Source organism: Clarias gariepinus, chromosome 26, assembly GCF_024256425.1.
Source record: "Clarias gariepinus isolate MV-2021 ecotype Netherlands chromosome 26, CGAR_prim_01v2, whole genome shotgun sequence".
In the NCBI taxonomy this organism is placed as follows: domain Eukaryota; kingdom Metazoa; phylum Chordata; class Actinopteri; order Siluriformes; family Clariidae; genus Clarias; species Clarias gariepinus.
The window spans coordinates 22,695,109-22,837,500 of NC_071125.1; the positions used below are offsets into that span (position 1 = coordinate 22,695,109).

Below are 142,392 nucleotides of genomic sequence, written 5' to 3' on the forward strand. Positions count from 1 at the left end.
TTTTTTGATCAAGTTTTTTTTTTTCCTTTTTCACAGTAATTTTAATATGTGGATTTTGTTCTTAGTAATGTGTGCTGTGAGCAAATCCTAAGACTGATATATCAGTATTAATAAATAGTAAAGCATTAAAAAAGTATTTTTCTTTATTGTGCATTAAAACTTATACAAAAAAAACATGGTTCTGCTATGATATTTTATGATTTTATGGCAAAAAACTGTCTACTTAGGGCTATTACTGGAATAAAAAAGACAAATACTATAATATTCTTTTTTGTGAACATATCAGAATTTTGTGCCTCTGGATAGAAATAAGTGTTTAATATTTCTCTTTGACATCTTAAGTAGAAAATATTTATTCATCCCAAATGAAAAAACAATGCTGTCTGAAATACTGTAGCAGAGGAAATGAATCTTGACTCACTATGTAATTCATTACGCAGACTCGGTTTTTAATTTGCATGTGTTAATCCTAATGATTTGCCCTATTATAAACACATGTGCACATGAATCCTCTGGAGCTGCTGGGTCTTTCTAAATGACAGCATAAATCCATCCTTCATTTAGTTGATGGATGTTGTTTGACCGCTTACACAAGTGCTTAGGGGAGGAGGGGGCTGGAGAGGGGCTAACCATCTGTTGAGTGCTGTAAAAACAATCAAAACATCACCATCCCACTACGGAGGACAGGAATATACAGGGACACTTACAACCTAAATCAATCAGACTCACTGAGATGACAGCAGCCTCGGAGGAGCTCAAATGTGCAGTGAGCCAGACGGAAAGAGGACAAAGGTCAAAGAGATATCAGAGCTGGCTGGGTTTTTATATTCCATTGGTCCAATGATTAAAATGCTCTAAAAGGCAAACCAGATAGTATAGCAGAATAGGTGCAGTGACAGTGGGGTCCCGACTTAAAATCAGGATTTAAAAACTAATTAGACAATAATGTTTGTGTAATTGCTTACATTGTTTTTCAAAAAAAATTTTTACTCCAGTATCTATGTGAAAGTGAGACTATCCTGGCAGATAAAAACTATATAGTAGCATTTCCTATTAAAAGATGAGTTATTTCTAACTTAAAAATCTTACTAAATAAAATCCATCCATCTGTAGTCCAACTAGGGACCATAGAGGGATGACCGTTGTATTTATTCCCATTTGTACGACCATGGTAGGACCTCCATCAACATTCACACACTCATTTACACACTATGGGATTTTGGAAAAGCCAATTAGCCCAATCTGCATGTTTGTGGACTGTGGGAGGCAAAAAACAATTTACAATGTCAGTTTTATAGACAGACTAAATAAAGTATAGTTTTTGGGTCTGTCCTTTGGATCTATTCTTTTTACCATCTATATGCTCCCCCTTGGTCATGTCATAAGCCAGTATGGAATCTCTTTTTATTGTTACGGATGACACACAATATAATTATTAAATCTGCTCCCTGTCATTCAACATCAAACCCCACACTAACCTCCTGCCTTTAGTCTATTCAAACCGGGATGAATCAACATTTCCTGCAGCTAAACAGCTCAAGATCCAAAGTTCTTTGGAAAACTTGTCAAAGTGAAAAACATGTCCATGCCTTTATCTCCTGGCAAGACTCCTGTAATGCACTCTTCATCTGAATATCTGGTCAATAGGGTTTTTAAAACTCTAATATGGTTAAAATAGAATTTTCTGCTAAAATCCTGCTGCGAGCAAGAAAATCTTTACCACATCTCAACTGTTTTGTAAAATCTTCCCTGGCTCCCTGTTGTCTTTAGGATAGACTATAAAATTCTGTGTGTGCAACATTTAAGCAATCAGCCTAATTTGACACATCCATAGCCATGAGACAGTTCTCACCCTAAAAGATTATAAACCTAAATGAATAATTTTATAAGAAGTTAATGGATCTAATCTGTCTGTGTTCACGTTTGCCCTCTGTGTCCATATATATCTCATGCGGTGGAATAGTGAGAACAGTTTACTTGAAGGAGTTGAAGAAAGTGAAGCAGAGTCAGTGTGTCATTCAGGATGAAGCAGATTTACATGCGAAGTTATTACCACTTCCAAGTCTTGCCCACAGTCCTAACACCTCTGGGTTAGTAACAACAAGGTGACTAATGTAAAGGTATAAAGTGTTTATGTAATCTCTAATGGATCGTGTTCAGTTTGGTTACTGCATGATGAATGTCTCGCACAAGGCCAGTTTGTGTTGCATAAGCTGAGGCATGAGTAAAGGTTTTATTGTGCACACAGTCTGACAGTTAATAATAATTTGTGATTTATGGTAAAAGTAATATTGTTTTTGGTTGTATAATTTGGCAGGAAGAAGGAGATACCTGTACAGACGTGAAGAACCTGACAAGGTATTGATAATGATTTGAGTGTGTAAAGCACTAAAATATCTTTATTTAAAATATCTAAAATATCCTTATATAAAATGTTAGTTTATTTGGATTTAATTTGTTTTAGCAATAAGATGGGTCTATGTTGTTTCCTATCAGAAATGTAATTAAGCCTATATTTATTTTATTTTTTTAAACGAATATACTGACATACAAAAAATAGCATTAAATATGTTATGTATGTACTGTGTGTGTAATATACTACATATGAAGAATTTATGCATACATTTATAATTTCGAGTATGAAGTTTATTTTCTATACCCAAAATCGTACTGAAAATGATTGTAATGAATCAACATGTAAAAATGTTTTATAATATCTCATCTCTTTTTGATTTTAGTTTAATGGTATCCTTAAACCCAGACCTGTTTATATCAGTGGGTAACAGTGGTGTAACAGGTGTCTTGTTACGGGTATGACAGATCTAGTTTAAGGATTTATCCAACACACTTTTATGCCTTTAAACAGCTTATTCTCTTTAAAGACACTCTCTCTGTGCAATTTTTATGACTTGATAATTTGCTCCTTTTGCTTTATGAAAGAAAATATTTTAGGTGTTTTTTTAAAGCTAGCATTTCTAAACTTTTTTCAGGCCTTGCATATACAGCTTAATTAGACAGGGTTACTATACAGTACAGTACATATGAGCTCACTCTCCATGTCCTTAAATTTATTATATATAATAAATACATTTCTAAAAAATATATATTGGCATATTATACAACAATACTTACATTGACATTGGTTAATGTTTTTGATTATTATAATAGTGTTATTTTTTGACAAGTGTGTTCTTGACATTATGACAGTTACTGACGCAAAAGATTAGGCACCAAATCTACAGTCTTTTTATTCATTGATTATTATTGGCTTGAATTTCATCTCAGTGGAGGTCTTACAAAATTGTAAACTTATGTAGCTACATATGAATATTAAAGAAATAAAAAACATGAATATAGAGTTATAATTCTACACATATGTATAGTGGCTTGAGTTTTTCAGTCTTACTTGAATGTTTCATTACATACTGGTATGCTATGTTTCCACTAGATGGTGTTAGTCCCACAGATAAGTCCCTCAGTGCTTAAATAAAATTGAACTCACTTGTGGTGATATTATCCAAGTCCTTTCCAAAGAGGATGAATTGAGGTGGTTTGGGCAGCTGCAGAACGGACAGAAGGGCTACTCTCCTGCCTCCTGTGTCATCGAGCTGAGTCATAACACACACCATGTATGTGAAGGCAATTCAGCGCAAAACACTTAAGCTCTCAATTATGTTCATAAGACATTACATACATTTAACTTTAGCATACGATAGCTACTATAGCATTAAATGTTTGTTTTAATGATTGTTTAAATTGTATGTTTATAATAGTATTCTGTTATACAGTAAAGTACAGACAGTAATGTATTTTATGCTTACTGAGTGGTAAGTAGAAATATTTTGCAATGAATTTGTCTTTTAAAATAAGCCTTTGCATTTAGGACTCAATGACGTTATGTAAAGAAATAAAAATGTGGTATAAAAATTGTGCTATTCTTGTTGCATCATGCATGTTTTGTTCCTAGATGGACGGGGCAACTAAAAATGGTGAAGGTTTGCAAAGACGCAGTTCAGTTCAGGTTGACTCAGTGGTGATTCTCCGGGAACGTGCTGGGTGAGTGTGTCTTTCCGCCCTGCTGCCTCCCCCCACGTTACTGCTCTTGTCTTCACCGCCCCTCCTGCCAAATCCACCCATCCACCCACCCCGAAGCAGCTGCTCCCCCCCCCAAACCAGCACACCCCAAACAGGTGGCTCATCCCATAGCGCATTAGTTAACAATGCACACAAACAGCATGCCAGATCTGATCAATTGGTGCGAGGTTTATAAGTGGTGCTTCTGTGCACCCCCCTAAAAAAAATGGGAAGGAAGTGCACTTTTTTCCATTATGATATTTACTGCAATTAGGATGCACTTAAACTAATTCCCATAAAATGTGTGTACACATGTGAAAATAAAGGAGGTGAACATGAAGTTTGTGTGTTAACTCGCTAGTGAAAATGTCTATACTGACACTATCTTTGTCTGGCTATAATGAGACCCCATGGAGGTGTCTTGGGCATGATGAGCTTTGGGAAGTGTCCTTATTGCCTTAAGTAGTGGCAACCACCAATGCAGAGGCTGCTCTCTCCCTCCTTCTCTCTCAAAGTACTGGAATCTGGGTCAGCGGGAATAAACAGCGCCTTTGTGCTTGTTGTTTCCTCTTTGTGTGGCCCAGTGGAGGCAGGCAGCAGGCCCCTAGGGGTGGAGGAAGGGAGGAGGGACCTTTCCTGACTTTGAAGCAGGACGCCCAAGCTCCCTCCTCGGTCCACAGCTCGCCCAGCCTGCTGCCCAGGCTCCTGTCCAAACATCGCAGAACGAGCCAGTGCCAGGGGGCCAGTAACAGGGTAATGAACTTGAACATGACTGAATGGCACCAACGTGCAGGACAGCCTCGAGCTCAGCCCACGATGTGAGTGCTGTAGCTGTTTTGGGATGCCAGGATCATCACAATGTACTGATTGTTACATAGATAGAGTGAACATGCCCTGCTGTTACTCATGTGCTGCTGTGTCTGTTAAGTGCTCTTCCACCAAGCAGTGTGGTAGAGTACACCAGAACTATTTGCACTCTGGTTGAGAACATGTGTTTGTGAAAGTAGGAGGAGTTCTCAGAAGGATGCAACCAATTTTACAATTTGCAACAAAAAAGTAGACATAAAGCGTATTTTACATTAATTAACACAGTGCATAGCACTGCTCCTTTTCTGCCCCATAGGGGTAATTAATGAGCATGAGACATTGCTGGCCGCCAGTAATGGTGACAATTGCGCCTGAGAGTGCCAATACATAAATCATGCCAGAAATAGAGAGAAAATCAAGAGCAGATTTTGTCGGAAGACAGTTGTTGACATAAATTACAGCACAATTCTACATTATGTACATTATTCCATGCTATGGTATACTCCATGTAGTGAGCATATATACTCACTGACCTCTTTAATGGAAATACCTGCACATTAAGTGAATCATACAGATGTCAAATATCATGCAGATACAGATTGAGGCAGTGGTGATGGTAAGGTAAGGTAATGGTTATGCCAGTCTTCACAATAAGGACATGGCTTGGCTGGTTTGGACATTTCAGAAACTGCTGATCAGGGACTTTTTTCACATTCATCATTTCACAAGAATAAACAGTCAATAAACCTCTTGACCTGAATCTGCATTATATTTTTTTATCATTTAAGCATTGTGCAGTTGCCACATGTTTTGCTATTTGTATCATTATCTTGTAAATGATTACCTGGAATACAGGTATTCCTATTAAAGTGACTGTTAAAAGTCTATTAAAAAATCAAGCTGAAATGTCAGTAATAGAAAGAAATAATCCAGAGACAGTTACAGGATGATTCTCAAATCATTGTGTACAGTTATTGGTTAATTCTATTTCAGTCAAAAACAGGAGCCTCATACAGATCGCGTCAGTGTAATTTTTCACAAAATGTAGGATTTATTACACTATCCAGTGGAAAAGCACTGTAAGTGTACTGTGGGAAAAAAATGACTACAGTCCAGTAGCAACATGACTAATATGACGAAATGGAATATCAGTGTATTTGTGGTTAAGTTGGGATATGTGGAAATTAACCATAAGAGAGCAGATTTATATACCAGACGGGATAAATTCTGCAAAATGTTTTTATTCTTACTGAAGGCCTATATTTTACCGTATCCTTTCATTTATTTATAGCTTTTACTGATTTATATGCACTTAATTTTCACTTAATAGTCTCGCTGTTGTGTCTTTTGTGGTTTTTGTCTTTGCAGTTATTAATTCCTAAACTGTATGACAGCTGTCTTGTACCTAAAGTAAAATGTTCAAAAGCAGAATAAAGCTTTTTCTAATATAAATAATAATTATATTGTTATTATTGTTGTTGTTGTTGTTGTTGTTTTAATGTGTTATTGTTTTAATGTACAAAGATTTATTTTAGAACTTTATTATTTATTTCTAAATATTGAAATGTACATATATCGGTCAAGCTAAATGTGTTCTTTATCATCATGTATTGATGATAGTTTGATACCACTTGCTAAAATGCTAAAACATTGACAACCACAAAAAGAAATATTTTAATATATTAATATAATACATATTTAATATATACATATATTAAACAGAATCCATAAAACTCTGCAAAAAATGACCTTACAGCAAGTGATGCTAAGGAAATGTTTTTATTATGAGATGATTACAGTATATGATTATATAAGTCTAATAATATTATTAATAATAATATTTTAATTGTATTTTCTAGAATTAAACACATTAAATAAACAAAATTATCTGACAATAAATACAATATTCAAACTGAAAGTTAAAGTATCTAAAAGTATGCTTAATAATCTTTATATTAGTTTCAAAACTTATATATAAAAGGTTAAAGTTTGTAAAGTGTTAAGATATTTACATTAAAGAAGTTAGTATGTATTTGTATCCTGTGAAATGGAGTATGACGTACAGTAATATGCATGCATATGAATCATGTTGTGTAAAACTGTCAAATGAACAGCTTTGAGCCGGCCACCTCATAATATAATGAGATTCAACTCCTGACATATATCAAATCACTAATGAGGGGCCTCATTAATGGTCGCAAGAGTTTAAGAACACTTTAATGAAGACAACATGCACTAAATCTTCCTTTCCATTATACTCTTTTCTTTTGCTTCTGTAAAGCAGTGCCTTCGGGCAAGCCTAATTATTACTAATAACTTATTTTGTGGCCAACACACTCTTGCATGCAGGCACATTGTAATTTCTGGGGTATCTCTTTACACACCATCTGTAACTTGCTCTCTAAATATAGTGTATATGACTGCACAGGATCATGCACCATAAGTTTATATGTCTACCATTTCTAAATCACTCATCTCTATTTTCAAGTAACTGACTTTCTGGAGGTTTTTAGGCTACTAAGGTGCCTCGGCCATCTGCTCGACAGAGATTAACTAGTCTAAAAGCCGGGAGCTTTCTCTTTTGGTTTCTGATGGAAGCCTCCCTGAATGCTTTAATTAGTCTTAATCCAAGAGCAAACTCAGCAACTGCTGATGTCATATTGATGTCCTGGATTGGGGGCCAGAGTAGGGGAACCCACATACTGCAGAGCTTTTTTTCCAAATCTATGGCAGCTGGTACCTGGGAATAACCTGCAGAGCAGCTGTTAAGCTGGACAGCGAGAGCGTTCACTCATGCCACACCCAGAGAACACCAAGCTCACCCGTGGTGCCCCACTCGTTCACCAGGTGCCCCTCCTGCAGCACAGTTCCATTCGAGAGGTTAAATCTGACCCATGCTTCATGAAAAAAAAAAACCTGGTCCATCTCTGGTTACACCCTTCAATCACTGTCCACCAAAGTCCGGGTGCAGAAAAGTCACAAATGGAGAATACCTGCTGCCTAACTCACATCTCTTACACCAGCTTATTGTTTGTATTTCATTCCAAAGCTTGTTATGCACATACTACAACACAACTACTTCTTGGCTTGCTGTGATTACTCATAGTGTCTTCTTTTATGCTTAAACACTATAGTTATGCACCCGGCCTGTCTAGTGTCCAAACTCTCAGCAGGAGCCCGTGTGCAAGCCAGTGGAAATTTTGACCTAAATAAACGCACAGGCAGGCCTGGACGAAGCTCCAGCTCCTCATGTGGATTTCCCGCCCGAATTCAGAGTGCCTGCCAGATGACTGGGGCTGTCATTGCTATAATGGCCGACCATCTGCTGTCTGGCACGCACAAAAGCTGGCAGTGTGCGCACACTTGAGGGGGAGGGGCTTCACGCTGATGAGTTTGCACCCTGCCACATGCCGTGTGGGGACACCTCTGAACACACACATATATTACTAAGCAAGGAGGTGATGCATGGCTGTTTATGCAGTTGATATTATGTATAAATTACTTGATGACTTGATGCATCCTCAAATATATTTGTTTACAAATTTGTCTTAAGACCAGCAATGTTTTAGTCTCTTGGATAGAATTTAAAGAAATGAGCTACATCTGTCAATCATGAGCGCCTTTAGAATTTTAGAATAAAAATACTAAATGGACTACTAGCTTGCATAGCCTCCTAAAAGTCGCTTTATACTTAGAACCATTAATAAAAGGAAAATCCATACTTCCCAGCATACACTAGAATCTATAAAGAGGGCAAACCGATGAACATTCAAGGGTGGAACCTCCATAATGTCATTCAATGATAAAGTTATTATTGTTGCATTTCCTAAATGTTTTAAAATGGCTTTTTCTTCTTCTTCTTCTTTTTTTTTATTTTTTTTTATTACAGATTACACTCTACAGTAAAGCAGTGGTTTTAAAACCACTGAGAGGTACAGTGAATACCATTATTATAACATATATTGGCATATATACTGTACATATAAACCATATAATAACATATTTGGGCACCTGAAGAGGGCCAGGATTTATTAGATAGAAAGGGAACGATCAGGTCTCAAAAAAGTTCTGTTGGAAGCAGAAAATGTGAGCAACTTTGACGAGGATCAAATTGTAATTGTTTAGATGCCTGTGTCAGAGCATCTTTAAAACACCAGGTTTGGTTTGGATTAACTGTACCATGTACATGGGTGCCCAAAGCTTGTTGATTGGGCATTGGTGAAACAAATTTGGCAATGCCAACAATCCCACAGAAGAGCTACTTTAGCCTAAACTGCTGGAAAAGTTAATACAGAGGTGTCAGAATATACTGTGCATTACAGCTTGTTGTATAAGGTGCTGTTTAGCTACGGACCTGTCAGAGTTCCCATGCACACTCATGTCCACAACTAAAAGTGCTGAGTGTTTCTCAGCTTATGAATCCTTATGGGCAGGCAATTGCATTTTAAAATGTCACTTTCAAGTGTTAAATAATCTGCTTAGTGGGTAACTCTAAAGTATACACATCACTGTCAGCTCATACAAAGGAGTTGTTTTGGGTTTGACCAGCAGGACTCCAGCTGCTTTCAAGCACATACTGTACAAAAGCGGCAACCCAAGCTGAAGTCAATGGAGCTTTTGACATCTCTCAAGCCAATGTTGGGCCACTAAAAGGCACAATAGCATGAGTCAGAAGAAGAAATGATTTAGAGTGCGTGTGCCATGGGCATGTAATGGCTCTAGGCAGCAGAAGGCATGTCAGTGGGGCCTATGCGCTCTTCCATTCGGGGGCAATTGAGTGAATGGGTCTGTAAAACTAACAGACTCAGGGAACAATAGAGCAAAAAGACATTATTTCATGGCCGAGTGGGCCCCTTTAGCTGGAGCAGCTGACCTGCAGAGAGGCCTCTTGTTCAGAAGGGGTGTATGTACGTAGACCTCATAGCAAAAATATCAGCAATCCCCCACTATCTTTTACACAGGTCAAGAAATTATAGTTAGCAATCAGTGTTTGTGCCATATCCACCTGGAGCTTGGAGAGAATGAAGATGATGGCCATGACATAAACAAAGATACCCTTGGGTAGGACAGAAAGTGATATAAAAGCACAACAAAAAAATGGACTGAAAAAATAATACATTGAAGAAAGCATTTTATTTTTCCCCCTCAGTACATACAAGGGCCACAAATGGTTACTAGCAGGATTTAGAGAGGCAGGCGATATATGTACAGCAAAATAGTGTTGGAAGTAAATTGTCTTGCTTGTGAAAATGTGTATATGTCAAATAAACTGAATGTACTGTCTGTCATACATTGTAAACTGCTATATGCATCTACTTCCCTTTAAAATCTATGATTAGGTGGTTGAGTGTTAAATAGAATTTTATACACAAACTTGCACCCACATTAAAAACAAGACAAAAATGTACACACATGCCTCACAACTCTGTTGTTACCTGCAATGTTACATTAAATTCGTAAAGTCGTATGCTATGAAATGTGATGAAAAACCTAAAAAACTCTGGGATTGCAAATACATTTTTTGTAAAATGAAAATAATTTAAAAAGCTACCCATAGGACAGGATGTCTTAGTGTTGGACTAACCAACTGATTTTATCATTTATTAAAAAAAAATTATTTTTATTTTTTAAAGCTCTCAGCACATGACAGAGGCTTGGTTTAATAATAATGCCTTAATGTAGACCCTTTTAAACCCACCTGAATAAATTCACATTGACCAGTATAACACACTGACACTGACTTGACAAACACACTACTTTAAAAAGTTTCTCCATTACCTACAACACCAGACAAAGATTAAGTTTAGATTTACTGTAAGCAATAAAACTGTTCTACATCTCCAAAGGATTGTGCATGTGTTTCATTCACTTCTTTTCTGATTCTTAGGTATAGCACAGCCTTCAATTTTACCTGCACAGATGAGATCGCTTAGTGAAAGAGACAAACTGTTATTTCAGTCCAATGTCAGTGTTTCATCTGTACAAAAAAAAATTAAAAATCAACTACTTCACTCACCATCACGAAAAGACTTAAAATGTAAACACTTCAGGGGATGGAAAAAAAAAAGACACTTGAACAACATTTAAAAAGTGCAATTTGCCTACACAAGCATTTGAAAGCTGCATGTCGCTACCTGTATGTAATTACACTTGTTTGAACTTACGGAACTTTGGAGATGATTTACTGATTTTAGATCAAAACCAATTAGTAAAGAATGATTAGTGGCAGTGTATGTTGTTAAAAATTTCGGAAACATTTCTCACAGAAGGTAGCCAAATATTCTTTCTTAACACAACAGAAATAAAATTCTCTTTATAGCTTTAAAATAAATAAATTAGTAAAGATTTAATAAATAGAACCTACAGCCCTAAATGATGGAGAAATCCATCTCGTCTTGGAACGTGTTATTTTGTGTGAGACTGCATATTAAAAATCAGTACCAAACATGACTTTTGATAGTTTAAAAACTAAAGCAGCTAGGATGCAGGTTGCTGGTTTTGTTTTTAGGCTGCAGTCACTGCCATGTCAGTCAGCAAAAGGTAGGTCTGTTACAAAAACTGGACAGTCCAAGTGCTCAATAAACATCTCAACAACTCGAATTACAGCAATGAATAAATTAGAAAAAGAAAAACAAACAAAAAAGAGGTACCCTTTCTTTTGACGCTACCTTAGCAATTATATGCTGTACAATACATTCAGTAAGTGTCAAACTCAACAAAAACACGGAGCAGAACCCTTATTATGGTTCGAGCCAAAACAGTCACATTGCAAGTGCTATCCAGTCCCTCCTAAACATGCTTCAAGCCCCTCCCTTTAACAGTTACCCACAATCAGTAGTGCAACACTGCTAGTGCTCTTCGATCCTTAAGACACTATTTTTGTTTTAAAAAAAATCCTCTAAAAAGCAACGTATTAAAAATCCCAAAGGACTAACTGATATGCGTTTGTCTGTTTACTTCTTCTTTGGAATTTTCGTACTCTGGACCTGACGTGACGAGAGAAAAAGACAGAAAATGCTCAATTACATGAAATACTTACTCTATATCTCAGTAACCGGCAACTAAGGCAAAAAGATCTTGGGTTCTCCTAATACTTCACACTGTCTACGGATAAACGTTACACAATACGGCAAAGAATTACCTTAAGCTAGATCAGCACACCTAGAACAAAAGCGTAATCTCAAGAGAAAGCCTAGTTGCGTTCAAATCAAGTCAACACGCCTCCTTGTGGGTTAAAATACTTTAAAATACAGTGTAAGTCTTAAGCGCACATGTACAAAAAAAGAAAAATGGTGAGCATTTAGTTTCCTACACCAGATTGTCTAAAACAGAAGTGCTAAGAATGACGGGGCTGCTGTCAGGAGCAGAGATGATGCACGCATGGAGCTCACAGGACCAGAGCTCTGGAGGTGCACAATGGCAGCTGGGAAGAGTTCAGGTAGTGCCTCGCTTGCTCTGTCATGATCAGCTGGTCTTGCGTCTTCCCAAACACCACTGCCTCCCACTCGCTGCGACCCTAAGGAAAGAAAACATTGGTTTTAGACAACAAAAACATATCACCTGCTTAAGTTCAAGCTAACATTAAGGTCTCATACCTGTGTGGAGGCTTGGTAGACTGGGCTTCGGTGTGTAAGGAGCTCCTTTTTTGCCTGAGGGCTGAGAGGGCAGATAGGAAGCTGGGAATCAATTTTCAGTGGACCTGGAGAGCAGCTGAGGTCCTCATCTCCTTCTCTCATTGGGGTCATCAAGATTGTGCTGCTCAACATGCCATCGTCATGAGACTGCATGATCAGAACGAATTACTCCAATCAGACAAATGTAAATCCTAATGTCAAGTCATTTCTGATAATTAAAGATGATTTCTGATGATTGCTACTTTTACCTGAGCACTAGTGCTGATCTGCTGCTGAGGGAACAACTGCACATTGAGACAGTCTTTCCCCCAGTTGTCCAATAGCAACGACTTCCTCACTTTTCTGGCAGGAGCATCTACCTATACATCATCCAGGCAATCCAAGGAAAAAATGTATTTATTAAGGAAAACACTACAGTGTACAGCTCATGATCAGGAGATCAGCATGATATAAGTGCTTCATACCTCATACGCTCTTTGTTCAGGTTGTCCATGAATGAAGATATCTGTCCCTGTCTCTTCCTTCAATACTTCTCTAATGTCCTCCTCTAAAAAAGCCAGCGGCTGAGGCTGTGCACAGAGAGAAAACACACTTATGCAACATATACTTCTGGAACACACACCCATGCAATAAAAAGGTCGTGATTTAATGATACATACCACCATTTTTAACGGCCCATGCATCTTTTCCTGAGCAGCCAATGCATTTTTAAATGGAGTGGGTGTCCTCGGAGTGTGAGCCATTATAGACTTGCGAACTTTGGGTGTTCTGAATCTAAGCAAATAAAAAAGAGGTTTGTTGAAGAGAATTGTCGAATTCTCAATTCTGATTGGTCAGAACATGTCAGCCATGCAAACTCCTATAACTAGTCTAAATTTCCCGGTAATGTGACAAACCATGTTTTTTCTCATTAAGTGAAAGAAAAAAGAGTAGATAGCAAATAAATAATAATTCAGTTGAAAATCCCCATATTATGACCATAACAAATGAGAATTTCATCGAATTTTATATTCCTATTAAGTTTGTTAATTTCAAAACAAGCTAAAACAATTGTAAGGACATGCAGAAGCCCTACATTGGAACTGTTATCTAAGCAAATAGAAGAAATGTTACCCAGCATTCTCCTTCTGATGTTTGGGTGTGGTTTCTCTCTGCTGAGGCGTAACAGAGAAGTTTTTCTGTGCACACACTGGAGTGGATGTTAGTGCAGGATTGTCCAGGTTCAAATGCTCAGCCCCAGATATGTTGAAGAACTAAAGTAAGAAGTAAAAATAAAAGGAAAACTGAGAGACACTCTGGGTGAAACAGATAAACCTGATGTGTGGAATTGAACGACTGTGGTTACACTCTGGCTCACACTTCATACCTGAGAGGGTGAGAACGGAAGTCCTTTAACTGGTGTGCTTTTCAGCGAGCTCTTTATGTTGTCTGTAAAAGAGATGCAGTTTGCGTCGTCGCCGAGCGATTGATCTGCTCTGTCTCTCGTCTTCTTTCTCGTCTGGGACAGTGGAGGGGAGTTAAATTTGCCTGCAGAGCGAGTGCTTTGGGGAATGGGTTTCCCCTGACTCATTTCAACACGGGGTCTGCACAGAGCAGGGGCCGGAGCATGATACCCAACATCCTCTGGGGTGTCATTTTGAGCTGGGTACGCGCCATCATGGACGGGGGGTTTAGGGAGACTGACAGACTCAGATAGGTCAAAACTTCCCACCTCGCTCCAGGCCATAGGATCCTGTAGAGCAAGAAACACTTTTTCTTCATGTCTTATGATAATAATAACCATTGATTTTTATGTTTTATGGATATAAACTATGATTTGGGAACTGATGAAATATAAATCACAGAAACCTTGCACTTTTATGGATGGACAATTTGACAATAAATTTCATATCAAATCTTGATACTTTTTCACGATATACAATACACATCATGACATTTAAATTTGCCCAGGTTTGTACCAATGAAGCAGAAGGTTGAAACAATTGTTTGTACTGTAGTTGTCATAACAGGATATATCCTGTTTTTGACTACTGATAATTTGTTAGAGTTATATACACAGTATACTACAATGTTTATATCATTTTATCACTATGTGGACTGTTTTCTCACAATTACTCTACATTTTAAGGGGTACGTTTGTAAACCAAGCAACTATTTTAATTTAAACACTGGAAATTGGAGTTATTTTGGTGTCTCTTACTCACCGAGTTGATGAGATCTATCGTTTCTGCAAACTCAGGAATAGTCTGCAGACTAGAGAGCACAGCGCTGGCCTCCACTGCCAGGAACTTGCTGGGAGAGACATGCAGTGGTACAGAAGGAGCATGGCCCTTCTCTGGTCGACCCAGCTCAACACCTGATTCTTCGGTAGTCCCTGTGGTGCTCATGGTTTCATCCACCAGACTGTCTGACCAGCTTGAGTAAGTCTCTGGGTTCTGAATGAGAGCAAGCATTGGTAGTCAGACAGGTAAGTTTAACATTCAACATTGAGTGAAATAAGGGATTTAAAGAGGAGCAGGAGTGGTAGTTATGGTGATGAAAAATAATGTGGTTTCCAGATTAGTGAATAAAAAAACGAACACTAACACAGAATCAGCAGGCAAATCAGTAACCAATTACAATGCCTGCTCTAGAAACAAATCATTCTGCTTTTAGTGTCCCTGGTAAACATTAATAAGTTCATTACTCACCTGAGTAACACGTTAAACCACACTTTAACAGTTTCTATTAAGTTACTCAGGTTACAGAAATTCTGTATACAATACTCACACAAAAGAAAAATATAACATCACCACTGCCAACTTATAGAGCACAAAAAGGGAAAGAAAACAAAAAAGCATAAACTTTTAACTAGGATGAAAGCAATGACTTTCAAGCAGGTTCTCTTCGCCAGGCGCTCTCATGCTGTGCACTAAAGGATCTAGTTACTGACAGCAGGCCACTATCAGGTGGAGTAGCAATGAGGGTAAGCTAGGGTCACCAAGCGCAGATGATGTGGGGGCAAAAAAGGGGGAATTAAAAGAGGTATGAAAGGGGTAGAGAAGCCTAAGCGCACTATTCTACGCGCACACACAGTGGTTCTTACACAAGGACCGGACTGTCTTCTGACTTCATTCTCAGCTGACATAAGGAGCAGCTCTAGCTCCTTAATTCGCTGCTCTTTGTCAGGATCGTCATGGCACGGCTGTGAGATGGGGAACCAGGAGGGAAGGAAGGAAAAGACAGAAGAAGAGACGAAGACAACGAGTTTACTGGTAAAACAACAAAAATTTGGCTCTGATCCCAAATTCCACCAAGATGGAATGGCATAAAAAAAATAATAAATTTAAAGCCAGAAATTAAGATACAGTTAACATCATATCCATGATGTAATTCAGAATAAGAGCACTAATTCAGAATATATCACCACAGCACCAGCATGCAGTTCAGACACACAACATTGACAGCTGAGTCATTTTTCTGATGAAAAAAAGGGTTTGCAGGAAGGGGGGAAACAGGGAAAGAACAAAACGCAAAGGGGTAAAAAAAAACATGTAGTAGCACTTACAGAAATGAAGCTCGAGCTCTCTGTGATGCTGTCCATGCCCTGTCTGCTGGTAGAGCCATACATGTATCCTGCAACCTACAGAATTGAGATAAACAAAAAACTGTTTAAGGTTTTTTTCCCCACAGGATAACCACATTTTGTCTTAATTTGAGTCAAACCATTTACCACAAAAATGACACACTTTACTTGAATAACTATCGAAAAGAATAAAATCCAAAGCTTAATTATAGTATTTCATCCCTGGCACTGTCTTCAAAGATTATACATATTAGTGACTTAACAGTTGTCACCTGTGTCTGGCTGTTCATGAGCAGATGGCCGTGACCTTGCGATTGTTCCACAGACTGACAGCTTTTAGGGTGTCGTTTCTGAGGCTGATTGGCACTGAAGTTCCCATTGCCATCCTGCAGGTAACCTTCCTGCTCCACTTTCCTACGCATGGTGGAGTTCCAGTGGTTTTTGATAGAGTTGTCTGTCCTAAAATATCCATCAATGATTAGCATTTATTATATTCATTTTTTTAACTCTTATTTATAGAGTTTATCAGACCAGTGAAAAAACAAAGTATTAAAGTATTCCATCTGTTGGTCAACTGATTATGCTACAAAAAAGATTAAATCATATTATGTAGTAAAGCTATTTACCTAATTACTGGCATTATTACAGACGAACCATTATACCTTCCAGGTAGCAGCTTTGAGATCTCAGCCCAGCGGTTACCAAGCCGTTTGTGTGCCTCGTAGATGATGCGGTCCTCTTCCTGGGTCCAGGAGGACTTCTTCACCTCTGGGTTGAGGTGATTATGCCAGCGTTCTCGACACTGCTTGCCTATGCGGCCCTGTAGGTGCTTAGCGATGACAGACCACCGCTTTGGACCATATTTGTGCACCAGTTCAATCACCTGTGATGATATTCCAGTAAATACAGGAATTTTTACCTTATTTTTGCTTCTTTAAAAAAATTATCACTTTAATGTGGCATAATTTCTGGCCTAGCATTTGAAGTACTGAAATCAATCTTAAATAAAAGCCAAAGTCTTTCACAAATGCCTGCTTGCTGCAGCTCTCTCCTTCCTGTATTGCAACTATTTCCATTTACAGTAAGAGCAAGAATCGTACTTGCATAGTGAGACAGCATTCATTGGATTCCTCTGGTACTGAGGACACTCATGTTATTATCGCTTATGGAATGCACTACTTCACAGCTTAGCTATTCATCCCTAATCAAGCTTCGCTCTACTTAGACCTGACTTCCAAAATTCCTCACAGACTAATGATTATTATAGTTCACAGATTAGGATATGTCTTTCTACATTATAAAACTAAATAGTGTAGGTTTTATGAAAATGTTTGCAAATCAGTCTAAACAGCATCCTTAAGTATAGTAATTTCTCGACACGTACTCAAAAGCAGAACCTTGCAGGCTTTTACACCAGGGATATTTGCTACCCTCAAATGTCATTATTCCTCAGCGCCCACCTCCCATGTCCTCCCATCAGGCCCATGTAAACGCCCAGCTCGTCTTACCCTCTGATCCTCCTCTTTTGTCCAGGGCCCTTTCACCAGTTCTGGGTTGAGAACTTTCTGCCAGCGGTGTTGACACTGGCCATCTGTTCTTGTCTATCAAGAAACAACAAAATCTTAGTTTAACACCTGCAGGTATCACACACCTTTAGAAAAACTCTAAGACTCTAGGACTGACAAAACTAAGCATATTCACAAGTAAGCAACTTACTAAGTAAGTAACAGTAGTAGTAATTCTCTGTAATAGTGATAAACCTTATGTTATACAATTGTATATATATTTATTGACTCTTACAACATAAATTATGTTTTTGGCATGTTTCAAAGATCTAATTAATCGCAGTGCACTTTTTCCTGGTCTCTGCTTTTTATTCAAGGTAACAAGATACTCACATGCATCTTTGAAATAAATTTACTATTGTTACAGTAGATATATTTGTGTTTATGCTTATCTCCACTGAAATAACAAGTTCTACATCACAAGTACTCTAGACAAATATGCCTAACATTTAATTCCACAATTTTGGTTTCTACAAAAAATAAATAAATTAAAGTTTAGCATTCCTGCCCTGACTTTTATTACTTACTGGGAAATAATTCACGATTAACTTCCATGCATCTGTGCCATGCTGCTCAACAAGTTTCTTGAGCTTCTCGTCCTGTACACAAAAACAAAAAACAAGAAGAAATGTTTATGGTGATTTGGGAAGCATGCTCATACAAAATTCTTTTGACTCTCAGGGAGTTTCCAATTAGCCCACAGAACACTTGTCAGTGCATAATATTAAAATGGTAGGCTAATTGGAAACCCCTAAAACTCTGGAGAAGCCATAAGTGAAAGACATGAATACATCACCTCTTCTCGTGACCATTTCACTTTGCTGAGCATCTTTTTTGAATTCTTGGGTTCTGTGTCAGTTTCTTTGGACTTACAATCGTCGTCCTCATCCTCACTGAAATAAAGGAAAGAAGAAAAAGTGAAAAAAAGGTTACCTTGGAGGATTAAATGTCCTCTTTTTTGCAACCTTTTTCTCTTTATCATGACCTTGATAAACTAGGGCAGCATGAGTTAAAAATCACATTGAGATTATTTTGACACATATTGCAGTTGTGATTTAAACTGAGATATTAAGCTATTATTATATGAGCTATTATTATAATATTCATTAAAAGTATGTTTGCCAATATTTATGTATCAACTCAAAATTATATAAAAAAATAAATAGTTAAATATTCAAATTATTGAAACTCTACATTATTTTAATAAATTGCACTTAAATTAAAAAAAAAATTATTGCACAGTTCCATATTGTGATCTATTTTTAGTTCAAACATTAAATGGTTAATCAACTGACTTTCAAACAAGCACCTGCAAACATATAATTCAGAAAAAAGTATGCAATCTTTTTTAAACCCTATAAACTATTACTGGTCTAAAGAACTCTAAGAATGGCAGGCAAGTGTATTTTTAAGCAAATGACCAAGGAAACCAATGTGTACTAGTTCACAGAAATTCCTTGTTGCTTGGTAACATTTCCCCACACACAGGGATCCGAAGGTTTAACCACGACACTGTGTCCTGGGATACCGAAGTATAAACTTTTCTCCAAAGTCATAACTGGAAAGAGCGGTCGATGGTGTAAGTAATAACAGTGATATAATCTGAAAATAACAAGCCTTTATGAACTTGAACACAATCCTCAGAGCTGTAAGGTGTTTAAGGGTAAACTGCAGGCCAAAGTCCAGCTCTGTCTTCTTATGAAAATAAAAAAATAAATAAATAAACCCTACTACTAGGCATGTTTATGGGCCAAACAGGGCCTCCTGTTGGTTATAAAATGTTTAGCCTGTGATGAAAGAGCTGTTTCAGCCAAGAAACATGGCAACTGGAGTTCAGCACGAAGCTCCCCCTCTGAGAAAGTCTCTAATGGACTCTAAATAAACGGCCCCTTTTTACTTTCTGAGGTAAACTGCTCACATCACTTATTCAGGAGGCAAGCCAAGCTCACTTTCAACCAATGGCTGCACGTAATCCATCAGCCCACTATCCTTAAGGATTCAAATCTATCCACTAAGATTCCACGAACATTGCACTGTCTTCCCAGGTCAGATTACTATTAACACTAAGATGCCTTTAAAACAAACCTGTAAACGAACAGATTGCATGATTGAATGTGAGCTGTGTTAAGATCATCAGTCGCTATAAAATAAAAACAACATGCACAAGCAGACTACTGTGGCAAGAAACTCGACACACACCCGTCCCACACACCCTGTTTAAGAGGCACAGAGAAAGGGCAAAACACAAAAACACACATTCACACTACATAAAGCTATACATTATTTATTGTTTTGTCAGAACCTCTCCCTTTTACAAAAAAATGCGTCACATAATTTATTTATTTATTTTTTAAACATAGCAAGTTGTTTTTGAGTACTTGGTGTGCTATTCTGACTCGTTCATGTTTTTCCTCCATGGTTTGAAACGAGCGTTATTTCTTCTGCACATAACTTCATAATGACTAAGTAGTTACATAATGACTTCATAGTCTAGAAATACCTACACCAAGCCAGGTTTTTTTTCTCAGGTGTTAAGATCATCTCAAGCCTTTTGCACATCTTTGGGTATTTTTAAAGCTTTTAATATGTTTTAGTAACCTGTGAAATGCAATGACCTCATGAGTACATAGTTACATAATTACTGAACAAATAGACATTCATTCTGTGAGTACTTTGCTGTACTCTGTATATAATGCAGTGATGAGGTACAGTACCTTCTTTCTTGATTTTGGAAATGTGTATACGTTTTCATTTGCACATCTATGGTCGTGTTATGAATCATCAAATAGGTATTTATAAGTAACCTAGTGGAAATTATCTAATTTTTTCTTCTCAAATCATTTTGCACATGTGTCTGTTATTGAATAAATTACAACGGACACAAGTACCATAATGATTATGTACAGTAGTACAAATGCACACCAATTTTTGTAATGAATCTCATAACGCTTAATTACACATATCACGAGAAAAAAATTAAGTAATACAATAAGTTCTTTTTTTTAAATGTGGATTAGTGGTTAGCACGGTCGCCTTGCACCCCAAGGTTCTGTGTTCAATTGCTGCCTAAGGGTCTGTGTGGTGGGTTTCCTCTGATTACTCCGGTTTCCTCCCACAGTGCAAAGACATGCAGGTTAGGCTAATTGGCGTTTGTAGTGTGCGAATGTGTGTGTGTGAATGAATCCGCCACGTTTGTAAAGTGGGAATAAATACACTGGCCTCTGTAGTTCCTAGTTGAAGTACAGAGATTCCTAGATAGATGGATAGATGGATGTAATGTGTAAAATAAACAATGATATCTGGCTAATCAAGTCAAACTGTAAAGTGACAGATGACTAAGCAGAATTATCTATAAGCACTTGGTTATTTGTCTATACTAGACTACGGATTATATTTACTATATAATGACTGTATGTTTCACACAAAATCCATTGCTAGTTTTGAAGCAGGTTTGCTAGCTAACTAGTTAGCTAACATTTAGCTTAACATGCACTGAATGACAGCTAGCTAACATAATTCAGTATACAGAACAGTTAGCTCTTATATAAGTAAATTTATATGTACAATGGTAATTTTAACATCGAAGCAAAAAAAATGGTGATCACTGAGACTCATTTTTTTGCGTATATAAACACTTAATTAAGTTTAAAGCATCTAAAATTAGGGTTACTCGTTAATGCTAATAACTACAGTAACTAGGCTACAACTAGCATGTAACTCCATAGTGGTGATTATTACCCATTTTAAACGTGTATAAAGGCAGTTAAAAATATTATATATGTCTATAAAACTGTTAGTTGTATTTATTACAAAATATAACATGACAAATTGGTGAAAAACGTGTTTTGTTTTTTTCAGAGCAGCTGTCATTAAGTGAAGATCCGTTTATGCAAAGTGCATTACAGAATCTACATTAGCATGAGCATGCACAAGCGCGGGCACATCTGGCTTATTGTTATACATTATTTACTTATTTATTAACTTTAAATGAAATGCATGGGATTATTTGTTGGATATGAATCTGTCTCACCTTCGGGGTTTCATGTTAGCCATGAGGAAGTGTGCAGCTTCCAGCCAAGTGACAGGGGTTCTTATCCAAAGAGTGAAGATAGAGGAGTCCTGGAAATCCAAACACACACCAAAGAAATCATACACACTTCCACTGATCCAGACACATGCCACTGTCAAGCAGGTGCTCGAACGACTGCCATTAAAAACGACCTGACTCACAAACTCTTACATGCAACAACAACAAGAAGAACAACAACGACAGCACTGTCCAGGACGCAGCTCTGACACAAACTACAAACAGGAGCAGATCAGGAGTAGAACATGCCGTGTTACTCTCTCTCTCTCTCTCTCTGTTTCTCTTTCTCTCTTCCTCCTGTTCCTCTTCCTTCTGTTCTTCCTCCTCCTCCTTCTTCTTCTGCTAATTTGTCCGTCCCGCCGAATCTCGCGCGCAGCCTCACTCCAGCTGCGTTTGAATCCTCGCATGTGATTGGCTGAAAGAAGAGGAGCGCGCTGACACAAGGCTCCATTCACAAAACCACCACCCATAACAATAACACACTGCACTGACTTTGACATGCATGCATACATGCGGACATATATACTTATACAAGATATATTACAGTATATACACGACATGCCCAAAAGTTTGTGCACACCCTACAATTACAGTCATGTGTGCCTGTTTAAAATTTTATTCCAGAATTGTTAACTTCTTTAGATTTTGGTGTGTTACTATGGAGATTTGTGTTCAGCACTGATGTTTGGATGTCCCTATTCCACTCACTCACTTACTCACTCACTCACTCTTCGTCTATACAGCTTTATCCTGTATACAGGGTCGCTGGGGGGGGCTGGAGACTTAGGCCATGATAGGCCGATTACACCCTAGACATACACCCTGGACACCTATACTAACACCCACACAGTATGAGCTATTTAGGAATCTGCATGTCTCTGGACTTTAGGAGGAAACAAGAGCACCCAAAGGTGACCCACCAAGCACAAGGGGAACATGCAAACTCCATGCACACAGAACCCGAGGCAAGAATCAAACCCGGACCCTGGAGGTTCCACCAACTAAACCACCGTGCCACCATGTCCAGCTCCAGTTCATTCAAAAGATGATGATTCAGTGGGGTGAAATTCAGTCTCTGTGCAGGACCCTCGAGTTCTTCCACTCCAAACATAACACACTTGTCTTCATGGAGCCAAACTGGCACAACTTTGAGGATCTCACACTGTCATGCTGTAACAGGTGTAGTAAGTAAACTTGTAATGTTACAGCATACAAAAACATTCTTTACAATTATGTGCTTCCCACTTTGTGTGGTGGGCTTAATGCTTAAATGTGGTAATGGTGGCTCAATCAGTTAAGTTTATGGGTAACTAGGGGGTTCAAGCCCCAAGCACCACCAAGTTGCCACTGTTGAGTCCTTAACCCTATCTGTTCCAGGTGCTCTGTACTCTGATCCCAGCTTCCTTACTGTGCTGTCAGGAAGATGTGAAAAATAATTAAATTAATCCACATACTTCTGGCCATATTGTGTAGTAAGCTATAACCTTGCACATGAATAGCCCCACACTTTACGCATTATATTTATACTATATTTATATTTATACACTATATTAATAATATAATGTTTATCATAATAATATAGCATAAATAACCTAAATTTACAAAATTAAATATCTAAACGACTAAAAAATCTATATAAAAAGAAAGATAATCAGTGTATTATTGTTGTTAATAAGAAATATGAATATGAAAAAAATGAAATATTATACCATATATTTTATACTATACAGCGTAATAAATGTGTAATCTATGTAATCTGTATACATACGAACAATGCATAAAGGGAAAATATAGTTAAAGTAAATATAACACTATGTCAGACGGATTTCTGGCAATAAACTTCGCCATGTGCGTTTATCATAAGATGGTAATATGTCGCCCTCTCGTGGAAAGAATTATTTTTGTTAACAGTAGGAACAAATGCCTGTAGAGTTTTTAAACTGTAATTTTTAAATTATTTTTAAATCAATTTAAAATAAAAATATTTTCTAGACACCATAGCTTACCACACTAACTAAACTCATTCCGGGTAATTGGATTAACTAGGTCTATTTGCTATTTAAAACACTCAGGTAATTCTACTGAACTGCACATCCATATATGTAGCAAATAAACAAGTTTAAAACTTCACAGGCCTTCTACCAGTCTAGTTAAGACAGCTGTTTAGTTTGCACACTGTTCAATTTCAGGTATAGCACATGAATAGATATTTGGGTAAAACTTTTACATCTAGGACTTAAACTCATAATTAATCATTTGCTTATGTCCAAGTAAAGAAAGCAATATCTTAATACTAAATGAAAAAAAATGTTTTGTTTGTTAATTGGTTAAATTTTAAGGCTGTGGCACACTATTTCATTATTTTATTTCCTTGTTTGTCACTGATGCATTTTTCTTAACATGTTATTTGGAATGTGACAGTTGGATTTGCACAACTGGGAGAAAATGGTAAAGCATATTATTATTATTATTATTATTATTATTATTATTATTATTATTATGAAGAAGAAGAAGAAGAAGAAGAAGAAAAGTTAAGAAGAGTGAAAATACCAACATTATTTTGTCTATAAATCTCCGCTGTATATGCCATCACGTTTTTGCATGTAGGCTATACTGTACACATAAACAGTTAACATTGTATGACCATAAACAATTGAGAATTTCTTAGAAATAAGCTTGAAAACAGCACTTTCCTGTGCTGAGAAAGTGTGTTTTTAAGATCAGGTTAGATAGAAACAGCGTGTTACAGTCCTCAGGCCAAGACTAGAGCTCTTATTAGTAAAATGTTTCCATTTTATAATCATCCACATGAACTTCAGCCCAGTATGGAATAAATGTATTGGAATAAACAAGGGATGGAGTTAACAGTCTTATAAATACTGATAAATCTAAGTCTAATATAAATTGTTCAGTTATTCTGCGTACATAATAACAGATTATGTTCTGTGACGTTTATTTACTGTATATAGTATGTTTAAAAAATTAATTAAATTTTTTTAAAAATAACAAATTAATTCAAATAAATAATATGCAACAAGGAGCAAATAAGATCAGTTTATTTTGTAACAAATATGTATGTAGCTTAACAAAATAAACTAGTTTAAAGTAAGTCAGGTGATAAAAACAGTTAAGATAAGAAGAGGGGACTAATATATGTATTTCTCTGCATATCGTACTGTGTATGACTGTGTATGCGACAAATAAAATTGTAATTTTAATTTATTAACACCAACAAACAAGCCAATGTGTGGGAGTGTGTAATTGTTTCAACTGTGTGGACATATTTCACATTAAAGGAGCCTTTGGATTTTATCATTAATTGGAAATGTTTACACTTAAAGAGACTTTATGACTTAATGAGTGTGTGTCTGTGTGCTTGATGTTTTTTTTTATTTTATTTTTTTTACAGTACTCAGGTTTTCACCCACAATCTAAAGACATGCAGATTAGGCTAATTAGTGTTCCCAAATTGTCTGTAGTGTGTGAATGAATGTCTGAGTGTGTGAGTATGTGTGTGTGTCCTGTGATGGATTGGCACCCCATTCAGGATATAGGCCCCCCGCAACCATGTAACTATATAAATAAAAGAAAGGTTTTGTCAGAACTTGCTGACCAGTTATGTGCTGAATTTAATAATCTACTTTAAAATAAGCTACTAACAAGATACTTGCTCAATGTAAACAAACACCTGCACCAATAGATATTAATTAGAATATATAAACTGAATATTTTTATTGTGATTAGTTCATATTTTCATGGCTGAAATAACAGCGCTGAAGTGAATTTTAACACGCTGGAGTCGTTTTAAGACAAAATGTAATCTTTATCCGATCTCCTTTTTTGATTTCTCATCTGTGAATTACGCTCCAATTACAGAACAGGGAGTGTATTTGGCTGAAGCCGAAAGAAGTACAACTTAGCGTAAACACTTCATAAACATAAACTTTTCTATATCCTCTCTTTCCCATTATGGTAAAGCTGATAAACTTTAACTTTTTAAGTATTTCTGCAAACTCTTTCAGGTATTCACGCTAGTACAGGATAAAGCGGTATAGACGATGAGTGAGTGAGTGAGTGAGTAAATGAGTCTACTAGGTGGAGCCTAAAGGTGGAAGGAAACTGAAGAACCCTGAGGAAAACCTTCTTGGACACAGAAAGAGGATGCATAGAAAAGGTATGGTGCTCAAGCCTGGAACTCTGGTTGTGGTAAGGTACCCGATTAGACGGAGTATCTTTATCAAAAGCAGTGGTAAAGTTGTAGTTTGTCATGTTCTTTTTAATATTATTATTATTAGTAGTAGTAGTAGTAGTATTAGTAGTAATAGTTCAAGTTTTTCAAGAGCTTGAAGGAAGTGAGTTACTCTGACCTTCCGCAAGGTGGCACTGTTGTGTTCCGTCTATAAAGAATATCATCGTTTCAGTTTGGTCCCGTGACAAATAACTTCGGAAATTCAGGGAAAGAAACCGTCAGTAAGCTTTCAGAACAGTTGTACTCGCCCGGTTTCTTCACCAAACAAACATTATGGATCCCGGAAACCACAGCTTCAGCTCTTTTATCTCTGGAACACTTTAAGAGTCTTCACACACACCAAAGTTTGGATGATTGTTTTGAAGTTCCTCCGCTGGACTGGAGCGCTCTCTCCGTGGAAACTTAGTTAAAAGGCAAGTGATAAACAAGCAGACATGGAAACAGTGTAACAGTTTGCTGAATGAAGTGTAAGAAAAGTACAGAGTGTACAAAAGGAACTGAGTTCCCTCGTCTCCTCGTTATTATTGAGCATATGGGCTTCTTCACAGACTTTCATGTTTATTTTAGAATGAGAAACAGGAACAGCTCATGAAATGAGCAACATGTTTACTATTTGTTGATTCTGTGGAGAGTTTGTTGAGTGACGAAAAATGTTCTTTGTAGGCTACACGAGAATTAATGAGAGCATTCATTTCTCAAACACTCATTTCTAAAAGTTCCAGCAGAAGTAATACAGATTTATAAGACAGTGTTTTTAAACCCTGGATTTCTTTCTTTATTGTTTATGCTTAGACAACATTTCCTGGGCATGTTCCTAATAACTTCTCTAAAACTTCTGCAAGACTTCAGCACTTTATATTGACTGCATGAAATGGTGTCTGGAATAAGTTGTTTCTGTCATTGGGCTCCAAATACCATCAGTAATGTTTTTATTGTATGACAGTGGTGGAAATCATAATGTTTATTACTAAAGCACTCATTTTAAGTCTTTTTTTTTTATTAGTTATTTGTCTGCTTGATCGGTCACTTGAATCAAATGGGTTCAACCCAAACCTCAAACAAATCAGAATATAAATAATGTCAGGTCAAGTAGGTTTTTATTGTCATTTCAATCGCATACAGTTCAATACACAGTGAAACGAAACAACTTTCCTCCAGGACCAAGGTGCTGCATATGACGTACATTAACAAAACTAGCTAAGAACTTAACAAAAAGACACATTAAAAAAAGACCACATAAAGTGCACTTTTGCAAATGTGCACACAGTAAGAAATAAGACACAATGTAATACACTGTGACACTATCAGCTTGTACCTCTTTTATCTGTTGCAGGAAAATTTAGGAATAAAATGTATGATGTAGCTTCTTGTTCTTCTTTTATTTCTTCCTTGTCTTCTTCTACTTCTAACTTACTTGATTTTTTTTTTAGTCTCTGCTTGAATTATAAACTACTAACTATAATCTGTTTGCTCTTCTTTTTTTGAACCGCACATTTGGTTGACATTTCTAAATGGTTTCAACAGTGTGCAAAGGCACATATTCACTAAACTGTGACTGTCTTGTTATAAGTTAATCTTTTCTTAGAATTGATTTAGATATTAACACTTGAGGTGTTGTATGAGGCGGTTTTACAATATTTAACAGGGCATGCGCGTCTAAACACAGTTTAATCATACCTGCCGCTCAAGTGTATGCTATACCGTTTAGCATATACTTGTGTGTTGACTTGTGTGACAGAATGTCAAATGACAAGGAAGCGATAGACATGAAAACATTTTGTTTTCATTAATAAGAAGTAGTGGATATTTCTAACTTGCCTAACACCCATGACTGGATGAATGGAATTTTACTCCCTTGTTGTTTTTAGTTTTTCCAGGGTGTTTGCCCAGTTTTATATAGCCCTTAGTTCCTACTTTTACTTTCATGATTAAATGTCACTCTGTGTTTCAGTCACTTGTCCTGAAACAGACATTGAATTATGTATTTTGCTTCCTGATAGAGGTCAGTCAAAAAGGACCCGAGAATCCTTCTACATTAGATAGCTATTGTTTAACACAGGTAGGTTTAGGTGATCTTGGCAATTGTCTTCTTACAAAGAGCAATACTAGTGAAAAATCTGCATTGCTTGCTGTTTATTTGAACCAATAGACTAGGCTTGAGTGTACCTTTTACAATGTACAGTAAATCTAAACCAGTATTTACTAATAAATCGTGTTATTTGTTCAGGAATAAAGGGCATTGATGGTTTAAAAACACTTTTGTCTGCTCTGGCTGTGATTTACAATACATAAATATATATTTTGAAATGTTTTTTTTTTTTTTATTTAAATACAAATAGTGACCAGAACTACAGTATACAATAAGCAAAGACCAATGTAACTTGTTTCACAAGATAATCTCACCTGTAGATACTGTAGACTTGTACGCACAAACTTGCTGTTAATTACTGCTGTAATCATAAAGACTATTCGGTTACCATTTCAGGACTCTTATCCACAATGTGTTCATACCGGACATTCTTTCAACTGCTTGTCTTTACTCATCTACATGCTCTTGTATACTGTAATAATCCATAATTGCACTGTTTTGTGTCTCCCAGGAGAAAATGCATTTCCTCATGAATCTTGTTCTCTCAGTGCTTTTTAACCATGTTGCCTCACGGAATTTTTCCTCAACACTATCGCCTCTGGTTTGCTCATTAGGGATCCAAATTTATATTAGCAGTTTCGTAAAAGCTGCTTTATAACAATGTCTATTGTTAGATGTGCTATACAAATTAGAACTGAATTGAAAGATGTCCCTGTGACTCTAAATACAGAAGAAAGCAGTGAACACAATGAGTGAGTGAGTGAGAGTGAAAGATGTCCTGTATGGCATGTGATCATGTCCCGATGAAATAAGGTTATATCAATTGCTTTTTAAGAAGTTAAGAAGAAAGTTTTTCCTTTGATTCAGGAACACACTAACGCCATAAAATGTGGATGCAAAATGTATCTATGGACGGCTACATTGCGTTGCTAATTCTTTACAACAGATACACACATCATCGCAAATTCAACTGTACTGGAACTGTGAAAATATAATGGATATAGAGAAGGGCTTACCAAAGGTGTTACTCAGAAGTTTTACCCAATTTTTTTTAACACAAGAGCAATACCGTAAAAATTAGTTTTGGTTCCTTTCCACTTCTCTGGCATATCTTTTGTGATATCTATGTGTGATCAGAGTCACAACTATGCTGAGAATGTGTGCAAAAATGCTAACCTTTGGACAATAGAAGTCCATTTGAAAATGTTATACAAAAATATGTTTTTCCCAAAAGTTTGAGTCCACCAACTGCCATTAGGTTTGAAGTACGGTAATCAGTTTTTGTTCTTTTTCTCAGTACAGGAAAGTGTCTCAGAATTTCTGTCCATGACATGCATATTGTACATGCACTACAGATGCAGTAGATAGTGATTAGAGATATTAGAGATAAAGATGGTTGAATTATAACAAAACTGCTTTAAATATTTCCTTACTATGTTTATAGGTTTCTAGTTCTTCTTGGGTTACTGCAGTGTCATAATCTAGTGTGTAGATGTATAATTGTTTGCATTCTGGGTAAAGGTTAGGTGAGGGATTTTTTCCCGCCTCAGGGAGACAGAAATATTTATGGAATGTTAACAAGTGGTTCCCCTTTTGTTTTGTACCATTTGGAAAAGAACCAAGACCACCATTTCATAGAGGGATTGTGTATTGGACTATTTGGACTGCAGGATAAGATTATCAGGGTTATTCAAGGCCACGGTTTAAACCGCAGTGATTAAGTTGCATAGCTCTACTTTAAGCCACAACATGGAACTGTAAGATTTTTTTCCCCCATGTTTTTCCGTTGTACTCTCACCTTTGGTGCATATTTTTATTCTGTTTATGTACAAAGATGTTTATCTGTGGTTAATTTTCTGTATGTGGATCTTATCTATGTGGTCACAAGGACATTTGAATCCTGTTTTACATTACCTCCTTTCTGATAGTAAGGAAGTTAGTATGATTTAAGCATTGTGTGTCCAGTTTTGACTCACAACTTGAAATGGAAAACACATACAGAAAGTTCAATGCAAGACTATAGCTATAGTGTGTATTTAGGCTAATGCATTTTGCATTGCAAAATTTACACAAAAGTCCCTATTTCACCAAGCTGAGTTATCGCAACATGCACAATATAATGTTTTAACACAATTATTAGGACAGTCAATATGGAAATGTAGCCTTTACTGTACATATACTGTAGTAGCTATTATACAAAAATTAGTTCTGACAGAGTAATCTGATTGGACTAAAGGCATTCCAATAGAGCATAACAGCACTGGGACATTTAACTATATATATCACTCCATGTCACGTCTATATAACAATCAGTAATTATACTGTCAGTCCCTAGCATGGGTGGAAGTAGGTCAGTACAGTTTGCACTACTGGAAGGAGCTGCCTGCCAAAAACCACAATGAAAACCAGTCATAAAAGCCCTTTCAGCAAAGAAATACATCTGCTAAGTCATCTTAAACAACACTTTGTTCTCTTAGTAATCACTTTTAGCTAGTTAGATTGCTTCTAAACCGTGCGTGTAAAGAGCTCCCCCTATCCGGAGATCACAAGTTTGAATCCTGAGTGATTCTGTAGCCTCTTCTGATTGGTCGAGCTGTCCCTGGGAGAGGGATGGGTTGCATTCTAGCAATGTCATATCAGTCATGGCAATGCTAACCATCACAAGCGTCTGTGGAAGAATTGGATAGCAATAGCAACAGATCTCCCGAGTGTGTTACACCGCTCTGTATGGTGCGTCAGCACACTGTCCGAAAAGATGCAGTTGGCTGGCGTCACATGTCTTGGAAGAAATGCGTGATAGCCTCCGCCCTCCCTGGTTGGTGGTTGTAGCCTTGATAGGAAAGTGCCCTGGTGTGACGGGCAGGAATTGGCTTTGAATAAAATAAGGGAAGAAGCCCAGGGGAGAAAATGCAGCCCAGTCTGCATTTCCGTTTACCAGGTTTTCAGAACCTTAAAATTAGGTAAACTGTTTTCACTTAGTTGGACTGTTTGCTGGGGCACAGTGTTAGTGAGAGTAAGAAAATGAAGCCGAAGGAAATAGAGGAGGAGTTAGACTGGCAGCTCAATGCTTCACACTGTGTGCTCTGTGTGACTTAATTAGTGACCCTGATGGGGTCTTGCTGCTGCCATGTCATGGTTTTCCATTCACACAGCTCTCTTAAGCAGTATTAAAGTGCAATAATGCACCACAATCGGGTAACAGGATTGTCGTATGGTCGCAGTCTTTCTTTTTCTCTCAGATCATGTTTTTTCTGTTCATCCCACACAGCTCAAGAATGGATTGCCAGTTGTGTCTTTGAGCCGTGCTCCAAAACGGAGCACTAAGGAACCGCTGTTACACACTGCCTGTACTGAGCACGGTCAGGAAGAACGATCAGGATGGAGACACACTCGAACTGCCCTAATGTCAGCATTCCCTGCTACAATGAGCAGAGAGACAAGAAAAAACGTTATACTGTGAGTACTTGTGACTTTAATGAGTGCTTCTGGAAACAAACAAATAAAAAAAAATTTTGCCCTTGACACAATTTCTTTTTGAAATGACTGTTTTTGTAGGTTTACAAAGTGATGGTCAGAGTTGGAAGACATGAGTGGTTTGTCTTCAGGAGATATACAGAATTTGATAAACTGTATAATACAGTAAGTGAAGACTTTTCTGCATTGTCTGTCTTATCTATGTATTCCTAAAATTTAAAAAAATTTCCAGAAGTAATCAGTGTTCTTGTAACTGTGAAATGCTTCCTTAGGGGGAAAACAGGATTAGTTAATCATGCATTTATCATTAATAGTAAAACTTTAGCGTGTAAATGAATTTGCTGAAAATAAGTGCAGAGAATTGTAATTAATTTGCAAAGTAGTAAAACTGGAAAATTTTTTCCAAAGTCTGACATGTACATAAACCCTGTCTTTTTTTTATTTAACTACAGTTGAGAAAACAATATCCTGCTTTGAATTTGAAGTTACCTGCTAAGAGAATATTTGGGGATAATTTCGACCCAGGTGTGTATATGCATAAAACTTGCACTGCAGGTTATAATGTTTTCAAATTTTTGAAAAAATACTGTGTGACAACTGCTAGGCCGAGTTTCTTAATTGACCTTGCTTAATTCAATTAAATAAAGATCATGTACATGATGGTGAAACAGAGTTGTCTTGAATTCACTTTCTTTAAGTGTGTCTTTCTTAACTGCAAGAGCATGTGAATGTGGAATTTGACCTTTTAACAGTTGGATGTACTGGTATCATAAAACTGTGCTTTTGTTTTAAACTCATGTGTAACTAGTTATAAGTTAAATGCAGAAGTGGGTCACTGCTTAAGTAATTGAATCCATGTGTTTACAATTTCAGTTTATTTGATAAAATCAGCGATTAAGTGCATACTAGTACCCTTCCTCCGCTCTTGCACACTCTGTCACTGTGATTTGCATTCAGGGAAGTTTCTAACCAATGCTGACAGAGTGAATTTTCCTTATTATGTGATATGATAGTATATTAGTAGAGCATTGACCGTTCACTGTAAATGCCCTGCCTACTGTATTTACATTTTCTGACTTTTTTTATACAGCTGAGAAAACTGCTTATATTACTTATCTAATATTTCTATGATTATTATGATGCTTGCATATTGGAATCAATTCTTATATTTTCTTGTTATTTCCATCAGAATTTATAAAGCAGAGAAGAACGGGGTTACACGAGTTCATTCAGAAAATAGTGACCCTTCCACAGCTGAGCAATCAGTGAGTTCATCAGTCAGTATTTTTTCTGTGCTTCGTGAACATTATTATTCATGAACAGTCGTGCTGACAAGTCCACCAGACTTATGCAAATTTATGATCTTCTGCATGATCAAAATGTCCTAAGTATGCAAATATATCTAAAAAAGTGTTTGTTTTTTTATCAGCTGCATTTTTATATGTAGTCATGTCAAACTTAACAGTAGGGGCTTTAATTGTCTTAAATGATACAGCTCTGACGTTCGAGACTTTCTTCAAATGGACAAATCCCAGAATATCTCAGATGCTTCAGACGACGATGATGAGAAGGTTTGTCACAAACCACAGTGTTAGTTTTTATTATATTTACATATTATTTTATTATATTTTATTATTTACACATATACACTGAGTAAAACTTTGTATCCCCTGTGCTGTTTGGGTGTAAAGATGTATCTGTTTTATCTCCAAAAAAGAAAATAGATTTTAAAAAGTAGAGTAGAAGGAAAGTAGAAAGTCAGTGTTTTGCAGATTGATATGGCCAGTGTATGGCATCTCTCAGAGATGTCAGGATGGAAAGAAGATACTGTATTATGAATATTACAAATGAGAAAATACAACCCATAATCAGACAATAGTAAATGGATTAGCTTTAGTTAGAAAGGTATATGTAAGTTTTTAAAGGATATCTATATCATATCAGACCTCCAAACCACTATGGATTTTCCACAGGGTCACATCAGATTACACTTACTGCTGAGAGTTATCACTTGCCAGAAAGAGTCTTCCTTTTTGGCACATTTTTAAGCGATAACTTACAGCAGATGAGGCAATTAGAAGGTTTGCATTCATATCTTAGGTTATTAATTCCTGAACATTCCAATAAATACAAAGAAAGAAAGTGTTGAATTATTGGCCACAAACACCTTGTGGTTAATACCGCACATATGCATATACTACATTCCAGTTTAACCCTAAAGATTTATAACTTGAAATAATTGGATCTAAAACTAACCATGTTTTTTTTTTTTTGTGTGTATGTATGTTTTTGTGTTTTGTTTATAAGCGTTGGATATAACTACATAAAATATATTATCTTATTCTATTTATTTCCTTTTATAGAATACTTCTACGTCCAGAAATATTAACCTGGGACCATCTGCAAACCCTCAGTAAGTTTAGTTTTCTGTTACCTGTTTATCATGGTCTCATGCTGTACTTCATGACGTGAACCTATAAAAAGAAAGCAAACAAAAATTTATACCACTCTTTTTTTTTTTTTTTTTTTTTTTTTTAAACCCCCAGGGCAAAGCCCACTGACTTTGATTTTCTGAAAGTCATCGGTAAAGGGAGCTTTGGAAAGGTATGTTTGTATTTCACATATTTTGTGCATCTCTTTGTATGTTTATACATAACTGTATTTAAAAGTGTAACATGATCACCATTACATGAAGTGTGGTGGTATCGGTTCTGCAGGTACTGAAACCTCTTTTCTCCACCGAACTGGTTTTCGTTAAGTTTGTGGTTAGCAGATAATAAATAATGGGCTTTCCCACTGAGAATCGAGAGTTTCCAAGTTCTCCAAGATTTATACAATGTTTCTGTTCAGGCTGAAAGTTTTAACCAAACATGCTCCTTTTCACACCAAAAGGTTCTCCTTGCAAAGAGGAAACGAGACGGGAAGTGTTATGCAATCAAAGTCCTTCAGAAAAAAGTAATTTTAAAAAGGAGGGAGGTAAGTGAGAATTGACTTCTAAACTAAATCTCTACCGCGATACTTGTAAATATTGAATTCATACTAAATTATCGTGTTTACATTGTGTTTTCTTCATTTTGTTTCTATACTGATATAACAGCAAAAACACATCATGGCCGAACGTAACGTGCTTTTAAAAAATGTGAAGCACCCTTTTCTAGTCGGATTGCACTATTCCTTCCAGACAACGGATAAGTTATACTTCGTCCTGGATTTCGTCAACGGTGGAGAAGTGAGTACTCACTTGCGTGCATATGGTATGTGTGGAATGTTCTCTGATAAACGGAAACTGGGAGTAGTCTAACACAGGAAGTGGGGCTAATGGAGTGTTCTTAGGAACTGCTGTGTCAAAACCTCTTTCTAACCAATAAATACGTAGTATCAAAAATAGACAAGGCAGGAAGAAGTTGCATAAAATAAAAAAGTTGAGGAAGTGATGAAATCCTTATAGCATAAATGTATTTTTCCTAAAATATATACTGCAGGTGACTAAATTTATATATCTGTAAGGATGTAAATAATGAGCCAGGTATTTGAAATACTTTACACTGACCTATATACAGCTTAAAAATGTAGACATGGAGAAGAGAGAATGGCATGATCCTGACCTCACGGAATTACTCACCTCTAAATAGGAAGTGAATAATGTGGAAGTAGAAACTTAAAGGCCAAGTCTGGGGATGAACTTGTTGCTTCATTGTTATGTTTAAGTGCTTATCTTTTTTTTTGTGTTAACCTTGAATTAAATGCTAAATAATGGTTTGACTTCTGTTTATCGTAGCTTTTCTTTCACCTTCAAAAGGAGCGAACGTTTGCTGAGCCCAGAGCGAGGTTCTACATCGCTGAGATGGCAAGCGCACTGGGGTATCTACACTCTCTAAACATTGTTTACAGGTTAGTGCCCATGTTATTTTAAAGGAGGTCCAGAATTATTGGTACCTCCATTAAAAACTGTTAAAGAAATAATATTGAATGCAATATTTTCCATGCATACAAATTATTACTACACTTACAATTAAAATTAAATGAAGCCTTCTGTGAAAAGAATTTGAATATTTGTTTTATTTGAAAATATTGTAATTCTTTTTTTAATTAACATTTTTATCCATTCTCTTAAAAAAAATCTTATTTCAGAATTTTTTTTTTATTACCTGTAATTGTTAGAGATTTAGTATAAAAATTACTTTGTGCCTCTAAGAAATAATTTAAGCCTCTGGAGCAGTGTGATGATCTGAGGTTCTGGCAATTCGTCATGTCTAGGCTCAGCAAGTTATGTGGCAATAAAAAGAAGTCAGCTACCTACCTGAATGTAATAAAAGACCAGGTGTTCCCCTAAATGCATTTTTCTCATCCTTGATGGCACAGGCATATTCCAAAACTTATCTTGAGAAAGTGTGTGCTTGAGTGCATGACTAATCCTTTTTATACATGAATTGGTCACCATATTGTGTGCTATATTTAACAACAAACTGTGAGTGTACACCTTTAATTTTGGCCTGGGCAGTGTTTTTCAAAGTGTGTGTGTTTGGATTAATTACTGTATCACAGACCAGTTTTAGGTAAGAATGATATATATGTGGATGATAAAGGCTGACTGGTTTCTTTTTATTTAGTTTAGCACTCCCAAGAAACTCTAGAGTCATGCATGAGTGGGTTGCTCAAACAGCATGATTTGTATGAAATCAGCCTGACTTCTTTTTTTTTCCATTATTGACTCTTTGCTAATCACTGAGTGGATAAACTAGTTCAACAGCACAAGTTAAACTATCATCCACATGTATATTAAGATGTTAAGGCACAGAAGCTTTAGTTTCACCCACAACATTATATAAGTAGTATGCTATCCTAATTAAGGATGCACATGGTATAGACATTTATGGTAGAGGTGTGTGTTTAAAACAAAAATTATTATTATTATTATTTTTTTTTTTAGGGATTTGAAACCGGAAAATATCCTGTTGGACTTTCAAGTATGTTAATCTATCTATCAATCAATTTACAGTCTATTGATTGAAATAAATGTTGATATCATATGTTGTTAGATTAAGGTTTGGTTTTGAGTTTTTTTTTCTCTTAGGAGAAAAACTATAGCCTGTTTAAAATCTTTATTAAAAAATGTTTCCTGCCTTTTAAGGGACATGTAGTCTTGACGGATTTTGGACTGTGCAAAGAGGGAATTTCTCAGGCAGACACGACCACCACATTTTGCGGAACACCTGAGGTAACATTTTTGTGATGACTAACACAGACCAAGTTATTAGAATTTCATAAACCTCTGAAAATATTATCATAAATACCAGGAAATTCCTGCTGTCGGTTTTCTTTTTATCAACCTAAAAAAGTTTATGATTATACAATAGGTAATGGTGTGTCTATTCAGTTTAATTTTCATTTTGCCTATTCTCCGCATGCTTGGTGGGTTTCCTCCATTTATTCCGGTTTTCTCCTACAGTCCAAACATGCAGGTTAGGCTAATTGGCACTCCCAAATTGCCCATAGTGTATGAATTAGTGTATGAATGTGTGTGCCTTGCGAAGGATTGGATCAGTGAGTGATAAACCTTCTAATGTGAAACAAATTAAGCTGTACCTTTTAATTTCTTTTAGATTTATGTCTCCTTGTTTTGATGTATATCTTTCTTATAGTATCTTGCTCCAGAGGTCTTGAAAAAACAGCCGTATGATAACACTGTGGATTGGTGGTGTCTTGGTTCTGTACTGTATGAGATGCTATATGGCCTGGTAAGAAGAAAAATGACAGTTTTAAGAATTTTTTTAAATGATTGCATAATGGCTGAATTTTTGATTGTCCATCTGTTATCAACAGCCTCCATTCTACAGTAGGGACACGCATGAAATGTATGATAACATCCTGCATAGGGAACTGCCCATGCGCCCCGGGGCGTCCACAGCCGCCTGGTCCATTTTACAGGCTCTTCTGGAGAAAGACAACACCAGGAGGCTGGGATACAAAGACGACTTTGTGAGTCTTTATTGTTGTATTGTTCGTTTACCAGGACTGCTGGTTTCCGCTTGGAGCTGACAAGCTTAGAATGTCAATAAGGAGAAAGTCGGTTCACGTTGACACACTCGTGCTGTCAAATTTGTGAAATTTGTGATTCATATTTTAGAGGCAAATGTTAGACCTGGAAAGAGGGGCTTAGCTTAGATATGTATGCTGCTTTTAATTTTACATACATTTATTTGATTAATGCAAGGCTGTGGGCAAAGAATCAGATAACCCTCGGGTGGAGGTGATAAATCATACACAGAAGCACTACTGTTGTGCATGCTGTTGATATACAGCCCCCCCTGGTGGAGGAAGTGGTTATGTACCTGTTTAAAGTGCAGCTTTCGATTAAACAATAATATAGATATTCATTTATTCAACAAGCTCTCCTGCTAAGTTCATGAGTGATTGATTGTGAATTACATAGTTTGGACGTGATCAATATAAGTGTACAATAAAAGTAGACCAACCGACGTGAAATTAAGTGGGAAGATGGTAGTCATTTTAACCACAGCAACCCTGACCAGGCTTACATAAGGTTTTTGATGGACCTTTTTTTTTTTTTGTTAATATTCTTGAAACCACATTGGTGAAACAATAGACATAAAGATTGGAATGTCATGACTTTAATGTTTATTTATAATTTTAGGTCAAACACAACAAACAGCTTTAAGTGAATAATGAATATATGATTGATGTTTCAGAATGAAGTTCAAAGCCATGTATTTTTTGCTTCTATTAACTGGGACGATCTTGTGCAGAAAAGGATCCCACCTCCATTTAACCCCAGCGTGGTAAATGTCTTTATTAATACATTTATTTCTCTAGTTTAAACACAACTCGTGTCTATATCTTTACACAATTTTTTTGCATCCACAAAACATTCATATGGAATAAAGCATCAAAGATTTACCTTCAGTATTAAAATGATGATAAACATGCATATGTCCCTTGCTTATTTTATACAGGAGTCTCAGTACGACATATCAAATTTTGATCCTGAGTTCACAGAAGAAACTGTACCCAACTCCGTCTGTGTCTGCAAGGATAACTCCATTGTCAACGCCAGTGTCATGGAAGCTGACGATGCTTTTCTGGGCTTTTCCTATGCACCACCTTCAGATGACTCCTTCCTGTAACATTTCTTACTAACTGTACTGCAGCTATTTTATGCTACAGAAAGGGATTGGGTGTGCTCCTTCGGTCAGAAAATGACTTATGCAAGACAATGCAAAGGCCAAACCAATGCATTGTACAGCTGACAAAAGAACAAACATCTTATGATGTAGGGTTTTCCTTTTGTTTTGTTTTTCCTCAACAACAAATTTGTATTTTGTATTGTGTGTATATATGTATACACCTGAGGTACAGTTATAGCTCAGGTATTCTATTTTTTTTTTTCTTCCATAGATTTTCTACAGTGGTAGTAGTTGTGTCAGGGAAGCCGGTTAATGAACATTGAAACCGGAGATATACATTCCACATTTAAATAACCCTTAATGAACTTTACTGTTTGTGGCACTTGTTTGTTTGGTTTGTCTTCCTTTTAAAAAATGTCTTAATAAAGTAGTTTAGAAGGCCTTTTTTTCCAGAGAATTTGCAAGATATCTTTTTTCTTTGCCAAAGATATGTTTTGTAATAACATAAAAATGAGAAATTAAATTAAATTGTGTAACTGTGGAATTAAAATGAGTAAAATGTGGATGTATAAACCAACCTTCTGTTCTCAAATTGTCTGATATAATTGTTTTTCATATTTGCATAATCGATTTAAGCTAAATTTACATCTAACTACAAAATCTTCCAAGCCTTTGATTTCTTGGAGCCTTTTGATACTTAGAAAAGGGTAAATGGTTTTCTGGTGTAGTGGTTAGCACTGTTGCCTTGTACCTCCAGGGTCCGGGTTAGATTCCTGGCCAGGCTTGCATGTTCTCCCTGTGTTTGGTGGGTTTCCTCCAGGTACTTCAGTTTCCTCCCACAGTCTAAAGACATGTAGATTATGCTAATTGGCATTCCCAAATTGCCCGAGTGTGTGAATGTTTGTGTGCCCAGCAAAGGATTGGCACCCTGTCCAGGGTGTACCCCGTCTCGTGCCCTAAGCCCCCTGGGAAAGGCTCCGACCCTGAATAAAGGATAAAGCAGTACAGAAGGTGAGTGAGTAAATGGCTTTCTATAACCTTATGTGTAAACTCAATCGCTTAATACACATAGCTTTGAATGGCACTATATGAAAAAGGGTGCGGTTATTGTCCATTTAGGATTTAGCATTGGGTTAGCAAGCAGATTGTATGAAAAACAGTCAAATTATATATTTAATCAATTAATTAATTAATTAATTAATTAAACAAACACCATTCTAGCGCGCATGCCGTAAGAAACCTTAATAAAGGCGCGAAAGCAGCGCGCACGAGGAGCAGCGGTTTTGAAGAGAGTCACGTGGTTCGTTCTTTCTGAGGTAAATGTTTTGGTGGGGTTTTTTTTTATTGAGCAAAACAACATGGAGGAGCTTCTGTCTCTGAAAGAATCCATAGTTACTTACTTGGACAGAAGTGGAGGACTGCGTAAACTCGTTGACACCTGTCAGTCTCTTAACGGTCGGTTCTGAGAGGATAAAGATTTCATTTTCAAGTAAATCTTATAGTTAAGCTAGCTATTTTGATGTGAACAGTCTGTGTAATAAACCTACAAGCAAGCCTTCATTTAGTGACTTAAACAAGACTTATTCACCTTTAACATTAACATTAGTTTTACTTGTAGGCAAGCTGATGAATATCCTTTTACCTTCTCTGTTTCATATTATGCATGTGAAATTGTATGAAACAAATCGACATTTATTTTCTCTAAATGTATAAACAAAAAGCATTTCTTGTTCTTAGGAAACCATATATATAAAGCAGTAGGCCTACATCAGGACTTTGCACATACAGTATAAATGACTGAAATAGAGGCTTACTTGGAATCAATAAATAACAAACAACCCCATAAATTAAATTTTTTTTATACACTTAGTACGTCTTAATCAGTGAAATTAACAAATAGCAAATACTTGTCAAAGGTCATGAAGGCATACTTTGGTATGTACATTGATCAGCCATAACATTATGACCACCCGCCTGATATTGGTAGTGAAAGAAATGTGTCAGAACACAGTGAATCACTGTTATGGTGGCAATCAATATTAGGCAGGTGTTCATAATGTTATTGCTGATCGGTGTACAGTTGTGTTTAAAATAATAGCAGTGTGTTTAAAAAAAAGTGAGTAGAGCTCCATATCCATGTAATAACTTTTAATTTAAATCAAACAAATGCATTGGACACCCTGCACGTTCGATTCTGAATCACAACATGAAGAAAAATATGCTAAATGGATTATTAGTTTACAGAAAGTGAAGAAAAACAAATATTAGTCTGTTCAAAAAAAATAGCAGTGTCATCATCTTTACAAAGTGATGAATTTACCGTATAAACAAAAATGCTTGAAGTTTATTCTTTCTCGCGCATCCCTGAACTAATATTTATTTGTATAACCATGCTTTCTGAGAACTGTTTCATAACTGTGACAGTTGTACTACACGCCACAATTCCTCTGCATTTCTTGGTTTTGCCTCAGAATAAGCATTTTCATTGTCACCCCCACAAGTTTTCTATTGGATTAGGGTCTGGGGATTGGGCTGCCACTCCATAACGTCAATCTAGTTGGTCTGGAACCAAGATGCTGCTTGTTTACTGGTGTGTCGGGGGTCGTTGTCTTTTTAAAACTACCATTTCAAGGGCATTTCCTCTTCGGCATAAGGCAAAATAACCTCTTTAAGTATTCTGATGTATTTAAATTGATCCATGATCCCTGAAATGTAATAAATAGGCCCAACACCACAGTACGAGAAGCATTCCCATATCATGATGCTTGTGCTCCATGGTAGTTTTCTGTTTTCTTCCACATCTTTCTGGTTTTTATCTCCATTTTAAAGCATTTAATAACATTTTAGCAGAGCAGATTAGGCTAATTGGCCTTCCCAAATTGCCCGTAGTGTCTGAATATTGACCGGAAGTCCTACCATGATTGTAAGTTGGGAATAAATACATTAGCAATCACCATTGGCCTCCACGGTCCCTTGTTGGACTACAAAGATTCCTAGATGTATGGTTGGATGGATTTGAAAAATGTATACCCTGATAGTAAATGAAATATAGTTATTGAAATAAATTATAGTATTTGTTTGTCAGATTTTCAGCAGGTGTATCGTTTCAGTTTTGACGTGAACCCCTCTGACATAGTTGAACTGGATGCCCGACTGGGAGACTGCATCTTGCACAACCCCCTGAAAGCCACTTCGCTTTTTCAATCAGTAAGTTTTCTTTTACAAATGTGATTACAGGTTTACATTGATTATATTAAAGTTTCAGGTGTGATAAATAAATTATGAATGCACAAATAAGTGTTTATGTTTCACAGGTTTGTTTTCTCTCAATAAAGACACTATCACTAATTGACCACATACACACAGAGAGCCAGGTATGTCATCATACTATAATCCCTAATTTTCCTATCCAGTCAAAATGTGTCATTAAGTGTCTCTTTTTCAATTTCCCAAGGTTAATGTCGTTCTAAGGCCAACGCACATGCCCCCATTTCCCAGCTACAATCTGGACTTATCCGCGTTCCCTCGTGGATATTATCTGATGAGGCCCATCGCAATGGAGGGCCTTGTAATCGCCATGACCTGTGTAACAAAATACACTCAAGGAGCCAGGTTTATATGTGCAGAAGAAAAATGTCCTTGCTCCAGAGGTAACTGAATCAGATCTCATCGAAACGTCGTTGTTTTTGTTATATTTAGCTATAGCTGTTGCCACTATTTCACCAGATTTTCACCATATTAGAGTACATGCACCAGGAGCTACAGAATCAGCTACTGTTAGGAGCCACTTCATCTGCTTCCTTTGCTCCTCACCACTCAAAGAGGATGTGAAATCTCGTGTTTTAGGAGGTAAGATGTAGGGTTAGATTATTGCTTTATTAAAATCATGACACTTTCCTGAATATTATATATAAAGGAATTTCAGAATTTTAATAACTTATGCACTGTAAAAATGCAAATAATTTAATTTTCCCTCTTCATAAATAACTCTGAACTTTATCAGTGTTTTTCTTACTATGGCACGACTGTTAGCATTTTACTGAAACATAAGCCAAAGTAAATATTGTGATAAGTACAGTGTGTTTAAGATGTTTTTAAGTATTGCATCAACTAGAATAATTACAGCGTAGATTTTATTTCCTTCTAAAGAAATTGTTTGGAAAATGAGACCACAAAGTGCTTCAATATAACAACTGATAACAGAGTCTGTTCTAATATCGTTATTGCATAAAAGAATATGCTATAAAGGTTCCTCATTTGCATACCAAAAGCTTAAATGACCTTACAAGAGAACACAGAACTGCACATTGTGAGGCACACAAGTAGTACATGCATTCCTGAAATAATTCAACTGTTAATACAGCTGGACCATATTAAGCAATTGACTTTAATAGTTACACCCAACTGTCTGAAAAAAAATTAACAGACCTTATATTAGAAAGCCTATGTGGCCCATATGTATGATGTCCTCTGTGTGTTTGCTTTTTTATTTTTAATTGACTCTTAGATAAGCAGCTGGTTGAGCTTGTACACATGAGAGCTCTGGATGTGTTGGGGCTCCATGAGCCTTTTTCCATAAGATATCAATCTGTCACTCTGTTTTTGAGAGGTAGGTCAAGATGTGATATGAACTTTACCACACAGTACAATTCTACTCTATTTTCTATTTACGGTAAAGACACTGGAATAAGACATCAATCAAAATTTATTCTAAGGTCTAATGCTTCAATAAAAAAAAAACTTTGTCAGCCTTGTCCATTTGCAGTATGAGACACTTGCAGTATACACAACTGTTTAGTTTATTACACTGACACCGATAATAAATGATAGCTGTTACATGATGGACTATATTTGAAATGGTCAGCAGAAGTGCTTGAAGTTTATCCATCTCAAAAATAGTTTGTTAACTGTATATTATATTATTAAATACAGTACAACTAGCACAGCAGACACTCTTGGTTACGTTCACTTTTATTTGTTACATGTACAGTACTGCACAGCGAAATTAATTTCTCAGCCTATCCCAGCTGGTTAAGGAAGTTTGGGTCAGAGTGCAGGGTCAATATGCATATGGAACCTCTGAAGTAGAGAGTAGACAGGGTTAAGGGTCGTGCTCAAGGGCCCAACAAAGGGGGGCCTTGAACCGTCGACCTTCTGATCAGTAACTCAGAGCCTTAACACACTGAGCTACCACTGCCCTACAGACATTACAGTATATTGCATTACATAAACATCATATAATTTATAAACTTTTTATTTATTTTAATTTTTTTGAATAAAAGCACTTTGTGCTAATAGTGTGAGAAATGGTGGCTCAATGGCTATGTAGAAGGTCCTGGTTTGATTCTTAGCCATTGGCCGAAACGAGGGACTTAGTGCCAGTTCATGCTTTCACAAATATTAAATACATAATAATACTTAACATTACACCCAAATGCATTACATTAATTTGAATATAATGAGGACTAAACAATATTCTATTGTATCCTAATTTTAGATGAACTGTGTAACACTATGAAAATTGGCCAGCTCTACCGAGTAGTGGGAATACCAGCACATGTACTCCAGTCGCCCAATATTACTTATACCATAGAGGCTTGCAGCATTCAAAATCTCACGCCTAAATGTGAGTAATCCATTTTAATTTAGTAAACATGGAGGAACATATCAATGTTTTAAAAGTGACATGGCTGCTTCCTACAGATCCCTCCTGTGTAAGCGACAATTTCCAGGCTCTGCATGCTGCCTCGGCCTATTCTCCATGGAGATTCTCTGCGATTGTTGCTAACGCATTTGGCTCTCCAGCAGTCCCGCCTGGCCTGTACAGCACGCTGAAACTGGCACTCCTTCTTAGCCTGGTGCAGACCAAAGAGGAGAATATAGAGACGCACAATCATTTGGATGTGCTCGCATTCACTGGCGATACTCTAATTGTTGAGAGGTATCCTCCTTTAGAGATTGTTGAATAAAACTTGTAAATATTCATTTGTTGGCATTTGATAAGTAAGTTTGTGTGCCTTCAGTGATTAATCAGGCAGAGATGTATAACTGTACTGATCATATACTGACAGTGTATTTAGTTATCAATTTGGCTACATAAAAGCATATAAACACACAGATTTGAAGGCACTATTTAACTGTGCATGTTCATTGTCAGGTTAATGACATACAGTCTGAGTCTATCAGCAAGAGGTATTCGTCACCCAATTGCTGCAGAACTGTTCACATCTTTGTCCAGGGATGAGCATGGAGCAGGAACAGCCAACATCCACGCAGGCTCTGCTCTTCTGGCAGCTGGGGGTGTGTGTCTTCTAGGGGACTTAACTTGCTACAAGAAAGACAGAATAGACACCCTCCAGTCAGGTATCATGCAAAGAAAATAAAGTTAGGGGTACTTTATTACATGCATGAAGTGAATATAAGTATTAAATCATTACCAGCAGAAAAGACTATAGGAAATCCTTTATATAAATTATCATGGCTTATCATTATCATGGTGTTCCTGTAGCATTAGATAGCAGAGCAGTCTCTGTGTTTATCCCTGGAAAGAAGTATGGTGAGGATGCTGACCAGCTTATGTCTTTTCCCATCACCTGCAACTTTTGGGCCCTAGCTGATGGATTAACTGCTTCTAAAAAAGCTAACAGGCCAGACAATGTACTGCTAGGCTGTGTGGTAGGTCCGCATCTTCTCATACTGTATGAATATGAAATATACAGGGTGGGCCATTTATATGGATACACCTTAATAAAATGGGAATGGTTGGTGATATTAACTTCCTGTTTGTGGCACATTAGTATATGTGAGAGGGAAAAATTTTCAGGATGGGTGGTGACCATGGTGGCCATTTTGAAGTCGGCCATTTTGGATCCAACTTTTGTTTTTTCAATAGGAAGGTGGTCATGTGACACATCAAACTTATTGGGAATTTCACAAGAAAATCAATGGTGTGCTTGGTTTTAATGTAACTTTCTTTTTATTTGAGTTATTAAAGCACTGCAAATACTGCATGATGTGTTGTGATGTTGTATGCTTTAAGTATACACTAAATAACAATAGTGATATTTTTTAATTTAGAATAAATGTTGTTCGCAGTTCAAAAAAATTAAACAAAACTGTTAATCTCACTAATATATGCACCTGTAAGAAAAAAAAAACATACTGATTATTTTGCAGTGGTCTCATTTTTTTCCAGAGCTGTATATATGATTTCAATTTTAGGATATATACCCTGTCATCTGGATTAAACAAATATATATAACATTCATGTATTAAGGAGATGGGTCCAGTACCACCACCAGTTGTAGACGCATTTGGTCTTGTGATCCAGTGTCGAGAACCTGCAAGTAACCACCCACATCTTCCTATGACAGTACACACCCTAAGGCAGGCCATTTCACCAGGAGAACCCATTTACCCTGCCTGCATGCAGTTTACCACACAGGACTACACAGAGGTTGGACAGAAATTTTATTTCTGCTTCATTGATTGACTTATAACCTGTGTTCCTGGTAAGATATACCATTCTGTGTACAATGTCAAACCCCTTGGTTTACTCCTACTCAGCTCCTGGCTTACGCTCGGTGTCTAAAAGTAGACATGAGCACTGAGGCTGAGCAGATGATACATGGTTACTACATGGCCAGTCGGAGACTGCGTTCATCCATTTCTGCCACATCCATTAAACTGCTGTAAGCATGAGCTAAAAATACTTATGTATGAAGGAAGCAGGGAGTTTCCGAGCTAAACTCTAGTATTTAAGAGGGCACAGTCCTGGGGCATTGTAAAAAAAATTTCCTCCAGTGCAGTCTAAATTTAATACACAAAATTAATCAATGGTTGGTTGGAAAGTTGGAATAACTAATAAAGACCATATGACCAGAAATAAATGTTGCACAATACTATAGCCTACCACTAAAGGTAGCCTTCAGGTAAATGTTGGAGTTCTTAGAATCTTTTTAAATCTTAAATTCTGGGGCATCTCAAGTCAATTATGGAAATCAGTATGGATATTTTTTACTTTTTATAGTCTGTGCATGTGTGATGATTATGTAATGTAATTATTTCATGCATAAGAAAGTGTACTTTTAAATTCTATACAGCTCATTATTAACTTTCACCATCAACAATTGCAGCACCCGTACCAAGATCACAAAATGCCCTTCAAAATAATTATTTTGCTTGCCGGTTTTGTCAGGATAGCCCTTGCACAGGCTCATGCCAAGCTTAACCTGAGGACTCTTGTTTTGGAAGAGGATGCAGTTATTGCAGTGTTGCTGTGCGAGAACTCCTTTACTGTAAGACATGGTGAGATGTTTAAATGAATATTTTCAAGTTAGCCATTTCTAGCAGAAAACTGGATAGACTAAAAAATACAATGTCTGACAGAATCAGTATGCTTTTAATTTGGGACAAATTAGTTTTGTAGTAGTGTAACCCAAGTTTAATATTCAATGAAGGATACAGTGGTAGAATAAAAACTACACTGGACATACTTTATACAAACTTTATTTCAATTTTAACATTGACCTTTTATTTGAAAACATTATTTTTAATCGGTCAAGAGCCATCTCATTGTACAACATGTTCTTAAGAATCTGTCTTGGGAACGCAGGTGCCTCAGCACTTGTTATTCCACCCGATGCGGTGTTTCCCTGTGATCTGCGTGACCTGGAGTCCCTTCATAGACGAGACCTGACCTTGAACACTCTCCATCAGCAGATCTTGCAGTTCATATACAACTATGCGCCAGGAGCTGCGACCTACATTACAGAAGAATAGGTCAAATTTAATCTTGGAGGTATCTCTACATCACTACAAAGAATTACAGTTCTATTGATGGGTATATGAAAACATAAAACTTATTGCTGTAAGGTTCAATTATTCTAATGTTAGGGCAATAAGTGTATTAACATTATACTGAGATTTTCACATCTATATGTTTGTAATCTTACTTTAGTTTTAAATGCATTAAAGGTTTGCTGTCTGGTTTAAAGAAGCAACCAATATCTTGCACCTCCAAAGTTAAAGTCTCTACAATTATTGGGGTAAAAATGGGAAAACAAATCCAAAAGGCGAATAAATGTTAAGACAACAAATGTCTTAACATTTATTCAAAACACTGCATCCAATATAAGAATTTAATAGTTTAGCAGCCCAACCCAGAGTCAGTCTGACCAACCCCCCAAAGATGCTTTTCAGATAGTCACATTATCAACAACCCAGTCTGGTCTGATGGGTAAACGGCAAAAATGTGAAATCATCATAAATGCATCATCTCGGGCACATTTTTTTGAGGGGGAAGAACACCTTTAAAAGGTGCTGGCATACCCATGTTCAGGTTATAATAGCATTTTAGATGTCCACTTCAGTGACTAAAGAACAATCTCACAATAGAACTCAATCATGGCATTAACCACCACAAACTGGTTGTTCACAAGAACAGTTCTTCTCACCTTGATGCGTCAAACTGCAGCCGATTCAAATTTGCTTTTCTTCTCACTCTTGATCCAGGGCAAGAAAAAGAGGAAAATACAAAGTGAGGTTTAAAAAAAAAAATTTAAATTAAAAAAAAAAAAATTGCAATCTTGACAGTTCTCATTTCATATAATTCATTTAGCAGCACTCAGATTAAACTTGGCATTACACAAAAATGCAGTTTACTGTTTACACATTTGCCTTCTAACATCTGGATGACTAAAAGCTCTGTCCACTAGGGGGCAGGTCAGAGCAAAAACACCTCACAAGCACCAACATTTGATTCCTCTGATTTTGTGCAAAAAGGTGAACAATTAAGATGTCATGAGATAAATTAGAATGTGTAACACAGATGGTTTATCAGGCCACTAAACCAATCATGCAAGATCATGTAAAGCAGATGTTTTTAATTTTATCCACAAAGTACTGCATGCTCTCATACTGTAAAAGCTAGGGAGCTACACTTCATTCCAGTTGTTTAATCATTTCATCTTGGTCCTATCAATTTGGCTAGAAAAAAATCTCACGGCCACATCAGCTTTTTGTGGATAAGAGAAACTAACAAGCACAGAAAAGGTCATCATACTGTCAGCATTGTGTACCAAGTAAAACCCCAGCCAAAGCCTTATTAATTGTGCACGGTTATATGCTGGCTTTTCAGAGAGTCACATTATCAACAACCCATTTTGGTCTGATGGGTAAACGGCGAAAATGTGAAATCATCATATTCAGCTTATTATAAGAACAAGACTATTTAATAAAAAATTAAAATAAAAAACTAAACTTAAAATACCTTGTCTTGAGACATCCATGCTCCAGGATACTTCTATCCAGTAGTTAATTTCTAAGGAGGGGGGGAAAAAAAAAAAGTTAACCTCATGTTGGACCTATGTACTGCTCTTTAAAGCAATTTACTTTGATATTTAATGCTCAGATATTCACAGCATCAACAACCCATTTTGGTCTGATGGGTAAACGGCAAAAATGTGAAAGTCATCATTTGCAGCTTCTCATAGTATTATAGAACACTAATTAATAATAATAGAAAAAAAAGCCAAACCTTGTCTTGAGACATCCATGCTCCAGACTACTTCTACTCAATAGTTAATTTCTGAGGGGAAGAAAAAAAATGTTAACCTTATATTCATGACCCATGCACTTACTGCTCTTGGAAGCGAGTATTTTGATATTAAATGCTCAGATATTCACAGAATCAACAACCCAAAACTGGTCAGATGGGTAAACGGCAAAAATGTGAATCATCATGGCAAAACTATTTAGAATAATCTGTTTTGTTTTTAGTACATTGAGTAAACAATATGGAAGGCTTTTGTATTACCTTATATAGTCTCCATATCACCCATGGTCATCCTTTGGATTTCCTACTGTACAGAGAAAACATGGACTGTTTAAAATACATCATCCTCCACACCCAAAATGACCATGTCAAATTCACAAATTAGTTCTACTGTCCAGTGGGGGGATGGGTTAAGACCACCACCACCCACGCATACACCTCAAATAACCACTCCCTAATTAGCACTTTTCTGTCACAGCTATTGACTTTACACTGCTTCAGATAAGCAGCACTGAGGGAACAATCAATAAGTGAACTCAACTCTACTCCAAAACTTGACTGATGAACCAAAGGTCAAAGTGCACATGTACCACAGCTTGAGAGCACAACATCTCACACCAGCACAAAAGGTCTTATCACAGCTAGTATAACTCAAGGTCAGGACCTTTACCAAGACCGTAGCCTCTGAAAGAGGACTAAAAATTCAGAATTTCCTTAACATAGGTCATGTGAAGACCATTCCCAAGCCAATGTGGCCTCATGGGACAATAGACCTGGTCGTAACCAGCGGACAGTCCTACCAACAGCAGTGCAAAGAGCAAAAGGGCAGTTTATCAATCCTAGTGGGACATGAAACTGCCAAAATGATTTATAACTGCTGTAAGTGATAAGTAAAGCTGCCTGTTGAACATTCTCCCTCATGATCACACACAATATATATATATTTTTTTAAATGAAATACATGCACTGCATTACAACTTCAATCCAAAGGAAATCTGAACACAATTTGAATAAATTACATCCTCCCAAACCTATAGCCACCCAACTCGACGTCTGGAAATAATTTAACTTCCAAGACACACAAACTTGAAACCGTAAGCATGCCCACATGTACAAATTTAATAAGCCTAAAGAGAGACTTTAAGCTACATACAGCTATATAACTTTTGTAATAACCTCTAGGTTTTTTTTAATAGCATGAATTCACAGAATTCAAAATATATGTCTGTTTTTTAATACAACCTTCATTCATAAAAACTGCATTAAAACTTTTAACATAATCGACAGTCTTTTAAACATAGTCTACACTGTTTCCCATCTAAAAATGATTTAACTTTAAAGCGCTGAAAAAATGACCACGTGGCCAGACAGACACACGCTTGCCAATAGTCCTAGTAGTTTATCCGACTGAAAACTATTTTTCAATTAATTTGAGTACTTAATACTCAAATTAAAGGATGGTGAATCTCTTTAAATGAAGTATTCAATTTATTTAGCGATACATAATCAACGTAACGGCATAAAGTCGGTTGCCTACATTTCCTGATCGGAAACCAGGCCAGGACCGAAGGAGCTACAAAGTAATGCAAAACGAACATCCTTATTTTACCAGAACGCGGTTAAACATTGTTATAGTTAACTAGTCTAATCATATTTTACCTGAACAGTTGTAGTTCAGCATGGTAAAGCATTCCTCTGCTTTGTCGACTCAGCGGCCCTTGGAAAAGACCCTCCATTGCAGCCTCCACGCTTCAAGGAAAGAGGAGTTGCACATGCGCGTTTTATTTTTTCAGCCCCGACTTCCCGTTGCAAAAGTGCACATGCGCACTAGACCCAACTGAGCGCAGTGCAGGCTTCAATAAATTGAAAATACTGTATGTGTCCCAAATTACCCCAAACAGGCTCAAAATATTTTTTAATCAGTTTTTTTTTTTAAATGCTAGTCATGCTTCTTAATCTTTTCTTATTTATAATATAAAAACATGTTTTTACACATCTCCTTCACAGCACCTTCAGAAGTATGTGACCCTGTTTGTGAAAATCCTGCTGATGAAGTCGTTTTTAGTGGGTCACTGTTTTCTACATAAAATATGATTTTTTTTTCTACAGATTTTTTTGTATTAAACAATGAATCACAAAAATAATATTAGTTCTTTTTTTTACGGACTGGGTCTTATGTTCGTTGTTTTTATTAGTTAGTTAGTTAGTTTAGTTAGTTAATTTTTAAAGTGGGAAATTGAACTAGTTAAATTTAAAGTAGGAAAAACTTTTTTTTTACAATTAATTTTAAGTTTTAAGTAGATTGCATGGGTTTACATATAGTTTCATACTTCTGATATAGTAAAAAGCTAAAAAAAAAAGTTGCTTAAGTTGCACTGACAGCTTACATAGGCCTATTAAGTGTTTTTGTATTTATACGTTATATGCATGCCGAGTGTAAGTAATGCCTAAAGATAACAAACAAGAAAGTCTATTTATCTTTGCTTGTTTAATTGAATATATTTGTTTTAAGTTGCTTTCAAAACGAAATCATTTACTACAACAATTTACATGCAACCCTTGTGAGCTTAAGACAATTATATGGTATATCAATATCATGGGTTAGGGTTAGATGCCTATATTTCAGGCTTTGGTGAGTCAGTCAGTAGGCAATTGAATTCATGCAATATTTTATTTTATTTATTTTATTATATGAACTATTTAAATTATTAAGACAAAAATACAACAGACAATGTAAATGGTTTTCTGGTCTCAATCACTTTACAAGCAAAAAAGTGTTATACATCATCCAGATTATGTTCTTTAAACTGAAGGAAAAAAAAGAAATAGATTCATAAAAGACAATTCTTTCTGCTTACATTATAATCTTAAAATGGAAAGTAGTTTTAAAATATGTCTTTTTTATTTTTAATTTACTTACAATCTACAAATACACCGACAACCGTGTATGTGAAAGGAAAGAGCAGGGTTTCTGCTAGACTTATTTCAACCATTGTTGTGATCCTGACAGACCTCTTCACATGACAGATGTAGCGTTATTCACACATGCATTTAGTGCAAATACTTTAACTGAAAGTGCATAGCCAACAAGTCAACCATGACAGCTCATTATCCCGACATAGCTACACAAAAACCTCTAAGAACGGAACTAAAAGACAGACATTTGCAAAGACAGAGACCCTTACCTGTTCATGAAGACAAAATCACGTTAGAGTATATACAAATTATGTACAAATGACAAATAATTAGGTTACATGTAAGTGTGCCGTAAACGCGCAGCAAAACAATCGCCATGCATTTGTTCCTTCCTGTTTGTACTCATTTCAAAAATGAAATAATAGTTGTATTTCCTTTGCAGAGCGCGACTCATTTAGACAGTTCAGCGCGCTTATAACAGAAATGGCCTACATGCCTGGCTCTGCAAACATCTTGAAAAAAAAAAACATTTTAAACCTTCACTTTATTTTAAAGAAAGAATTGTGCACAGATGAATTATGTCTGGGATGAGGATGACGATGCTCCTTGATTTTCATTCTGGCCCGAGTTACTCAGGAACTGGCCACTGGCACCGATATACAACCTTGAGCGCATGGGCCATTTCTGGAGGAAAATAATACATACATTTGTTTTATGTAAAGTTTTAAAACTAATCATGACAAGCAAAAACATAAGCGGGACTAACATTTTAGGTGTTATAAAAAAGTAATGCTTTTGCCTTGAGTCAAATTTATTGTGTCAGTCAAAGTGCTATACAATTAAATATAATAATTACAAACTGCAATTAAACAAATTACAAATAAAATGAAATAAATCAATAAATAAAACAATTAAAGACAGGGCACTGTGTAAACCAGATGTCTTCATACTTTAAATAGTCATCAGTTAAATTTCAAGTGCTTTATTTTGGATAGACCTACGCAGAATGTGAAAAATGAAGCAACATGAATGAACAAAAACGCTTTTCCACTTTACTCACTTTGACAGGATGCAGGTAACCGCCGCCTTTAAGTGAATTTAACGGTTCGCTTCGTTTTGCGCCGTCTCCTTCTTCCATGCCCTCTTCCTGCAGTGTTTTGGTCAGATGGGCTATGTAAGTAGTGGCTAATATAAGCACGTCGAGTTTGGACAGTTTGGTGTCGGGTGGTACCGATGGCAGGGTCCTCTGGAGCTCCAGAAACGCGTGTCTGAGGGTCTGAACGCGACTCCGCTCGCGCGCAGCGTTGGCTGCTGCCGGTCTCCCCCTGGTCCCAAGACCTCCGCCTGCAGAAAGCACGCGCCCGCGTCTTCGGTCTGAAGTCAGCGCGTCAGGACTCGGGCTAGAGTTTGGGCTGGATGTTGGACTGTCATCCATATTTGTCACACATTCAGTTCCATCCACAAGAGATTAGTTCAGAACCTAAAAAGTACCGAGATAATAAATTTTCCTAATTATAAAAAATAAATGATTAAACACTAGGCCTAAGTCTGTGACACAGATCTATCCATGACACTTATCGTGCTGTTTGACGCAAAATTTGTCACTTGATCAGAAGCTGCCAAAATATCACTGATAATTTACGAGATCTATTAAATGCAATTAATTAACAACTATCCAACTAAATTGCAGGTATATTACAGTTAACGTCTTGAGCATAAAAACTACCTCAAGGGCATCATAAATTTTCCCATACGATTTGATACAAAGAGCAAAAGTTTGTTTCACAGTACTTATCACAAAAGTTATAATGGCTCGATTAAGTGCAATTTATTATTGCAATTCATTGCAATTACTTAATACAAGCATAGGTCGCGCAAAATACAACACATCATTTACCGTGTCAAGCCTCAAAAGCTAATTTCATAATTATTTTCCACACAAGAATTTCAGCGCAAAAACAGACTGCAAAATTACAGCATTTCTGACCCATATTTTGCAATGAACATTAAAATGTCAAACTTCACCAAATAATTTAGTCATCACCAGTTTAAGCACTCTAAAGTTGAATTAAAAGAACTAAACAACAAAGCAGACTATGCGTTAAAATTAGTATACAGTATGTAAGTGGATAACGAGCGCAGACATAGCCTACCTTTACGCTATTTTTCAGCAAAAATCCTTTCTTGAAACAGGACACATGAAGGCCGGGAAGTTGGGTTTCTCTTACACGCCACGCCAAGAGAGAGATGTATAGTTCCGTTTCAGTTGCAAAAAAAACTATAACCCGGGCGCGGTTAGTGAAGAAGGTGCGTTTTTATGTCGCCCTGTCTGTGCCAAGCCCTCACCTGAGCACGTCAAGTCTCTGGAGCCTCTAATTTATTGGGAAAACAACGAGCTGACAAGTCCTTCACTTCGGTGCAATTAATCACAAGGCTTTAAAACGCACGGGCGGCGCATGAGGCTTTCTCTCTCTCTCCCTCTCTCTCTCTTTCCACTTTTCCTTAATTCTTCGGTAGAGGGAAGAGGAGACCAACCTCCAAACGCTAGCATTTTTCGGCCACACGCATCTACTTCTGCAAAAGCCATGACTGAAATCCTGTAAAATGTAAACGTTAAAATAAATAAAAATAACCAGCTTCATGCAGCACTCTTATAAATAAGGATTTTATTTATCGATCTTGCTTGTTTTTTTTTATGTATGTACGTGGAAGTCTTTGAAATCAACCTTTCAAGTGGTCATTAAGGACCACAAAGCTAAGGTACACATGCACTTTTAAAGGTTCAAAGTGTAAAACGTGTGCCATTGGTAAAGTTGGATAGCTTTATCTTCAAGACTGTAATGGCACATTTCCTATATTTTTCCAGTACGTATATTTACGTATATATATTTGTGTTGCTTGAATTAGGTGACCATGCGTGGTGATAGAATATTATGATGGTCACTGGCCCAGACAGTTGGACAGTACCTACATGTCCGATATTCTAACCAGCAGTCAGCACTTTGATTCACGGCCAATAAATAAACTCTAAACACTGCAATCAACAGGCAAGTATGAGGAAATTCTTGCGAGACTCCCAAATTAATCACCCTGATTTCCAGAGTCCACACACGGATATGTCGGGGAATTAATGAATGAAATTTTTCATAACTTGTATATCTTACACTGTTCTTAATACACAATGTTTTTGTAAGGGTGAAGTAACAGCTTTTGCTCCAGGCCACTAATTACGAAGCACTGCAAATGAGGTTAAGTAAGCTCCTCTGCCTAATTACTCTATGTCTTACATAGTAAACCGCATCATGGTTAAAAAAAATCTCCAATAGACTGGCCAATTACAACATGGGGTTTATTGCATGGTACACTGACCAAAGGAAAGGCATTTGATCTCAGTGTATTCATCATTAGTCTTCTGTAAATGCATTTATTTAAAACTTCATTATTTGAGTAATACCAAAATAGCTTAATATAAGAAAGGAAATGTGGGAATATTTAAAAAAAAAATGAAAATAGTTAAAATCACATATTTGACATATTTCACTCATAAAAGTTTATTGAATTACTTAACATTACAAGATAAAACTGATGCAGCCACTGGTGATGAAGCTAGTATTATTTAACATTTTAATATTTGTACACAGTTACACAGCAATAATGTATTCTGCAAATTTTTAATGAAAAACTTTCTTTCTTTTAAAGAAGGTTTTAATGACGTAAACAAAATAAAGACATTTTGTAATGTACAGAAGACAGTAAAACTCTAAAATGGCTGTCGGATTGAATGTAAAAGTGTACTGTATGTCATATTTATCCTAAAAATAACAGAAATTAATTAGAATATATTTTATTTTATTTATTAAATTGGAAATTTATTACGATAAAATATGACAAAAAAAAACACTAAAAATGAATACTTTTTATCACTGAAATGCAATAAAAACAGAAATTCTTACAGACATCTTTTGATCAACTAACTGTCAATATACCGATTGAAGACAGAGGCAGTGTACGAGTGTAAAGAATGAAGCGCTTGCTGTCAGTGTGTTACAGCTCCGAAAGTGGCATTTTGACATTCTGACAGACAATTACTGTGGATTTGATTTTTTTGTGAGTGCTCAGATCCATTTCGCATGCACTCATGATGAACCGTCTGTGTGCGGGGTGCAGGCCATGGGAAACGTTCAAGAGGTCCGCAAAGTTTCTTCTAGAGGAAGCTCAAAGAGCCATGTGACTCTGAAATTTCGTCTCTTGAATATCTGTAATTAGTCCTGTGCTCAGGGGGTCTTCATGATTCTTCACACTCAAGTGAACAACAAAAAATAACAGTCACTTTTAGGTAGCTTAAACATGTTAAAATAAAATCACTCATTGTGACAACAAAGAAGTATCTAAAAGGCAATAAAATCATTTTGTTAAATTTATGAGTAAATTGTCACAGATGTCTAACATTCAGGAATATTTTGTTAACATTTTTGATATAACATTCAGGAATATTTTTTATTTTGATGAATTAAAAACATTAAAGCTACTTTACAGTTTCCATACTATTTATAATATAATACAGTCTCAAAAATAAATATAAGTGTCCCTTTCAGTGTCCCTTTCGGTCTATGTGGTGTACTGTTAAGCTTTTGGAGGAAATCTTTAATGGGTCATCAGTGATGTATTTTTAATTATTTTTTAGGGTTATGAATATACAGAGTAAAAGCTGCAGTTTATTACCTATATTTCTAAAACTGTACATTGAATGATATTAATAATAATATTATTATTATTATTATTAATAATAATAATGTATTAAATCAATATCAAGATTGTTACTTAGGATTAATTACTGCCCATAAAATAAGCATCCTTAAAATATTTATGTAAGGATTTTATATATATATATATATATAAAATATCTATATATAATGAATTTTTTCTTTTATATTTTTGGCACTTGAATGATGGATATCCCATTTTAATATATCTATCACATCTCCTAGTCAGGCATGGCAAAGTCGATCACATCCCTTATCTGATTTCTATGAAGATTTCTTGTCAGCATATCTTCTAGTACATCAACTATTAAACATGCAGTAGAAGAAAGGGTGTGATACTCCTTTCCTTCATCCATAATAGAAATGCAATAACTAAATCATTGGAGGACAAATGGCACGAGAGCTAAACCTGAATTTTTTGTGCAAGCTGGTCCAAATTAGCACTTTGTTGCACCTCTGGGAGTAGTGCTTAAGCGGATATGCTCTCAGGGGCGCAGGTAGTTTTGCCAAAGTTAAACTGTAGCTCATGACCTTACATACAGCAATAAAGTGAACTAGTGAATATCCCAAGGCTAGCTGCAGGAAAAAAAGTTGTTTATTTGTATGGAGTGTTAAAAATATGAAATGTAACTTGACAAATAGCAGGTCATTTATCAACCTAGGAGAAAGGAAGCGGGCTGCTAAATGAAGCATGTTTATATTGATATTGTTTATATACATTTTCAAGTACACCTCATTGTTTTCTGAAATTATAAACAGAGAATATAAGATATAATATTTAAGATATCATAAGTATACATATACACATTATATATACACCGATCAGCCAAAGCTTTATGACTAGTGGCAGGTAAAATGAATAACATTGATTATCTCGTTACAATGGCATCTGGAAGTGGGTGGGATACATTAGGCAGTAAGTGAACATTTTGTCTCTAAAGTTGATGTGTGTAAAGCAGAAAAAAACTCTGGTAGGTGTAAGAATTTGAGCAATGTTGACAAGAGCCAAACTGAGATGTCCAGACGACTGGGTCAGAGAAACTCCAAAACTGCAGCTCTTTTGGGACGTTCCCAGTTTGCAGTGGTCAGGACCTACCAAAAGTGGTCCAAGGAAGGAAAACCAGTGAACCAAAAGTGGTCAGGACCTACCAGAAGTGGTCCAAGGAAGGAAATCGGCTCATTAAAGCTGATGTGATGCTTTGGACAACCTAAGGGCCTGCCGTTCATGTGGATGTTACTTTGACACGTATCACCCACCTAAATATCGTTGTGACCTCCAGATTCTCCAGATCTCAATACAATTGAAAAACAAATCTGATCCATGGATACCTCACTGGTGAAGTGAATGACGTTGATTTTCTTGTTACAATGGCACCTGTCAAGTTATGCAGTTTTCAAAGTTTACAAAGATGTGTTGGAAGCAGGAAAAATGGGCAAGGGTAAGGATCTGAGTGACGGATGTGGACCTAATTTTGAAAGCTACATGACTGGGTCAGACTGGGTCATCTTTAAAATGGCGGGTCTTATGAGGTGTTCCCAGTGTGCAATGGTTACTACCTACTAAAAGAGATCAAAAGAAGAACAACTAGTAAATCACTTATATGATCATGGGCACCCAAGGCTCAGTTATTTGCGTGGATAGCAAAGTCTAGCCCATCTCATCTGATCCCATAGAAGAACTACAGTGGCAAAAATTGCTAATGAGGTTTATGCTAGCTATGATAGCATGACACATTGTATCACAGTTTGCTTTGTACAGTATATGGGGCCATGTATCTGCACACTGGTCAGCATGCCAATGAACACGTACAGTACCCGGCCATCCACATGATGTAAAATAAAACAAGTCTCATCAGATCACGCCACCTTCTTCCTTTGGTCCAGTTCATGCTGCAATGCACTGTGGGTTCTGAAACCTTTCTATTATAACAGTAACTTTTAGAGCAATTTGGGCTACAGAAGCTCTTCTGTGGGATTAGACCAGAAGTTCTAGCCTTGTAAGAAGATAATCAGTGTTATCCACTTTACCAGTCAGTGGTTTTAAGGTTATTACTGTTCAGTGTGTATACTTATAATATCTTTAGAAAAAAATTTTTTTTCAGGAATTAGGAATAAAGAGATACTGATGTTGCTGTTCCTACCTTATGTCCCCGCAATCTGGGTATACTGCGCCTGACCTCATTTTCATGGTGGGTCTTGCAAACCAGTGTGGCTTTCTCTTCCCTAGAAAGCCAGCAGAGCAATAGGCAAAGGTATGTTTGGGGCTCAAGGGGAAGTCAGCTGGAATGAAAACCAGAGTGAGTCACATCTTGTCGTTAGCCCAATACACATGACACAGTGGGACTTGAGAGTGTTTAGTTACATGCTGTTGACATGTAAGAACAGCAGTTGTGCCGACCTATGGTTAAAACAAATCAGAAAAATGTTTGGGACGTAGAAAGCACATATATTTTGCCCCAAATCTTTCTAATGCTACAGACAGTTTAAAAGGTAAAAGTATTATTTGCTATTTTTATCACAGAAATCAGTAATAAAGGATTCAAGAATACTAATGTCCATACCAGAAGAGGGATATGTGATCTGTCCTGTCAGGTTTCTACCATCTGTTATTTTCTTCTTGGCGTCTTTTGAGGCTTTCCATTTGATCAAGAACTGCCTAGACACCTCGGTTATCTCCTTCCCATCAAGTTCTCCTAAATAGTAGAGATAAATAGATGTTTTGTTTAAAAACACAACACATAGATGATAGTTATATCTCACATATAAGCAACCACAAAGGTTAGGTAAAGAGAGCTCTAAAATGCTTTCAGGACAATAATATACAGTACTGTAAAGGTTTAGGCAATAAAAACCATACTACATACTTCATCAGTGCATAATCAAATAGGGATTTTGATGTTCTTTGCTCTTACCCAAGCTTTTACACGCAGTTATTAGTCTGTCTCTGTATTTAGGTTTTTGACAAACAGGATTTCCATGCAAATCCATTTGATGCAGTTGAGGCCATTGGCTAAACACCATCTCCAATTCCTGAAAAGAGAACATTAAATTAATGTTTTATTACCTCAGTTTAGGAAAATGTTAAATTCTAGTTAAGATGTAATTCATTTAGATGCAACAACAATTCCAGGGAATACTGTTGTCCAAAATCAGGATTCTCAAAGAGCGTGTAGGTAGCAGCTTTAGTTACTTATGAAAATGAATGTGTAAACAAAACACTGGCTTGCTTTAATAAATACTGTCACTCGAACTAACAAGTTCCCTGGGGCAGTAGCCCTCAAGCATGTTGCCCACGAAGTATGTTTATCTAAAGACACATTAATCCAACGTGGAAATATGAATACTCTTTGGACACACTCTGATTGTTCGTTGCTTTCCTGTCTCTACCAAAGTACTTCCACTTTTCAGTCCGCATGCAATCAAGTCTAGCGGGACCCCAGTGAGCGGTGCGCTCTCAGGCTTTGATAAATGATCGTGTCAGGGCCGTCACTCAGAGGGCTTGGCTGGGAACTGCCCAGCACTAAATTGCTCTCCCATGCCGTACGAGTGCTGAATCCTACCCTGACTCGGGTCTTCTCCAGATTCACACTGTACTAATGATGGCCAGTTATGAACCTGTATTTGACCAGCGCTTCAATTCCCCATCGGCACCCGTCTGGCCACGCGCCACTAACAGCCTCTGCAGATTCCCATTTGTCACTCGACTGACTGCTTGTCATAATCTCTTTTAAAAATCCATAATGTTTCCTGTGAATTCCCACTGAACTGTGCAAAGCAGAAATCAATCCTTTGGGCTCTGTCTATTCTGAATCAATACTGGCCAAGAGGTTGTATAAATTAAAGTGGATATCTGCTAAACATGACACATGTATCACAATTATCTCAAGTGCCTCTGAGGCCTGGCCTGAAGTTACTGTGTACTGTTATACTACAAGGTGTTTGCATTCATTCCACATTTCTACAAAGAGCATGTCTATATACACCAAATTGGCATCTCTAAAAAATAGTTTCAAAGAGGTTACATTTCATCCCTACTAGGGCCTCTTACAAGAGGAAACTTAATTTGCAAAGTTATTCTCTCATACAAATCTGGAGTTAGAGTGTCAGATGTGCAATGTGGAATAAAATAAGTCTAGTGAGGAAGGAGGAAAACTTTCGCTTGTTAAAGTTGTCAGCAAAGGTGGTCCCTGGAGACCTAGCTCACTGATTTGTTGAATAATTTGAACCCTGTGTAAGTCTGTACACTGGGAACTGGTGAGAGAATCTGCGGGATTTGTTGTTTTATTATTTTCTTTTTTGTATCCCATTTAAAATAAATATACATGTAATAGTACATATAAATATCAAATAAACACAAAATATGTCAGCCTTTGACATAAAACGCATAGGTTCCATTCTGTTCCATTCTGTTCTTTCTTGCATTATGTTTAGACAAAACATGTAATAAAAAAAAAACAATCAAATGCATCGTTACCTGTATATCATCTAGCTGATTATCTGCAGCATGTAAATGTGTCAGTTTGTTAAGAATGGCCAGATCCAGTATCTCATCAATGTTGTTGTTGTTAATATTCAAAACACATAATGACCCCTGCAAAGAACATGAAGTTAGAATGAGCTCCTTTAAATAATAAACTCAAAAATAGCTTCTCAAGCAATAAATAAATGAATATAGAAGGCTTTTGGGGGAAGATCTGCTGCATCTACCTATCATTATTAAGATAAACAAAATTGGTGTATTTGCAGTTTGTTTACTGAAGTCCAAGGCTATAAACAGTTTCCGTTAAAGTAAGTGGACACAGAGAGCCCTTTACTATCAGTACACAATAACGGCTTTAATATGAATCTGGCCGATGTAAAAGCTTCTTTAAAAAAAAGAAAGAAAAAAGGCGCATATACATAGATTTAGATACACAAATAAAGGTTCTTATGTTCCCAGTATCTTTAACATAAAAAGAGAGTCCAGGTCTCCAGAGTGTGAGCTGCGTTCTGCCTTGAGCTTCTCACCGACAGGCCGTGGAGGGTACGAGGGTCAAAGAGCAGCTTCTCTCCTGGTTGGAGCCTCTGGCCTTCAATGTGCAGCTCCTTCAGCTCTCTCAATTGCTCCAAACCCTCGACCAGCGTAATGTTGTTGCCCCCAAGAAACCTGACAAAAATAAACAGATAATCATGGTTACCTAGAAATGCTGCTGCACTGACTTATTATGGAAGCATACATTTGTATGTATATATATATGTTATATAAGCATACATTTACCAAAAAAAAATCTGTATCTAAATTTTCATGAATAATACTTACTAAATAATACAAAATGATTAAGCTTACAATTTACACTTACAATTTGGAGAGCTTCCGCAAGCATGACAAGTTCTCTATCTGAGTGATCTTGTTGTTTTGCATATACAAGTGTGTGAGAGCAGAAGCAAAATTCAGGTTGCAGATGCGTGTGATCTGGTTGTCATACAAGTAGAGAACTGTAAGGCTTCTGCACATGGAAAGGTCATCCTGTGAGGAGGCACGGGACAGAAAATTATTTGAAAAAGAAATGGTATTGTAACAAAAGGATTTAGTTAGAATACTTACAATATCATCAATGTTCTTGTTTGAAAAGTTGATATGCGTTAATTTCTTGAGATAACCTTGAATTGAGGACTTTGTCTTGGATTTAAGGCGATTGTTAGATTTAACAATCAGATCTACAGTCAGGCGAACCATGGCAGCTGGAGGGAGGAGTTTTAGTGCTTTCCTGGAAAAATAAGGCGGGTAATAGATACATTGCAAAAAATATATCGTAGATCAAGAGAAGGCGCAAGTCTAAAAATGTCATTAACTGGTAGTTATCGATACACTGTTGATTATTATATTATTTTAAAAAATATATGAGGTTAAATTTCTGTGGAAAAGCATCCACTGTCATACTCCGATAATTAACATCATGGTGTGTTGACCCTGGAATCACTGTCAGCTGAGAGGCCAAAGGTGAATTAAACACTTGGGCTGACTGTGACCTGACCTATCATCATACAGAAAGCAGCACTATACGCTATATAAAGAAAAACTGTCTCAATTCCCTTGAGGCTTTTCATTATATATCTCTGTGACTATGGGACATCTGCCTGCTAGGTCTTTATTTTAGAAAAACTTTTGAAACGACCAGAGTAGTCTTTGCACAAACTTCCAGAGTGACTTTGAAGCAAGGTCTAAGAGCTGCTTTGTCTCTAGTATGTAATTTGTCAAGCAAGAGAAAGAGGTGGACGGTGTGACTGCACTCAGGCTTAGAGTATGAGGTTATAAAGAGACGCCCTGTGAAGTCAGAAGTAATGGTTCCCTATAGGACAAAATCGACTGATGTAAAAAGATAGAGAGTTTATCTAATTTAGCTAACGACAGTGTATCCCTATGGTAAAAATAAAAAGAGATGAAACAGCCAGGTTATCTATATTGTGTCAGAAATGTTGCCTACCTCGACCTTTGTGTACGCAGAACGATAGCAGCCCTTTTATATAAACACAAATGCACACAATTAAGAGTTAGCTTATTTGCCCTCAGACCAAACCGCTATGTTTACGGAAGTGCGAGGTACTGTTGCCATGGATACGCGACGCCAAGCCAGGCTTCGGCACCACGTGTGAGCGCATTGCGTTCACGATTAATGGAAATCCGAAATATTCACGCATAACTGTACAATAGGATATTTTTGCTCCGTGTGATTATTTATTTTTTGTTACATTTTTATTTTATGTGTATTTCGTTTTATTTTTTATTTTTAAATTTTCTTTTTTTCTTAGTTTTTATTCTTTCCATATGATAATTTTTTCACAAGTTTAATGATATGATAATATGATTTTTCCCTACATTATTTATTTATTTTCATATGATTCATTCTCACATGACCTTCATCCTATTTATATTCACCTGCAATTTTTAGATAATTCATTCATTTTTATTCACTTTTTTATGTGATTTTCTTTTTAAACATGATTATAACACTATATATTTCATCTTTTCCAAACTATTCATACTTTCAAACTATACACTTTCCCCACACATTTCACTTATGGGTCATTGTACAAAAACGGTGCAAAGTGCGGTCACACAGATGCCAAAATCATTTAGATTAAAATATAAAAATATAGTAGCCTATGTACTTTCAATCATGAAATATATTTTTTTACTTTGATGTTTAATATTTAATGTATAATTTTTGCCAAGGTGAAGTTCAAGGAAATGTCTTGTCACTAAGATCATATAGCTATGGAAGTGGAACCACATACTTTTCATACCACCCTGTCCAGAGTGTACGCTGCCTTGTGCCCTAAGTCTCCTTGGCTCCAGGCCTCCAGCGACACTATATACAGGATAAAGCATTATAGATGAGTGTGTGAGTGAGTGATTCTACCTTTTCTGTAGAATGACCCTTATTTTCACACAATTGTTTTTTACCTGATTATTCTCTGCAAGTCACTTATTTTCACAATTTACTTATTTACATATAAAAAATGTTTACATATCACTCTTTTTGCACGTGTGTTTGTTTGGGTTTATTTTCATATCGGTCATGTTTTCACATGTATTAAGATATTTTCACTTAAATCACTTTTTCTTTATGTGATAACATGTAATGTCCACATGTGTTTATGTATAAAAACGTATAAAATTCACATGAGCAATTTCAGGGCAACTCATGATGATCACACATTGCTCGTCATATGTTAAAACGATATAAGTTATCATATGTAATTTTTTTATGTACTTGAAAATATAGATTTCAGTTAGGAAAGGTGGCCTTTATGCTTTAAGGTTTGTGAGCATTGCCACATTAAAACTTTTACTTTATAGCAAATAAACAAATTATACGTATGACTTATGACAATTTTGGGGGTTTAATAGCCGAGTAGTCTGGCATCAAGGAACATACCCAAAACAAAAGAAAGTAAATTACTTTAATTATTGGCATGTTATTTTCCAGAAAAAAAAATATATAAAATATGAAATCATTCAATGTTAAGGCAAATTGTACTGAATAAAATAAATAAATTAAATAATTAATAAAAAAAAATATGAATTAAAATTAGTATTCTTTTTATAATGGCCTGATCTATTTGAGGCATGGACTCCTGAAAAAAAAAATCTTCATTAATTCTCAATCAACCTTCTAGAATAGTTGTTTACAGATCAGCTTTGCAGGATTGAGTCTTGGCATGGTCCAATTTTCACCCAAAAAATTTTTATCTGGTTGAGATCTGAACTATTTTCTTAGTAATTATGCCTTTTCTGAAGAACACCTTAACGCATTTCGCTCAGTGGCCAGATGCATTATCATCCTGATAGAAATGACTTCATCCTCAGACCAATATTCTATAAATACGTTGAGAAAGATGTCCAAAATGTCAATGTGCACCTGTGTATCATCCGTTGAGGTAATGATTGCCAAAACATCGAGCATAATTTCTTTGGCCAGTGCTCATCTGTGCTTTATCTTTATTCTATGATCAGCTCTTTCACCTAATGTTCTTATCTTCGGTTTAGGTGTAAAGGCGCATTTTCTTTTGATCTGTCTATATGTAAATACAATGTCATTTAGCTGATTTCAGTTTGCGGTTCAATTTATAGTTCATAAAACTTATACTGTAAAGCGACCTTGGGTATTTTGAAAGGCGCTATATAAAACTGAGATATTATTATTATTATTATAAACTTCTGTTTCCACCCATTCCCAGAAGAATAATATATAATAAAATGATGCTGGGATAACACTGAGTGAACGACCCCAAAAGAATGTTACAAATACAACCTAAAAACAACTGAATATCAACATTTATGTTTATGCTGCTTATTGTCTATTTGCACAACATCTGACTATCTGTAGTCTATTAAACTTATAGTGTGAGTGCAGAATTCCTGACTGGAGAATGGAACGAACGTAACACTCACCTTCTGAGTGTTGTAGCATGATCTCTCTGTTTAATAAATTTCTTACCTTTTGGAAAAAAATTACGGCTTCCAAGTGAAGCGAAAACAATGTTAGCAATAGCAGCACTAAGAGGCAAATTAGATGTATGGAGTTAAAAGTGCAGTACAAAGTTTTAAAAATTAGTTAACGATATTGCTCAGTTGAGGTTAAGGAACACAGCTCCAGACAACAGTAACGACAAGGGGATGTGGGGCTCAAACCTAATGAGCAACGCAGAGCCTCAACCGCCTGAGCCACCAGTGCCTCGATAAGTATCTACACTACTGTACTGTAATATGGGGTTCATATGACAGCCAAGCTGCAAGACATCTGGTTTCACAGAACAGATCTCTCACGTTTAATGCATTATTTCTTTTTCTTTAATTTTTTTAGCTGCTTCACGATTTAATGGTTTGGTAAATTGCAGTGTTCTAGGATTTTTTTTTACATGAAAAAAGGTTTTACTGTGCTTGTTTTTTTTGACAAAGCTATATACAATATGTGCATTTACTAGCCTCAGCAGCAGGTTCTTGGTTGACTGGTATTTGAGCATTTAGTGTTTTCACCACTGTGTTCTAGACCCAGGTTATTTCTAGAAAAAAAACTTGCAGCAGCAGTATTATTTTTTTACTGGATATTTTTCAGTTTTTGAAAGTTGTTTCAAAGTCATTTTTTTCAACATTTTGTTGGGGTTTGATTCAATTCAGTTCAATTCAATTTTATTTGTATAGCGTTTTTAACAATTGTCATTGTCGCAAAGCAGCTTTACACAATCCAAAGGATTATTTAAGTTTGTATGAAATGTGAATGTGTATGAATCAAAATGGTCAGATAGTCCCTGATGAGCAAGCCGAGGGCGACAGTGGCAAGGAAAAACTCCCTGAGATGGCTATAGGAAGAAACCTTGAGTGGAACCGGACATTTGATGTTATCTCAATGTCATTTATTCCCCGTTGGTGCGACTTTATCAAAACAATCGAACACTAACGTTGCCACAATATTTTTCATCCTTTTCCTCTATTTGATCCGAAAAATGTATGCCATTAATTAAAATGAAAATAATTACATTTCATTTTGGGGTTTGTTCTATGAGTCAAATTTGTTATTTGTTTTTTGGTATGAAGTAAAAAAGCTGGGTGAACATTATCTATGTGTGGTGATTCCATAATTTCTGCCAGGAGTTGTCGATATTATCCTCTCTAAAATGTCTCTAAAAATATTGGTAAACTCACTTGGCTGTGCGCCCCCACTTCTCAGTTTAAAAATAGTTTTAACAAACTGGATATGATAAAGATTAAAATCTGTTTACATATTTAGTAATTCACAACAGAGCAACCAATGCATGGAGCATATTTCAACAAAACACCAACACATCGTTAGGCGTTTAAGTGTTGATATCAAGTAATGTCTGATTTCTTACAGTTGTTATGATTAAATACATTAAGGTAACAGGATCTATAAGAAAAATAAATGTTCGCAAGGAAAATGTGGATGGATTGCACGCTTGGGCAGAAATGAATTGATTCAGTGCATTCGATTATTGCTTCAGTCAATATTAGAGGTATGAAAACAAACCATTTCCTGTACATTTAAAGTCTCATTATTTTTGCACATGCACTTACATGCTTGGCTATTACAATATATTTGGCTGCACTATAAGAGGCAAATTATTCCCCAAAAATATTATGGTTGTTTTACATGCTGGTTTTCACGTGAAATCAAGCAGTGTTTATTTTTAGAACGGCTGAGTTTTCATTTCAGACTGAGACCTTAGTTTCAGGGGCGCAGGTTGTATACCTGAAGCTAATGATGTATAGCAGAGGAGAAGGATTTGAACACAAGTGTCACTAACGTTGGGAAAAACAAGCGAGACGTGTGTTATAACAGAAATGTATGTTTTTCATAAAAGAGAAATCCACACAGATACACAAACTGACAGTGCAGTGGAGACTCAGAGCAGAAACACCTAAGAGCAATCACATTTTCTTCTTTTCTTATGAGCTCGCTGTCCTTCTTTAACTTTTCTTCTTTCAGCATTCCATCTCGTGTCTTTCTTTATTTCTCCTTTTGTCATTTTTAATCAAACGTCAATAAATTTTCTTACTCTTTCTCTCTTTCTACCTTCTTTCTTCTTTCATCTTCTTAACACTATATTCTCTTTTATCTTTCTTTTACACTTTGCTTTTTTCTTTATTTCACTCCATCTTATAATGTTTTCTTACTGGCTTCTTTTTTTGCCTTGTTTTCAGCTTTTATCTCTCTCCCCTCCCTCTTTTCTCTCACTCTCCCTTTTTTTCCTTCACAATCTACTTTCATTTTTTTTCTCTCTTTTTTAATTTCTTTTTTTATTACTTTCTTTTTGTTTCCTGTTATTTTTAGTGTTTATTGGATGTTCTTGTTTTACCTCTGTATTGTTTTGCCTAATTTCATTTTGCCTTTTTTATGTTGTTTAGAAATCTACAATTATTTAACTATCCATTTCATTCTCATATTCTTTCTGCTCTCTCGTCTTTCTTCCACACTTACCTTTTTTGTTATTCTACTCTTCATTCATATCTCTCCATTTTTATTTCCCTGTCTGTCAGGTCTTTTACTCCTTGTCTCATTCTCCACTCTTTTTCTTATCGTTGCTCACCCTCTTTCATTTCAGCTCTTCGTTCCTAATTTCCTCCTTTTGTTCTTTTATTTCATTTAGTTTTCCCTATTGTCCCATGATTAATTTCTCTCTCCCCCACTTTCCCTATCTCTCTTGTTTTACTCCCCTTTGTTATTCAGATGCTTTACTCTGTAATTCTTTTGTTCTGCTGTTTCTTACTCTATTTCTTTTATGTTCTCATTTTCATCTCCTTTATTTTTATCTATTCCTCGTTCTCCATTTATCTGTATGACTGTTCTTTATCAAAGCTGTATTTAATTTCTGTCTTTTCCAGTTTCCTCACTTTTAATTTCTCCCTCAAACTTTTATCTTTAACTCTTTAATATTCTACATTTTCATTTCCCTTTAAAACCCTTCCATTTTGTTTACACTTTCTTGTTCTTCATGCTTTCTTTTTTCCTCCTTTTCTCATTCACTCTCTCCCATGTTCATTTTCTTTTGCTCTCTTGGGTTTGTCAGTTCTTTAATTAATCCTTGTTTCATTTACTTCCCTTCTCTCACTGGTTTCTAAATTTCCTAGTTTATTTCTCCATCTCCACCATTTCTTTCTCTCTCTCTCTGTTGTAGTAAGCTCAGATTGCATTCTGTAATAAGGCGTATCATTCCTAATGGTAAGGAGGGAGGGGAATGGATGCAATGACCCATGTGTTGTTATATAACTTTGGGGAATGAGCTTCCTGAGACTGAGTGACTTGCCACCATTTATGCATGCAGAACGCTTGGCTGGGAGGAAATGAAGCTTCTCGGCTGGCCGCAGTCACCCCCCACCCAACGTCCCACCCACCCACGTCCCCCGTCTCTTTTCAGGCAGTCCTCCAGGGCAACCTGCATGTTTCAGCCCCCTTACAACCAACGCTGGCTGAGAATATCCCAAGCTCCAAAGTAAACATTGGTGCTACCAAATATCTGAGGACCTACACAGGGTCATTTGTCCTAAAGGCGCCCGCCTAATAGAAACCTGGTGATATATAGCCATTCTTAATTAGTTGTACTTATCACCCCAATGCCTTTTCTTAGTTGATTCTTTTTAAGGAGGCATTTCCCCTGCCTATTTATTATTATTACATTTTCTTTGAATTCCACAAATGAAGTAGAATCCCACCGTAATTCAAGAAGGCCTCTTTAATACAAAGCACGCCATAAATGCGGTTAATATAGGCCACTCTGCGGATGTCCATTTGTTAAATGTAAAATGTAATATACTTTGCTCTGGGTTCCTCCTCATTTAAATTCTTTTTTTCCCTCTGTAAGTGAAGCATAAACATACTCATGTGGTGATGATCACAAGCCTCATTTGTGATTCCAATGTGGATTTAGCATTAGCACGATTATTTTCAGTCACTGATATGGATTAATTTTTAAAAACATTTAATAGGTACGATTTCAAACAAAGCCTTGTCATAGATGTTTTCGTTTCAACGAGAAACACAGACTGTCTAATCAAAATCTGCATTAGTGTACAGTTTCAGAGCAATTTGTAAGCTATAAAGCTGTCTGTACTCTCTGTTACACCTTTGATCAGGTATAATGAGGCTTCTGATCCATGATGTAATGCAAGATGATGATGAACTTGTACAGTAACAGATTCCTTTCACAGTATGAACACTACAGTGAATTTGTATTAGGCACGTTAGGATCATGACATTATGCCTTAATAAAAAAATCAGAAATACAGAATACTGTACTTCTTCATTAATAGGCAGTATAAGCAATTAATTTACAGATTTTTTTTTTAGTGTGTGATACATATTTTGAATTATGCCACCAAGTTTATCATGTGAAAGTCAGAACAATGTTTGTTTCTACTCATTGTGAGAAAATGATCATGTCTGAGTAAAATTCATCTCTTCCAATTTTAAAACATGCATACAAATCACTTAATACTAATTATTTAATTAAACCACAAATGAACGTTTGACATTTCCAGGAGGTTAGCAACAGGATATGAGAAAAAGATAGTTAAGTCTATGACTATCATAACATTACCTTTTTAAAAACTATGCTTCCCGCTATAGTTTTTGCAAACATAACCTACACTATGATGTTAAAAAAAAAAATCATTATCCAAGTATGGAGCCAGAGCTGTTGTCTGTAAGAAACTACAGGATGGCGGGGGTGTCTGCAGAGACAGAGAGCAGACTCGGAGGCTGAATGGACGCAGTGTGTCGAGCTTCTGTTTCTGTGATGCATCACTGACGCGCCACAGACGTCCAGCTCAACCTCGTGAAGGGTTGTGTACCGTGTGAAGACAACCTCCTCAGATCTGTCCTAGCCGAGACGTTTTCTGCTGCCCGGCTCGTGTTTACCTTTGGGCCAACTATGCCGTTGAGTTTGTTATTCCATTATGTAATGCTATGACTGGTGAGAAGCGAAATGACAGTTCATTTGGTTTTGTTGCGAGCCAGTGTATTCATGGTCTTTGTTAAAGTGTTAAAATCGCACTCTGAGACCGCACAGTCCCAGAAAGCCCTTGCCAGAAAACTGTAGGACCCTGGAATTGGTCAGTGCTTCATTTCAGTAAACCCAATGGAAATATGACTTCAAATTTTGTCTTTGGTGTTTCCAGTTGTGTAAAAAGTCATATATGCTGGTTAAATCAACAATTTAGATAATTATCTATTTCCTGACATCGTTCATGGTTTTACTACAAGATGCAACAAAATAAAAGAACGTTTTTAAATACAATATACAAATACAAAATGAATGAGCGTTATCAGATATTTATAATATTTATTTATCTATTAATAAGTGAAGACGGTTAGATCAGCGTGCCTGTAAGCATGTGCAACATCGCACACACGTTTAAGGCAATGACACTTTCAGTTGGCGGACGTGTTGACTTGATTGAAGAGCTTATCTTTGATGACTTGGGACATCAAGCCGTGAATCGCTTCAATTGTCGTTTTGCAGCTGAGGATTAAAAAAATGAGAAAATTTTAGATCTTATAACTTCAATCTTGCTTTGAACCAAGACATGAAAGTCAGAACCTGACAATGATCTCTAATAATAACCATTTAGATGGAATAATTAGATGGTCAAGGCATAAATAAATCAAAAATATTACATTGGATCAAAGAACAGTGTAAGTTCTTGTACTTTTTTTATCTCACAAAGATCAATCAGTATTTAAATGGATGATGTAATTGTGTAAAAACTAAGTTTGGAATTATGTTTTAATTATTAATAAAAATTTGAAACTTCAAATAATCTCAGACAATTCTCTCTCTTTCCCAAGACTCGTCACCTTACCTGTCTCGTGTAGCCTTGGCCAGTTTGTCCTCAGACTTCCTGTCGTGGGTGTCCAAGCCGAGCATAAAGCTTCCTCGACCCAGCTGCGCCTCGGCCTGCTCCAGCTTCTCGGACAGATCGAACACCTGCCCCGTCGTGTAGTCTGCATTCTGAACACACCACAGCGCCCGGTAAGCACAGACCACAGCGTCACGCACAATTTCCCGACAATGCTATATGCTCTGACGACGAAGCACTTTTGTGAAACTCACAAATTTGTTACAAAACTATCCAAGCTGTATATTTGGCTTGTGTTTGCCTCATTATGGTGAAGGTGATGCAAAAAAAAAAGAAAAAAGAAGAGGCTCAAAGCCTCGGACCATCACAGTAGTGACAAAGGATTTCTCCAGAGAATGCCAAGACAGTGCTTTTGACAACTCATCAATTATTATTTTTTTTTCCTCCAGTTTTTTATGCATTGTCTCATTATATCGTTAGGTAAAGCTCGACATGAAACGCCGGCACCCGCAACGTCGGCTCAATTTAATGTCAGAGGCTATCGATACAAAAGAAAATAAACTAAAACTAAACCAACATCTAAATACATCACTCACGAAAGCATGCTCTCTCTCCCTCACTGCAGGCGCATAGAAAGCTTAAACATTTAAAATAAAAGATCTAATAAAAATATTTAAATTTGTTAATTAAATTAAAATAAACGAAAAGAATTATACTTACAGTGAGTAGATTTGATGAACTCAAAGTGTTAACCCAGTATTTATTCCAGAGGAGCTCGAGGAGTTTACGATCCAGAGAGGACTTAAAATATGTCACTTCTAGTGCATAATATCTAATAAAAAAATAACACAAATAAGATGCAAAGGGTGTCTATATTACTTAAACAAAAAATCAAAGAACTATGCTTGTGTGCATATGTATAGTGGAATTAAAACCATCAAGCTTTTGAACTAAATTTAACAACTTATATAAATACTGTATATAGCTTAGTTTAAGTCATGTTAATGTATAAAAAAAAATGATATAATTATTTCTCTAATTTATTATTTTAAATCAAGAAAATAAAACATACTGTTTGCAGTGCACACCAAAGTCTTCGATTTTATTAAGAGGTATGGTCTGGTACTCTGAAGGACCCTCGTCTGGAGGTTTGTAGCCCTGTTATAGTAAAACAAATTAGATGTAGATCAATGTAGATTCTTATTAATTTGTTTTTAATTATTAAGCATCCTAGACAGGAATTGTAGTGTTTAATGTGATGTGTAAATATGACATCATAATATACAGCAGCATTAACAGTGTTTTTTTTTTTGATGTACAGTACAATAGGAAATGGATTTATGATACCTTTGGATACGTTCTAAAAGCTCCAAGATTGACTTTTCCTGCAGATATGGTACGTGTAGGATCAATCTGTGATAAAAAGGGGGAATACAATGTAAAAGGAAAAACTATTTCAGTAAATCATCAACCTTCGATCCATAAGGCATTCCAAGCAAAGTTGCCTGATAAAAGCGAAGAACCAAGTTACGAGCCAAATTCCTAATTACGATTTTAGTCCTTAGCACCGGCTCTGCAATCCCCCAGAAAGCGTAAATAACGTACTGTATACTGTTACAAAAGCAACAGCCATTAATCAGACAGCACTATGAACGTCACTCAGGCTATTTGTATCCCAGGGTCGGTCATGGATCACTGCCACTGCACCGGTGAAACGGTGTTTCGTTTTGCTCCCCCGACTTCCTCTGTGTATTGATGCGAATGAGATCAGGAAAAAAAAAAAAAAGCAGCCAAAAAAAAATGAGCATGACTATTGGAGTATTTTTCTAGAATATTTACCACCACTGCAACAAAGGGCTCCTGAAACTGCTGATTGAGCATCTGAGTGCTGACGTCGATCCCTGACAGCCAGCAGCCGTACCCCGGGTGACTGTGGTACCATCCGATGGCGTTCTCCAATCGTCCAACCTTAAAAGGGGAAAAAAAGAATCAGGGAATTTAACACCCTGCAGCGTGTTTACATTGCAGCTGATGCTGGTGTGTTTATATTTTAGCTAATGACACACTCACTCAGTCATCTTCTATACCGCTTTATACTGTATTCAGGGTCGCGGGGACCTGGAGCCTATCTCAGGAGACTTAGGGCACGAGGCAAGGTACACCCTGGACAGGGTGCCAATCCTAAATACATTTTTTTAAAATAGGTTAATCTATTAATTACTCTCATGATTACATATTAACCATGTTAATCTTTCGCCCTTTTATTCAAACTGTTCTTTTTTTAATGAATTAGGCCTATTATACTTATTTTTCTGCAAACTTTTAGCACAGCATCTACTAATTTTTTCTACTCTTTATTTCTTTTTTTGATAAATTATTCTGCATTTATTACTCAGTCTAACGGACTAAACAGATCAGTTTCAACCTTTACCTTCTTTATGCTTAGGTTGTCCTGCTGTGGTGAGTCATTAAATTTTTCCAAAGCATGCAGTGCACTATTTTATGATTTGTGATTGAAGAAACGTGTCGAGAAGAAAGTGTGTGTGTGTGTGTGGATGGAAGTAGGCGAAGAATAAAATCAGATGAAGAGTTTGAGACATAGAACAAGACAAGATTGGAGAAGGAAGCGTCTTGTTATTGTAAGGAAGGCTGCAATGGAAAGAGGAGGGAGAATGAGACCTACAGTTGGTGGTAATGTAACCTACTGGAGTTTAACAGCCATTAAGCAACAAAGAGGGAGAAACGGAAGAAGAATTCTCATATGTTTGATATCAACACTCCAATGTCGTTCCAGCTCTAAAGCGACGCTCTACCTGTTTGGCATTCTCTATATAAGCCGCCATGTACTCGTATGCCGCAGCCTGGGCGTTCACTCTGGTCTCAGTGCCTTCCACTGGCAGAGCAAAGCTGTCCATGATCATCATGGTCTCTCCGTCCACCTTCCCCAGCATCAGCCCCATCACCTCCAGGTTCCCTCCGGAACGTGCGTGCATCACCATCTTCAGCAGAGCCAGCGCTGAGATCTTGCAGTATTTAAAGTAATGATGGCTGTAAAGAGAAGTAGAATGGGGTTAAACTGTGCCTCAGGAATTTGTGAATGTTATCATAAGTTTATTGATTTTTTTTATTAATCATTTTACTCAACTTAGTAAGACATAGTATTACTGAGACAGCACACTGCATATACATGTGCTGTTTGTTTATTGGCATCAATGCTTCCTGTAAACAAACAAACAAACCAATCCTCATGCACTCATACTCAACTCTTTTGTCCAGGGTTTGGCTGCGAGGATCTCCTGCTGCTGTTTCTTGTCATATTTGTAGATCTCGTCGATGCTCTGGACTTCCTGGATGCTGTTCGAGAGCTCCCAGGTCTTCTGTGCTACACTGCTGCCTGCCATGACTAGCTCACAGCTAAAGCTACAGTGGAGCTGTGTATAATATAACTACAAAAAACACAAAACGACTTCAAGATAAGTCACGGAATAACTAAGACTCTGAATAATAAGTCTGTGAAATGGCATGAATATATGATGATTATAATAATATAAATAATAATACACAAGCAAAGGTTTCTGCTTACTAGATGCTAGCTAACAGCGTCCGCTGCTGTTTCTTCTTCTTCTACGCAATAATAGTGCTTGGTTGAGGTTGCCAGATCCCACTATAAAACCCCTAAATTTGACAACCTGGGTTATTATATAGAAAATGTTGGAATTTGGTTGATTAAAACTTCTAAAAGCAGATTGGCAATAACTGTTTTTAAACATTTAATAACTGGTGTTATTATAACTGGGGTTCCAGTGCTCTTCAAAATTTCAAATTAAAGCTTTTTTTGTGTAACATTAACACTAATGACATAGTTTGGGGTCACTTATATTTATTTCATAATAGTAATTATAATAAATTATTGTTTCATAATTTTAGTGGTTATAATTTATAGTTATATATGTTTATATATATATATATATATATATATGTTCATTTTTTATTAATTATTTATTGTTTAGATATTTATGTTATTGATAATCAGATTAACTCATTCACTCACTCATCGTCTATACCGCTTTATCCTGTATTCAGGGTCGCGGGGGGCATGAAGCCAACCCCAGGAGGCTTAGGGCACGAGGCAGGGTACACCCTGGACAGGGTGCCAATCCATCGCAGAGCACACACATACACATACTTACACACTACAGGCAATTTGGGGGCGACAAATAGCCTAACCTACATGTCTTTGGACTGTGGGAGGAAACCGGGGTACCCGAAGGAAACCCACCAAGCACGGGGAGAACATGCAAACTCCATGCACACAGAGACGGGAATCGAACTCGGACCCTGGGTGTGCTAGGTGACAGTGGTAACCATGACACCACCGTGCCGCCTAATCAGATTTGTTACATGGAAAAATATATAGTGGGATGAAAAGTATTTATTCTCACATCCTTACATGATCATAGTGACAAGAAATTTTCTTCATTTAATACAGTGCATCTTAACCCTGGTCCTGGACAAAAAATTTTTTACTACTCTACATATCAATAAAATCATTCTTTATACTGTTGTCCTGTTCAAGGTCATGGGAGGCCTGAAGCTATAGGGAATTTGATAACATTAATTAGCCTAATTTGAGGGAGGAAACCTGAGCACCCAGAGGAAAGACACCAAGTAAAGGGAGAATGTGTACAAGTCCACATACACACAGACCCATTATTAACATGAATTAAATAAAAAGCATGTCACTGGAAAACAATCAGCATGACATAACACTTAACCTATAACAAGACCTTCTGAAATGTGGGGTGTGTTTTTAATTTATACTTTTGGGGAGTTTCACCCACAATGGCAACGTTTTAAGCAACCTCAAGGTGTATATAGCGCCTCAAGCGGTCAAAAGCGAAAATGTTCTGTATTACAAAAAAAAAAAAATCTTCCAAAAGCACAAATGATTTAAAATCTAAGACTATATATATATATATATATATATATATATATATATATATATATATATATATATATTTTTTTTTTTTTTATTTATTTTTTTTTTCATCTGCCAAAGTGGAAATGGTGAATTCAATTTATTGTTAAAGTAGTGGTATCGTTGTTTGTCAATGTTAAGGATACTATAATAATAATAATAATAATAATAATAATAATTTTCTCTTTCTGTACACTAAATAAATCACGTGTATGTATCTCAGCGTATATCTAACACATAGGAAACCTAGCACTGAGAAAATATAAATAGAAGTTTAAACAGTTTTTTGTTTAAGTGCACCCCCTGGTGGTGAAATTGTGAAACTGTAATTGCATGTACGAATTTTCTTTTAAAATATTAATTCGAAAAATATATATTTTTTAATGAAAATTAAAAATATGAAAAAGGATACCCAATTATATAAAGTACATATAAGCTATACTATATGTGTGCAAGAAATATAGAAAACTGCTGTAGACATTTATCAACCGCACTTCATTACCCATGATCCTTTGAGAGTCGATTGTGTTTGACGTCATCCAGGAAGTGGAGAACAGAAATTCATACAAGCTGCTCGAGAGTGTTTATTCAGTGTAAAGTTATTATTCACGCTAATTTTAGTATATATTTTTTAATCTGTTATAGTGTGAGACTGTGTTATTTGGCGGTTAAGTTCTAAAAGTCGCTGTTATGGTGAAGCAAACATGACACATGTGTTAAATATCGCACAGGTAGGACTAAAGTGAGGAAAATCCCAAATCACTTCCTGTTTATTACATAGTGTGCACTATCGAGGGGCATTAAACCATTATAGTCCCCCCAAGGGTAGTGTGCCTGTACAGGGAGCAGGGAGGCATTTGGGGTTCAGCCCGTGTTTTAACCCTCTCAGAATCCAACCTGAGAATGTAATGATCAACTCTGTGTTCTCTAAACAGCTGTTGTTGTTTTATTCCACAGGATCAGATCCACAGACAGGATGAACATGATCACTTTCCTCATCGCAGGGCTTCTGGTCCATGTCGTCTTCTTCATCTCCATATTTGACATCTACTTCACGTCCCCCTTGGTCCATGGGATGAGTCCTCAGCGTGTGCCCCTGCCGTCTCCTGCCAGGCGCCTGGTGCTGTTCGTGGCAGACGGTCTGAGGGCAGACAGCATGTTTAAGCCTGACATCAACGACACCATCAGGACGCCTTATCTAAGGTAGGGACAGTGTGAAGAGAGCATTCATTCATTCATTCATTCATTCATGTTCCCTTATTTGTTTTCTGCTGTTACTCTCTTTCATAATTTATATTTCTGCCCATTATATCGCTATATAAACCTGCCTGCTCTTGTCCCCCTTCTCCTTTCATTCTTTTCCGCCCTTTTTTCATTCTTTCCTTCTTTATTTGTGTTCTTTATTTCCTTCCTTCCTTTTATTAATTGCTTTAATTCTGTCCATCTTTTAATTACTTGCCTTTCTTTCAGTCTTCCTATTTCTCCTTCCCTCCTTCCTTTATTCCTTTATACATTCACTCCCTTTCATCCTACCTTTCTTCCTTTCTGTCCTTTGTCATTCTTTCATCCTTTCCTTTTCCTTTCTTCTTTATGTTTCTTCCTCCCTTCCTTCTTTTATTTAGCATTTTTCTTCATTCTTTCCAACCATCCTTCCTTCTTTCTTTCCTTCCTTACTTTTATTAATTGCATTAAGAGTGTGAAGAGAGCGTTTATTCATTCATTCATTTATTCATTCATGTTCCCTTATTTGTCTTCTGCTTTTACTCTCTTTCATAATTTATATTTCTGCCCATTATATCGCTATATAAACCTGCCTGCTCTTGTCTCCCTTCTCCTTTCCTTCTTTTCCACTTTTTTCATTCTTTCCTTCTTTCTTTTTGTTCTTTCTTTCCTTCCTTACTTTTATTAATTGCATTAAGTCCTTTTATTTTTTCATTACTTGCTTTCTGTCCTTTTCTTTCTTTTCTTCCTTCTTTCACTTTTCCTTCTTTTCTTTATTTTGCTCTTTCTTTACCAAAGTTTCTTCCTATTACCATCTCAGGGAGTTTTTCCCTTGCCCCTGTCGCCGTCGTCCTCGGCTTGCTCATCGGGAACAGTTTTGTGATTCATACAAGCTTAAATAGTTCTTTTGATTGTGTAGTTTGTGAAGTTGCTTTGCGACAACGTTAATTGTTAAAAGCGCTACACAAATAACATTGAATCGAATTGAAATTGAATTTGCTCTCTATCCAAACACTACCTTTAGCCTTCCCTATTGCTACCCTTCCTAACACACCCTTCCTTCGGTCTTCCCTTGTCTCATTTTTTCCTTCCCTCATTCATTTATTAATTCATTCAATAAATCATTTACTTTCTTTCATATTATCTTTTTTTCCTTTTCTCTTTTGCCCTATTTCATTCTTTCCTTTTTCTTTGTTCTTTATGTTCCTTCATTCCTTTCTTCCTCCCTTAACTTTTTTGCACCCTCCTTTCTTCCTTTCTTTATTTCTCACCTTTTGCTCCTTTCTTTTTTTGTTCTTCATTTCTTTATTTCTTCCTTCCTTCCATTAATTTCTTTACTTCTGCCCATCCTTTTTTACTTGCCTTCTGTTCTATAGTTCCTTTTCTTCCTTCCATCCTTCCTATTTTCCTACCATCAATTACTTGCATTTTTCTTACTTGCATTACTTTCCTTCCTTAACTTTTCCTTCTTTTTTTATTATTCTTCCTTTTATCCTTCCTACATCCAAACCCACCCTTCCCTTAAGTCTCCCTTTGTCACCTTCCTTCCTTAAATACTTAATTACTTACTTACTTTCTTCCTTACCTCATTCATTTTTTCCTTTCCTTGCATACTACATTTCTTCCTTTCTCTCCTTCTGCCTTTTTCATTCTTGCCTTTTTACTTGTTCTATATGTTCCTGCCTCCCTCCTCTTCACTGTATCAGAACAGACCTATAGATGTTTAGTGGACTGGAGATTCTGTAATGTTCCTTTGCAGGCCAGTCGGAAGTTCTTAGTGTCCCCTCCTGTGAAACACATCACCCCCAGACTGGGTTCTACGTGTTGTACTGTTCATTCGGTGTTAATGTTGTGATCTCCTTGCACAGAGCCCAGAAACAAAAAATCTTCTTTTTATTTGGTTACTTCCTAATTTGTCATTAGGAGTGTAATTCAGGAGAGCGGTTCATGGGGAGTGTCTCATACACGTGTACCTACAGAATCCCGTCCTGGACATGTGGCTCTTATTGCAGGCTTCTATGAGGATGTCAGCGCTGTGGCCAAAGGTAATTAACACAGAGTGGTAATGTTTTTGTAACTGGTATAACCGATGGTATAAATGTGTTTGCGTGGGCTTGTGCAGGCTGGAAGGAGAATCCCGTGGAGTTTGACTCTGTGTTTAATGAAAGCAGGCGCACATGGTGTTGGGGAAGTCCTGACATCCTGCCCATGTTCGCTAAAGGTAAATCACAAGTAAATCACAACACTCACCTCCATGGGACTGGTATAGAATAAATACAGAGGCTCTGTGTCATTCTGTGTTTATTATAGGAGCGAGTGGAGATCATGTGCACACTCATACTTATCCTGCTGCAATGGAGGACTTCGCTTCGAAGGACGCCTCCAAACTGGATACCTGGGTCTTTGACCAAGTGAAGGTGTGTGCGCGTGTGTGTGTGTGTGTGTGTGTGTGTGTGTGTGTGTGTCTTTAGAGCTGAATGAACAGGGGGAAATCCTTAACATTGTGATCACAGACGTCTCAGGCACGTTAAAGGTGGTCCTGTAAAGCCACAACAGGTTCAAATAGAATTTAATAAGAATTTTTCATGGACAATGATTAACATTTTGAGCCGTACAAAGTCACATAACCAATATAAAAACAAAATCTAATCATAATGTTTCATAAAGAAATCAGTTGTTCACTCATAACTAGCAATGAAAAAAAAGTAATAGTAAGGTTTGGGAGTAGTTGTTTATTTTGCTCTAGAACAAAATGCCTGTATATTACATAACATAATAATAACCATAACAATCATTTCATATATATAGTACCATTCAAAAGCGTAGACACACTTCTAATTTCATGGTCTTTTCTGATTTTTATTTCTTTCTCCACTCTAAAACAATACTTAAAGTGTCACTAAATACATCATGATCTCTTAGAACAGTTGATATTGAGATGTATATCTGCTACTTCTGCTCTGTAAAGCTTCATAACGGCTCTAATCTGAGGTGCTGGTTGTTAATTGGTGATTTCTGAGGCTGGTGACTCTGAATGAACTTCTCCTCTGCAGCAGAGGTCAGTTTGGGTCTTGCTTTCCTGGGAAGGTCTTCATGAGAATCAGTTTTATCGTGGTGCTTGATGGGTTTCGCAGATGCACTCGACACAATACTGTTCTTGTGAGAACTGCTCCAGAACAGCTGACACTCATTTCAATAACAACTAAATGTTATTATTTAATAATTATCTACTGCCATGTGTTATTTCAAAGTTTTAAAAAAATCCAGTATTGTTCTAAAATGTAGAAAATAAATCCAAATTTGTGTTCAAACTTTTGACTGGTAGACGTGTGTACTGTGCAAGTACTGTGTACTGTAGTACTGTGCAAAAGTCTTGAGCACTGCTGTAGAGCAAGGATATCAAAAAAAAAAAAAAATTCTATATTAAAAAACTAACTATAAAAAAACAATAAAGAGTAATAAATGAAAGAAAGTCAGTAACTGGTGTGACAAGCCTTTGCTTAAAATTTTATATCATTTACAATTTTTTGTAGTTCTATTAAAAAGTTTTTTAGCTGGTTAGTTTTATTGGACATCCTGCAGAACCAGTTGCAGTACTTCTGAGGTCTTTGTCGCCCCTGCTTCTTTCCTCATGCAGCAAAACGCAGGAGCTTTTAATATATTTTTTTTTTGTCTGAAAAATGGTCTTAATGTGGACATAATATGCTGCTTTCTTTTATGGCCAACATATATTTCCTGTAAGATAAAAAAAAATGTATGTATAAAAAAAGATTGCACAAAAAAACAGACTTTTGCACAATACTGTGTGTGTGTGTGTATAAAGTGTTTGTTCGTTCATACAAGTCTTCAGCCCTTTGTGAATAGCAAAAATTATAGATTTTTTTTATATTGCACATTTAAAAATGTCCATTGTTTCAAAGCAGCTTTACAGACATAAGATTTTTAAATATAATTTGTAAAATGTATACATTTATAGCTTTCTCACTTTGTCCCTAATGACCCTGATGAGCAAGCCGGAGGTGCTGGTGGCAAAAAAAAAAAAAAAAAAAATCTCCCTCAGACCAAATGATGAAGAAACCTTGAGAGGAACCAGACTCAATAGCGAAACCATAAAAAGCTCTATGCTATTGTATAACAGGAAATGCATTTCAGTTAACTTAAAGGCCACTTTGTTGAGGCTGAAGACTTGGGTTTAAAATTGTTCATGGCAGTTTCAGTCCTAAAAGTATCCAAGTGATTGTAGCCACAAGGCATCATTTCCTTTATGTTAGTTTATAGCCAGCAACAGTGATCATTATGTCTATGAATAGTCCTAAGGAAAACAGACCGACCAGAGCCGGATGTGCACATGTGCACCGAAAAACATGACCTTTAATCTAATTGTTCGTATTAAAGTCACATGGCTTATTGATAGGCAGAGCTTGTATTGATCAGCTTTAAAATAATGGGAAATATTGTACAGAAGTGATTCTGTATTAATGATATCTATTCATATATTGTTGTTTTTTTCCGATGCAGGACTTTTTCAGATCGGCCAAACAGAATCAAACCCTCATGTCCCAATTGCATGAAGATAAGCTTGTATTTTTCCTTCATCTTCTTGGAATTGACACTAATGGACACGCCCACCGGCCCATGTCAAAGTAAGCTGTTAACTCAGGCATACCGCTGTATGTTGTACTGATCAGTACACCCTATGGTATTCTTACCTTGTAGCTTCACCTTTTATCTTTGTGGTTTTAAAGAGAGTTCAGTGCCTTATGACATCATATGTGTGAAATAACCACAGCAGCGTAAGTGTTAAGGTGTTGTCTTACATTTGAATAATAAACACACCCTGTAGGCTTAGATTATAGATTAGATTAAAATGCCAAACATAGTTATATGGTATAGGTGATAGAAAATCTGAATAAACATCAATATTAAAGTCAGACTAAATTTATTTTGAATAAATTCTATTTTCTATGTCTTTTGTCACATCAAAGTGCGAAGATTTTGCAGCATATACAGTGTTTCTGCATCAGTGAGAAATCCTTGAGAGTTATATAACAAAAAAGTTATATCATTATATATAGACTTTTTGGATTTTTATTAATTCCAGGTTGATTGATAACATGTACAATATAGATATATATATTTTTATTTCCTTGTCTCAAACAAGGGAGTATCTGGACAACGTTGGCCTGGTTGACGGCGGAGTGGCCGAGATCGTTTCTGTGTTCGAGGAGTTCTTTGGGAACGATAAGAAGACAGCGTATGTTTTTTCGTCTGATCACGGCATGACAAACTGGGGTAAAGTTTTAAATCTGTTCCGACTTAATGAGCTTTTTCAAAAAACAAATAATTGCTGTTGCTTTTTCTCCTGAAGGAGATCTTCCTGAATATTTTCTAGTTTACATTTTCATGGTGAAATGAAACCACGTCAGTGTGTAAAGTCACAGATGTGACGCAAAGTTCCGGAACGCAGAGAAGACAACAAGCATACTGAAATTGAAAGCTGTAAATGAACAGGCTGAGCAAAAAAAAGATCAGGAACCAACGGTTCGATATGTCGCGCAAAATTAGTAAAGCACAATGCAGCAGCTGAGAAAACATGAGAAGTATTGTTGTTCACTCTCATTGGTTCCTGAATATTTGGACACCCTGTCTGTTACAGGGTTAATTCACATTTATAACCAAGATTTTTCACTATGGATGTGTTCACATTACAAGCCACATTGTCCCGATTCTGATTCTTTGATCATATCAGATTTACATGTCGTGACAGTTTACGTTCATAATGCATGCGCAGAGGCAAACCTTAGCAGAAATTGCGATTTGACCGTTCTTAAGTAAGTCGCATGACCACATATTTGGTGTTCCAAAAACTCTGACATTTAAAATATAAATTTCTGAGTAACTACAGTCCTAGTCCAAGGGAATTAAATAGGCTCCATGTTGAAAAATAAACTGTATTCAAACGGATATAGATTTTGTAACCGATTTCACAAAATTTCACAAATGTTCAATATGCGCACCGCTTATGACACGATGCATGTCAAGTCAGTAGTCCAGCTCCTGCCAAAAACTCCTATAAAGCTATGGAGGTCATACAGTAAGTACAGGAGGTGGTATCAGTGTTCATATGGTTCAATAGTTCATGATCTGCAAAATGTACAGACTTTGGAGCTTGTTTTTGCTTTTATATAGCAATCAGCTTAATCATCGCATTGTACCACAACATTTTTTTAAGCTACAGTATCAGATAATTTGAAAGATTCCATCAGAGGAGAAATGCCAACAGTGTTTCTTAATGATCTGTGGTCCTAATGTGCCTCTCCATATTATTCAGCTTGCCTCTAGCTCAGAAATAACCTACTGAAATAAATAAAAAAATATATTTTTTACATGTTTAAGCAAATAACTAAGACACATAACTATGGCTGCTTATTTGGTTCTGCTTGTAGGGTCTCATGGAGCCAGTCATCCATCAGAGACCCTCACTCCATTGGTGGCGTGGGGGGCCGGAGTTCAAAGAGCTCAGAGAACCACGACTTTTCAGAATTATGACGATGAGTACAGCAGAGGTATGTTTTCATCTATTTAACCCCTTACAGACATTATGTAGTGTGTATTATGTAGACATTACCTGTATGATTTGTGATGATCTCAGACTGGGGTCTGGAGACGTACAGGAGGATTGATGTCAACCAGGTTTGATGTCAATTTTACTCTTTGTCTTAATTTTACATTATTTTAGATTAGGATGGTGGTGATTCTTTTGATTTGTTTTCATGAATACAGGCTGATATAGCACCGCTCATGTCATCCCTCATCGGGGTTCCCATCCCACTCAACTCTGTGGTAAGACTGGGATCCAGACATGATCTTTTATATCCCTGGCATAGTGATGATGATACATTTTACTTCAATGTAATATAATCGTGATTATAATAAAAATAGAAGAGACCAAAGTTATATCATTTATCCATCAGTTACCCAATTATGCATCAGGTTTTGGTTCTGTGGATGGAACCTAGAGATCGGTATTGTTTTGAAAATCTTTTACACCCAAACAATATGTTTTTTTAACCATTGTCCTGTTATTGAATTGCAACAACATGCTAAACAAACACTGAAAAAACAACATGGGAGTTACCTTTCGCATGCAAAAGTCAGAATGCGGTAAACTGTACAATTAATTGCCGATACACACATTCTCACCAGAAGTAATTTTTTTTTATTTGTTAGTGGTGTGTATCGCCTTGATACTTTAATCTCCATCAGAGTAGTGTTGTTAGTGCAGTCAATCACTCACGTTTAATGAAATGTTTTATATTTATGTATTAGCCGACTTTGGAATTATTTTGTTAAAATATTTAGAAACTAAAATTTTATTTGTCACATACACAGTCATACACGGTACGATATTTAGTGAAATGCTTATACGACCGCCAGTGACCTTAAAAAAACAAAACATTTAAGAAATAAATAGCGGAATAAAATGAAATAAGAGTAGGTTTAGCTATCGAAACATAAGAAAATATATAAAAGAAATATAAAAACTTATCTTTACAATCGTGTACAGTCCTATATTTTTTCTTGTATTTCATACATTATATTATTTATTTGAAAACACAATTTTTTTATGCAGTTCACTTCATACTGTATCATACTTTGTATGTGACAAATAAAATGTAAATTTGATTTGATATATAAATTTTTCTCAATTTTTTTTTGAAAATTTCAAAAATTTGAGCTAATCTTTTAAAACTTTTTGGCTCTTGTTGGCTCCAAATCTTTCACTTTGTGCCTTTCGGTTGCTGGTTTGTAGAAGTCGATATGCTGAGTATCTAAAAAGTACATTTTTTTTCCTGTGATTACAGAGAATGTGTAGAATTTTAGAGTTTATTTTTCCTCTTCCCCTCTACTGAAATGCAACATTTCGATATGTTGATTTGCAGGGGGTCCTTCCACTCGAGTACCTCAATAACAGCCAGCATTTTAAAGCTGAAAGCATGTACGCAAATGCCGTCCAAATCCTGGAGCAATTCAAAGTGAGTTCCATTGCGCTTCTTTTGATTTGTTTGAATTATTGCTTGTCTTCAGAATTAATATAATGATTATTCTAATCATGTATGTCATTATTTTGTTCATGATCAGGTGAAAATAACACAGAAAAAGAAGACAACTTTGTCATTTCTCTACACGCCCTACCAGTGAGTGGACTGTTGGTCTTTTTAAGCCATATTGCGTTCAGTCATGTTACTAGCGTCTGATTACTGTTACCTGTTTAGATTCCTGACTGATTCTAAAATGACAGAGTTTCTAAGTCACACAAGATCACTGATAGAGAAAGGGCACTTCGATGAAGCTGTGAGTACTGAACAAAGGTTTAACAGTAATTTAAACACTGATGTCACAGTGTTCACTAAACTGTAAACCTTCTGCTGTTTTCTCAGATTTATCAGTGTAAGGTTCTGATCGATCAGGCCATGGAGGGATTGTCCTACTACCACACGTACGACCGCATTTTCCTGGGCTGCAGCGTGGTATTAGGGTTCATTGGATGGACGTCTTATGTGGTTTTGGTCATTCTGAAGACTCATGCCAGTCTGCGCAAACCGCCTGCAGGAAGAGACACAGTAAGATAAGATGTGCACAATTGATTTATAAATAGAATATTGAGATTAAACACTATACCTTTAGCTAAGTGTTCTTTGAGGGGGAGAGGGCACATTGCCGTAGTGGTTAGTACTGTGGTCTCGCTTCTCCAGAGTTCAAGTCCCGCCTCCGGTCTGTGGGTGTGGAGTTTGCATGTTCTCTCTGGCCATGCTTCGTGGGGTTCCCCCAGATTCTCTGGTTTCCTCCCACAGTCGAAAGACAAGCAGATTATTCTAACTGATATTTCCAAATTGACTCTAGTGCATGAATGAGTGTGAGTGTGATGTGTAGCCCGCCTAGTGACTCAAGTCCCCTCGGACAGGATAAGCAGTATAGGTGGCTTTATCATCTTTATGGAGCTGTCAGCCTTTCACTGTTCAGATACTCTGTGCATTGGTTTTCTTTAAAGGCAGAAAAAATCCACACTGAAATGTGTCTGTGGGACTTTTAGACACCTGACACCAACCCACTAGCCTTTAGTTAATGAAAGGAATGTACGTCATTTATTTTTTACAGTTATTTCACTTTTACAGTTATTTCACTTACTTCCATACACACACAAACACACACACACACACAAACACAAACACACTCTTAAAGGGTTAGGAATAAACAGCTGTATGTCCATAAGAAAACACTTGTTAATGAGACTCATCAGAAAAAAAGGCTTCAGTTTGCTAGGGAGCATTGAAGCAATGAAGCACATGAAGCGATGCTCCCATCATGCATAGTGTCCACTGTACGAGCCTCTGGAGACAGTGTTATGATCTGGAGTTGCTTCAGTTGCTCAGGTCGAGACTCAGCAACGTTATGTGGCAATAAAATTAAGTCAGCTAACAACCTGAATGTACTGAATGACCAGGTTATTACATCTATGGAGGTTTTCTTCCCTAATTGTATGGCCATATTTCAGAACTTGGAATTGTAAAAGAGTTCTGGTTCTGGGAGCATAAGAAATTGTTTTCACATGTGAACTGGCCGCCATAGTGTGTGCCGTAATCAAAGCTAAAGGTGGTTGAATGAAATATTAGACTTATATTTCAATTTAATTAATTAATTAATTAATTATTTTTTGGCCAGGCAGTGTAGTACATACTGTAGTAAACATACGTACATACTGTATATGTGGTTCAGTGGTTGGCTTGAAAAAAGTAAAATTTAAACCAGAGGACTGTTTAATAGTTTGAAAACAGCTTCTGCCTTATTGAAGAAATAGACATAGATACTCCCAGATTTTGAGGTTTCACAAATCATAATTCATCATTCTGATCTTATTTTGATCAGTTTTTTATTAATTTATTTTTTTAATTAAATGTTCACCTTTTATATATATATATATATATATATATATAGAGAGAGAGAGAGAGAGAGAGAGAGAGAGATATCTACTAATATTATATAAATAACAAAAAAATGTATAAATAATACGTTGAGTATGAGTATAAAGTTGAAATAAATAAAATACCACATTGCTGAGTACATATGATTTAGTTTGCTTTAAACCCCTATTAAATAAAAATGATAAAAATGTTTAATTGTCAAAATTTAATTCTATATCCTCACATAAAAGCAGTGTAAGGGGATTATTCAATCTATAACCGTAAATCTATTTTTCACTGGGAAAAATTTGCATTTCAATCAAATGTATGTTGGTAATTTCCCTTTAGGTGGTTTATTTAAATGGTGTACTAAAGAAGAAATGATATCATGTATACTATTCTATTTTTCTGAATCACCTGTCTGCTGTGTTTCCTGTTGTTTCAGTCAGCAGGGAGACATCTGGGTCGGGTGTTTGCCTGTATGGGCCTTCTGGTGTCTCTTTTTCTGTATTTTCAGTCCAGCCCTTTCACCTACTACATCTACTGCCTGCTCCCTGTCCCTGTGTGGTACAGCGTCCTTAAAGAGTGAGCCACACTTTATTGATTATGAATTGTTTTATCGAGGTGCTCTGATCAGACAACGCAAAACATGAAGTAGTGGATCCTTTGGGGGGGGGGGGGGTCCTGTTGCAGTTCATGACAGTCTGTGAATTTGTGTACGCATAACATCATTTCCAAAAAGAGAGTGTGTCTGGGTAGCACATGTGACATAACTAGTTAATTTTAAACCGTTTGTATTTTGTTACTAATTATATTTCTTTGTAATATTTAACATTTCTAGTGATTTACTAACACCTAATATATCATATATTCAACCGGTTTTAGCTGCAGTTCATGAACAAATAATATACTGCATATAAAACAAATTAGGAAAATATTTGCAGTGACATACTCTCTATCACTTAGGGCTTTTAAGCCATGTTATGTCTTTCATGTGTTTCGCATGGTCTGTGTTACATCACCATAATTTTCCTTAAAGGAGAAATGGGTCTGGCCTTTTAAGGCGTAATGTGTTAATATTATGGTTGAGGTGTATTTGTGAGTAAAGACAAATTAACAAAGTTAACTACCTGCTAATTGTACTATACTGAATCATAACTTTTTTCCTTTAAATTTAATACCTATCATTCAGTATTTATTTAAACTCACAATATTCATTTATGGATAGTTCACACCATGTTTACGTGGACCCTGTGTTTCATTTTGCACATGTGGGTGGTTTTGTTTCACACTGCATGTTTATATACGTATACATATGCATATACATAAAATAGACAATATATTCGTCACCTGCATGTTTTTGTGGGTGTTAAGTTCATGCTTGTTTTCTCACATAAAAAAGGTGAATAATTTAAAGTCACATTGCAGGGCTTAGGGATGTTCTTGGCTCTTTAAGCATGCAAAAGGTTTTGCTATTTGTTAGTTGAATTTGGAAACCTGTGTTAATTAATTTGGATTTTTCCATCCAAATCTCCAAATCTACAATTTATTAGCTTTATACTTTAAAAACTAAAGTTGTGCATTTTGTCTCTTTAACATTCTTGTTTTAGATTCAGGATCCTTGTTGATTTTATCAGCTCAGTTCCATCCTTGCCCCTGAGCAAATGCTTTGGATATTTTGTTCTTATCACATTGGGGATAGAGTTACTGGTAAGTCATACAGACATAGAAAATATTAACAAAATCCACAGAATTGTGCTTCCAAAAAAAGAAATTTTTCTTTTCCATTGATTTGTAGGTTGTGAGTTTTTTCCACCGGGCCATGCTGACCCTGGGACTGATAGCACTGTCGCTGTGGCCTGTTTCTTCAGGGATTTATAAAAAAAACAAGGTGAGATATAAGAGTTGTTTTTCTACACTTGCTTTCATGATGAGAAAAGTGAAAAAAATAAAAGGTGATGCATGATTTCCTGTGAAGGTTTCACATGATATGAATTGATTTTTTTTTTTTAACTTTATACAAAATAGCTTCCATGAAGTCAGGTTAATAACCTTTGTTACTAAATTATTCTATTCAGAGGTTTCAGTTCTGCTTAAAATTAATTTTATGCAAGAGTATCATATGGAGATGATATGACTCTGCATTTGTCTAGTAGTATATGTTATGTAAGGAATAAAACACTTTACGTCATGATGTTATGGGAAAACGATACGCAAGCATTTGTTTTCAAGAAGCAAAGTTCCTGTTACCACACATATATACAGTTTCCTTAAACAGCACATCCTGAAGTGCTTTATTACATGTAGCAGGGATGAATTATGTTTTATTTATTAAAGCATGCCACATTATGCGGCATGTTTAATCCATTACATCACATACATGTTCTGTGTTTTAGTCCAGGTCAGTGAGCTGGGTATTGAGCTGCCTGTGCCTGGCAGTGTTTCCTCTGCTGCCCGTTGTAGGCCGAGAACCCAACACCAACTATGTGTAAGATGTCTCACTTTCTGACTCATAAAATGGAAATGGTTATATTTCTGGCCTGTTGTGTCATATTTATTATGTGATGTGTTTATGTGTGTATTTTTAAATTCAGGTTATGTGCTGGAGCTCTAACCTTGTTCACGTCGGTCCTCTACATCTTATCACACAAACATGCAGGAATGCATACGAGAGATCGGCGGCTGTTTATCGGCCAGGTTTTTTTTTCACACACACAAATTGTTTTACGTTTGAAAATATTCCTCCTTGGTTAACAGATCAGCGTAAATCCCCTGTTCTGGTCAAAGGCAGGCTTTGTAATTTTACTACTGTGGTGGTGATTGCAGATGCTGCAGGTGGCTCTGTGCTCTTACGTGCTTTCCAGCACACACTCTAGTCTGCAACTCAAACACGGCCTGCCACTCTTTAATCAGCTCATCAGCTGGAGCACACTAGGTCAGATAACTTTTTTTATTTCTATTGATCTTCCTTTAAGTATGGAATAACACACTGTGAGGCATGATGTTTTCATTTATTAAAGAATGACAGGACTTACTGTACTGAATATATGTTTATGGTGATATTTAATGTTGTTGAAAACAAGTTCCTGTTTTTACAAACAGTCACTCCCTCACTGCTCTCTCTCTTTTTGTAAGTCATTAAGACACAAAAGATGAGCATAAAACCGAACTTGTTTGTTCCGTAAGATTTTCCCATCTTGGGGAAACTAGAGACGTCTTACCTCCTGGAGATGTTAAATAAACATCTCCTTACCAAAACATCATAGTTTTAACAATATCTCTAATTTGTAAACTTTTTTTTTTATTAAAAATGTGTCACTATATAAATAATAAGGTATCAGATTGATACAGTTTGTATTATATTAATACAAACCTGCGATTCGCAACTGCACTACTGTTAGCCCCACCTTCTTACCAGATCAGATTTGAGAATTCAGCAGCATGATGATAAAATATAACTAAGTGGTGCTTGCCATGGCAAAACCTGGGCCTTTTATAATGATAGTCTTCGGGATCAGTTGCTAAGGTGCTCTAAAATGGTTGCTAGGGCATGGCTTGACAGCTTTCCAATGATACGGAGAGACTGGTTGCCTAAGTAAAATGAGCCCGTCCCCATGTCTCTATGACAAGGGAATCCACGGTTATGTTCAGTTCAAAGTTCCTATGGAATTTACCATAGCAGGGAATGCGACTGTGAGCACTTCCTGTTTTTAATGGGCAGTACCTTCACCATAATATGTCAATGCGGCATATTTGGGTGCCTCCTATGCCCCAGGGTTACATCTTATACCCTCTTGCGTGGTATGTTCTGACACAGCTTGCAAGCCTCTTTAAATGTGGTAAATTTGACATTTCTACAAAATGTTTGCTCTGTGCTAGAATCCGTCAAATTTGGTCTCAACGTTAGAAAAGTCACCCCGCCCTTTAGAAAAGTCATAGCACCCCGTTCCCAAATAAGTCGCATGATTTGACGCCTCTTTCAGGGGTCTATGATGAACGGTATGGGACTATTTACACGCCAAATGATAAGCCTGCAAGATAATACAAGTGATGCTTTTCTTCACAAGCACCACTAATATTGAATCTGTTGCTTAGAATTTTTTATTAAATTAACAATGCTTTTATGCTTTTCTCTCTCTCATTCAGTGTCGTCATTTTTTGTGCCTCTGCTGAGTTCAACACGACTCTTCCACAGGCTGCTGAGTATTCTGATGTCTCTGGTCTGTGTGTACATTCTCCTAAGCACTGGGTAAGTTACAGGTTCTCTAAACATTGTATAGATCCTACAGTATGCGACGATATAGGATAAATATATATACCGTACACATTAATGTACATTGTTTCAAGTCTAGTTTACAGCCCAGGAATAAATGTAACATGGCTAGCTATAGTACTTCACCTTCTGTTCTGCATGCAAAAAAGGGAAAAGAAAACAGACAAACAATTAAATAAGAAGGGAATCAAACCCAAAAACATTTTTAAAACATCAAAGGGATGTTTTAAAAACATCCCTCCAGAATTTTTCCAAATTCAGGCATGTCCAGTACATATAAATAAGAGACGCCTCTCCACTTTTACATTTATCACAGCAAGGATCAATGTCTGGGTAGAAACGGGAAAGTTTAAGTTTGAGCCCTGTGTACAACCTTAAACTGTAATAAGGAGTGGCGGGCACACTTTTCAAAGGTAAGAAGATATAACTGAATCTAAAGCAGACTGGAAAAGATATAAAAATTTAGGAAGAATACTAATTTTAATGGCATTAATGCGTCCCACCAGGGACATGGACAATGGTGACCATTGTCCCAAGTCCCTTTTTGTTTGGCTCAACAACCTAATGAAATTTTCTTTAAAAAGGTGTTCATGTTTCCTTCTAATTGTAATATAGAGATGGGTATAGTGCTGTATTATTTAGCGGAAAGAGTTTGCCTCCAAATCCCAGATATATCCATACTGCGGAATGCAATTGCTAGTGGCTTAATGGCAAGGTTTGGTCCTCAGGTATACTTGAGGGTAGAACATTCTCTAATCTACGAACCAAGACTTTAGCAAGGATTTTAACATCCACATTGAGAAGAGAGATGCGTCTATATGAAGAGCACTCTGTTGGGTCTTTATCTCTCTTTGCTATGAGGGTGATGCGAGCCTCATTAAATGATGCGGGCAACTTACCTTGCTTAAAAGACTCAGATAGAACCAAAGCTAGTTGTGGTGCAAGGTATGAGGAGAATGATTTAAAAAACTCTGCAGGAAACCCATCAGGACCCATGAACTTACCAGATCGCAATGATGAGATAGCTGAAGTTATTTCCTCATGTAATATGGGCCCTTCTAATCTTAATCTAGAATCGGGGGACAGTGTTGGGATAGCTAGTTGAGTTAAGAAATTCTCAACTGAACTATGGTCCTTTGGGAACTCAGATGTATATAATCGAGAATAACAATTCCTGAATGCATCAATTTTAGAATGATCGGTAGTAATGGTACCATCCTCCATCCAAACTTTTGTAATGTGTTATTGTGCTCTAAATCCTCTTAACTGACTAGCTAAAAGTTTCCCAGATTTGTCACCATGAATGTAAAATTGGCTCCTACTCTTTAATAATTGACGTTTGATAACATGTGTTGAGATAAGTTCAAACTTACTTTGCAATTCTACGCGTTTTTTATACAGATCGGGTTTTTTAAATAGAGCATACTACTGATCAATTTCTTTAATTTGGTTGGTCAAGTCTTTTCGCTCTTTATATGCCTTCCTTTTTTATATTCGCGCTGTATGAAATTATCTGTCCCCTGAGGTAGGCTTTCAGAGCATCCCAAACAATTTAACGTGACACTTTATCTGGTCTTCCATAAATTTAACAAAATCGTACTCTATCAGTAACGATGAATTAAAACGCCAATGTTTAGTAATCTGAGGAAGATCGGGAAGCTTTATAGACATAACAACTGGAGCATGATCCGATATCACAATGCTCTGATAAGCAAAAGAATTAACCATTGGGATCAATTGATTATCTATAAAGAAATAATCTATTCTGGAGAAAGTATGATGAACATGTTAGAAAAAGGAGTATTCTCTCTTTTTTCATTGAGGAAGCGTCATATGTCAGACATACCAAAGCTGCAAAGATAGGACTAAAGTAGCGTGGCCGATTCACTCAGAGGTATAAGATTGGTAGATGACCTGTCAAGTCATGGATTTAAACAGCAGTTAAAGTCTCCCCCTAATATGAGAGCGTATGAGCTCAGATCTGGTAGAGCAGAGAAAAAATGTTCAAAGAAGGAAACATCATCATAACTAGGGGCATATAAATTAGCCAACACTACATTAGTATTAAATAATTTCCCTGAAACAATGATATAACAACCATGTATATCCATAATAACATTATGATGCTCAAAAGAGATGTTTGGATTAATTAGAATTGAGACCCCCCCTAGCTTTGGCCTGAAAGGTCGAGTGGTAGTGCTGCCCTCTCCAACGCCACATAAGACAAAAATGATCAGAACTGCGAATGTGAGTTTCTTGTAAAAATGCGATTGCAGTGTTAAGTTGTTTAAATTGTGAGAGCACCTTCCTTCTCTTGAACGGATGGTTTTAAACCCTTAACATTCTAGCTCACAAAGTTTAAAGAACTATTCATTCTCTCTGAGAGGAGATGCAGGTAGATAAACATGTAACAATGAAATGCCTAGTGTCAGCCTTGAAACAAAAGTGTATAACCAGAGCAACCTATTGAAGATACACAGTGTACACTGAACTAACATAATACTGGCTTTGGAGATCCCCCACCCCTGCACCCCACACCCCTGCACCCCACACCCCTCCCCCACACACCCCACTGCCCACAAACAAACAAAGATAGCTGCTAACAAACAAAGCAGCAAGCTCTTCCATTCTTCCATTTTCCACCTAACCAATCTTTCTGCCGCTAACCACCCCATCTTCTTCTCCGACGCAATTTACATAAAATAATAATTAAATATATAAATAAAGTGTATATAATACTGAAATCTCTTAATAGGAGAAAAACACAAAACAGCCCCTCTTCCCACGTCACATTGTAACTCTAAAAAATTAACAAACATGTAAAACAAACGTGACTAGAAATAGAGAAAATAATAATAGAAAAATAATAATAACAACTACATGTGTTTAACACAATACTCTTACCAGGAAAAACGTAAACATGGCTACATTTAAAGTTAAAAAGGGTACTTTCCTGAGAATTGTAGTATTAAAAATAAATAAAACTATAGTGCACTACGTTATTTTTCGGCATACAGGAGAGAAGGCCGGAGTCCGCGGTTGTATATCTCAGTCATAACTTCTCTATACTCGGCTAGCTGATTTAAAACTTCAGGAGCGTAGTCTTCTACGATACGAACCTGCTGACCGTGGTATTCCAGCTTCCCTCTCCGCCGAGCCTCCCGAATCAGAAGGTCTTTAACCTGGTACCGGTGTACACGGAGAATGACAGGCCGAAGTCTCTGACCACAAGCGGGTTTGGATGCAGTTATATGGTGCGCTCTATCAATCTCAGGCGGGGATGGAAGCGTTTTACTCCCAAACACCTCGCACAGAAATTTCGAGAAGAACTCGGCAGGGAGTCCACCTTCAGTACCCTCCGGAAGACCCAGGACACGCAGGTTTTGTGTTCTGCTCCGGCCTTCTAGGTTCACGACTTTGGCTTGGTAACTTAGAGTTACATTCCCGAAGTCTGGAGCAGATGTTCTCTAACTCACTCACACGCTGGCTCAGGTCATCCGTAGCAAGTTCTAGTAAAGGTAAGCGCTGTCCATGGTCCTCTACTTGGGCTGGAATTTGGTCTAGTTTACTTTCCAGTAAACTAAACGATGATTAAAATTCAGCTGCTAACGCTTCACGGTGTTTACCTAACAGCGTAGAAATAGCCTCAACTGTTAGAGTGTCGTCTTTTTTCCCGGCTTTAACACTCCTGGTAGCCATCATAAATGAAAAGTAGATAACAAGACCAAACTGGATGCCTGTGTGATCTTCGGGCTCTTAGACGGCACTGCATCACATACAGGAATGCTACTGTAATGAAAATCACAACATGGGCTCAGGAATACTTTCAGAAAACACTGTCGGTGAACACAATCCACCGTGCCATTCGCCGTTACCGGCGAAAACTCAAAAAAGAAGCCATATTAAAACATGATCCAAAAGCACAGGCGTTTTCTCTGGGCCAAGGCTCATTTAAAATAGACTTTGGCAAAGTGGAAAACGTGTGGTCAGACGAGGCAAAATTTTAAGTTCTTTTTTGGAAAACTAGGACGCCATGTCAGCCAGACTAAAGAGGACAAGGACAACCCAAGTTGTTATAAGCGTTTAGTTCAGAAGCCTGCATCTCTGATGGTATGGGGTCGCATGAGTGCATGTGGCATGGGCAGCTTACACATCTGGAAATGCCACAATCAAAGCTGAAAGGTATATCCAAGTTAAAATATTGAAATCATTGCATTCTGTTTTTATTTACAATTTGTACAGTGTCCCAACTTTTTTGAAATTGGGTTTGTAAATCATTTCCAATTTCAAGCTTTCAACATGATTTAATAGTACGAGTCAGTGGTCTGTACGACAAAATTATGTGTTTCGACTTGGCGCGACGCTTGTGTTGACCTTATTTCCCTTTAACACAGTCACACGGTACGATCATAAGGCTTGTCGTGTATCTGCATTATCATCTGTCGAAGTGATTTTAAATAGTTTTATAAGGCCCATGATCTAAGCACTCACAGTTAAAAGACTTTTGAGTGTCTTTCCATCTTCACTTTAGTACCACTTACTTTGGCAATTTTACAGTTGTTGCGTAGTTCTTCTCTGAATTGTTCTTGTTTTTTCTCACCACAAAGATTTCAACTGCTCATTTTGATACTCTGTGGTTGATCTGGAGAACTTTGGAGGAAGTGGGATGGATATACAGCCTTCTGTGACCAACAGAGTTTTTTTTTTTGCAGTGTAATGCATACTGCAGAGCAGAAAGATATTGCGTGCACAATAGTTTAAACGTTTGGACCAATACAAATATACTTTTTCAGCATTAGTTGATTTTTCTCTCGTACATTCCCAGTCAGAGTCGGCCTTTACTAAGACAAAATGTGCACAAATGTTTTTTTTTCTTTTTTTTTCGCAACTTCTTTCAGTCCAGAATTGTATTTAAGGTGTGAAAATTCATGTGCAACTTTTTCATATATAGAATTCTCAATGCTGAACCAATCGTGTCTAAATGTGAAATTTAAAAATGGTTTATAGAGAAGAGAAACCAGAGTTTCTAAAATCAGGTGATCATCCACATGTTAAGTCTGGTGCCTTGCTTTCTTCTTTCCTTGCCACTGTCACATCCCGCTTGACTCAATATGGATCAGGATTCCTGCTGTAGGATGTTTGTTTTGTAACATAATCTATAGTGCAATAGACAAGAAAAAATTTTATTGCATTAAACAAATCGTTCTTTTTGGAGTGGGCTGGAAGGGGAGTTTCCATCATTTACAATGTCATAATGTCAACCCTATGTTTAAAACAATGCTAACTTTCCCTTTTCCGTCCGCATGTATCATTAGCTCTAACGGGTTCGTATTATACGATTGTTTCTAAACTAATTAACTTTTTCAGTTCTGCTTGGTTGGTCTTTTAAGCTGTTTTAATTTGGACAACAATCTTAGCGTTAATCATAATATAAAATATATATTTTATATTCAGTTTAGGTTTATGAATAACTTTTGGGGATGTTCTGAAATTTCACTCTAAATAAACATCTCCTCTACAGCAGAGGTGAGTTTTGGTCTCGCTTACCTGGGAAGGTCTTTATGACAGACAGTTTCATCATCATGGTGCCTGATGGTGGACTAGGCGTGTACATAAATATAGCTGATTTTTAAATTGCTGACGATTTTTTATTTATTTTTTTTAGCTGAAAATATCTTTTTATTTATTTTTATTATTGTGCAATAAAAAAATGCATTATTGCTGCGGCTTGAATAGCAGCAGTATGGCGGTGGGAGTAATAGTGGGCTATGCAATGGACGTTCATATTGTAAGTTAGCAAAGTTTGGTATGTGCAACAGACTATCAAGGAAAGAAATGTGTGATCTGAGAAAGTTGGGGCTTTTGCTCCTTTATGTCTAGCAGCACCTCCGGTTTACAGATGTTTGGTTTGCATTCCATAAAGGTACGAGGCCCTGTTTCCTCCCGTACTGTCATGGCTGATGTTCGTGTGGATCCATATGGAGCAAGAAGCCGTAGATACACACGGAATGTCCAACAGGAATGAGGTAATCTTGAGTGTCTCGTCCCTAAACCGCTGTATCGTGTTATCTTTTTCTATCTAAACTCTACCCTTTTTTTTTTTTTTTTTTTTACTTCCATATTAAACTTCTCTAGCTTCTGCAAAATAGCATTGGTTTTGGAGAAGTGTCTTGTTTGATGCAAATCAGAATAAAAGAGAAGGAAGAAAACCCACTCATACATCCACCCACTCACATACTCACTTAATTATTCAGTCATTTACACACAAACAAACACAACCAGTCGCAGCAAAATCTGACACCTCTTTAAATAAACAACTCTCACTAGAGGTTTCTGAAGGACACAATTAAAAAAAAAACAACAAACAAAAAAATTAACAATGCAGTTTGCCTCGAGACGCACTGACTAAATGAATGAGATAGTTGAAAACTCAATATAGAAATGTTTTGTTAAGCGGTTTATAAGTCGTACACTTTTCATTTGTATATACAGTTGATCCGCCCAATACATTCTAGGTGTTTCAATAAACGTTGATTAATTAAAGCTTATTTTTTAACTGGTCAACTTATATCATAGCTGTCAGAGGAGATCAGTAGGCTTTTCACTTACTGTGTAGAAAACATGATACCTAAGTGAACTGTATCATCTGTGTGTCAGTGTATACTTCTGTGAAGAATTTGGTTCCTGTTGTTGGGTTCCACTACTGTAGGTAATCCACTAGTGGTAAAGCACAAAGCACACTCAAAAAGCTTCTATAAAGGTGGCAGTGCTATCTGTAAACCCTTAATCTCTTAACCAAATATCAGGTGCAGATACTGAGAACCACAACATCTGGCACAGCATGTCAATGCAAAACCTGGAGCAGAACTTAACCACATGCCACCAAATGTGCTCATTTTTGCTATATTAATAAGATTGTTTTTTTCCCTTTTGGTTAAGGTTCTTGTATTTGTAGCACTACATTTATATACATTTATACACACAACATTTGAAGCACTACATTTATAAATAAACAAGATAATACCAATTATTTTCACATACTCACATGCATACGTACATACAGTATTGGATTTAAGACATACTGTATGTATGCTTTACTCATAATAATGTTAAAACATTTGCATATTAAGTAACCTATTACAACAGTATAGTACTGAACAACCATAATATTAAATTCAAGGTCATGTCATTAATTATTATGCACATTAGATTATATGCTTTATAATTAAATTTATATTAGAGAGCAGACAAACTTTAGAGGCAGAGGCGTGATAGCTATGTTGTAATGACATGTTGTTAAAATTAAATGCTCTAAATAGCGCCCTAAATAGCGCCCTAAACCTAATCTGTAAAGATTTTATCATGTTAATGCTTTGGATGGCATGATAAACTGAACAACAAGTACAGTAGGTGTAAGTGAACGCTTTCACAGTCTTTAGCTTGTCTAGTGTGTTTATCAGTAAATATTTAGTGTTTTCGTAAAGTCAAAGATTCAGCAAACACTGTGTATTTTGTGGATTTTCATTTATTATTCTTACAATTATACTCTGGGTTTCTGGGTTTAAGTGTGTTTATGTAATCACCACAACAAAACTTTCTTTGCAGCTCTCACACATCGATTTTGCCGAAAATATCGACTTATCCAGAATCAGGCAGCTGAGTTTAGACGATATCAGAAGATCATACTTCTTTGTATCCTTGCATTTTTATTATTTTTTTAAATGTTATTTTGCTACATAATTTTTCCCCCCCTAAATCTAGATCATTATTAACCCTTAATAATACACACCAGGTATTCTTTATAATCATTGCTTTCTTTGGTACAGGAAACATTGCCTCCATCAACAGGTAAACTTGGAAACATAAAAGTGACAATTCTATAGAAAGTTTAAATAAAAATAAAAGCACTTTTCTGTTTCTGTTATCCTTTCTCTTTGACAGTTTTGACCCGGCTTCTATCTACTGCTTTTTAACCGTCTTTAATCCTTTCATCATGGGTGGACTTTTAATGTGGAAGGTACCACACTTGCACACAAGTTTCCTTTCTGTAGTGTACATAAATAAATAAATCACAAAACTATTTTTGTCCGAATAATATATGGAGATTTAGAGACGTTAAACCCAAACCTTTATCTGTAAAAAATACTTTTTATGATCTGACTTTAAAGGTGCAGTTTGTAATTGTTTTAAATGAGAGACAAAATTATATTTTTTTTCCCCCCAAGCCATGCAGTCTAAGCTTTGAAATCAAGAAGGACAAAACAGGTAGAGTTTTAGAGAGTGGGCGGAGACAGAAAATGGAAGCTTAGTCACTGGTCTGGAAGATGTTGCAGACTGCACCTTTAAAAAAAAACATTTTTTTGTCTTATATTTTTGAGTTCATGTTGCTGTTTTTTTCAGGTCCTGATTCCATTCATAATTGTGATGTGCACGTTTGAAAGTGTTCAAGTGTCAACACGGCTTTCATCACGAAGGTACAGGGTTTATCGTCTCACATCATTGGACGCACGAGTGTCTTTAAATTTTTTTATAAATAAATAACTTACTTTCTTTGTCTATGAAAGATCCCCTGAAGAATTTTAACTAGTTTTTCAAAAAAAAGGCTTTGTTTTTACACCACATCGGAAGAATAAAATTGTACGATACCTTTTATGATTATTTATGTTTATAACTATATTAAGTACATGATGGTGATGATTATGATTATGATGTTCTTTTACAGCCTTTTCCTCATCGTGCTGGTCATCTCTGATTTAATGGCGCTGGTAGGTTCCTCAGGCAAAATGTTAAGCTATTGTTGCTTTTTTTGTGTGTTGTTTGTTTGTTTGTCATACAATCTTATAGTTTTGTATTCCTGTTCCTCAGCAATTTTTCTTTTTGGTAAAAGACTATGGAAGCTGGCTTGATATCGGCACAAGGTAATTTCTAAACATTTTATATTTTGTATTTTTAAGTCTTTAAACTCCCAGAAATCATTAACATGGCATATTAATATAAACCTGTAATTTGTCACAGCCGTTAAAGAAAATTATTTAACCCCTTCTGAACAAATAAATCAATACCTACTGATTAATCAGTCGAATCAGAATCAGCAGTTTTATGCAGATCTAGCTAATGTTTATTATTATTATTTATTTTCCTCCTCTTATAGCATTAGTCATTATGTTATTGTCATGTCCATGACCATCTTCCTGATGCTGCTGAGTGTAATGACACACATCCTGACCTCAAACAAACTCCAGCTTGGACAAAAAGTGAAGGTGCACTTTAAGTGATCTACATTAGAATAAGAAAAACATTACATTGTAAGTACAAGCTTCTCATAAGGATGAAAAAAAAAAACATTTCTGGTAAATACTGTACACTGTTAGAGTTAGGGGGAAATAAACCGTATAAAGTATGCGTGTGCAGCTATGCAAACGCTTACCCACTTGCTGGAAATAGAAACAGGAAAACAAGCATGTTTTAATTTTTTTTTTTTTTTACATTTTTATTCAAGAAGCACCCGAACTAAAAAAACAAATAATGTGTTAATGAGATTGTGTGTACTTCATAACTTTAAAAACAGGTGCTTACAAAACTAGACTGGTTGATTTTGTTTGTAAATTTATTTATTTTGTAACATTTCTGTCACATTAAGATGTTTATTTTTTTGTGCTGATTGTGGACGGTTTACATTGCTTGATATGAGTTGTACTGGTACAGAGGATTCTCCAATCTTAGCCAATGATTCTTCTATAAAGATAAGTAAATGTATAAATATAATAAAATTGTAAAGTTGGCGCTCTGTACATCGAAGATATTTGTGAAAAGATTATTTCGGAGGACGTACTGTAAGATGAGTAATAGAACACCTTAAAATAGTTTTTGGAAGTTTGTCTGTTTGTATGTTCGTTTGTTCAAAAAATTAACATGGAAAGAGAAGATATGCTACTTTGAAATTTTAAATCATAAATACCCTTATTATAAAAAAAGCACTGAAAAAATTATTAATTAATCTCAAAATTCAACAGATGGCGCTGTACATTTTTTAATACACGCTTATGAGTGTGCAATTGGAATCTACTTAATGAACACGTTTTCGCACCTTTTACACGTTTAACATGTAAAAGTTTTAGTTCATTACAAAATTCATTTTTAAAAATTAAACACGCTTATGAGTGTGCAATTAAATTCCACGGGAACAAAGTTGCAGGCACATCTGGTCATAAAATTTATATTTAAATGGAGTAGCGCGGGATGACTTAAAGTGAAACTTAAACATTAACTGGAATTTTTTAAAAACTTTGATTATTAAATCAGTGTTGTTTTGAAGAATTGATGATATATTTTACTTGAATGGCTTTTATGTTTGTTTGGGTGTGAGCTGATTGTTTTTTTATATGTGTATGTTAAAATTTTTTTAGATTAAAATTTTATCTAGAGGACATGCAAAGTGTTTATACAAGGTGTTGGCTCTTATATGTGCGATCCTTAATCCCAGTTTCAACATTTGCCTTAAAATTTAAACATTTTGATTGTACTGAAGAACACAAGATAGTTATAAGAGTAAAAGCTTTTTTTATTTCTCTATATAATCCCCTGCTACACTAATGCACTTATCCCAGTGTTTCACTAGTGCTTGGACACCATCAAGGTAGAAAGTTTTCTCAGAGCCCTGATTGGACTGCATGCTTTACCTCTGAAATGCGGACCTCCCAGGAACTCCTATAATGACCTAAACATGTGAAAATGGGATGTGGCAATAACTGTAACGTGCAAGTGATGTTAGTGATTGATTGTGTGTGTACAGTGCCCACAGACAGATGCCCCTATTTTACAAGTTATTCCAGATTCCATTTTCGAAATCAGGTGCTGAACAACTGCAGTGAGCTCAGAGCCACACCGTGATTGTCATTTATAGACATACAGCCTTTTTTAAAACATTTGCACCATTCAAGTGTTTTACAGTAAAGAGTCTCATCAAGTAAACTCTCCAGATGGTAATCCCATTAAGAACTTGTGGTCAATCCTCAGCAGGTGGGTGGACTAACAAAAAACAATTCACAAATTCTGACAAACTCCAAGCATTGCTTATGCATGAATGAACTGCTATCAGTCAGGATGTGGCCTAGAAGTTAATTGACAGCATGCCAGTGTGAACTGCAGAGATCTTGAAAAAGAGAAGGGTCGACACTGCAAATATTGACTGTTAAAACTTTACTGCATAAACTTTATGTAATTGTCAATAAAAGCATACAACACTTATGAAGTGCTTGTACTTATACTTCAGTATACCGTAGTAACATCTGACAAAAAAAAAAGAAGAGGAGATTCATATTTGCGTCATTTTCACAACCTTTGGTTCCGGTTGTATCATGTTTGAAGTCTTCTGTAAATGTCAATCAATGGTCATTCACCAGTAATTTCATCACAAGTCCTGGTGTGACTTGATATACGCCCATCATTTACGGTATTTGGGCTAATAATCTTCTCTTTTTCTAGAGAAACCTTTTTTGATATTTATGTCAATATTAATACCAGGACCTTGGTGACAAAACTGTTTTAGATAATGTACTGTATAGTAGGTGATTTTTACTTAAAAAAAAAAAAAAGATTTGTGGCGTAATATAATAACTGCTCGTAGTTTTAATTTGCTTCTTATTGGTTTTTACAATCTTAGCATCTTAGAAACATGACCCTAGGCTTTTTTGGCTCAAATTAGATCAGCTAGTAATCTTTTTAAAATTATAATCAAAAGTGTAGGACTTGGCAGGGATGCCAAGAGCAAAAAAATATATATTTGCTTGTTTATTTATTTATTTATTTTGGTTGGAGGGGCTGCACTTAATTTGTATTCTTTGTCTTAGGCCCTGCCACCACTTCCTTCCTCTGTCTGTTCGGGAGAGACAATTTAAAAGCTCAAACTGATACTTTTATTCGTCTTCTGCTTTAATAAAGACCTAACTTTGACCTTTGTAAGATTATGTTTTAACACACAGTAATTAAAATAGAAAGGAGCTGAGTGAAACCTAGCGTACTTTGGTTGAGGAAACTGCTCGGAGGTGTTACATGTGCAGTTAGTGTGAATGACAACTGAATGTTGCAAGGCCCTCCTACCTCTTTCTTTTCTTCTTTTTTTTTCTGTCTTATACACCACACACATACACACATGCCCTGAGTTCGGCTTATAGAGACAGAGCAGGTCATATCGAAGCGAAGATGAGGAGATTGAGACACCAGCCCTTTGCTCTACTTCCTCTGGTGTTGGCTTTCCACTCCAGCTTCTGCTCAAATGGTATGTAGTGCATACTGTCCCTTTGTTTTACTTTGTATTCATAAATTATTAAAAATGTAAACCTATTTGATGTGATTGTTATTAAGGGTCAAACTAGGGGGGGGGGGGGCGGCATGGGGATGGGAATGACCTTACTAATGAAACTTAAACATAAAATATGAATTAAGTCATTAAGGCTTTTTTTTTTATTATTATTATTGTAAACCCAGAACCAGTAAAAAGTTTGAATGCACTCATATATTGCATAGGGATGTATAAATATACAAGTAAGAAATTATATAAATCTTTTCAGGTCTAAGATCAGGAATAACAATCTTACTTTCATTTGAGTAAGTTCCTGAATAACTTGTACTTACAGTGGAGTAGTACTAGTAAATGCACTTTTACTCCATGCTTAGTGGTTTTTTTTTTTCTTCTTGTGGCTAAATAATGTACTTTTGGGTGGATGTGTGGTGTGCTACATGCACTCTGCAATGGTGTGCCTTACACAGCATAATCCCCGGAGTATTCAATTTACACCCAGATGAACTCTAAAAATGTTAAGTCAACGCTGTGTACAGACAGTATAAGTGGCATGAAGACATTTTGGGTTGCACTCATTATGATTCCAATGCATAGTGTAGCTATTGCTCAGTTTGTCTCTTTCAGTTTACCTTATCAAACCTTTTTTTTTGTTAATAGGAATTGACTAGCCATAGTCTAAACACAATTTATTATAAGATTATCAAAGAGGCGACACATCATGTGGCAGAAAATATCTAAAAAAAAATGTAATAAGTTGTTGTCCTTGGTTGAAAAATTTAAATTTTTGCATTAAAATGGTAGGCCCTCGGAAATGAAACGGGGGTACTGTTACCACCACAAAGCTGTTTTTGTTTCAAAAGGACATCCTGATTTTTTTAAGTCTTGTATCAACCTTGCTGTGTCTTCTTTACCTCTGACTGTTTACTCCGTTACTGCTTCTTACAGAAACCAAGGATGCCTAGATGTATACAGACTATAACAAACACATTAATACACTGCGCACGGTGATAGCAAGTGAAAAATCTAGTCAATTTAATATTCAATTTCTTAATATAAGATAACAACGAACCAAATACAAGATTATTATATATGTTTTTTTTAAAAAGTCTGTAGATTACTGGGTTACAGATCAGAAGGTCAGTGGTTTGAGTCCCAGCATTGCCAAACTGCCATTGTTAAGGCCTAGAGCGAGGCCCTTAACCCTGTCTGCTCCAGGGGGCGCTGTAACCTGGCTGACCCTGCTTTCTGATCCTGGCATATGCGGGAAGAATTTTTTATTTAACTGTGCTGGAAGGTACATGTGACTGATAATCGAATCTCAATCTTCAAAGTATACATTTCTTGTTCTTCCTGAAGATAATTTTACTAGTTTTGGGCATTTTTTTCTTTACAAAAATGCTTAAAAATTCAACTTAAAAACTTGGCAAAATATGTACAGAAAGAAGTTTTTAAACTTGTACTTGCTTTGTTTTAATCTTTAGTTATTTAAACATATTTTAGTAGCACCTTTTCCTGTGTTATAAACCTGTGAACCAGCGCTACTGTCAGAACTGCTGTTATAGAAAAATCATAAAATTATCAGCACTGTGGTATACGCTGCAAAAAATCTAAGCATCTTAGCAAGTGAAATATTCTTGAATCTGTCCAAACTATCCATCACTCACTCCTTCATCGTCTACACCGCTTTATATTCAGAGTCACGAAGGGCCTGGAGCCTATCCTAGGAGACTTAGGGAACGAGGCGGAGTACACCCTGGACAAGGTGCCAGTCCATTGCAGGGCACACACACGTACACACCCTCACACACTCATTCACACACTACGGGCAATTTGGGAACGGTAATTAGTCTTTAGGCTCACCATTTACCAACCCACCAAGCACGGAGAGATTATGCAAACTCTATACACACAGAGACAGGAATCGAACTCGGACCCTGGAGGTGCAATGCGACAGTGCTAACTACTAATCCATCGTGCCGCCTCTCAGACTATCTATGATGTCTTGAAATAAGATTACCACAAATTAAATATAAGATTATTAAGCTTACCGTATTGCTCTACAAATGCTACTAAAATTGCAAGTAAAAAAAGTCTTGTTCTGTTGGAAGATAATTTTGCTAGCTTAAGGAATTGATTTCTTGAAAGAAGCAAATTATCTTCCAATAAGTTATTTTTTACTTGCAATTTTAGTAACATTTGACTAGAAATAAACTTTGTAATGTTATATTTGGTTTGTTGTAACGTTATTTTAAGAAATCATACATAGATTTGGCTAGATTCCAGAAAATGTCATTTGCTACGATGTATTTTTTTTTTTTTTTTTTTGCAGTGTAAATCCTTTTTATATTTTGATTTGAAAGTTTTAATAGTCACTTGAAGTTATTTTATGCTTTTCTGAGACTTCTTTTTTTCTTCAAAACTTTGGTCTACAACAGAGGTTCTCACGATGGTGCTGCACAGTCTTGCACTCAGAGTTCTTTATTTAGTTTAGCAAATGCCTGATCTCATCTTAGTAGCGTCGAGAACAGTAATCTGTTCAACAGGAAATATATTGTTTATATACGGTACTTATCTGATTGTCTATCGGTCATGGATGAAGATAGTACGGCAGATGATGTGTTTTGTTTTAAATATAATATTTTGTTTATGTTTATTTCTCCTTTTTTTCAGCAACCACGAGTCAAAATTTTGAATCAAAGAATGACACCAACGGAAATGCTACCTGCAAGAAAGACCCTAAAGATTTGTCCTACAGAATCGCATTGATCATCATCTATACTCTTGTGCTGCTGGTTGGAACTATTGGTGTGTCCCTAATGATCAATGTGCTAAAATCAAATCTGCGCTCTTGGACCACCATCACCTTTTTCAACTTGATTTTGGTCCACGTTATCTTCATGGTCACCATTCCTTTCCGCATCTACTACTACATAACGGACTGCTGGAACCTGTCTCCGACATTCTGTAAAGTAGTCAGCAGCATGATCCACCTTCACATGCATGTGGTCTTCGTCATCTACGTCATCATCCTCACCATGCATTTCTTGCATTACTTTAAAAAAGTGGGACAAATGGAGTTCTACCGGAGTCTCCATGCCATGGGGTTTAGCATCGGCATTTGGACCCTTGTGATAATCGTCGGCCCCGTGGTCTTAGCTCATTATGGAACAAATACGACTGGCGGTGACTACAAATGCTTCCACTTTGGTAAAGAGCTCAATAATACAGCGGTGTTAGGGTGTAACATTTTTTTGTCGGTTGGTACAATAATTTTGTCGTGCATCGTGAGCTTTATGCTTGCAGTCATTCTTTACTCGATGATCAAAAAGTATGGTGCATCTTCATGGGCTCAGCAGGAGTTCTGGGCTCAGATGAAGAACGTCAGCCTGGTGCTTATCATCCTCTTCTGCCTGGCGCCGTATCACCTGTATCGGCTGTACTATCTAAAAATGTACACTTCTGAAGAAAAAGAGATGGAGAACGAAGTGTTTCTCGCCATCACGTCCCTTACCTGCTTCGACATGATGTTCGTTTTCGCAGGAAAGGGGATATGCCACAGGTGTGGGGGTTGACTCCAGAAAACGCCTCTCTGTGGTGGAACCTTCTGTCGAACAGTTGCAGGAAAGGAGCTGGAGAACTACAGTCATGCTTTGCTGCCGAGTTCAATCTGAGCCATGCAGATCTAAAGGGTTTACAACTGACTCCCACCTTATGTTAGAATCTCTGCTGATGGATGCTTTGAGATTTTGATTGTCTGAACCTTAGATATTTCAGAAACAATAAAAGGCACTTAGCTTGCATAAGGTGAACTTATGAACTGCTTTTTTTCTTGGAAAGGGCCTTAAAAGGTTTAATTTTATTGAATATTTATCAGTATTGATAAAATTGTATAAACAGATCAAGAATAAAGACAAATAAAAATGTCTAAGACGTGGCATGTGCACATAATACTTTTCCAAAGGCGTTTCGAAAACTGTCTCGGGTCTGAATGCTCGTCTGTGTTTATGGGTACTTCCTGTCTTTCTTATTATAGACACGTCCTCTTTATCTCAGTGTGTTCTGAAAGTGCCAATGCATCTTCAGGGCAAAGGTTCTCAAAGTGGTGTCTGTATAGCTTTTTGTTGTTTTGCTTTATTTTACTTGACATTATCATATTATATCAAGTTATTATATTTATTGTAGTGTGTTCTGTCGTTCACGTTGGAGAGAAATATAACTGCGCACATTTAAATAAAAAGCCTAATATTTAATTACTTGAATCATGTTTCAGTCATTCATTTTAAATTTGTGTCTAGGCTGGCTGCAAATGTTTGAGAACCTTGACTAAAAAAAGCAAGGAATGAAGAAGAACCTCAAGGCAGAAGAGGACTAAATCTTGTAAATGCAAGATTTGGTGCCTCCTGCTGCCTAATACAGTGAAGTGCAAATATGTTTATACAAAGTGAATCAAGAGTGAAATAGTGGATAAGAAAAAGAAAATAGGCGATAATGAAAACTCATTGATAATTATCAGTTACGTAATTCCCAAATATACTTAGAATTTTTAATGCATCAGAGGTGGTGTGTTGTCTGTTCCTGCCCCTGAGGGTGCAGAGGCGCAAGGGGAACCCAGGAAGATTTAATATTATATTATTATATTATATTTAAAACCATATATATTAAAGCTACCTAAGTTTAAGGTTCCCTTATAAAAATCTACTTTCTAATAAGAAACTGACTAGTGGTTTCCATCAGTTTGATATTTTTTTGTTTGTTTGTTTGTTTGTTTGTTTTCCCGGAACCAGCAGCCCTAGTTTATTCATATTTAAATACAGATATAGCAGGCTATACAATTCGCTATACAATGCTCTAAAGTGTTGTAACTTAATCTCATGGAGCATTTTTATCACTGTGAGTTTACCATCAGAGACCATCAGACTCCTGTAGGGCTTCTGAATCTCAACAGAAACTATTACATGCATCTCAGATCAGCTACACTGTTAAACCATAAGGACTTGTGAAACACCATGAGTAATCATTACAGACTTTTACAGAATGAAAATGCTGTGATGTAGACGTGTGAATCTGCATTCAAGATGCGCGAAACTACTCTTAAATATAGCTTAATTTATTTGCTGTTTCTCATGAGATTCTCCAAAATAACTAGAAGATTATTAATTAATGTGCTTATATTTCAGGCTAAATGTACATGAATGATAATTTTAGTTGAAAATTGATTAAGACATGAGTAAAAATCAATAGATAGTATAGATATACAGTGGGGCAAAAAAGTATTTAGTCAGCCACCAATTGTACAAGTTCTCCTACTTAAAAAGATGAGCGAGGCCTGTAATTTTCATCATCGGTATACATCATCTATAGAGACAAAATAAGAAAAAAAAATCCAGAAAATCACACTGTAGGATTTTTAAAGAATTTATTTGCAAATTATGGTGGGAAATAAGTATTTGGTCAATAATATAATTTCATCTCAATACTTTGTTACACACCCTTTGTTCGCAATGAGAGAGGTCAAACTTTTTCTGTAAGTCTTCGTTCATTCTTTCCTTTACACGGATCAGTCGTCCTTGTCCCTTTGCAGAAAAACAGCCCCAAAGCATGATGTTTCCACCCCCAAAGCATGATGTTTCCACCCCCATGCTTCACAGTAGGTATGGTGTTTTTTGGATGCAACTCAGCATTATTTCTCCACCAAACACGAAGTTCTATTTTGGTTTCATCTGACCATATGAGATTCTCCCAATCCTCTTCTGGATCATCCAAATGCTCTCTAGCAAACTTCAGATGGGCCTGGACTTGTACTGGCTTAAGCAGGGGGACACGTTTGGCACTGCAGGATTTGAGTCCCTGGCGGCGCAGTGTGTTACTGATTTGTTACTTTGGTCCCAGCTCTCTGCAGGTCATTCACTAGGTCTCCCTGTGTGGTTCTGGAATTTTAGTCACAGTTCTCGTGATCTTTTTGACCCCACGGTGAGGAGCCTATTAAAGAAGAAGTTACAGGTCTGTGAAAGCCAGAAATCTTGCTTGTTTGAGGGACCAAATACTTATTTTCATTTGCAAATTAATTACAATGTGATTTTCTGGATTTTTTTTCTTATTTTGTCTTTCATAGTTGAAGTATACCTATGATGAAAATCACAGGCCTCGCCCATCTTTTTAAATGGGAGAACTTGCACAATTGGTGGCTGACTAAATACTTTTTTGCCCCACTGTATGGTTAACATTTTTGTGGTCAGTATCATGTTTACTGCTTAACAATAAGTTTTAGATTAATTTGCTTATATATGTGGTTAAGTTGTGTTTCAAATACTTTGTTTCTTTTTTGTTCTTCCTTACTTTTTTTTTTAAACAATAGCAAATAACCAACAGCAGCAATACTATGATGTCTTTTCCAAAAGAAATGCAAAAATCTGCATAACTTTTTTTTATTAACTAACACCTTTTATTAACAGTCATTAAAACTGCACATGTTGCACACCAACTCTTTCTCTTTACTCTTTACAAAGGCACTTTACGCAACATCATCTCTATCACAAGCCATGCATTTCCACCCCTGCTCAACCCAACTTTGAAAATCTTCTTTGTTACGGCTGAGCTTCTCGCACTGCGCTACAGAACGAAGACGGAGATGACACTATTGACAAGAAAAATGTTGACAGATGTATGAAAAAGTTTGAAAAAGGAGAAACCATGCCATGCGAGACCATAAACTGTGACAATGGGGATTTTCAAGTGGAGACTATGGTGAAGAGTTCCTTTGTATAGAGGAAGAGTTACTGTACCATTATGTACAGTAAAATTCGGATGACCTATGTCAGTTAATAAAATAGTTATGCTCACCTTTGCATTACTTTTTTTGTTACACCTTTTGTAATAATATTAAGAGTAATGTATTATTTATTATTATCAGAAGTAGTACTTTATGTACAGTATTTGCCTACAAGAACAAATGGCTTTTGAAATACATTTGTGTGAATACTGTATAACATGTCTATCAACATATATACACTCACACACTCACACACACACACACCACTGATTCATTTCTTTCTGTGCTTTTTTTTTTATTGCGCCTGGTTACTGTTTAACATCTCCACCCAGCTTGAGTTTGTTTAGTAAATCGATGTAATGAAACTGGCCTAACACTGCAGAGTGTGTCCCAGCTTTGCCCTGTTTTTTTTTTTTTTAATCCTGAGGACACTCAACATGACCAACTGCTTTACAACACTCCCACATTTTCACTTCGCTAGAAAGATATTAGAGTCGCTCATTTAGATTCGGTGCTATCAATGAAAAGTCGTGTGAAAGAAAAGGTAAGAGCTGTTGTGTTTTTTTGTTTTTCCTTTCTTTTTTCCCCCCAGCTAGGCCGTGTGGAGTGCGTGGTATCCATGCTGCTTCCACCCGCTCGCTCCACACGTACCTCAGTTTTGTACCTCAGTTTGACCCGGGTTAGATTAGCCCGAGTGCTAATACTGTATGTTGACCGCTGTTTGTACGTTGGACTTTATGACGTCAGCAGCTGCTACTTTCGTTTAAACGTTTGAGGATGCTAGTAGGGCTTGTCGAGAAATAAAACACATAACCGCTTGTGAAAGTGTTTAACACTATTTAGTGTGTATAAGTTTAATAGTTAATACTTATATATATAATATAATATAATATAATATATAGCGTATATAAACAGTTAGATTAGTGGATGGAACACATTGTGAGATTAAACATATGGTATCCTAGACATTTTCATAATATACTTTTACATTGATAAATTTACAACATATACAGTATGGTTGTTGTTGTTGTTTTCTTTTAAGTATTGTTGCGTTACAGCTTTATTTTTTAAGTGGTGGCCGAAAATATTAAGACAACATATTCCATTTCTTATAAAAAGATTTCACTAATTCTTTCTCGCTGAAGAGTTGTGCTAATCAACTAAAAATCTAGTGAGAATGATTTTCAGTTTCGGCAGCCATGGCATGGTTCACCTCCAGACCTAAACCCAATAGACAACTGTTGGGGAATGGTGAAGAGGGCAGTAGCAGTTAAGAAACTGTTTTTAGGAAGCAATCAAGCAGGCATGGATTTGAGCAAGTGACACCTGCGTACTGCAGACTCTTGAAGAATAAATGACTTTATACTATATTGGCTATTGTATCATTGCAAAACTTATTTTGTTGTCACTTTTATTTAAAAAAAAAAGTTTTATAATGGTCATTAGATGTGGTGAAGTGTTAAAGGTCAAATGGTTTTCTGGTGAGATGTGATGGTCCTAGTGGAGGCTGATGGTCTCCATTATTATAACACATTGAAATAAACAGTTACATTTACACAGTTTACTGTAAAATCTATATTAAAGTTATGCAGTAGACTTGGTTTTCAGTGACCTTGATATAGACTTATTTTTATATGACTTGTATGAGAATCAGCCTGGACTTGAAAGTGTTTACAAAATCACATAAATAAAAAAAGGTATTTGGCCGTCTGGGAATCCCATTCAGGTTCATTTTATGTAAAATACATCTAATTCTTTTCCTCTGTATATGCTTTTGTGTGTAAAGTGAAAATAACGGGTGTGACCTTGAAACAGTGTTGTGTGAACCCTCGCACTTCCCCTTTTAAAACAAAGTGCTGCGCTCGGTGTCGGAGTTCAGTTAAAATATAACTTCCTTTTACTCAGAAACTGACGTCCTCTGAATTAATTGAGAATCATTGTGGTGGTATAAGGTGGCTTGATGCATTTCAGCTGATACTGATCTGATACTGTGAATCTTACTGTAGATAAGCAGAATCAGAAACTTTGATAGGTCAAACCAAACAAACAAACAAACATTGAATTGCTTTTGATCTTAACCCTATTTCAATGTAGGAGCAAATCATAATAAAGTAACACGTTTTAAAGAATACAGAAGTCGTGTTAAAAGCTTTGAGTTTGACTGTAACTTTGAATGAGTGCTAGACTTCCGACAGAGATGGGTTTTTCATGTCTTTTTCCACATTGTGCTGTGACTATTTGCTCAACCACTGAAACCCATATCAGCTATTTGGGTTATCTTTATCTGACAGTCACGGATGTGACACCATGATCTTAATGACCCAATAATAAAACAGACTTAAACTTGTATGCTTCTCGTTTATCTATGAGAGATACATCTGGATCAAATTAGTACTCATCTAATGTAGAACCTCTCTGAAAATATAAAAAAATTCATAAGTCCAAGGTAGAATCAAAGATATACTGTAAGCTTCTGTAGGCTGATCTGGAGGGAAAAAAATTCTCTAACTCAAAACAAAGAACAAACCACAACCCATTTTCTTATTTTGAAGTAGATTATTCCTGATGTGTGTGAGATCAAATCCATTAATAGGCAATTATAATAATAATAATAATAATAATACACTGTCTTAAATACAAATAGGCTTAAATGGTTTCAAAAAACTATTTTTTTTAGTTTTTTGTGTTACATGGTAGAGATGCTTTCTGATTGAATTTACGGTACACTGTGTATACTGTTCATGTTTGTAGGTGTTTGTAGAGATCCAACTAGATAAAGAATGCTGTTAATCTCAAAATTGTCCCAGCTACATCTATTTCAATTCTTCTTCATCTGTCTTTTGCAAAAACAACAAAAAAAGTTTTAAAGAAGCAGGAGTAAAACAACCACTACTGATGTTTCTCACCCCTAAAGTGACAATACCTGGAAAAAAAAAATTCATGCAAGAAGTAAACATAAAATATATTTTTATTTGGTAAACACGTTATTATGACCAATATTTGTTTCCTTCTTTTTAGATTGGAATCTTTAAGCATGTCTGAAAGTGGAATTTTTCCCCAAAAAGTCTGAGTTTCATTCAGAAGAGGACGGATTGTTCTGAGGGTGGACGGTCCCAGAGACAAATCGGTAGGAATCTTGAAATCTTCCTTTTTACGGTTAAAAAAATTATAGATTAATTTTAAAAAAATTAGAAAAATAGTAATGGATGTGTAATTTGGTCAAATCTGTTCTGAACAACAAAAGTTGTGGTTTTTAAAGTCGCTCAAGGGAATGTTCATAATGTATTAATTAATAAGCTAAACCTTACTTGTTTAACTTGTTTTTATATACACTAGTTGTGACAGCACATACTTTCTTCATTTGTTGACTGATTGATTCTGATTAAGTGACTAATTTCATAAAACTTTCAAAACATTGATTCCTAAGTTATAGTTTGCCATATTGTTTTTCCCCTCAGACCAAATTTAGAACAGTTGTGACTGATGCGATTAAAGGAGCACGAGATCTTTATGTTCTGTTCTTCCACTCTCTTTAATCTCTCACATAGTTAATGGTCATTTTCTATAGATTAAGAGCACTCGATTGTCACAGTATAACCAGATTTATCACCTCGTCCTCCCGATAAGTCTCGGATAAGGAGAGGAGATAAGTTTAGTGGATAAGTTCTGAGCGAGGAGTTTCAATCGAGGCTCCTCCCTTGTTTATAGTGGAGGACAAATCAGCATTCTGAAGAGATGGACAATCTTAAGGAATCAGTGCTATAGACTTCGTCCTGTTTAAAATTCAGTAGAAAGAGTTAAGCAGGGATGAAGTTTTCTCTCACTCCAGTACCCAAATCCCTCCTGGACATGGACGTAGCTAATTATTGTGAAGGGCTGGACCCGACGTACAGCACGCTAGGCTTTGAGAACGCTGACATGCTGTACAGCGGGGGTGAGTATCGTGATTGACGTGACTGATTTGATTGACGTGACGGCAGTGAAGCTGTTGTAAATTTTTTGGAACTGGAGTCAGGCTCTGTTATTAGATGTCTTTAGAGTTTTAGAGTGATGAATTACTGATTAATGTGTAGTTAAATAAATGATTTTTGTTAGTTATATGAGGCATCTTGACAGGGTTCATGTGTCATCCACCAGGACTGATAAGAAACTGGGTAATGTAATGAGTGTTCTTCATAAAAAAAAAAAAAATTAAAAAAGGGCAAATTATTAGCCAGCAACAATGGATGTTTAACAACCTGGTTTAAATTTCAACAAAAGTTTGACTCACAAAGACTAAAAAATTTGTTCCTTTAAAGATACTATTGCTGGGACAAATTTTATAAACGAATATACAAAGCTGATTCAATAAACAGTTATAACTGCATAGCATTGCCTAGTCTAGAATAATTTTTTTTTGCAATCTGGCAGTCTGAGGTTGAGGTCATTATAGCCTGATGCTGTAAGAAGTGGTTTATCTAAAACACTTGTTCTTCATTAACCAGATGCTGGCCTAAGATTGAGTGATGACCAAGATAGGCTTGTTTATCTTTACTGTTCTGTACAGGGAATCTACTCTGCTGAGATAGAGGCCATAAAATAACCTGAATGGAAAACTTCAAATTCAAAGCCATAAGCACATTTTATCAAGCACAAACAAGTCGTCTTATCTCCACACTGATTGAGGTGTTCATGTGAGAAGATGTCCGGATTGCAAAAAATACATCATCACGTTGTATCGTTTAAGAAATTAATATACTTCCTACATAATTAAACCTAGGTTTTTATCACAGTGATTCAATGCTAGTTGTTGAAAATAAAATAAAAGGAAAGTAAGTACTTGGAACATGCTGTTATAGGAAAATAATCAACGATGTGTGATGACACAGGATTTCTGTAATCACATCAATATATATATCTGTTAATTTAATTAATTATTAAAAATGTCATACTAGCTATAAAATGATAGAATGTATGATGTTTTACTAATGAAATCAATTCAAATAATTAAGTCGAACAAGTAAGTTATCTATAAAGAGCTCTCTGTAAATCTCTCTCACTTTCTCAAGTTTCTAAGAAAAAAACAAACAAAAAAACGCAGCTTTAGAGTTACTGAAAAACCACAACTTGTCTATTCTAGAAAGCACCATGTGGGTGCAGGTTTCATTCCAACCAAGCAGAAGTTAGACCTGATAGTATATTGAAAGACTAATTAAACAGGAGTGGTTGTTTCTTCTACATGTTTGGATTGAGAACTTGCATCCACATGGCCCTTCCTGGATCCAGTCGGACACCTCTGAACTATACTTTTTAAAATATGTCTATTACCAGACTACGAACAACTATTTACTGTACATGTCCCTGTAAAAGTGCTGTTGCTATAGAGACAGTCTAGCACAATCACAATTCTTACAAACCTGCAGTTTTACACTTTAAATAAACACAATCAAAATCCCATCATTCAACAGTGCTTTCAGGTAAAAACTCCAATACATTTACATTTTACATTTAGGCATTTGGCAGACGCTTTTATCCAGCGCGACCTACTCATCTGAGCAGTTAAGGGGTTAAGGGCCTTGCTTAAGGGCCCAACAGTGGCAACTTGGTGGTTGTGGGGTTTGAACCTGGGATCTTCCGAGCTGTAGTCCAATGCCTTAACCACTGAGCTACCCCTGTCCCCAGAAAAAAAGAGGGGTCCTAAAGGTTGATTTAAAAGTTCTTCGATTTCTTGGGAACTTCTCAGGTGAAGGGTTCTCCATACACTGCAAAAAAACATACCGTAGAAAGTGAAAATATCTTAAGTATGATTAAATTTATTGACACTTTATTTAGAAAATAACATTACAACAAAACTAATACAAGATTATTAAGCTTATTTCTAGTCGATTGTTACAAAAATTGCAAACGAAAAATTTTCGTCTCCTCGAATTTATTTCTTGAAAAAAAAATTATCTGCCAACAGTACAAGAAATTTTCACGTGCAATTTTTGTTTACATTTTTTTAAAAATCATTTAAAAAATATTTGGTTTGTTGTAATCTTATTTTCTAGATAGAAATTCTAGTTAGGTTTGGCTAGATCCAAGAGTGTAGAACCTTTCAGAAGCTTTAATCAGAGGAACAAGTTAAGAAACACTTTGACACCTGGACTAAACATTCCATGACAATAATTATTCCTGAACAGAGCAAAAGGTTTTTTCTAAAAGTACTGGTTCTGTAAAACCCCTGTGAAATGTTGAGCTATCCAAAGAACAATTGAGGATCCTTTTTCAAACTGTAGAGAAGACTTAAATTATTGTTTTTCCCCTGTTTTTATAAGCAGTAAAGCAGGACTTGTTGTTTTTTTCTTTATTTTCCTTTCACTTCAAACTTAATTTTTCTTAAAATTAAGAGCATAAAACATGTCCTGAAATCTATTAGACTGCGACTTAAAAGCTGACAGGGCAAAATTGCTTCTCCACGACAATGGCTGTACTTCTTATTTTTTCCTTTTTTTTTTTAAATTCTTGAATAAGGAAGGCACAATGTTGGGAATAGGTAGACGGCCTGGTGCGAAAGAGACAGCTTTCAGCGCATTAAAATTCAATGATGAGATGTCAATCTCCATCGAATACGTGTCTGCGGGATAAAACATGAAGGCTAAATCCTAATTAAGTCTGTTCTGCATTAAAGGGAGATTTCAATCAGCTCGGGGCGAATAAAAGACTCCGGTCCCCTTGCTGCGCTTCTTTTGTTGAAATGTTATGATTTTGGATGCACAAAAGAATGATTGATTCTTTTCGTCTGTGAAGGTGAACAGAGGGATGCTGATCTCTATTTCACGAGAGGGTCGAGCCTGCGTGCTCTTTGTTCACTTATGCAAGAACTTCTTTACTTCAATCCTCTGCCTCCTCATTAACGGTACTGATTACAAGACGGCAGGCCGTACGTGGTGCTGTAGATTTACCACGACAGACGTTTGCTTTGTGGGTTCTCTTTAGCTACCAGACTCATGGTTTTGACCAACGACTTCGCGCCATATGGATATTACACCGCTAACATGTTCTTGCAAGTGATTTCATAAGATTTCTGGCTGGCATTTTAGATCCAATGTAATTAATCAAGAGATCGACAGCCATGCCAGACTTTATAGCCGAGTGCTTTGAATGGGAATGTTGTGTGTTTGCTATGTGATCTGCAGAAAGCATGCCAACGGAGACCAGCATCAGCAATGGGGACAATGCTGTGATGTCCAACTGTGCCATCTGTGGGGATAAGGCCACGGGAAAGCACTACGGCGCCTCCAGCTGTGACGGCTGCAAGGGTTTTTTCCGCAGAAGCATCCGGAAGAGTCACGTATACTCATGCAGGTAGCAGACGATCCCTCAGGCCTTACTGACTCATTGTGTTTCTAGTGCTTTTCATTTCTACAATTATTAACAGTTCCTCAAATGCCACGTACAGTATGTGTGTTTTTTCATTGCTTGATCAGGTTCAGTCGCCAGTGTGTCATCGACAAAGACAAGAGGAACCAGTGCCGCTTCTGCCGGCTTCACAAATGCTTCCGGGCTGGAATGAAGAAGGAAGGTTAGCAAACTTACTGTATTTAACATATTTTAAACAGGGTACTACTGAATTCTTGAATCCGATCAGTTTTAAATTGTTGATTGATTTTTTTTTCCCTAAAAGCTCCATCTGAAAAATTTTAATGCGCAAACAGAAATGTACAGGATAGAATGTGCTTTTATTGTAAAATAATTCCCTTTGCTTCAATTGCAAACACTGATTATTTTTCTGTCTCAGCCCGTCCCGTTGCATTTTAATTCCTTACAAAAGCTTATAAACACCAAGGAAACAGGAAATGCTTAGCACTGAAATAAGGTACGCCATAAAAAACGTGCACGAGGACTGTGCGATTTATTGGATGTATAACCTTGGCTGGGGATTTTATGACAGCTGATCATATGCTCTCTACCTCACTTTCGTGTGTGTGTGTGTGTGTGTGTGTGTGTGTTATTCAGGGCGTTGATCGGTTAAAGTTTTACCTCGCACTGTTTTTTGCTTATTAGCTTTCAAAGTGGAAGCATCAAAACTGCACCATTAGGGTTATAAAGTTACGCAAGGTAATTTTTTTCACACAAGTGTTTAGTTTTTATTCTCTTCATTTGAGTGCAACCTACACCCTAAACATTGCAGGATGTATCACTATTAATAAGTGTGCACCCCTGTTGATGTGAATAGTTAATGAAGTTTAGCACAGTGAGTAATTCCAGGGTCAATAGTTCAATCCTTAGCTTGGTTTCTTGTCTGTACACGGGTTACTATTACACGCCTAATCTATCACTGATTGTTTTTCTATAACAGCACATTCCAAACGGCTATATTCTTACTTAAGTACAGCAATTTGAGAGTGAATAACTCTTTTTTTTTTATGGTTTGATCCATGTCTGTCTATTTTGCATAACTGATTTTGGAATTGATCCAAACTGGGGCAAAGTCACAGCAATGTCAAACGTCTCAAACAGTTTTTCTTAAATGGTTTCCTGTTCTTATTGAGTGTGTTTTAAGGGTATTTCAGGTATACAAATGAGTAAAATGCTATAAGCTACTATAAACAAGTGGTAATTAGCCATTAAAGTTTCCCACAATCAGACCGGTGGCCCCCAACTGGGCCGTAAAAGTACTGCAGGTGGACTGTGAGGAGTTCTGGTCAAAATTTTCATGTCCCGTTTTTAATTAAGTTTGAGGTTATTATAAACATGAAATTGTTAGGATTAAATATTTTTTATGTTTAGAGGTAACAGATAAAACAAAAGCCATGGGATTTAAATAAGAGGTTATTCCTTCTTCATCTTGGTCTTGTGCGTTGGTCAGAGTTGTAGTTAAAGGTTTATTGCGATTATTTAGACACATATTTCGATTGCGACTTAAACTATGCTATATATTTTATTTAATGTACCATTTTGTATTTAAACATATTTATGTAGGTTAACAGCAAATAATGGCGCAAATAATCTCATTGAGAGGATTTTGCCTATTATTTGTTAACTACCTCAAAAGTATTTAAAATAAATAAATATATATATATTGCGGAAAAATAATTGTGCAGGTCCATATTGTGTCTAACTTGTTAAGTGTCTAAGTTCAACTTTTGCACTCAGCAGCATTACTGAATACAAATTTGCAAATGCTAATTATGGACGTATTGGCCTTTTAACAATTAGTATCACTAGAACAAATGTTGACGTTTCATGTCATTTCATCATGACTACACTTTATGAATCTTATTTCTCGAAGGTGTGCAACCCTGACGAGGAGTCAGACAAACGCCATCATCTTAGCTAATCAGTAATCTTTTCAAGCCGTTATTAGCATTCTAAACAGCCTTGTGTTGTTTTTTGTGTGTGTGCGTGTGTGTGTGTGTGTGTATGTGGGTGTGCGTGCGTTGCTATTCAGCTGTGCAGAATGAAAGGGATCGTATCAGCTCCAGGAGAAGCTCACCGGACTCGCATGACCTTCCACCTATCACTGTGCTGGCTCAGGCAGAGTCCCTTTCACAACAGGTTGGCTGCTGATTGTACACACGTACACACACACTTTGTATTCCATTTGCATTAACGCAGCATTTCACACGAGCAGAATTAACCTCGCGATAATTGCAGCCTCAATATCTTAAGCTTATTCAAAAGACGCTCAATGTGACATTCTTCATAGAGTCTGATCCGTCTTTAACAAAGCTGATTAAAGACGGAATATACAGAAGAGAGGCCGATATGAATATCTCATTAGAGGAACTCTGAAGAAGGTTTCAGATATGCTTGGTTAATAATGATGATGATGAGAGCCTGCGTCTGTAATTTGCATTAGTTGCTGCTTAAGCATCGGTTAATGTCATCAACATTTCCAATCATTTGCATGACTACTTATGCGGGTTTACTTTGCAAGGCAACAGCTTGTGTAATAATAAACGGTTCTGGAGGACGTCCTAACTTCACTCCATCTGCGTGTAGATCAGCGTCGCCAGTCCGACAGACTCTGCGGATGTCTCCGAGAAGAAACCAGCCACCATCGGGGATGTGTGCGAGTCTATGAAGCAACAGCTGCTTGTTCTGGTAGAGTGGGCTAAATACATCCCGGCCTTCGGCGAATTGCCTCTTGACGACCAGGTAATGGCCATTCGAAAGCCAAACTGCCTGCGCTAATTGGGGAGGCACTTGGCTTAAATTGCAGGCCCTTTCGCTCAAGCTCAATATTTGCTATTCACATGACTGACTCAATTTATCCCTCCATTCAGCCTTGCTCTTTGGTTCTCCTGTTTTGTGCAGGATTTCTGATCTTCTCTGCCATGTCCTTTGTTATTGTATTGATTGAGTATGCTTATAGTAGGCTGCTGATGCTTTTTAAATGAGCTAAATGTTCAGGCAGTTCTCCCTCTGTTCTGATTTTTTTTTTTGCAGGTCAGTTTATTACGAGCGCACGCAGGAGAACATCTTCTGCTCGGAGTGGCCAAGCGGTCAATGCCATACAAAGATGTCCTGCTGCTCGGTAACTATCGATCAGAATTTACATCAACTCTTTATAAATGCATCTGTACAAGCAGGAAGGTCTCAATCGTAAATTAGTACAAATGTTGTTTTCTACTTCTTTTTTTCTTCTTTTTTTTAGGTAATGGCTGTGTTATTCACCGAAATTGCCCCGAGGCAGAGATCAGCCGAGTGGCTAACCGTGTCCTCGATGAATTGGTCTCACCTTTCCAAGACATACAGATTGATGAGAATGAATATGCAGCTCTGAAAGCCATTGTGTTTTTTGACCCTGGTACAGTCTCATGTGATTAAAGTTTTAAAAACAGCTTTACAGTGGCTAAGAAAACAGCTCTTCAAAAGTCTCCATCAGATTCTGTCTATAGTGTATGTACATGTGTGAGGTTACCACAGACCAGAAATTCAATAAAATGACCCTTTAGTGAGAAAAATTTTCTTTAGCCCAAACCTGATTAAAAAGGCTGGTTTTTGACTTTCATTCATTTATTGTCTATAACCTATCCTGTTTAGGGGTGAAGGGGCCTTGAGGCTTTCCCAGGGAACAAGGCAGGGTACCCTCTGTGTGGGGTGCCAACCCATTATAGGCCACACAAAGTCACACACCCATTCACACACTCCCGGTGATTCTGAAATGCCAATCAGCCTGCATTGCATGTCTTTGGACTTGGGAGGAAACCAGAGTACCTGGAGAAAACCCACAGAGCGTGGGGAGAACATCCACCCTCCAACTACACATTTTGCACTTAAACTAAGTAATAAGTAATAAGGACGAGACAAATGAGAGAAAAAGGTTTTAGGATGTTGTGCCATCACAGCCACCCAACGGTGTGCGTCTGCATCAGTGAAAAGGCAGTTATATCCCTGAACACAGAAATTATACAAATTTAGGACTTAATTCCCAAAACATTATAATATTATAAGTAAGATTTTAATTAATTGAAGTTGCTGTCTGTGCCAGGCTACAAAACTTGAAAAGTTGAAAGTCTGTCTCTCTAACCCATTTAAATGACTTCTGTTTTATGTACGACCTTCAGATGCCAAAAACCTCAGGGATCCCTCAAAGATAAAAAGCATGAGGTACCAGGTTCAGATGAGTCTCGAAGACTACATTAATGACCGTCAGTACGACTCTCGTGGGCGCTTTGGCGAGCTGCTGTTGCTTCTCCCTACACTGCAGAGCATCACCTGGCAGATGATCGAGCAGCTTCAATTCATCAAACTCTTCGGCCTGGCCAAGATCGACAACCTGCTGCAAGAAATGTTGCTAGGCGGTGAGATGAGAGAAAGCACTTAATTTCGGGATTCATTTAGATTGAACAGAAAAAAAGTACATTCTAAGATAAAAGGGCTCTTTAATGTCACGCTCAGAGAAGAAGCTGTACAGTAGTTTACCAACATTGGAAAGTCTACAGGATGGAGGGTTTCTTGGAAACTTGACGAACTGCATTTATTGGGAGTAAAAGGGGGGAAAAGAAGGGATGACGCCTATGCTAACGTAAATGATAAGAGGAATTAACTTGTTTTGTTAATGTTCCCCAACATGAAATGTAATTATAAATGGATAAATAGACTATATAATAATTAATGATATTAATTGCTTTAACAAATATTTTCTTACACAGTTAGTATTTTAACAAAAAAAAAAAATAATGGCAAATTAACTAAAATTAGGAAAGTTGCTTTTTTATGTAGAATAAGTGGTTTAAAATTTTTTAATGCTCTAGTAAAAAAAAAAGAAAAAGATTGTGTCTGTCTAATACATATTATTTAATTTATTCTGCGATTATTAAGTTATAACATACACTAAATTTGGCCCCTGGCATCCTAGAGAACGACAGTTTCATAAAAGCAAATTAGCGCTAACATGAGGACCCAGAGGAGAACGTGCATAATGAAGAGGTAATGATGTCAGAGCCATCTTTGGCCCTGGAAAAAAATAAACAACCCCTTTAGGATTGAAGATGTCATTCATAATCAATACCTAAATCTATATGTCGATGGCCTCACAGGTCTGACTGCAGAACAGCCCTACTTGCACCACCACGGCCACCCGCAGCTCGCTCAGGATCCGATCACGGGGCAGACGTTAGTCATAAGCTCCATTTCAGGCCCTCTGCATGTACAGCAAATAGGTGAGATCATCTTTTCTAGACACATCCCTTGTTAAAAATAACCAATAGTGTCACTACTCACCCATGTGCATTTACGTATACATGTAATTATAGCTCTTGATGTTTTGTGACTTGTTCTTCCAGCTTCTCCAGACACCCCAATCCCATCTCCACCTCAAGTTCAGAGCCAGGAGATCTACAAGGCCTGTTCTAGTCCTACACTCTTAATGGTGACCCAGCCCATCTCCAACAGAAACTCTCCTGAACCACTGGTCTGAGGCCTGAAATGGCGTCCCTGCATCCTTCCTGTATCTAAGTGGAGCTGTGTTTGTAAATGTGTATGAGATGTAAAAAGTATCAAATGAAAAAAAAAAAAAAAAAAAAAAAAAAAAAAATATATATATATATATATATATATATATATATATATATACATACATATATTTTTTTTTTTTTTTTTTCAGTGTAATGTTAGAAATTTGTGCAACCGTTGATGTTATGTGGGATGAGGTGACTCCATTTTGGTGGACACACAAAAATGTCTTGTATCATATAATGTGCAAATATAGCATTTTTTTTAATATGGTGTTGATCTGACTCCAATCATCATAGAAGCAGATTGTGCCTGAAATCGTTAAATTACATGTAAACATGGTTATATATATATATAAAAAAAATAATAATAAAAGTAGAACTGTTGTTTAATTAACCTGTAACCTGTGGAATTTCAAGAGATTTATGATTGTTTTTATCACTTACTCAATGTCTATACCACTTTATTCTGTATGAGGTGGTATCAAAAAGTTTTGAGATTAGCTCTGTTTACAAACTTAGTTTTTTTGCCTTCCTAAGATGTCTTAAACCTGGCAATAGAATCCGCTGTTAACATTCTGGGGACAAATTCTCGATTCTCGAGTTGACAGGCTGTTCCACTGTGAAGACTTTGGCTTCGTCTCAGGGTTGTTTCGTCACCGGTTATGATCCTTGACATGAAGGACGGGTCATCCACAGCACGCTGACGGAGTCTTTGACGTGTTGATCCTTCTGTTCCTGGGTCAGCAGCCTGGGGACGACATTGTGCATGTTCAAATCACATGTGAAGATTGCCTGGACTGTTCAGTATGACACACCGACAGTGGCAGCAATGTTGTGGATTGTCCTCCGAACATTTTCAACATTTTCGAAGGTTGAACTCATTAAAGGTCATCCTGATCTCTTTTTGTCTTTCAGTGTTGTTCTTCCGCTCTTGAAGCGCATGTGCCACTCAAAACGCCTCAAAGGACGCATTGCAGCATCGGCATGAACTTGCAGAATCATGTTAAACATCTCTGTGGCAGATTTGTTTCATGCAAAATTTCAACGCACGTGGTCAGGACGATGTCCCTGTGGCTGTGCATGCAGCATTGTGCTGCATCTGTTGGCATTTTACAAAAATTTGTCTAGAAACTTTTGATACAACTTCATATACAGGATCACAGGAAACTTGTAGCACGTGACTGGGTACGCCCTGGACAGGGTGCCAATTGGAGGGCACACACATATACACACACCACAGGCAATTTTGGAACGGCAATTAGAGTAATCTAATTTGAATTAATCTGCATGTTTTTGGCCTGTGGGAGGAAACTGGAGTACCTGGAGGAAACCCACCCACAAGGGGAGAACATGCACACACACAGACCTGAGGTGGGAATCCAACCTGTGACCCTGGAAGTGCAAGGCGAAAGTGTTAATCCCTAAACCACTCTGCAACCAATGATGTAGTTGTCATTTATTATATTATTAAAACAAATATTTGCTTCCTAACAATGCTGATTTCATATGCTGAAGGTGCATAACCTACACATACTGTATGTGTATACATTCAATAAAGCTTAGTTAATGTGCATGTTAATTTAGAAAACAAGGAAAAATATTATCAGATTGGTTTTGGACTTTTTGGGGGGATTTTGCAATCTGGCAACCTTGACCAAAATCAGCACGCGACAGGTCTGTACTTGTCTACAGCACGTGCATATTTGTTTTATTCTTGAAGGTGATTAACGTCGCCTTAAATTTCTTTTTGCATATTCTTATAAACAAATATGGATTAAAAAACATCTTATACCATCGTTGAGGTAAAAGTAAGTTTTTTTTAATTCTATTTCAGTATTCTATTAAATATCGTCAAATATATACTTTTTTTTATTATTAAAAAAACGTAGTTTTAGCTAACGCTAGCTGCTCTATGTTAGCCGCTAATATATAATATATATGACTAATATAATTTGCAGCTAAATATTTATAATATGACTTTTAAAAGTGTATTTGGCAGTAAATTTGATGAGGTTTAATACAACAATTACATGATTATGACAAAAAAACTGTTTGTTCTGAAGAGAGGTTTTGAAATTGCAGCTGTCATTCAAATCGGCCACGCCCCTCTGTGCGCGCGCGCATACAGTACAGTCAGCCAAAAAAAAAAAAGTATGATTATTATACTAATAAAATATTATTTTTGGCTGACTTTTGGTGTGTATATATATATATATATATATATATATACACACAAAATTTTAATGTATGAATTATTTAAAAATTCACCCCCTGTACGGAGACCGAAAACCGATTTTTATACCCGGATGTAAACATGTTCATTTAAAACATGGGGCAATATGGGGATTGCCTCACTTTTAAAGAGAGAGCCCCCCAGTGGACGCACGAGGAACTGCGATGACAGACAAACAAAAAAACTATTTTTAAAATAGTTTTTTCCCCTACATAATAAAGTTAAATAAAATTATAAAAGTGTCTCTTATCCTACATTAATAATGATGTATGATATAATATTATGCTTTATAATATTTAATATATTATAAAGCATATATTGTATATTATACAATTTAACAATAACAACAAATACACAGACTAATAAACAGTGGTCAGTAAATGCATTATATTACAAACATGGCGATTTCTGTTCATACTTAGTAACTACTTAAATATTTATTTCCATGTCTTATACAATTTTTTGGAACTACTATTGAGAACTAATGGAATAGACTGCTTTATTTTAGTGATATATAACAACAAATAATCAGCATAAAGGGAAATTTTGTGTTCTACAATATGAGCTTTAATAAAAATAGGTGAGTTAGCTCTAATCAGATCAGCTAAAGGTCCGATAACAATAGCAAAAAGTAGAGGGGAGAGACTACAACCCTGTCTTGTACCACATTTTATTTGATCTAACATTATTACTTATATTATAGGTTTGGGGTTAAAATATAATTTATATGTGCAAATATGCTTTCATTTAGATTCATTTAGGAACAATTTAACATGTTATACAAGTTGTTTTTAACCAAATCAATATTTGAATCATTGTTTAAAACATTTAGACATTAATAAGATTATTGTGATATATTTTTTAAGCTGAATACATCCTAATTACCTAAACCCAAATTACCTAAAAACCCTATTACGTGTTAATAAATTAAGCAGGAAATTATAGTAATAATATCCAACTTGGTTTATAAAAGCATCGAGCCATATTCGAGTCAGAGTGGTTTGAGAATTTCAAAAAGAGCTGGTCTTGTGGAATTTTCACACATCCTCTGGAATTTACAAAAAATGGTATTGAGGGGAAGCATGTCTAATCGGCGTGTGTATGAAAACAAGCGAGGAGAGGACTGGCGGCGGTTAGTTGTGGTAGTGTGAGACTAACTCAAATAACTAGTCTCAGTGCTACAAACTTTAATATGTTTTGCATCTTTGAATGAATAAATGAATCAGTCCACATAAACACACAGGCTGGTGATAAATCTAAGCGAAAAAGTAACATAGAGTGTGCTAGTAAAGTGTTGGCTATTCACATGCCTCCAGTTCACATTGGAAACTGTACCGGAGTAATGTTTAAAAAAAAAAAAAAGAGTATTGTTGTGGTGATGGTGGTGCTGAGTGTCATCTAACACCTCTCCCTAAATCTCTCGCATAACCCCAGCCGTACATATGGGTTGAGATCTGAAGACCGTCAAGACCCTTTGACTCATATTCATCCTCATTGGTGAACCCACAAGCCCTGTGGACAGTGTTCGAGTCATCCTGGGAGAGACCCGCCCATCTGGATATAAATATTTCACCACAGGTGATCACTAAGAAAGTCCTTTTTGAATTTTTTTTTTTAACAATTCCTTTGCACTGACCTTTCCCTCTGCAGGAATAAACCCAAACCAAAACAGCGGAAGAAGAAAATTGTCCTTCACAACTATAACAGAGTCAGCCATTTTTCCTTTAATTTGTCACCTGTCTGTATATACATACATCCAAATAACCTCCTTATTTATGTCTGAATCCCTGCTGGAAAAAAAACAGCTTAGACGAGCATGAAATTCATGCTAGTCTAAGCTGTTTTTCTCCAGCAGGGATATAAACATAAATAAGTATGGATATGCAGTTTTTGGGGAGGGGCGCGAGGGTGAGGTTAGGGAGCTAGACTGTAAGGATTAGGAGAGCCAATGAGGTCTGGAGAGTTGATATAAAATCAGGATTTGCATGTGTATGCAGAGAAATACAATATGTATTGGGTTTTCTTTGCCTTAAACGCTTACAAAATTTTACATTCTGTTGATGAGGTCCTGAATTGGATTCCTCACACTTGTACTTACACACATACCCTTTCTATTAATTCCAGTGTAGTTACTGAATAATTCAGTGTAGAACCTGGATAATGTGCTTTAAGATGCTGAGCAGAAATTGAAGGTTAATGGCAAAAAGGAGGAAGTAAAAAGCAATTCGAGTTATTATATCACAGCATCTTTTGCTTTGTATTTGACAGGACTATGGTTCGAACAGGTTTCTAATAAGCTCCCGAGCAGCACGTAAGTAAAAAATGTGTTAAATCTAATACCTCATGATCACTGGAATTCACTGATTATGTCCTGTTTAAGGAGATCATTTTGTCCCAAAACTAGTAATACTGTTGTATGTCCACTAGTAGCATCTTTAAATCTTCTTTTCTTATTCATTCCACGTTCACATTTTAAATCTAAACATAATGCCTTTTTTTACCCTCTGAAGGGACACATTCTCTTATTATGTTTAATAAGGCATGGTTTTGTGTGCTAAACATAACGTACAAAACAAGATCTTTGCAAAATTATATTAAATATTTCCACCACACAGCACATATTAATAAAAATGGGATTTTTAAAAAGATTTAACAGAAGTTTCTTTACCTATAGTTGTAGTTTGTGTTGGGTTTTAACAGCGCTCTTTTGATTTACAGTGAAATACACAAGACTGTATTGTATTATGAGCAGGCCGACCTGGACCGGCCATCAACTCAACAATTATAAAAAGCTGTAATTAACTTTGGTGCTTTTTTTTTGTTCTTTTTTGTCCTTCTGACTGGAAAACAAATCTCATATCCCCAAAATATGAAAGTAACACAGTCAGGAACACCATAGCTATTACAGTGTAGCAGAGCTGCTAAGAAGACAGAACAGGGCTAAAATAAACACAGCAAACCCCACCAATCACTCCATAATGGAGTAGCAGCTTGCGTGGGGTTAAACTGCAAATCTCGACATGGGAGAGAGCTGAGCATCCAGTGCTCTTTTAATGAAGAGCCGCCCAGTGCACCGTGGCTCTTATTGGTACACAAAACGTAGTCTTAGTATTCGAGGCACACATCTCATTTCAAGCATGCAGCTTTGTGTGACGATGTGGTATTAAGCCTTGATAAGCTGTCTGCGAGCAAACCGGAGTAGGTAGAATAAGCATATCCCTTCTTTTTCCCCCTTTTTGTACCGACTTGACACCCTACATGCTTTGACTTTCATCAGTGTGACTGTAATCCATACGATCTATAGGGTGAATAGGGCGAATTTTATTTTTCTCTTTCAGCAGAAGGCTTAGATATAAAGATTGAGCAGATTGTGTTCATTTGATGGACTATTTAAAAGCTTTTTTAACACTACAATTTAACACGGAAAATTCAGACTTTAAAACGCAGTAAACTAAACCGTTTCTGACATGGATAATGTATTGAAGATTTTCTCATGAAGCAAAGGGATTTTTTTTTCTTATATTAAAGCCTGTTTATTTTCCACTGTTGAAATATTAAATGCCTTGTTTTTAATGTCTATTGTGTTTAGCTCTTGCTGTGCTTGTCTGCTGCCTGTTGGTGTCAGTAGAGGCCCATAGTGACTTGGTGATTTGGCTTATTCTCTTTGTTGGTTGTGAATTTGAGCCATCGTTCTTCAGAAATCTGCCTTGATCTTTTGTTATGCAAAGGCGAACCTCCACCAGTAATGTCGTAGCACTTCTATTGAGTTTGGCGCTTTTCCAAATTTGTACCTTTATATAACATTCCAGGGGAAAAAAAGATCTTAAAAATGTTACTTTTTTATTTGATGCAGTTAAATAAGATTTTTTAGAATTAAGGTTAAGGGCAGCACGGTGGTGTAGTGGTTAGCACTGTCGCCTTGCACCTCCAGGGTCTGGGTTCGATTCTCAGCCAGGCTCGATTCCTGTCTCTGTGTGCATGGAGTTTGCATGTTCTTCCTGTGCTTGGTGGGTTTCCTCCCACAGTCCAAAGACGTGTAGGTTAGGTTGATTGGCATTCCCAAATTGCCCGTAGTGTGAGAATGTGTGTATGTGTGTGCCCTGCGATGGATTGGCACCCTGTCCAGTGGGTGAGTGATTAAGGTTAAGATTGTTGAATATAGCCCACATTTTGGCCTGAAGATCAGGTTCATTCTCAGGACACTCACATGCAAGCTACTAGTAATGAAAGCAGAGTTTAAAATTAATAGGGTCTGTCTGGCAGAAGTCCATTTCGCCATTCAATGTGAGATTAAGGGTAAAGATTACGCCCCATCATTTTTCTCATACACATTTATGCACTTATTGCCCAACTAGATCAACAGAAATTCTCTTGCCGAACTGGGCCGACATTCACAACCTGTTCATTTATTTTATTTTATTTATTATTTTTTACGATGCCTACCCTTTTTCCACATGGGGCATGTCTTTCTTGATTAAACCGCTGCAGCTTTTGGAGCAAGTAAAAGAGTCATTAAAGGGTACAGCCTGGAATCGTGTGTTCTTGCTCCAGAGTCACACATTTTCTTGGACTTGGTTTATCTATGCAGCGCTCTGAAAAAAAGAAGCGGAGCAGACGATGGAGAGAATGCGGTCGGCCTTCGTTGACACCTCGCATTCTTGCATTGTCCAGACAGACTCTGGAGAAAGCACTTGTAAAATGTATTCAATTCAAATCAAATTGGTGTAGCCCGGAGTAATCTTTTTCTATTAGATGTGTCACTTTTTGAAATTCTTCCCTAATATCCTTTACGACTCCCAATATAAGATTAGCGCTTTCTGTGCTGCTGCAGTTTCAGTGCCTTACTGAATTATTCACTGAGGCATGACCTTCAGTTATCAGGTTAGAAAGACCTTGATTATAACAGGAAGTCAAGTGTAGAAAATCACTCTTGGCTTTAAAAAAAAAAAAAAAAGCTTTTCCGAGATTTAAATGATGTACAAAATGTACACGTAAATAATAATATGAATTTAATTACATGGTCATGGTAGAAAAAAAAGAGCTCTTGTGCAAGTTGCCATGTTAAGAATTCGGTCAGATTCTACTGTGTTTGCAATTAAAAGTGAATTATTTGCATTTACCACCTCTGAGTTTTGTCATGTTAATAGGAGTGGAGCAGTAGAGCTAAAGAAACCAGGCAGTTTATTCTAATAATTTGCTTACAGTCATATTCCATCCCGTTTAGTGATGGAAGCCATTTGTTGGTGATAGTTTCACATGCTTAAAATTGCACTCCTGCATGCTTTTTGTCCTATGCAGTTAGAGTAAATGGATTTAAGCCCATTAGCTTCTGCCATGCCGGAATAATAGATGTCTCATTACGACCGCTAATAAATAACGTTTCCAGAGGACATCTCAATTATTAGTAGTCTATGTGGAATAATACTTCTCTCATTATCTTTATGGTAAGCAAGGCCAGAGGAAGGACACGTTCCCAGGACCAGAGTGTGCATCCTGGTCCTCTTTCTTTGGGACGCTTGATCATAAAGCGACCCTCCTTTACAACATTTACTAGATTTATGACGTCTTGATTGGATATGTTTATGGCCTCTATATGAACAACTTTTATAGTTTGTCCATTTAGTGTGAAAAGTTTATTAAGATCTGGGACAGGATATTAGAGGTACGTCAATACATCGATCCTAAGCCAATAAAGTCATCCTCAAGGCTACAACGCGTTTAAATGCTTTCGGTCTATATACATTGGTTGATATTTCAAAATTTTCCAAATTTAAAAAAACGATAGTAATCCTGGTGAAATATTACATACATTAAATGTTATTTTTTATTATTATATATGGACTTCTTTCAAATTTCCAAACTCAAACCATTTCAGAAAGCTAAAAAAGAACTTTAAAAAAAACCCAGAAGAAGCATTTTGTAATGGTTACATATTTACATCCCTACATAGTTTACATAAACATTACATTTTCTTTCGTCTATGGTTACTTTAAGCATGCCGATGTAATAGGAGTTGGTCTGATGAGAAAGATAATAAATAATAAATATTATCGGGGAGAAAAGGACATTATCTTTATACACAAAACAATATTTAATTTTGATTGGGTTTTGTTAAGAAAGTGGAAAGAAAACAATCTGTGTATGTTCCTGGATGAAGTCTAATCTTTCTATCGTTTTTTTTTTTTTGTTTTAAATGTGTATTTAATGAGGCAATAAGGAGGGATACATTATTTTGTACAAAATTAGATCCGCTCAGTTATTCGTTACAGTAACAATGAAGTTATGAAAGCGCTGACTCCTGATGATGCTAATGATATTCAGAAAAGTGGCTCAGTATGTATTAATATATCTGTTTATCTTCACGTTTTGCACAAACCCTGAACCAAACACATGCTAGTAATTTATGCTTGTTGTGGAAAACGATGAGAGTGACATTCCTACCAAGTGTTGATTTCTCCACATTTAAATGAGCAGTGACACTAATTTAGCATTCAGATGCATGTAGAGTTTTGCTCTATTAAGAACGTCTGTGTGTGGAAGAATGCGGGGCGACTTTTAACTGTGTTTGTGTATTCAGCGTGGTGTACCGTGGGGCATGTCTCTGGGACAGATAGTTCCTCGTTGCTTGAGTGCTGCAGTGTGTGCTTGGGAGGTAAATAACCCACCTGGCAGTGGGAGATTGGAAGCCCAGCATGGCTCCCTGATAAAGTCAAAGCCTGCAGTAAACTTCTCCCCACTGCATTTATTTGCACCCCCCTCCCCCTGTATTTCAGCATGGTGGAGATGTAACAGCTTAATTTGCCACCAATCATATTTCTGCTCACCTACAGGATAATGAGGTGATATTGGTTATTTTAGACTTGGCTGCATGGATGCCTGTGGTAATTCGAGGCAGTGGTGTGGCGGGACGAGAAGGCTGCAATGTGACCCGGCCTTGGCTCGCGTCTCAAAATCAGCAAATAAATAGGAACCAAGCAGCATGTCCTGTGGTGCTACCATTCTTGTGATTTCAGAAGGGAATCAGTGTCTAACATTTCACAGAGATGTTTGTTTAGGCAGCGTGAGTACTTTTAAAGAAAGCATTCTGACCACAAAATTTGACTAATGTATTTGAAAGAGAGAGAGAGAGAGAGAGAGAGAGTCCAAACCGACAATTCATCTTGGCACATTCCTGGTGATATCCCAGCACATTCTTTGTGTGTTTCGGGCCACCTCTGCAGGAAGCTTTGTTGGCTGCGTGATTTTTTTCCTTTTTTTTCCTTTTTTTCCCCTCTCCCTCCCTTTCTTTTCCCAGACACGCGTTCCTCTGGCTGAGCTGTAAATTGAAAACACTGGCAGTGTTCCTCTCTCATCGCACACTTCAGAAATGGACTTCATTCGTTCGCATGAACTTCCCCTCACCCCTCACGTGCGAGACACTCATCATCCAGCGTGGGCCTCCGACTGAAGGCCGCTCCATCATGACAATAGCAGAAAGAGCCCCGCCGAATGACACCGGCACCCTTTCTACCCTCCTAGATCTGATTAGGTGCCTCCATACAATCTAGCCCAACACAATGCGCTTTCATTACACCACGGATGCTGTCATTTCTGTTTTTTTTTTATTTTTATCTTTCTAGTCGTCTTCTTCTTCTTCTTCTTTTTTTTTAACAAGTGTTCATCTCCAAACTCTGATCAGCAGCCACACTTTCATCAGTCTAATGCATCTATCTGTCCCGAGCTCGCGCTGATGCGGCCTCCTGCTTAATCTCATTTCCTTAACCTCCTCCAATATTGCTTCCTCTGCATCATGAAGATCTAGTGCAATTCTTTTTCATATAGTAAATCACTGACTCGTACTTATGTGGATGGCACAAAGGGGAATGTTGATGTCTGATCGAGCCTCCTCGTGCCTTTTCTATGGATGACATCACCATACCTGTCTCGCCTGACAACATGACAAGTTAGTTACCTTTCCTGTAAGAAACACATAAGTATGTAAATGTCACCTGGTTTTGATTAAAACAATCTGTAAGAATACAGTACATACATTTTTATTCAATAAGGAGTCTAGGACTGCTTTATTCACATAGGGAGAGAGAGAGAGAGAGAGAGAGGTGTTAATATTCAGAAGTCTTCATAACGCTTGTGAATAAATTCACTTGCACTGCCCTCAGTCCCCTCAGCATGCTGCTGTCAAGAAACTCACAAAAATTTGTCCGCTCTCATTTTTGAACGCAACCTTAAAATGTAAAACTTTAAATTCTTATGTGTAAAACAGCATCATTCAAATTGCCAGTGAAGTAAGATATGAATGCTAATGTGCTGAATGGCCAGGAGGCATTTGAATTAACTTCAGCTTTAGAGCAGAGCTGTAGATTCTTTGAATCTGATTGGTCAACAAGTCTTGATAAAATTTTTCTGACACAAGTGCAACTTCAAATAGCAGGTTTATATTAATGCACTTATTTGAATATATATATAACGTATGTATAGTGACTTGTGCAGCAGATGCTTTACATACACAGTTATGTAAAATATGTAATCATTAATTGATCATGAATGAAATGTTCTGTAAAAACACGTTTTCTTAACAATTGTGGAAGAAGTTTTTAGTGTCTGAGGTAAAGCTGTAATGTTAGGTTTTTGTCTTATAAAAATAAGAGATGAAAAAATGACTGGTGACTGTTTATAGGTATTATAAGAGTGAGAGCAGGAAATTGTTTCAAAAAGTATGGTGTCATACAAAATAAACTATAATTATAAGTAACTGCTGTGTATAAGAACAATAAGTAATTTAGGTATTGATATCAGTATGTTTGAAAAAAAAGTTTCTACAGTAACATTTTAGGTAATAATGTGACTGTATCTGGGGCAGATATTTATTAGAGCTGTGGAATTGAATCAGTTATGCAGTTTCATTTTTGTCGCTCGATTTAAGGATAGATTGGTTTTCAGTTATAGATTCCAACTTTTTAAATTACTTAGGTAAACTTGCAGATGTTAAATGGCCTAAAATTGACAGATGTCTTAAAAATATACCACAGATTTTGCAGCAAATATAAACTTTTACAAATACTTGCATTTTGTGAGAGTATTTCTTCTTCTTTTGAGTTTATAAGTGTTTGGTGCAGTAACGACCCTACGTACATGACTGGAGAGTGGAGCAGAAGATTCGGAGGAAATAAAGACTATGGCTTTATACGAGGCATGACATTTAAACAATTAACAACACAAGTTACAAATAATTACAGTGTTTATTTGGTACTTTAAGTAGTTTTTAATTATTCAAACACTGAGAAATATAGCTGCCTGTGACAAATCAGTCAATAAACATTAGTGCTGTTTAATGGAGTGGAATTGAAAATAGCAATGCCTTAAAAATCGACAGTCTAACTATGATTCTAACTCTGATATGCCCTAATGTTTATGTAATGATAATTTAATAGAAAATATGAATTATTATTTTTATAGTGTTTACCATTTTAGATACATTCAGTAAAATACAGATATTTATATTTCATATTTAAAAGTTTGTTACTTTCTTAGTAATTTATTACTTAAAAGTATGCACTGGTTTGACATAAAGATCAATATAACAAATAAAACATGGTGTGTATCAACACCATTAAGTAAGGCGAGATGAAAATAAATAAAGACTATATATACCAAATACCATATACTGTATAATAGACAGATAGATTTGAGGTGGTAATCCTGTAATCCTACAGGTCCACTTAAAAATATTCACACATTGGCAGGCAGCACAGAGAGCAAGTTATTTGTTTATTTTTATTTATTTATTTTCTGCAAATATATATATATATATATATATATATATATATATATATATATATATAAAATCATGATATTTATAAAATCTTATATCTACATACTCTCAATACAAATCGAATCGGCATTTAGGTATTATCATAGTATATTAACAAGTAATCCCTGGTCATCCACGTCCCTAATAGATAGTTATATAGAGAGATAGAGATCTTGGTCAATAACTTTGTTAATCCTAGAAAGAAATTGCACATTACTGCAGCAACAGCTTAAGTAAACAGTATTTTTTTGAGGAAGAAATAATCACTAGTAATAATCCTATTGATTAAGATTTTAAACATGAGTAACATATATAGTACGTATATATAGCAGTCTACTAATAAAATGTAACAGTGCAAGTCGTAGCTCCGGCTTTAATATCCAATACGTTCCCCATATAAAACCCAGCTCCCACCGTATCATCGCTGTTTTAACGCTTTCTTGTTTATCTCTACATTTTTAAAATACACAGTGATGCTTGTACTGTATGCTTCTAGAAATTATTTTTAGTCCACAAATTGTGCACTGTGTAACGGTTCAGTTCTCGCAAGTCTGAATCGTATTTGACACGTTTTCAGAAAGATGTGAACTTTTATAGATTGATACAGGAGCGTGTCTTTTCATTCCTGGCGAAACTTTCTAAACTGTACAGCCTACACCATTACAGAAGCCAATGAAGCTTTGCTTCCTCGTAGCGAGTTTACTCTGAAATGAAATGTCATTAACTTGGGGGAAAAAAAACGAACACACTACAAATAGATCCAAACAGATTTTAGGTCTTGGCATTTCACCTCAGCCGAGTTGACCCACATATCCTCCGAGGCGAGCGCTAACGCTACGGCTCACCTCCATCACAGACACCTTGGTTGCAGGTCCGAGGTCCTCGGAGCGCACCCCACTTCTCCCAGGTCATCATGTACAATAACATTTACAAAGTTCGTTTGGCCATGTGACCACATGGCCCACATTCATGACCTTTATAAGAATGTGCTGTGTCTGCCTTGGGCTAACAGCCAAGTGCGTTGCTCTGCTGTGTACTCAGCAAGTCCCTTGGCTATCTCCGTCTCTTCCCACTACGAGATGGACTCTAACGCTAAAACAGAAAAACAAGAAGAGCTCAGAACCAAGTCATGTGGTTGATTTGTTTGTCTTTAGATTCACACTAACGTTTGCATGACATCTTAACCTGTCTGTGGGTTAAATTGATTTATTTAAATTCAGTTAAACATGCAGCAATAATTGATACCATTCTTTAAAATTATAATTAAATATCCACAAACCTATTGGTTTAGTTCTGCTTTTTCATTTACTGTTCATAAAATTCATATTGTATGTTTTATTATTTATCTTTTTTAAAATAAAAAAAAATGCCAGCTTTGAATTAGATTAACTGTACACATTGCCTTGTGAACAGAGAATCTACTGTAAGTAAGAAATGTACAGTACTTAAATATTGTATTTGTATTACAAAAAAAAATGTTTTTTTTCCTTTTTATAATGATTTTTTTTTACATCATGCCTAACTAATGAGTTGCATGTCAAATATAACTTCATTAAGAAGTGCTGGTTTGAAAGGAGCGTGTTAGGAAGTGTTTGTTAAACAGTGCGTCACTCTGTCCTGTGTGCACGTTCGACAGCACGGCAATTTAAATAACACAAACAGCTCAAGGGGAAAGTGGGGGGGGAAGGGGGTCGAAAGGGTAATACAGGTTCAAATAATCTGCATAGTCGCTCCAGCAGTGAAATTGCTGCTCGTTTGCTGAGTCTCCATGAGCCTCGGCACATGGAGCATTAAATTATGGTCAGGGACGCCTGGAACCGTGTGACTCCACCTTTACAGATACCCCCCCGCCCCCTCCCCGAGTCATAGTGTTCATCAGAGCACGCTGCCCAATGGGATTACCGTAAAGCCTCCTCACCCCTGATCAGAAATTCACATCCCCAGATACTAGATTGCCCCTTTTCATTCTGTCCTCCTGTCAACCAGTTTTCTATCACAGCGTCAAGATGAGAAGGAGGGGGAAAAGAATTCTTTTACATTTTACACTCCAGAATTTCGCTGTCCGTCACATAATCAGTGAACGAATAGTAATTCATTCTGTCAGAAAATGGAAACGGCGACGCCACTTTGCGGCAGGGCGGCCGCAAGATCCATGGTCAGAAAGAGAGCAGAGATTGTGCGAGAGAGAAAAATCTAAAGAAAGGATGTGTGAAAAATGTGTAGAGGAAAAAAATAAAATAATGTATTTCAGTGAATGTGACAATGGCTTCGCCAAACCTTTTTTACCTGAGTGATGGAGTACGTAGCGCTCAGACGTTCTTCACTTCCGCTTTTTATTAGGCTCTGCGCTGAGGTGGTTCGCTCTTATTTCTGTCAGATCCGCAAAAGAATCAGCTATGCACACGTGTATTAATTAACAAGGACCAAGGAAAATATTCAACTCGTGATGCAGAACCGAATGTGAGGTTTTTTTTTTAATGCAATGATTAACAAACATCATGTAGTTTACAAAGCTTTGCATTAAAATGACTATTCAATTTAAAATTACTCAATTTAATTTTGCTTACTAGCTAAAATTCATTCATTTTATCCATGATCAAAAGTAAATACTGATCAAATAAGCACAAATTACATCATAGCTTCTTACCGAATGTGGATAACTTAAAAAAAATCTAATAAATCTAAATGATGGACAGAATGATCATTAGCTGAGGTTCTGTATGTAATTATTGCTTCGTTAATGTCTGTTAACAATGTGAATTAATTAATGTTACCTTTAAGGTGTTTCAGTCAGTATCAGTTTTAAATTTGTTCAAATAATTTTTTTTTCTGTAAATTGATACTGTGTACTTTCCTCTGTGTGTGTCTGTGTGTGTAATAGTGAAGTGGATAGCATTTGTAAAAGGGGGGGTCCAGTGTGTAGAGGTACACGTCTCTGAGCCTACAGTGTGTGTGTGATTGTGAAGGGTAGGGGGAATTAATCACCGTGTGGGGTGTGTGTGTGTGTGTGTGTGTGTCTGTGGGGAGGGAACGCCTGGCAGGAGGTCACCAAACGGCTCCCGACTATCACCGTGGGTCACGCGTCTCGGGGGCCACGGCTGTGTACACAAGCACACATACACACACACCCCACACACACATTCCACACACCCCACCGTCTTATCCCCCTTCTGCTTTAGTGGTCCAAGAGGAGGCTAGCTCAACCTCACACTCGCACACATATACACACACATACACACACACTCACTCGCTCATACTCAACACACCCAGTGAATAGGGCGGTTGAGAGGACCGAAACACTGGTAAATATATTTCTAAATGTCTTGTCGTCATTTGTCAGTCGAGGTCTGATCATCGCTGCATGAATCATATCATACGTATCGGTCTCATTGTCTCAAGATCTCATCGCCATCGTCATTTCTGCGGTTCGAGCCAATCTTTTCATTCGCGCCTCATCCTTGCATCCTGGGCTCTCCTGAACTCGATGGCGTGACATGACAGGGGAGTGCTGGCTGGTAATTCCACGCACTTGTAATTCTGCGCCGTTCCTGATGAGGGATGTCTTGTTCTAGTTCAGTATTCGGCTCTTGAGTTGGGGGGGTGGGGGGTAGCACGGGTTTGTTGTAATATACAGGAGTCGTAGCACGCTTTAAAGAGACGCCCCGTTATTCCCCTCGGCTTAATCCCGCCGCGTTAATTCTCTCTCTCTCCCTCTCTCTGTCTCTTTTATACGTGTGAGTGTGTCATACGGGCTGACGTTTTAAGGTGTGCAAATTTACGCCAGGCTTTTCTTTTTTTTTCTTTTTTTTTTATCAGCCAAGGAGATCCATCATCTTTAATCACGCGCAGGGCAGGATTGCTTCATCACGCACGCCTATTGGTCAGGCAGGATGGGACACGCATTTGCATACGGGGGAAGAGTGATGCGCCAGACAAATGCAGTCCAGTGATCATTAAGGGATGCAATTTTGCAGTCGGGGGGCTCCAGTGGCGTGATGACGTGCATTTCAGGGCGGTGGTGGGTTTAAATCTCCAGCAGAGGTTTTTTTTTTTTTTTTTTTTTTACCGAGGCTTCTGCATAGTAATAAACCCGGCTCACAGGAGCTTTAACAAACACAAGGCTGATTATATGCACATTTTCACCGCTCTCTGTGCTCGCATTTAATGTACCACTGATGTTAATATGTTGAATTATGGATTTACATCCACGAGAACAGTAACGATCATGACTGACAATGTGAATTTTTATTTTAATATATGTACAGTATGTTCCTGATATCAGGCATGCTATTCCAAAAAAAAAGGAATATTTAAAATTGAGTAGTGAAATTCTTTTTTTAATGTACAATAACATTTATGCAAAAGTATGTGTATATATATATATATATATATATATATATATATATATATATATATAAAATATTTTGGTTGTACATAAATAATCGTATGGATGAATAGGTTCCCAAATCAGAATGTTGTGATTATATACATGCAAATTTCTCTTTCTCTTTCACTACTCTCACGGACAACGAAAAAAAAAGAAAACATCTGGATTTGTTTTTGCAAGAACCAAAAATTCAAGAAGCGTCTTTGTTTAGCCGTACCGAGGGACATTTGCAAATGGGCTGAGTGAAAACAGATGGCTCAGAAATATACAAACTGTACTAAATAATGCACTATTTATTATCAGACAGGAATGTGAAATATTGGCTTTTAATTAGGTTTCAGATCAATGAGATACAGAAATAGAATAGAATGAGAAATATAGAAAAGCAAGGCTTGTATATGATATAATAAATGCAAATAGGAAAAATAAATTCTTAGATGTCAAGAATACGTGACAGGACGTATTTTAAGCTTATAGCGTTGTATTGTTTTTGTTTTTTATTCTGCGAACATTTTTAGCTATGAAAATGTTAAAATATTACAATATGTTTAATTTTTTTTCTTTGAAAAGATAAATATATACATATAATATATAAAAATATATATATATATATATATTATATAAAGCTGCGGCTTTGATGCCCAGCTGCATGCAGTAATATGAGATGCAAAGGTAAAAGGAAAGAAAAGTGGTGTCCTCTCTCTCTTTCTGTCTTTCTCTCATTTTGGATGACATGTGGCTAATGAAAACAGGGTGTGGGTTTTCTTCAGCGTCTTTCATATGCTTTAATAAAAGGTGCAGCCAACATTTTGGCTGTCGCTCCCCCCCCCCCCCCCATTCCCCCCTCTATTCCCTCTTTAACTGTGTGTGTGTGAATATGGAAATTCAAAACACCTAACTACAGGGGCTTAAGTGTAATCATGGAGTCAGGGTGGAGTGACACATTTGCACTCGTCTGCTAGTTTTTGCAATAATCCTTTGATTATTCCTAAAATATTACTGCACCCATTCATCCCAAGACTGCTTCCATATGACACGGGTGTACACATTTACACTTGTATTTTGGCTTTCACGGTCTTCGAGAACGAATTCCGAACCACTCATAAACACGCTTCATGTGGAATGGACGGTCTTGTTCGATCTCTGTTTGATCCCCGCAGAACGAATCTTTCTTTTTCTATAAGCTCTCGTTTTCAGTCTTGTCTTGTTTTTTTTTTTCTTTTCAGTTGCATGTCATGTCAGCGCCTGGAGGGATGTATTACTTAACACGGAGGCCATTTGCATGTTTCCTTGTATGTTTTGAATTTGCAATGCTGTTAGTTTACATTTTTTATTTCTGCCCTCTGCCAGTGGATGGCAGTGTTTGCCTAAGCATTCTGCCAGGATGTGGGGGGGGGGGGAGGCATGGAATTGACTGATTGTTGAACAGTTATGTTAAGATGGGAAATTGTAAACAAGGCATTCTTTTATGCACGTTTATAAAATATTAAAGATATTTTACGCAGACAAGTTTGATGCTCTTCTTAAACTATTTGCATTATCATGAAGGGGGTTATGATTAAATACTGTAAATATTCATTGTGATAATGGTATGTAAAATTTAATTCCTTTCATTTTTTTTTTTACTATATAAAAAAAAGCAAGAATTTATAAATCCCTGGCTATCTTACAAAAATATATCTGCTTGCATTGTCGTGTTGCGTGATTAGAAACTGTTCGGATGTCATGGAAGAATTTAGAAACAATCGCAAAAT

At 36.6% G+C, this 142,392-nt stretch overlaps 10 protein-coding genes and 2 long non-coding RNA genes across 17 annotated transcripts in view; 7 read left to right on the forward strand and 5 right to left on the reverse strand.

Annotated features, from left to right (window-relative positions):
* The first annotated feature begins 2,023 nt into the window (after nucleotides 1–2,023).
* Nucleotides 2,024–5,075, forward strand: si:dkey-97a13.12 (uncharacterized). Its single transcript, XM_053487688.1, is given in 6 exon segments — nucleotides 2,024–2,090; nucleotides 2,318–2,376; nucleotides 3,459–3,629; nucleotides 3,968–4,056; nucleotides 4,659–4,892; nucleotides 5,003–5,075. Coding segments are annotated over 6 exon segments (693 nt in total).
* A 4,945-nt stretch (nucleotides 5,076–10,020) lies between these two features.
* mybl1 (v-myb avian myeloblastosis viral oncogene homolog-like 1) lies at nucleotides 10,021–22,043 on the reverse strand. 3 transcript variants are annotated; one of them, XM_053487339.1, is made up of 17 exons: nucleotides 21,886–22,043; nucleotides 21,676–21,764; nucleotides 18,442–18,538; nucleotides 18,173–18,244; nucleotides 17,589–17,681; nucleotides 16,743–16,963; nucleotides 16,353–16,539; nucleotides 16,063–16,137; nucleotides 15,601–15,699; nucleotides 14,720–14,950; nucleotides 13,882–14,247; nucleotides 13,629–13,768; nucleotides 13,175–13,289; nucleotides 12,980–13,084; nucleotides 12,764–12,874; nucleotides 12,477–12,662; nucleotides 10,021–12,397 (listed from the first exon to the last, which is right to left on the reverse strand). In XM_053487339.1, the coding sequence occupies exons 2-17, from the start codon at nucleotides 21,696–21,698 to the stop codon at nucleotides 12,269–12,271; spliced, it is 2,250 nt and encodes a 749-aa protein (XP_053343314.1). In that variant the 5' UTR covers nucleotides 21,699–21,764; nucleotides 21,886–22,043; the 3' UTR covers nucleotides 10,021–12,268. The 3 variants fall into 3 exon arrangements, with proteins under 3 accessions (XP_053343314.1, XP_053343315.1, XP_053343316.1); XM_053487340.1 differs by having other exon boundaries at nucleotides 21,876–22,043; XM_053487341.1 differs by lacking the exon at nucleotides 15,601–15,699.
* A 4,107-nt stretch (nucleotides 22,044–26,150) lies between these two features.
* sgk3 (serum/glucocorticoid regulated kinase family member 3) lies at nucleotides 26,151–39,281 on the forward strand. The gene is made up of 17 exons (XM_053487904.1): nucleotides 26,151–26,394; nucleotides 31,339–31,526; nucleotides 31,626–31,709; nucleotides 31,997–32,069; nucleotides 32,734–32,809; nucleotides 33,040–33,115; nucleotides 33,908–33,957; nucleotides 34,091–34,148; nucleotides 34,437–34,520; nucleotides 34,642–34,773; nucleotides 35,323–35,435; nucleotides 36,475–36,511; nucleotides 36,676–36,762; nucleotides 37,187–37,282; nucleotides 37,368–37,523; nucleotides 38,255–38,344; nucleotides 38,519–39,281. Exons 2-17 carry the CDS (start codon nucleotides 31,449–31,451, stop codon nucleotides 38,687–38,689), a joined length of 1,461 nt encoding a protein of 486 aa, XP_053343879.1. The 5' UTR covers nucleotides 26,151–26,394; nucleotides 31,339–31,448; the 3' UTR covers nucleotides 38,690–39,281.
* Nucleotides 39,282–40,047: 766 nt separating this feature from the next.
* Nucleotides 40,048–48,131, forward strand: mcmdc2 (minichromosome maintenance domain containing 2). The gene is made up of 14 exons (XM_053487388.1): nucleotides 40,048–40,144; nucleotides 41,775–41,896; nucleotides 42,004–42,063; nucleotides 42,144–42,339; nucleotides 42,416–42,538; nucleotides 43,197–43,298; nucleotides 44,187–44,315; nucleotides 44,393–44,630; nucleotides 44,847–45,052; nucleotides 45,198–45,364; nucleotides 45,966–46,145; nucleotides 46,256–46,380; nucleotides 46,887–46,996; nucleotides 47,304–48,131. Exons 1-14 carry the CDS (start codon nucleotides 40,048–40,050, stop codon nucleotides 47,468–47,470), a joined length of 2,022 nt encoding a protein of 673 aa, XP_053343363.1. The 3' UTR covers nucleotides 47,471–48,131.
* On the reverse strand, nucleotides 47,182–51,035 carry LOC128513841 (uncharacterized). Its single transcript, XR_008356419.1, has 6 exons — nucleotides 50,904–51,035; nucleotides 49,506–49,551; nucleotides 49,227–49,277; nucleotides 48,960–49,010; nucleotides 48,145–48,192; nucleotides 47,182–47,451 (listed from the first exon to the last, which is right to left on the reverse strand). It is a non-coding gene; the product is annotated as an uncharacterized LOC128513841 (long non-coding RNA).
* A 1,090-nt stretch (nucleotides 51,036–52,125) lies between these two features.
* Nucleotides 52,126–54,393, reverse strand: LOC128514426 (transcription factor 24-like). Its single transcript, XM_053488276.1, has 3 exons — nucleotides 54,314–54,393; nucleotides 53,221–53,640; nucleotides 52,126–52,844 (listed from the first exon to the last, which is right to left on the reverse strand). Exons 2-3 carry the CDS (start codon nucleotides 53,593–53,595, stop codon nucleotides 52,737–52,739), a joined length of 483 nt encoding a protein of 160 aa, XP_053344251.1. The 5' UTR covers nucleotides 53,596–53,640; nucleotides 54,314–54,393; the 3' UTR covers nucleotides 52,126–52,736.
* Nucleotides 54,394–56,118: 1,725 nt separating this feature from the next.
* Nucleotides 56,119–63,467, reverse strand: ppp1r42 (protein phosphatase 1, regulatory subunit 42). Of its 2 annotated transcripts, XM_053488193.1 has the most exons (9): nucleotides 63,388–63,467; nucleotides 62,508–62,670; nucleotides 62,263–62,429; nucleotides 61,931–62,069; nucleotides 61,398–61,514; nucleotides 59,836–59,953; nucleotides 59,485–59,616; nucleotides 59,065–59,203; nucleotides 56,119–56,460 (listed from the first exon to the last, which is right to left on the reverse strand). In XM_053488193.1, the coding sequence occupies exons 2-9, from the start codon at nucleotides 62,637–62,639 to the stop codon at nucleotides 56,376–56,378; spliced, it is 1,029 nt and encodes a 342-aa protein (XP_053344168.1). In that variant the 5' UTR covers nucleotides 62,640–62,670; nucleotides 63,388–63,467; the 3' UTR covers nucleotides 56,119–56,375. The 2 variants fall into 2 exon arrangements, with proteins under 2 accessions (XP_053344168.1, XP_053344169.1); XM_053488194.1 differs by lacking the exons at nucleotides 56,119–56,460; nucleotides 59,065–59,203 and adding an exon at nucleotides 59,238–59,321.
* A 7,782-nt stretch (nucleotides 63,468–71,249) lies between these two features.
* On the reverse strand, nucleotides 71,250–75,436 carry cops5 (COP9 signalosome subunit 5). Of its 2 annotated transcripts, XM_053488394.1 has the most exons (9): nucleotides 75,364–75,436; nucleotides 75,045–75,226; nucleotides 74,594–74,828; nucleotides 73,620–73,748; nucleotides 73,128–73,193; nucleotides 72,853–72,938; nucleotides 72,501–72,612; nucleotides 71,784–71,932; nucleotides 71,250–71,443 (listed from the first exon to the last, which is right to left on the reverse strand). In XM_053488394.1, exons 2-9 carry the CDS (start codon nucleotides 75,179–75,181, stop codon nucleotides 71,353–71,355), a joined length of 1,005 nt encoding a protein of 334 aa, XP_053344369.1. In that variant the 5' UTR covers nucleotides 75,182–75,226; nucleotides 75,364–75,436; the 3' UTR covers nucleotides 71,250–71,352. The 2 variants fall into 2 exon arrangements, with proteins under 2 accessions (XP_053344369.1, XP_053344368.1); XM_053488393.1 differs by having other exon boundaries at nucleotides 75,045–75,394.
* A 1,877-nt stretch (nucleotides 75,437–77,313) lies between these two features.
* On the forward strand, nucleotides 77,314–102,564 carry pign (phosphatidylinositol glycan anchor biosynthesis, class N). The gene is made up of 29 exons (XM_053488391.1): nucleotides 77,314–77,489; nucleotides 77,716–77,961; nucleotides 79,903–80,024; nucleotides 80,102–80,200; nucleotides 80,290–80,396; nucleotides 82,498–82,622; nucleotides 83,141–83,271; nucleotides 84,426–84,545; nucleotides 84,632–84,672; nucleotides 84,763–84,822; nucleotides 85,923–86,015; nucleotides 86,122–86,177; nucleotides 86,256–86,334; nucleotides 86,421–86,603; nucleotides 88,387–88,526; nucleotides 89,552–89,651; nucleotides 89,740–89,832; nucleotides 90,338–90,429; nucleotides 90,536–90,638; nucleotides 90,768–90,876; nucleotides 92,088–92,190; nucleotides 98,138–98,240; nucleotides 99,820–99,906; nucleotides 100,007–100,062; nucleotides 100,156–100,231; nucleotides 100,615–100,688; nucleotides 100,937–100,979; nucleotides 101,080–101,132; nucleotides 101,366–102,564. Exons 2-29 carry the CDS (start codon nucleotides 77,735–77,737, stop codon nucleotides 101,487–101,489), a joined length of 2,799 nt encoding a protein of 932 aa, XP_053344366.1. The 5' UTR covers nucleotides 77,314–77,489; nucleotides 77,716–77,734; the 3' UTR covers nucleotides 101,490–102,564.
* A 1,524-nt stretch (nucleotides 102,565–104,088) lies between these two features.
* Nucleotides 104,089–108,392, forward strand: LOC128514219 (probable G-protein coupled receptor 141). The gene is made up of 2 exons (XM_053487968.1): nucleotides 104,089–104,491; nucleotides 107,186–108,392. Exons 1-2 carry the CDS (start codon nucleotides 104,416–104,418, stop codon nucleotides 108,085–108,087), a joined length of 978 nt encoding a protein of 325 aa, XP_053343943.1. The 5' UTR covers nucleotides 104,089–104,415; the 3' UTR covers nucleotides 108,088–108,392.
* A 3,260-nt stretch (nucleotides 108,393–111,652) lies between these two features.
* hnf4g (hepatocyte nuclear factor 4, gamma) lies at nucleotides 111,653–124,262 on the forward strand. Of its 2 annotated transcripts, XM_053487396.1 has the most exons (11): nucleotides 111,653–111,828; nucleotides 114,303–114,411; nucleotides 118,442–118,610; nucleotides 118,733–118,827; nucleotides 120,697–120,803; nucleotides 121,251–121,406; nucleotides 121,698–121,785; nucleotides 121,906–122,058; nucleotides 122,819–123,055; nucleotides 123,794–123,916; nucleotides 124,040–124,262. In XM_053487396.1, the coding sequence occupies exons 3-11, from the start codon at nucleotides 118,447–118,449 to the stop codon at nucleotides 124,171–124,173; spliced, it is 1,257 nt and encodes a 418-aa protein (XP_053343371.1). In that variant the 5' UTR covers nucleotides 111,653–111,828; nucleotides 114,303–114,411; nucleotides 118,442–118,446; the 3' UTR covers nucleotides 124,174–124,262. The 2 variants fall into 2 exon arrangements, with proteins under 2 accessions (XP_053343371.1, XP_053343370.1); XM_053487395.1 differs by lacking the exons at nucleotides 111,653–111,828; nucleotides 114,303–114,411 and adding an exon at nucleotides 115,010–115,218.
* Nucleotides 124,263–125,930: 1,668 nt separating this feature from the next.
* LOC128514352 (uncharacterized) overlaps nucleotides 125,931–142,392 on the forward strand; it is a 45,938-nt gene continuing 29,476 nt past the window's right edge. The window contains exons 1-3 of the long non-coding RNA XR_008356446.1: nucleotides 125,931–126,018; nucleotides 127,878–128,021; nucleotides 128,712–128,754. This is a non-coding gene — a long non-coding RNA (uncharacterized LOC128514352). The remainder of the gene's footprint in view (nucleotides 126,019–127,877; nucleotides 128,022–128,711; nucleotides 128,755–142,392) is intronic.

Bases quoted from the DNA above. Each gene is read 5' to 3' on its own strand.
- mybl1 (XM_053487339.1), bottom strand. From the start codon at position 21,698: ATGGCTAACATGAAACCCCGAAG. The intron at 17,682-18,172 runs GTAAGTAATAAA...GTTTCTTGATAG, and splicing joins TAATCGTGAATTATTTCCCA to ACAAGAACAGATGGCCAGTG. The intron at 12,663-12,763 runs GTAAAAGTAGCA...CTGATCATGCAG, and splicing joins AGATCAGCACTAGTGCTCAG to TCTCATGACGATGGCATGTT.
- sgk3 (XM_053487904.1), top strand. From the start codon at position 31,449: ATGGAGACACACTCGAACTGCCCTAATGTCAGCATTCCCTGCTACAAT. The intron at 31,710-31,996 runs GTAAGTGAAGAC...ATTTAACTACAG, and splicing joins TTGATAAACTGTATAATACA to TTGAGAAAACAATATCCTGC. The intron at 32,070-32,733 runs GTGTGTATATGC...TATTTCCATCAG, and splicing joins TGGGGATAATTTCGACCCAG to AATTTATAAAGCAGAGAAGA.
- mcmdc2 (XM_053487388.1), top strand. From the start codon at position 40,048: ATGGAGGAGCTTCTGTCTCTGAAAGAATCCATAGTTACTTACTTGGAC. The intron at 40,145-41,774 runs GTCGGTTCTGAG...TTTGTTTGTCAG, and splicing joins CACCTGTCAGTCTCTTAACG to ATTTTCAGCAGGTGTATCGT. The intron at 44,316-44,392 runs GTGAGTAATCCA...TGCTTCCTACAG, and splicing joins TCAAAATCTCACGCCTAAAT to ATCCCTCCTGTGTAAGCGAC.
- LOC128514426 (XM_053488276.1), bottom strand. From the start codon at position 53,595: ATGGATGACAGTCCAACATCCAGCCCAAACTCTAGCCCGAGTCCTGAC. The intron at 52,845-53,220 runs GTGAGTAAAGTG...ATTTTCCTCCAG, and splicing joins GTTACCTGCATCCTGTCAAA to AAATGGCCCATGCGCTCAAG.
- ppp1r42 (XM_053488193.1), bottom strand. From the start codon at position 62,639: ATGGTTCGCCTGACTGTAGATCTGATTGTTAAATCTAACAATCGCCTT. The intron at 62,430-62,507 runs GTAAGTATTCTA...GCCTCCTCACAG, and splicing joins ACAAGAACATTGATGATATT to GATGACCTTTCCATGTGCAG. The intron at 59,204-59,484 runs GTATGGACATTA...TTTTCATTCCAG, and splicing joins GATCACATATCCCTCTTCTG to CTGACTTCCCCTTGAGCCCC.
- cops5 (XM_053488394.1), bottom strand. From the start codon at position 75,181: ATGGCAGGCAGCAGTGTAGCACAGAAGACCTGGGAGCTCTCGAACAGC. The intron at 74,829-75,044 runs GTTGAGTATGAG...TTCTCTTTACAG, and splicing joins GCCAAACCCTGGACAAAAGA to CCATCATTACTTTAAATACT. The intron at 72,939-73,127 runs GTATCATAAATC...TTACTATAACAG, and splicing joins CTTTTAGAACGTATCCAAAG to GGCTACAAACCTCCAGACGA.
- pign (XM_053488391.1), top strand. From the start codon at position 77,735: ATGAACATGATCACTTTCCTCATCGCAGGGCTTCTGGTCCATGTCGTC. The intron at 86,016-86,121 runs GTGAGTTCCATT...GTTCATGATCAG, and splicing joins AAATCCTGGAGCAATTCAAA to GTGAAAATAACACAGAAAAA. The intron at 86,178-86,255 runs GTGAGTGGACTG...TTACCTGTTTAG, and splicing joins TTTCTCTACACGCCCTACCA to ATTCCTGACTGATTCTAAAA.
- LOC128514219 (XM_053487968.1), top strand. From the start codon at position 104,416: ATGAGGAGATTGAGACACCAGCCCTTTGCTCTACTTCCTCTGGTGTTG. The intron at 104,492-107,185 runs GTATGTAGTGCA...CCTTTTTTTCAG, and splicing joins CTCCAGCTTCTGCTCAAATG to CAACCACGAGTCAAAATTTT.
- hnf4g (XM_053487395.1), top strand. From the start codon at position 115,092: ATGAAGTTTTCTCTCACTCCAGTACCCAAATCCCTCCTGGACATGGAC. The intron at 118,611-118,732 runs GTAGCAGACGAT...TTGCTTGATCAG, and splicing joins AGTCACGTATACTCATGCAG to GTTCAGTCGCCAGTGTGTCA. The intron at 120,804-121,250 runs GTTGGCTGCTGA...ATCTGCGTGTAG, and splicing joins CAGAGTCCCTTTCACAACAG to ATCAGCGTCGCCAGTCCGAC.